Raw genomic sequence first — 101,494 nt, forward strand, 5'->3', positions numbered from 1 at the left:
GATATTATTGATAATATTGTACACCAAAGCAACCTTTATGCTACTCAGAGAGGCAAAGTATTGAACCTAAAAAAGGAGGAACTTCTAACATTTATAGGTATGAACTTTTTTATAGGTTACAATACTCGTCCGGCGTGGAGAGACCATTACTCTTCGGCATCTGATCTCAACAATGCACTTCTCTGCAAAACAATGCCCAGAGACAGATTTGCTATTATTTTATCTCATCTGCATTGCAATGATAACTCCCAAAAGCCTAGAGACTGCAAAGATAAGTTGTATAAAATTAGATTGATGATTGATGCACTCAATAAAAAATTTCAAGAGGTTTATAATGGTACTCGCGAACTGAGTGTAGATGAATCTATAATTAAATTTAAAGGTAGGTCTGTCTTGAAACAATATCTTCCTATGAAGCCCATAAAAAGGGGATACAAGTTGTGGTGTCTAGCTGACCAGAGAGGCTATATAAAAAAGTTTCAAATTTACCAAGGAAAGGACGAAGAACTGAACTCTAAATTTACCGGCTATGGCTTGGGAGAGAAAGTGGTTTTGGAGCTGACGGAACAAGATTGGGGTAAAGGGAAGATAGTTTACTTTGATAATTTTTTCTCGTCTGTTGCTTTGCTTGAGAAACTGAAAACTGAGAACACCTACGCCTGTGGAACTATCCGAAGTAATAGAAAAGGACTAGCCGGAAATATGATCGCTGATTCTCAAATGAAAAGGGGCGACAGTGATCATCGATTTTCAAATTTAATTGGATATTGGAAATGGAAGGATAACAAAGTGGTTCATTTAGTATCAAATTTTCATGGTAATGAATCGGCAACTGTGTTACGTAAAGAAAAAAATGGATCCAAGTCTGCCATTACATGTCCTGTGGCTGTCAAAGATTATAATAGCTATATGGGCGGCGTAGATACAGCTGATCGTTTGAGAGCCCTTTACTGTATAGATCGCAAATCTCCGAAATGGTGGCACAGGTTGTTTTGGGGTCTTCTGGACATCGCATTTGTCAATTCATATGTCATTCATGGACTCATAATGAAACAAACCACTGTAAAAGATTTTCGACGCTCTGTTACTCAAGGCTTGATGACAATAAAAGATGTAAGTCAGAAAAGAAAGACTTCTACTGATAATACTGCGAAAGCTGGCCCTTCCAAAAGACGCAAATCTGAGTACTCTACTATAAAAGACGTTCGTTTGGGTAATAGAGGCATCCATTGGCCTACTTTCGTAGAAAATAGGGGAAGGTGTGAGGTTTGTAGTTTGAAAAAGATTCAGTCGAAACCTCATAGTAAATGTTCTCATTGCAACGTGTTTTTGTGTGTAAATGAAAAGAAAAATTTTTTTGCTGAATACCACGAGGTCAATTTGTAATTAAAAACCTATTTATTTAATTATAACTAAGTAAATATTGGATCTCATTATTTTTGTAGTTTCTATCATAGTTCCTAACATTGTAATAACACAAAGTTCCTGACGGTACTTTTAAGTCTAGGTCTTGGAAATAATACTTCTAGGTACAATAAAAATCTTAAAATAATCTGAGCGTTTCCTTTTACCTACCTTATTATGATAATAAAGTTGAAAAGCGGAAATTCGTCAAAAATCACTACCCCGGGTGGAAAGGGTTAAACATATGTTCATATTTTTTGAATACTATGACATTTTTCTAATCTAATTTTAATATAGGATAAGTTTTTTATCTCTTACCATTACACAGTAAACTTTATTGGCTGAAAATAAGCCACATGTACCAAAAAATTTCTCAATGTTATTGGAGATAGTTACATTCTTCTATTCTAAATGTTGTTGGAGATCGTTTTTATACCACATTACAAAGTTATGTAGAAAATGTTAAAAAACAACGATGAAATTCAAAAGGTTATATAATAAATAAATAAAGTAAATTTAACAAAGGTTCGTAAATTTCATTATTAACAATAATAACACCATTTGTAACCGGTAAATAAAACATCCCTAATCTATCATAAAATGGCGATGGTAAAATAACCATACCAAAGATTACTATTACAAAGTAGTGTCATTTTTATTTTTTTTAATAAAATTATGTTTATTTTTGCCAAAATACACTATTTGTCTCAATAAAGTATCTAATGCTACTTACATAAAATAATAACGTGTCATATCCATACTATCCTCGTGTTGGAAGTTAAATGAAACTGTACGTTTTTCTTACCTCATCTTCCGGCCTATATGCCACTTGTAATGCGTTTAATATTTCATGATATCGCCGCGAGCTCCGTCGATATCTGTAGCGCCATAAATAACTAACAAAAAGCGAGGGACGTCAGGGGTGCAGGTTCAAAATCAAAGCTATCAATATAATATTAGCTGTGTGATGTGATCAGTTTGCTAAATGACTCTACTGGTTCTCATCGTCTTACACGCACACGAACATATTTGTTTTTCTATTAAACACTCAAAGAATTTTGTTTTTGTTAAATGGCTTAACATTATGGAATACAAATTCTGCCTTTAAAATGTGGAGTTTTAAAAATATGCAAATGTTATTGAAAATTGTATTGATAAAAGTTATATTTTTTTTACAAGTAAAGATTTTTTCCTGTTTAGACACGTTCTCCATGTCTGTAACGAAATAAAGCTTTTATTATTTCATATTAATCGGGTTGGATAGTATATGAATTATGTTTTAGAACGCTTTATTACAATAATGTTTTCAGGCATAAAAAAATTGTACTTTAGAATAAAGGAGATTTTTTGTGTACATAGTTGAAAAATATTACGCTCTCCGAAAAAAAATTTGGAATGGTAAAGACGTCAATAACAGCTGCTAAATATTTTAAAATTGATATAGAGGGTCCGAGTTAAATTCGATATTTCGGACCATTAAATACCGAGTTACACTAAAGTTCAATTGTAGCCATTGTCCCCTACAACTCGGGTTGGTCGGCGTTCGAATTCAAAAGCGTTAAACGGTAAATTTATCGCGTGTTTCCGATTTTAATCGTCGAATTAACGACATCGCTGCGCCACACGACCGCCTATTTACCCGATTTATTCGTGTCGGGTCGCCCACCCCAGTGCCCATGCGACGACGTGAAAATTTCACTGTTTTAGTTTTCCTGCGTGGACTGTGATCATAGCCTGTTATTTCCATACGCAGTCGTTAGAAAATCATGTTTGACGGCTAACATAACAATCGGCTTTGTTTACCTTCCTTTTGTTTATTAATAGCTTTATTAACAACTTTATAAAATAGACATTTATCCTTAAGTTTACACGTGTAACGCTAAATGTTATTCATATAGATATCAATTATATTGATATCCAGTCGACTTTTGTTCACTTTCGTTCGTTGCATTCATGGAGGCATTCATAAGTCGATCAATTTATTTATTTATTAAGGGAACAAACAAACAGTCATTCGTTAAAAATAACGATTAGTAAATGATATTTTAAAAATACAAATGCACAATGTTGTCTATGGATTATGTATATAATCTCTCGTGCAGACAATCGCCGTGTGGGTCGAAAAATTTTTGAGTGGCGACCATACCACAGTACTGAAAGTAATATAATTGATAATCCCTAAAATATAGGAACTAAGATTAATTATTAATAGGAAGGAATAAAAATTTGTATTGATAAGTTTCCATATTTCGTAATAAGCAGTAAATATTTCTAAGTTGACATCGACTATAGCACTGACTCAAATGTATCTTAGTTGTTCTTTGTTATTGAATAGGGCTACTTAACCAATAGAAAGATAGATTACGTTTACATATTTTTTTACTTTTATAAATCGTATTTATGATCTGTTTATACCCTCTTCTATCTATCTGTGGCTGTCTTATGGTTTAATTTACATTTGCATATTATTTAAATTCTTCTTTGCAACATGATTTTTTTAATTAATTTCTAATTTTGACTTGCCAAATTGTTATTAGTTACCATAAGTTTTCCTTGAAAATTAAAAAGAAACAATATTTTCGCATTATACGATGTATACTTATCTTTTTTTTTTTCATATATGTTATTAGTATTGTTAGCTGGCAAGTTTTAAATGATACTAAAACAAATCAAATTTGTTTTTAGATTATAACAATGTTTGTTTTTGTTTAATTTAGAGAAATTGTACAATACATGCAGGAGTAATGATATCTGGATAAAAATGTTATCGCAACGAATATGGTTAAAGACTATTTATGTAGTGTTAAATATATTAAACGACATTATGCTATTGTTATGTATATTAAATTTAAAATTATACATTTACAGGATATGTACAAGTACGCAGTATTCATGGCGAAATGTCTTTTAGTTCTGCGAATGTTTCCCTACGACTTACTGTCAAGCTACCCGTTATCGCTCTTTCACATTAGTAGTTCTGAATAGGGCGCGGTGCCAGGCTCGGAGGAAGTTTGCACTGAATTAAACTGCTAATTAAACTTGGTACTCACTTGTGTATTATTGCATTACTCATAGTTATCCATCTGAGCCCAAAATTTGACTGGAATGGCGCAATTAGTTTCTTAATAACTGGCTGAGAAAAAGGCTTAATTTTATTCGCTACACTGCTACGAAATACTACGATTCTGTTATTTTTTAAATTATTGTTTAAAGTTTTTAAGGTTTTTAAATGGAAAGTACAGACCGGTAAGTGCAGTATTGCATGTCCACCTACATGTATCATCTTTTAGTTTTAACAAAAGTTAAAGATGAAATTTAATTGACGAAACATACTATTATATAGGATGGCCACAGGGATTTAGGGTTTTGAAAAAAATTACCGACGACCAGGTAGAAGTAGCAGTGGGCAGATCACACGGTACTCTGAATATATGGCCGCATAAGCCTTATGCTTCTGGATTGGAGATCGTGGACCGGCGAGCGCAACGCAGGACCTCCACCGATTGACGCTGTCCTCCTGGTCTTACTGAAAATTTATAGGCAGAGAGAAGTAGCCTTTTCCCAGCAGTGGATGTTCAATGGCTGAAATGATAATGATTCAAAGCTATAATTTATCAATTTGTATTATTCGGTTAATCCAATTACAGATTTAAAAGCGAAAGCTGTAAAAGAGAAAAGAACTTCCTTTTTCAAACCATTATTTAATGCAAAGGCAGAAAGGATCAGCTGTGCGACTGACAAACGCTCATCTCGATTTACGAGCACAAATCAAACATTTAGTCGACGGCTGTAAATCAGCCTAGCGTTGAATTTATGGGGCGATTCACAGATTTGTTGCTTAACGTGCTTTTCGTAAATATGCTTCAACTGGAACGCTTTATACTGGTATGTTGTTATTTGTATGATGAAACAGAATATTATTAGGAGTTTCAAATCAATTTTACACAAATATAATATATGACCTACGAGTATTTCACACTACTACAACAAGTCAAATATACAGATTTTTTAAAATTAATAATTAGTCTTTTTGTTGTGTTCTATGCAAGTGTAGTTTTTTCGTTAAAAGTTTTAATTTTTTTTATAAATGTTTTGTTTGTGAAAGTGTTAAATGAATGGTTATTTATCAAAATTACGTTTGTTACTATGGTATTAAAATTATAATTTATAAATTTCTTTTAATTTACAGATTTTTTTATTGGAGTAAAACAATGTATTAAAAACAAGTAAAGCAAAGAAAGTCAGTAAACCTTTCTACGCGAAATGTATAGGCTTTTACAATGTGATCTCAAATAATTGAGAAAGCTCCTATTGATAGATTTAAATAATTATCATAGAACATTAGTGTGCCAAAAGTAATTACACAGCAGTAAACCACCAGGCTGTTTTATTTTAATTAAACATGTAATTTTAAACTCTTAAAAAAAGCTGAGATTCTTTTACCTGTTCTACTCAGATATGCAGCATTTATGATCGGAATAGGTCAGAATGGTCATTTTGACATTTTATCATATGTTTGCATCCTTTGTTGAGAAAGAAGTTTTGTATATGAATTCCTACGCAACGTATTCTGTTATAATATAATAGATTTCATATCAAACAAAATAAAAAAAAAAATTACTAACGTAAATAAATATGTTCAAATTAAGACAAGTAAAAAAATGCACTAATTCATTATTAACATAAGTTTTGTATGAATTATTTAAGACGACATTAAACTAAAAAAGACATCACACTGAATATCAATCGATGTTAAAGATGTTTGTAAACATGTAATTATAAAATTTGTTTTGTCAAAATATTTAAAACACTTGCATTAAAATTGTAAAATTCGTTATTTCGTTGATATTAAAGACAGCGTCGGTTTGGATTTTTCTATATAAAGCGTGCACTTAATGGTTTTTTAAATATCGTAGAGAATGGTGCGGCTTCCACACGTCGTTGAACAATAGCATGGAAAGGGGGAAAATATAATTTATTTTCGAGTTAAATCTTTTGTGGAAATAATATGACATTTCTATTTGAAGTTGGCGGGTGATTTATCGGCTGCCTCATTGCGGTCTCGCTTTTGGCTCGAACCGTTGTATGCGAGGTGTCGTTCGCAAACCGCTTGTCGATTTCAATTCGGTAGATCGATTAGATTATTTCTGATGTGTCTATATCGATGTGTATTTCTAAAGCAACTGTTTTTCAATAGAAAGTTATTATTAGAAATAAAAATTGATTATATTTACGCTGTCGTCACTCAACATTTACAATATTATCGTTGAAAATGTAGAGATGATGGGTATAGGTAGCGGAATCCTCTTAAACTGATGACAGTCAATGATAGTGAAGATAGTTGAACGATATTGCAGGTAGATAATTACCATGAATGATCCTCATAAACCCTTCAAAAATTTAACGACTCTATTCAAAGCCTTTAGCTGTAAAAAAGACTTAAAAAGAAATTAAAAGCGCAATTTTTCAAACAACATTCAAGCTCGATACTCGTGCTTTATGTTTTCAATGAAAAGCCGAATGGAAAAACTCCAATGCGACGTTAATTCAAAAAGTTGTTTTCATTACGGAGCATTCTCGCGGTACACTGTGCGCGACGAGTGCGCGAAAAAGTTACATAAAGCACCACGAGTGAGGGAAAGAATTTGGAGTGGAGGTGAGCAAATAAAAGGCAACGACGGTCGCGGGATAGAGCCGCTGCCAACAATTGCGAAATTCCGGCCGTGGACCCGTTTGCGATTGCTCCGCGTGTGTCTAACCTTTATAAGTTATCCACAGTGACTGCAGTTATAAATTTGTTTATACCTTTGTCTATGTAATTTACAATCTCAAAAAGTCTGAAGAATCGATTGAAATTTACTTTCGTATATTTAACGGAGTTGTGTAATCTTGCGGTAAGTTATTTTGTAGTAAGCTCTTCATTGCTATTATTGAAGTGCTAATATTTCCACTGTCAGGATTAATGGATTTTATCTTCAGGACATCGCAGCGTGAAATATCCTCTTATAAAATGACAATGTTGTTAAGATCGTCGGAAGACACTATATGCGGGTCGCCCCAATATGTACTTTTGGAAATTTATGAGCGAGGCACAAGTCCAACTATTTTAATAGTGAAAAATGTTATCCTATTTAACTAGATTTTTATTGTATAAATGTTTCACGAGGCCGCACGTTCTCGAGAGAGAGAGAGAGAGAAAGAGAGAGAGAGAATCAGGCTGGGTAAATGACGCCAGGATCTGATTAATAAAACTAAATAAATTTTAATTGTGTTTACTGTAGATATGATATTATATGATTATTATTATAATAAATTTTAAATTTTTACATATTTTAAATTAAAACTAATACAGAAAAATAAAACGTAGTCAATGTGGAACAACCCTAAATGTTTGCGATGTTAGGAGGACTGCAAGTTTTCCTTTTTATTCGAGTTCAGTCGCCGCCGGTGCAGTCTCTGCAAAAAATTCGTCCATTGTTTAAATGTTATGACGCAAATATTTAATGTTCGCTTCTCGAAACTTAAATGAGATTACGCAATTATTTCTTTTATTTTTACCTTGTGGATGACTTTTGTGTTGAAATACATTTATACGAATTAGAGATTTTTTCATGCTACAAAGTGACGATATGAGCATGGTTTTCATGTAATGGTTTATAAGACGTTTTGCTATGTATACGAGTACTCGTTGGTATTGGGCGTAATTAGTTTTCTGGCTTCTATTACCTTTGCGTAAATGATCAAAAAAGTAGGACTCGACTGACTTGTTTTCGGCTTCTTAGACAAGGACCGCAATTTTATTTTAAACTGAATGATTTTATTAAAAGGGAGTTTAATTTGATCTCATTTTCTTGTACAGTGAGTTCTTTCATATCACATAAACGTTTAAAAAGCAGAAAATAATCTGTATAAAAAAATTAACATCTATGTAGGAGGAAGTTTACTGATTTTGAATTCACGATTAAACTAAAAAAAAACTTGCATTAGGCTCAACATGACGTCGGTTGTCCAGTGTAAAAACAAGACTAACATTTGTCTACACAATTGTCATTTTTTATATAATTTATACTTTTATCCACATAGGATCAATTATTGTGACCACTTGTGACATCATGAAAATAACGCCTTTTTTGAAATAAATTAAAATCTAATCAAAAAAATGCAAGATCTATGTTTTGTGAGGACTAATATGCCTATAAGCTGGTTCTATTAATATGCCAAGATACCCTACAGAAATGTATTTTTGGTCATGAAATTATAAGGTGAGGTTGTACGTTTCTTTAGCCCTCTACTTTATTGGCTACAGCTGTCTTCTAACTCAATACGACTTATCTCAAAGGAAAGTAAATTGTATTGAAACGTTAATATGATCAGAAAAACGGTACTGATAGGTATATGAATTCTTTAAAATCATTTAGATTTTAATAATCATTCCCTATAAGAGCATAGTTTTTGATATATATATACATGGAATGTATGTATATATTTATTTTTCCAACGAGACAGTAGAACGGGTAAATAATTTTATCCTCTATAATCTGTAAAAAATGTTCGCTGTATTAATACCGGGTGTAAGTGTTCATTGTTACAAACTTGGAAAAAAGAAAATTTTGTCATATATATAATAATAAGTACTAAGTTTAAAAAGAATTTGCTGACAGTTGCTTAATGAGTCAATGCTATTCTCAAGTTGAGGTCGTAAGAAGACGCTGAATACAGATCTCTTTCAACCAGTCCTCTTGGAAGTCTTTGGGGGAGAGTTTTGTCTAGCAATGAACATGCTATCACTGAAACTTATGTAAATTTTGAAACGTTGTTTTGTCTCGAATAGTCTGTTCTATTTACGTTCTTAGGATGTTTTTATCAAGTGTGACATGATATGTTTCATAATTCAGAGAACTACATATTAAAATTCATTATTGTTTAATCTGCCCGTCGCATTTCAACAGCAAAAAAAATCATACTACATAGTGATCACTTTATAAAGGTTGACCGGAAATAGGTGTAAGCTTTATAGCTTTTTGCTACCAAATGACCTATATTCTACCCTAAAGCTTTTACATTTATAACCTATCACCCTGTATAGTTGAAATATTTAAAAAGGTATTGTAAAATTACAAAATTAAACATTACAAACATGCTATCGTACAAAAGAAAATGAAGTACATACCGATTCATCCGAAACAATTTCGAAATTATAAAATATTTAAGCAACATTATAACCGCGAAATATAGAAAAACATTTTTACAGCGTCCCAAAAACTGCAAGCAAAGCGGTTGAACTGTCACGCGGGCGTGCCGAAAATTAAAGGATTCCATCCGTCCAAAACAAATACGGGGATATTTTTATATTTTATTTTGTTAAATAAAAAAGGAAAGGCAGCAAGAGCCCGCAGGTGGGAATTTAAATAATCTGACAGGGATTAAAAGAGAAATATCAGCTTTTGACCGTTGCGGGTACCGGCTAGATTATGCACATTATGTTACGCTGAATTTGTGTGATTTAAATGTTTTATGATTTAAATGAGAGGGATTAGCTTTGTTTGGTGTGGACATAACTGCTACGTCTTTTACAATTTTTATGTTTTGTTACTTGTTAAAGGTGTTTTATTAATGATAACAATTACGAGTGTACGTACATTGAGTTTCTTATAACCTAATATATAACAAAACGAAAAAAACTTTGATTTGTAAGAAAAATAAATTTTTAACAACCGCGAATCAATAATTTGAAGTAGGATGGAAATATTTAGCAATTCTAAGATATACGATTGTCTCGAACTATCGTGATAGTACCATAGCGCGAGGGACTGTTTCCTACTGTGGGCTATCAGAGTCCGCGCACGTTAGTGGCGACTTTTGAAAGGGTTTGAATAAGTAGAATATGGTAGAAGTTCTACATAATTTCAGGTACACTGCCGCACCCCAGAAATAGGGTACCATAAACTTCCAGAAAATGGAACGCTAAAAAGGGGAAAAATATTTACTAGTAGACAAAGCAGAGCAGTACCTTTTTCCATGTTAAATCTTTAATTAAATTTCTGAAACAGTGTAGGTTTTATGTTTATTTTGAATAATTATAAATATGAACTATTTCAATGAAATAAACAACGACGAAGATTCGTATACTGAGAGCCACACAAAATTCACCAATTATATGTTCATCAAGCTCTTATAATCTATGTTACAGATCCCATGCATAAAATTGTCTACGCCACAAGATTAGTAGCCAAACAGCGGGTCTAACTAAACGTCAAGTTGATTAATCACCGTTTCCCCTACGTTATTAACATGGTAATGGTCCGCGAATCGCTTTCTTAGCAATACTTAATGATACGGGATTTGCGGGATGATTGCGCGGGATAATGTCCAACTGCGGCAACGGGATTACAGCTATCTACTGGCTACAGGTGGGGCGTAAAACCGCGCTGTGTAATCTTGACACTGCTTGACTGCATTACAAGCAGGTTTTAGGATCCTCGTTAGATAATTTTACAAATTTAAACTAATATTTATAACATCATTTTATTAAGCTTAAGTTTCAAATTCCTCAAATAATCTAACCAATGACAAACTTGAATACATATATAAATCCTAGGGACATTCTAAACAGGTTTAAATAATATTATAACGTTTTATTTTACTTTGTTTTTAGATTAAATGTAAACATATACATCATAACTATCAAAAAGGTAACTCTATTTATCTTGTTAAGTAAATGAAAGACAGATATTCGTTTCATGATTTTATTTTAACTACGGATCGTGATATATAGGTACGAAACGAAATAAAGATACCGAAGCGACAAATTAAAGTCTTCGTTAACCGTTCCTTTCGAATCTTTCGAGTGTATTGCCCTGAAAAAAAAATGCATCGTTGACGTTGTTGAAAAAAAAAAAGAACGGGATAAGCCACGCTTTACGTAAGGCTCTTGACGATATATACGAAACCAGGCCATGGATTGCCTAAAGATAAATATAAAGGTGGGCATCCTAAGCAAACATAGTGCTACGTGTATTAATAGAATTGTATTGCAAGATATTAACAGAAATTCTTTATGGAAATCGTCTGACTTACGGATGACAGTAAAAAAGGTCAATGGGATGGTACCAGATGTTATGTCATATTAGCATCATCGTTATTTCAGCTGTAGAGCGTCCATATTTATGCTACTAGGTCTACCCCATAGATTTCCAGTGAAGTTGGTCGGAAGCGGCCAGCATTTAGCATATTTCGATGACATTAACAAGGTCGTCGGTCAACCTTGTAGGTGAACATCCTGCGCTGCGCTTGCTGGTCCATGGGCTCCACTCCAGAGCCTTAAGGTCTCAACATCCATATGTTCTTGGCGACTATGCGACCTGCTCACTGCTACTTCAACTTAATCTACTTCAACTAAATCTCTGAGTTGATTTTGTTCGTCTACGGATTTCGTCACTCCCAACTCGATGTCATAATCAAATTCTGAGCATAATCCTCTCCGTGTCTCGTTGAGTATCCGAGCTTGTCAGTGAGATCCATTCTGATCTTACTCAACCACAAACCTGAATACAGCTACGCTATAGCAAAAAATCGAGATAAGAAATGTGTGTGCTTTTAAAAATATACTTTTTAAATATTGCTGAAAATGGAATAAATATAAACTGATTCGGAATTCGTTTTGAACATAATTTCGCAAAAGATTTTGCCGAATACAAACAGTTATTTGAAGCGTTCGTGAACCAATTTTATGTCGGCGCGCACACTCGACGTGTGCTTCTCCGTCATTCACAACACCAGTACCGCTAAAAGGTGCTCGACATGCCAAAATATTTGTTCACCTATCCGACGTCCCGCAGGACCGTTGTTTCTATGAATAAAATAACAATTATAAGTGATCCTCGTCCCTCCGGCGCGTGCTTAATTCCGTTTGAAACAATATTCATCTGGCGATTTACTTACTCGACACACTGTCGCCGCAGACGTGGAGCAATCACATTATTGTACATTTATTGATTATTTTAAATTAGTAATTTTTTTTTCAAAATATTGATTATTTATTTGTACTTGTGCGTTAAGCTATTATATCCATCTACACAGAAAAACTATATGTTCGGTTTGCAAGCAGCCACATTTTTTTAATTTGTAATTTTTGTAAAGATTTTAATTATCAATTATACTTAAATAATATGGCATCTCCAAGGCATCTCCAAGGCATCTAAACTAACTAAAAACAAATAAATAATGCCAGCTTACGTCTTGACCAAGCTCAAAAGTTCTTTATCATCATTTCAGTGGTAGCACCAGCACAGCTAAACTTAGACCTCCCCCGTAGTGTTTCAATATAAAAAACAGGTGCCTTTCTAAAAGTCGTCTGTACACTATTTTCAATATTCTTGTATATAGTTATATGTGCGTTGTTAAATAATTCATTGTCAGCCAATCTCAAGAGTTGTGAGTCTCACCAAGTTGGATATATGAAGTTTGCTCTGAACGTTATTTCGACCGTTATTTGATATGGGATTGCGACTCGTTGCCTAAATTTAGTTTTGATGACGCCCACGACAATAAGTGTCAGGGAGGCGGATTAAATATTCGTGGTTTTAGAATAAGTTTACTCTGTCTCTACTACTATGCTATGATCAATATGGTAATTACATTTTGACAGTATGTTTTTCTACTATCTTTCTTTGGAGGCGTTTCTGACGTTGAATGTTATGTCAATTAAATAGATTAAAACTGTCAATAGTTAAATTGAAACATTCTTTATAAATAAATGTGGATCCCAAAAGATATGCAACAATGCGACCAATAGTTATGGAAAACAAAATTTTAAATCTCGGAGATAATTGTAAGAGAATAACTTTTTTCACTTTTCATTTACGCCAAAGAGTGAATTAAAAATCACATCGATAACTGTTAAACATTTGACGTCAATTAAAACCTAAAAAGGCTATTTATGAAATCATAATTTTCATTACACCATTGGCGGAGATTGTCGTCCACCGTAAATTTTCATGACATCCTGTTGGAAGCGGCCTATCGACATGTTCCGATGACCTCAATAAGGTTGTTTGTTGCGCTTGCCGGTTAGTGGTCTCTACCTTATAACCTCAGCAGCCATCTTCTTAGCGCGTTTTGAGGCATTTAAAATCTTTGGTTGCTATAATTTCACAATACTAAATATGCTGGTAGAAACAAAAAATATAAAAATATCTTTTATCTAAAATATTTAAAAGCTTATGTTATAAAGAGAATAATAAGTATGTATGACACATATTGTACATTATTAGCCTTTGAATTCTGGCTGTGCTGCGAAATCGGCCGAGCCTGATCGACAAATTTTGAGCCCAAATTCTTGAAATAGCTCAATCTTAGCTTAAACTATTTCATCCATGAATAGTTTACATAATATTAATAATTAAAGTCCTCCTTTCACTAAGCAATCACTACCAGCCTTGCCAGTATATGAAGATTTATGTAATACCGTGAGCAAAAAGTAAGGTGAACTTGTTAATAAATTAAAAATTCTTTATTTATTCTTCCAGATCAATTTCTTTTCCTTAAAAGTAATCCCCATGCGATGAAACGCCCTTTGAAAATGCCTTCTTCAGCCCTCAAAATAGATTGTTTCCTTCCGGTACATCCTTCATGACCTTGTTCTATTCGGTTTTTAAGTCACTCCTGTCAAAACATCGTCCCCACATTGGCTTCTTGAGTTTGCTGAAAAGCCAGAAGTCGCACGCAGCCAAATCAGGCAAATACGTCGATTGCAGAACAATATGAGTCGAGTTTTTGGTACTTTTTTCCCAAAAATTGAGCGCCTTTTGCATCAACCGTCAAAAACATGCGTAACTTGGATATAAATAAAAATTTTGTCCAACAAATTCTTGGCAATTGTTATAGACAGCCACAACGACAGAAAAGACAGAAAAAATTACCTGCCTTCCTAATGCCCGGGAGTTTAAACGACAATTTCGCCTCACTTTTTAATCAGTGTTTTTAAATTGTGTGTAAATGACAAATGGTTGCGAGATAATACGGCTAATCGATATCGATGATCCTTTATATCAACATAACAGTAAAATAACCACGACGGGCATAAAATGGCGGCAGTAAAAGCATGGTTGTAAACTTGTTTTTACTCAAACTTGCCTTTATAGGGGAATAACCATAAAGAGAGAAGTTTGTCGAATGATCACGTTACGATATCTATGGAATACGTTCCATCTGTCTGAGTAATTCGAATACATCGTGAATGTAGTTCTAAGTTATGCATTGCGAAGTAATGCATCGATTCATTTCAGGAATTTGATTCAGCCTTTGCCACTTTTAGAATTTTGTTCTGTTTTAAAACAAATTTTTACCTTATGTGTTCTTAAAATTATGACATTGTTAATAGACTCCTCCGTAAGCTAGGAAATTATTTTAGTTCACTGTTGATAAAAAAATTAACAATATCAAAATTAAAAAAATTGAAGAGACTGTAATATTTATTTTTACTAACGAAGGCCAAAGTATCTGGTGCTTAGTATGGATAGAATCGCACAAATTGTCTGGAATTCATAATCTATATATATAAAAGAAAGTCGTTTTAGTTACACCACTTATAACTCAAGAACGGCAGAACAGATTCGGTTGAAAATTGGTAGGGAGGTAGCTTAGAGCCAGGAGATGGACATAGAATACTTTTTATCCCGTTTGACAGCGTTCCCGTGTGACTTGACATGAAACGTCAGTCACTATAAAACGTGGTGTAACAAAAAAGAATCAGACTTGGAATAACAAAACGCAAATGACAGCTATGTAATTGACGTAAAATGACAGCTATGTATTGACGTATGGATGACAATTTGATATTTGTAAGAAATCAATATTAAAACTATTTCTATTAAATAAATAATTAACAAGTGGATTGAAGTGAAGTGAAGATTAATTAATAATGCCGCGACCAAGACGATCGAATCTTTCCCGACAAAGCCGTAATGCAAGAAGAATACAAAATACTGCAAATGAAAGGACTGAAGAAGAACAAAAAATTGCACGTGAACAGCGCCGCGATAGTATGACTCGACTTCGTGCTTCTCAATCACGAGAGCAAAGTGAAGCAGCCCGTGAAACAGCTCGGTTGGCAATGCAGAATCGTCGAGCGAACAACAGAAGGCAACAAATAGATAATGTGCGATGCAGAACAAGATATTTAGCTGATTTGAATCAAGCAGCGTTTCGATACGATTGCAGCAATGATTACAGCTTGCATCCTAGCGTTTGCATTGGGCAAATGGACGTTGTTTGCGAGTATTGTGGTGCATTAAAGTTTTCCGGAGAAACGCCTGGATTATGCTGCCTTAATGGTAAAGTGAAATTGCCAGTGTTGACTCCGCCACATGAGCCATTGTATTCATTGCTTTGTGGCGAAACACAAGAATCACGCCACTTTCTTGCAAATACTCGAAAATACAATAGTTGTTTCCAAATGACGTCATTTGGGGCAGACATTATCGAAGAAGGAGGATTTAATCCGACTTTTAAGGTATTTATTTTTGTACTTACATAGAATGTAGTTAAAGAATAACTTACTTTATCTATTGGTATGTATTATATTTGCTAATACTGAACTCTACTCTCCCACAGAAAAAGTGTTTATAACCCAGTTAATACTGTCTGGTTTTTATTTTGTAGATACAAGGACAGATCCACCATCGAATTGGATCATTACTACCTTTCGAAGATACACAGAATAAATTTTTACAAATATATTTCATGGGCAACATGGAAGAACAACTTGATCGACGCCTAGGGATCAATGCAGGAATGAAGCGAGCAATTATTCAAGACTTGCAGTGTCTGCTTCATGAACATCATGCATTGGTCAGGTTGTTTAAGAGTGCTTTAGAGCAAATGCCAAATGATGACTATAAAGTTGTCATCAAAGCAGATAAACGACCATCTGGAACACACGAACGCACATTTAATGCTCCAACAGTAGACGAAGTTGCCATCCTGATTGTTGGTAAACAATTGGAAAAACGCGATATTGTGCTTACACGTCGCGATACTGGGCAACTGCAACAAATATCTGAAACTCATCGATCATATGACGCATTGCAATACCCACTGATGAATTGGCAAGGAGAAGATGGATATTATTTTAATATTAAAATGATAAATCCATTGAATGGTAAAGTATCAGTATCTTAATAATGGTTAATTTCTGTATTATTTGTCTTTGAAATGGTTAATTATCAAATTTTGAATTTCAGGTGAAGAAACTACAAAGAAAGTTAGCTCAATGAATTATTATGCATATCGTTTGATGATTCGTCAAAATGCTGACAACTATTTGCTGCGGTTTCGTTGATTGTTTCAGCAGTATTGCGTTGACATGTATGTAAAAATAGAAACGGAACGTTTAACATTTATTAGGTTAAACCAAGCCAAACTGCGTTCTGAGGAGTACATCCATTTACGTGATGCAGTTAGTACTGAAGGAAATGCAGCTAATATTGGTCGATTAACTATTCTGCCGGCGACGTACATTGGTAGCCCACGTCATATGCATGAATATGCACAAGATGCAATGACATATGTTCGTCATTACGGCCGGCCAGATCTCTTTATTACTTTTACCTGTAATCCAAAATGGATAGAAATTACTCAATTGCTGCTTCCCGGACAAACATCAAATGATAGACACGACATCACAGCACGTATATTCAGGCAAAAAATTCGGTCCCTGATGAACTTTATTGTTAAACAACGCGTCTTTGGAGATACTCGATGCTGGATGTATTCAATCGAATGGCAAAAGCGAGGCCTGCCGCACGCACACATTCTTATTTGGTTGGTGGAAAGAATTCAGCCTGACCAAATAGATGATATCATATGTGCCGAGATTCCTGATCATGAAGTCGATCCAGACCTACATGATGTTGTTACTACTAATATGATTCATGGACCGTGTGGTGCCATCAATCCCCAATCACCTTGCATGGTCGATGGAAAGTGCTCTAAACGATATCCACGGAAATTAACGGCGGATACTGTCACTGGCAACGATGGGTATCCGCTGTATCGGCGTCGATCACCAGATGACAACGGTCGAACTGTCACAACGAAAGTGAAAAGAATGGATTTCGTTGTCGACAACAGTTGGATTGTTCCATATTCGCCACTTATTTCTAAAACGTTCAAGACACATTGCAACGTTGAATACTGCAATTCAGTTAAGTCCATAAAATATATTTGCAAATATGTCACGAAAGGCAGTGATATGGCGGTTTTCGGATTGCAATCCTCAAATACCAACGATGAAATTTCACGCTATCAAGTTGGTCGTTATGTGAACTGTAATGAAGCGATTTGGCGTATATTCGCATTTCCAATTCACGAACGTCATCCTACTGTTATACATTTGGCGGTGCATTTGGAGAATGGTCAACGAGTATATTTCACGGCTTCGAATGCTACGCAACGTGCTGAAACACCTCCAGCAACTACATTGACCAGTTTTTTTGCAATCTGCCAAAGCGATCAGTTTGCACGAACTTTGCTTTACTCGGAGATGCCACGTTATTATACTTGGAATGCTTCATCCAAGAATTTTCAAAGACGGAAGCAAGGTGATGCGGTTCCTGGGTATCCAGATGTGCGTTCTACTGATGCTCTTGGTCGTATGTATACAGTTCATCCAAAGAATGATGAATGTTTCTATTTGCGATTGTTGCTGGTAAATGTGCGTGGGCCAACTTCATTTGAGACACTACGAACTGTTAATGGTGTAATATTCCCAACATATCGTGCTGCATGTGAAGAATTGAACTTATTAGAAAACGTTACCCATTGGGATACGACAATCGCTGAAGCCATTATCTCTGCATCTCCAAGTCAGATACGCACATTATTCGCTATCATAATTTCGACATGTTTTCCATCAAACCCATGTAACCTGTGGCACAAATACAAGGATAGTATGTCAGAAGATATTTTACATCAAAGTCGCCTCAGTTCCAGAAATCACGATATTGAGATGAATGAGGAGATACATAATCGTGCTTTACTCTTGATCGAAGATATGTGTTACCTCATGTGCGGTAATTTATTAATGAGGTTAGGAATGCCAGCGTCAAATCGTGAAATGAATGACGCATTTAATCGAGAATTGGAACGGAAACGTGAATATGATCACCAGGAATTAGATTTAGTAGTTCAAAGGAATGTACCCCTGTTAAATTACCAACAAAAGGAAGTTTATGATACTTTAATGAAGGCAATCGCTGATGAAAATGGTGGTTTATATTTCCTAGATGCCCCTGGTGGAACTGGCAAGACATTCCTTATGTCATTAGTTTTAGCAACTGTTCGGGCGAGATCCAACATAGCGGTTGTAGTTGCTTCTTCTGGAATAGCAGCCACATTGTTAGAAGGATGCCGTACGGCTCATTCAGCATTCAAATTACCGTTAAATCTTCAAACTATTGAAGAACCAACGTGTAATATTGCAAAACACTCGACAATGGCCAAAGTTTTAGCGGCATCGAAAATCATCATCTGGGACGAATGCACAATGGCGCATAAACGTGCATTAGAAGCACTTAACCGAACATTAAAAGATTTACGCAATGACTCGAGATGTTTTGGAGGAGCAATGATTTTACTGTCTGGTGATTTCCGCCAAATACTGCCAGTAATTCCAAGATCTACGGCTGCCGATGAAATAAACGCTTGCCTCAAATCGTCAAATCTATGGCGCTATGTGAAGAAACTGCAGCTGACAACAAACCTGAGAGTTACATTGCTTAATGATACATCTGCTGAAGATTTCTCGGAGCAATTGCTGACTATCGGTAATGGTCAAGTACCTGTCGATGAATCGAGCGGATTAATATCATTTCCAAATAATTTCTGTAATTTTGTCTCATCAAAAGACGAACTTATCAACAATGTATTTCCAAATATTATTTCTAACTACAAAAATAATGAATGGTTGAGTGAGCGAGCAATTTTAGCGGCTAAGAATAAAGATGTAGATGACCTGAACTACATAATTAAAAATAAGATCATTGGAACAATGCATTCATTCAAATCTATTGACTGCGTCACAAATGAAGATGAAGCCACCAACTATCCAATTGAATTTTTAAACTCTTTGGACGTGCCTGGCTTACCACCGCACAATTTACGCCTAAAGGTTGGCTCCGTAGTAATCATGCTTCGAAACATAAACCAACCAAAACTGTGCAACGGTACGCGTTTGGTGGTTAGTAAATTGATGAACAATGTAATTTACGCTACGATAATGATAGGAAAATTCAAAGGTGAGGAAGTTCTCATTCCGAGGATCCCGATGATCCCAACCGATATGCCGTTTGAATTTAAAAGACTTCAATTTCCGATACGTCTTGCATTCGCCATGACCATCAACAAATCACAAGGCCAATCCTTAAAAGTTTGTGGTTTAAATCTAGAACATTCATGTTTTTCACATGGTCAATTATACGTGGCATGTTCACGGGTCGGAAGACCATTTGCGTTGTTTGTTTTTGCGCCTGATAATAAAACAAAAAATGTCGTGTATCACAAGGTACTTAAGTGAAGAGCAACCTATGTACTAAAATACAGAAATAATAATGAATGATTAATGTAGTTATTTAATTTTTTTTTTGTAATTTTTCCAAAAAAAAACACAATCTGCTTATTTATTGCCATTAAGGCGGAACAAAGTTCGCCGGGTCAGCTAGTTATTTATACTTTTTACAAAATTTGTAATATTGGTGCAGAGGTAACCAGTAGGCGGGTGTGTAAATATTGAATGTAATATATAAATAAGAAAAAAGAGTTTTACTTATAAAATATTGTGAAATGTAGGGTTATTGGTTGCAGGTGTAAAAGTTTTAAAGGGGTGTATGTATTTTCATTTGTTGGTAAATAATCTGTGATACATCTTATTCAAAAATCAAAAGTTTCAGATTGAGTTCAATTTTTTAACAGCTAGATTGATATGATCGAACGTTTATTTCCTACCAATTACCTTATCAATTTTATTCCGGAAGAATATAAATGTATAAAACAAAAAATATTAAAATTAGTCTAGTCATAAGTAACTAACACAATTTAGTTAAAAGCCGATATTAAATTCTTATAAGTATTATTAGGCAAATACGTCAACGTATTAAGCGATTTATATATTATACCACAAGAAATATGGGTTTAAAATTAATTAATTGGTTTTTATTATTATTATATTCTTTCACTATTAAATAAATAACGTCATTATAAGATAATCAGAAAACGAGTTTTCAAAATTCGAATTACTATATAGTGAAATTAATTTTTTCCAGATGTCACTGTCCTGTCGCATTCAAATAAAAAAAAATGTACTAATGTAACCTATTTCATAGTGATCACCTAACAGAATATATATAGAAAGGGTTACGAGAAATAGGTTTTTTGTTGACAACCTACTCAATTCGAATTCATAAATATTGCTCGAAATACTATAACTAAAACGTCTTCCACACCATTGATCACATGTTTTAAATCAACTAAGGCAGTTAGCACGCAACCGCTCAATTTACGGAGAAAAATGATGAGTCGTGACATGGAGAAATGACCAGTCGCTCAGAGATATTCAATACTCGCTTATCTCGTTCGCCGATAAGCGGGCAACATCACGGCCGACGAAAATTCTTTTTTCCCCGTCAAAACCTCGCCCCTCGCGGTAAATGATCGACTCGCTTATTATTTGGCGTGTACACAAACATTTAGCGCCCTTATCGCGGCTATTAAAGATACGGCTTCATTACATGCCGGCGAAAAGGTTGCGTTTCGAAACGCTTTTGTGTTCGCGCCCTTTGTTCTGTGCTTATTTTTTCTAAACACAATTGTTTCGTTACCGTTTATTTGTGTTGATTTGCTCTCGATTTCAATTTTAACTTTCTACGGTATACATCATATCAATTGATTTATTAAACCTCGACAAATTTATGTATAAACTAGTATATACAGGATGGTTAATTATAGTTCATTTGCGATCAATTAATATATCATTCAAAAATCATAAATTTCAGAAATAATAAGTAACGTTATGATAAAATAGTAAGAGAAAGCGTTTTCAAAATTCGAATCACTTGACACAAAATATAATTATTGAATACTGCCTGTTTTTATACACTTTGTACTGAAAGAAATTTTTGGTCTGATGCGTTCCAATAGAAAAAATGAATCAATATTACAATTTGAGAGCGACCACTTTATACACAGCGATTAAAAATTAATGTAAAAGCTTTAAAGACCTTTACTGACAAATGAGCGACATATTACAGCTTTAAAAGTTTTACACTTATTTCACTTTGCATATTATTTTACAAATAATGTTCATATTTTTATTATCAAAAGTTTTATCTAGCCGTTACTCTATATGTTGTACTAAAATACATGCTGACATTTCATTTAGTATCAGTATAATTTTATTACACGTTACAAAATGATGTATATGAACCATTTTATTTCATTATTTATTGTATCAAATGAGAGTTTTACGCCATTTTTACGTCCCCGCAGCGCCATTTAGATAAAACAGCTGACTTTCATTTCCTAAACGACGACCGCATTTAAAAACTGTAATGTTTGTGTATGCTCATGTCTAAACGCTTTGTAACGCGTCATTAAAAATTGATTCGCGTTTATAAGTAATTTTGAAATAAAAATATCGAAGTATTGATTATTGGTATAGAGGTATTAATAAATTATAGAAATAAAACTTAAAACAAAAAGCTCCACTTTAACAGAACAGACATTGAAATTTATAAAAATATTTCATCGTGCATAATTGATGTGTATTGCATTAGTGTGAAATTGTTAACATTCTTAAGTTAAATATATCTATAGCTATATATTGTCTATGTTTATTATTGTATTCAGTGTTTTATATTATTCGCAAAATTAAATTTAAATTTCACTGAAATAATTGAATTCACTCTGAGTACTTTATATATGAAACGCCATGACATAATATTATAAATAGAAAGGAGCATAATAATATGTGACGTTATGCGTGGGTCGAGGGAAATGAAGTGGAATCTTTCAGATAACGCACACAATTACATGTGCTCTGTTAACACGGAGGCAGCTCACACACACGTTCCCTTAAATAGCTCTCTTAGGGTTGAGTTCACAGTGTGATGTAGGTGACAACGATAATTTGCTGTAATGGGGTGTAAGGGCTAAATTGAATGTGTTTGAGCACAACTTCAATGTTTCATTGATTCATTCATCTACATACATCGATCAAACCAATTTGTAACGATGCCTATGTATCTTTTTCTAATTTATAACTTTATGTATTTATTTAACGCTATTATAAAAATCAAAACATCATTACAAATGTACATTATCATAGCCGAGTGATTGACTTAAAGTCTTTTTCAATGCAAAAAATGTATGTGTTATTATTGTAAATTTTTGCACAATTCTTGCCTGCAAAGTGCAACTAAATATTGTATAAAGTATTAAAATTATAATCCAAACTAATAAACATAGTATCCTGTACTTGTATGGGGTAATGCTGGTGATAACAGATACATTTTTGTGCTACAAAACACTGATATAAAAAAGTTTTTCATGTCTGAGCAGTGGAGTTGTGTGTTCTGTTGTGGGCTTTGCTCACAAGGTTGTGTTTGTAGTAGTCTCGTAGCTTACTGTTGAAAGATGTTATTATAGGGAAGGTCAATTTAGTCCTATCAAATTGGCCTCTTTTAGCAATCTTCTCATGACGAACATAAGTGAACACTGTGAACGAGCTTTTTTGATAATAATGTGCATAAATGAATATTAAGCATTGTGCGTTTAACGAAAGCTATAATATTATTGATACATAGGTAAAGTAAATGATTTTACTTTCTACAAAATATGAAGGGACTTCCTTAACCAGACTTGTCTAATGTGGAAGAAATTACACGGTTACAGACCAGAGCCCATATCTACATTAGCAGCGCTCCGACACATTAAGGCTCGCACAATTGCACCTCAAAGGAAGTGACGAGAGATAAGGGTGGCCGACGGTTCCGTACGTTATTTTACACTCCCTTAATTCTCTTAAGGTTATATGTTTGAAGTAGATAATTACTCAAAGTATCTATATATTATACAGTATTATACAGGATGATTGGTTATAGATGTAAAAATTTTAAATTTGTAAAAGTACAGTTAATTTGCTGTCCATTAATTAAGCAAAAAATAAATGGTTTCAAAAATAAACTATTACATTACGTAAAAATGCGGTTTTTTGGTCGATATAAATAACTAGGTACCAACAGCATAAAGAGAGAGAGAGAGAGAAAGAGGATTGTATCTTTGACAACCGGAGCATTCAAATCTCTCAAGTCGTTTTTTTTTTAATATTTTGACAGCCACATGTAAAACCTTTACCGTCTAACGGAAGAGTCTTATACTAGGGTAATAAGATTTTTATCATACTTTCTTTGATTTACAACATTTTGACTTATTTTTATTTCTACTCGACCGGTTTCTGTTTTTGTTAGTTAAATTTTATTTTGATACCTTTATATATTCTATTTTTACTAATTTACTATTTACAATATAAACTCTCATTTCCTTATTTTTGTTAACTGTATAGATGTTTAAAAGGCAAATTTCGTATATCTTATAGGTATTTTCTATCAATCCCTATCGTATTTAACCACTTAAAATGTTATTTATGTCCTGATATTCATATTCTTAAATTGTGTGCTTGTCATCTAATAACCTAATGGGATTTAGTGTTATTTACTATTATATGTCCAGTTGACTCCTTATCTATTATGTTTAACCTAATTTGTATTCTTATGTCAAATTTTGGCACCGGAATGGTCGCAGCCTACGCGAGCCTAGTGCTATTTGTATCATCGATTTTCGCCCAAGTCGCTGTTACACTGTCTGTTGAATATAAAATTTTCCGAAACTGTGTTGTACTGGAAGTGTGTTGTAATCACTGAAATTATGTTAGTAACGTCAGATTTGTAAACATCACGTACATATTTATCTTTATATTAATTCGGTTGCAAATTTTATTTTATATTTTCTATTCGAACTTTTAATTCGTGTATTATTTTACTGGTTTGTAGATATACGCCATACAAGTTTTAAACTTAGTGCGTATCCTAATCTAGTTTTGTCATTTTCGTGTTAATAGTGTAATGCAAGAAAAAAATAATATCGTAAAAATATATTTTGCATGCTATTTATTTTGAAAAAAATTTCATTAACTTTTATGCATTAAATAAAAGCAAAAACAGTTTGTAATATATTGCAAATTATTCTTTATTTACTCGATTTCGAAATATTAATGTTTGTCACTGGCACAAAAAAATTAAAATGAATAGAAGTTTATGTGCGCGGGCAGGCGTACCAGAGCTATGCACCGGCAATAAGGCTTAAGTTTGGTTTAAATGTTATGATATTTTTTTAGTCAGATTTGATGATTGGCTCAACTGCAGTCCAGACTTTAATCCTTTTTATATGGCAGGTTTCAGAGGTCAACGTTAGCTAGACCTCGTAATAATCTGAAGAACTTAAGTCATTTTTCAGAAAAGCAATGTTCGAGATAGACGCGAGTATGACACGATCGACAAGTGGCCGCACAGACTAACGGAATGGTTCAAAATAGAGAACGAGGTTTTGAATAAATTTTGGCTTTAATTCAAGCGAGTAAAATGGCAATACTTATTTCAGGAAAAAAAAGTTAAGTTACCTAAGTTACCTAACCTAGTTTTATATTCATTGATAATTACACTTATGTCATTCTTTAAGGGCCGACCATGTTCGTAAGTTCTAAAAGTTAGTCGGTTAGTTATATTGTAATCATACTTTTAAATCACTTTCCATAAAAAGTTTTTCGAAGTCATATTCGTACTAAAAATTTTTATTTCATTTATTGCAAATTTGCAATATGCCTTGATTATTATAATACAAAATTACAGGTGGCTGCAATGGATAAAATGTGTCTCAGAAGAATACATTTCACTGAAATAAGATGATACGTTTATAAATATAGTAAAAAAAATTATTTACATCTTATATAAAAAGATAAAATCAATTAGTACTTTCTTATGAACATTCAAAAACAAAAAACTTTATAAATCAGCATTTAGGACTTCAATTGATTAATAATTACATGATTTGTAATCGCTAAACGACACTTAGAATATGAAAACTGTAAAGATTCTCCTACTTTTGATCTACTGATGATGAATAAATGAGATCTGTGTAGCTTGGACGGTTTCAAAGCCTATATCTGCTATATCTTGGTTTGGTTAAGTTTCTTTGACTAATTGGAAAATATGTACAAATAAATATGCGTACACGTGTATTTAGGTGATAAGCATCAATTTAGTTTAGTGATGAACTTACAAAATCTAAGAACTTTGATTCTAGTCATTTCGTTATCCGTCGGCAATGTTTAATCATATTATGATAAAATTTGTTCAAATTCGAAATAGAATTAACTTAAAGTGATTACCTCTTTTCCTAACAGCGTTAAGAAGTAGACAAAAGAAATAAAATGTTTCATGGAAAACACCCTATAAAATGGAATCGTCTCGAGGACTTTATAAAAGCGATAACGACTAAAGTTGTTCGGAGCTTTGTTTCGAAGCTTATATAAATACATCCAGAACACAAAGACCCCCATTGCCTCCCTTACAGATGGCGTCGTAGTTGAAAATGAGGATGCTGGGTAAAGTATCACAGGTCTTGTTTAATTGGACGTCGCTTACCTAAATACGTAGTGAAGTAAAAAAGAGAAATCTAAGGAGTGTCCGTCTGAAGCTCCGCCCTTCACGCGACACGCCCCTAAAGATCCTCGTCTGAAAGGTCTAGAGAGAGACATTTCTTCAGATTTAATATAACATACCTAAATGATGTTGTTAGCGAGGCCCCGACAGTCTGTTCACAGGGCCGCAAATGTGTGCGAGGTACTTTGCGTCAATGTGTGTTCTCTTTTACATTTGTACAGTTTCTTTTCAGTCTGAGATGTCTTTTAAAATTGTTATAGCGTAATGGAATGGTCCGCTGAATATTCAGTTTAAGTTACTCAAAATGGAAGCTAAAAAGAAAAGCTATATTAGAAACGATTTAAGACAAACAACCGGAGAGACATTTTATATTTAACATTGCAAAATTTTAACCCCAAAAAAACTTGTTATATTATAAGGAACCTCCCAATAAAGAAGTTTTACTCAATCACCGAATATTACTATCGATGGACTTAATATGAGTGCTTTGTGCTGATTACCTTTATAAAGGCCTTTAAAAGTCTCTTAACCTAAAGTGTATTACACTAATCTATAATTCCTAATGGGTAATTAAAAAGCCAGTAATAATTTTCTCAACTCATCTAAAATCACTTTATAACCGGTAAAATGACAGTAGATAATTGCACTCAGCTGATTAATATAGTCAAAAAAGCGCTTTCGATATGTGTATTAATCATTAAATTTTTAGATGTTATAGTCGTCGTTTCATCTCATAGATATTCACTGTAAAGCTTAGACTTCCCCCCAAAAATCTACAGGAGATATACCTGAATACGCTTAGCAGGCGAGTTGGCGATTGTTGTGTGGTATTATGGTACGCAAAGGAACGCTGCTGCCCATTCTATGGAAAGTTATTTGTGAGCAGTGGCAATCATATATCGTAATGAACAAGCGTTTGTCTCGGTAATTAAACCCGCGATCTTTGATCATCGTTGGGCTACCACTGCTCACTGCTGGTGTTATATACATATCGATAATCGAAACTTGCTCCATACATGAACCATAAGAAACAAAAACAATAAAACGCTATTTATGCTGTGTTACAAAACACGTTGTGAATGCCATATATTTATATATTATCACAAATATATATGTATAATTTTGATAGCATACAACACAATTGTACGTAGATTGATAGAAAACATTTTTTTTCTAACACATTCAATACGCTGGAGCTATTTTCTGAAAAGATTAATTTAAAATCTTATTCTCTTAAAAAATATCGAGATTTAAACGTTGGAGGACCTAATACCCTTTGAAATATACGACGGGACATCCTTCTATGTTGGTAATTTATTGGTTACTGCATCCTTCACAGCCGTACATTATAATATTAGTGCTTCAAACTATAGTGGTAAAAACAACCAATAATGAAAATCGATAAAGACGGCGCTAGTTAATAGTCACTCTAAGCTAGTGTTTTCATATAGTCTACGTTAGAAATAAATGATACAGATGATGTGTTGTTAAAAAGGAACATATGTAGTGAAGAGGTAACGTTGTTACATGTAAGCCTATAAAAAGTAATGTTACTGATTGAAGTAAAATTTTATTCAGAAAAATATTTAAGAGTCAAGAATATTAAAAATAAAGTAAAAGAACTTAGCTTTTCAAGTCCAATCGAAAACAAGCAATAAGAATGTCACGGGATCCGGAAACGGATACTCGTTTAATTTTTAATTCGCTTGGTCGGGAGCGCGGCGCTGTCGTCGGCGTCTTCCTGCCCGTCGCTTCCGTTGTTAGCTTTTTTTCAAGCTTATATTTCCGTTTTGACGTCGAAGCTGATGTCACGCAAGATTGAACATGAGTCGAAAGATTTTTCCATGTTAACGTTGTATAGAAAATTAGCAGACATTGTTTACTTGAGTCTAAATTTCGTTAGAAAAACTGTAAAAAACTACTGGAACAGCAACATTCAAATATAAGAAAAAAGATATTAGTATAAAGTCTTGACACTCAACAGAATTCCAGAATCAAGAAATTTAACCACATTTTACATTATATTTTTTTATCATACTTATTGGACATGCAAATCTTCAAATGGCATTATTCTCGTGGAATAGATTTGGAAAATGTTTCAATATTAAAATAAATAATTCAATGTGATCATACGTAAGCATTTTACAAAAAAAAATCCACCTAATTACTATTGCTTATTCTGAAAAAATACACCTGTTGTAAATACCAATTTCAATGTAAGTTTTCATTCAAACTTGACTTTTTAGACGTCAATTATCAAAGAGTAAATAAACCAAATATCAATTATTATTATTATTATTATATTATATATAAGTATGCTAATGAGAATGGTCATATGCATAAGAATGAGGTCAGAAATCTAGTTGCATATAAATAATATATTGCATACTTAGCATACAAGTAGTGAAGTTTTACTAACCTTTTTAAAATTGTTTAAGATTTAGACTTTTTTCACAAAAAACTCTTTCCACAAGATGGCAGTTTAAGCAGTAAATGAATTGCCGAGGAAATTAATTAGCATTCTCGAGAATGTCTAATTTAAGATACACTGACGATCATATAGATCTAAAGTTTAACTCTTTAAGTGAAAATGGTAAAGATAAAGAGGTAAAAAGCGATATCTATGGTTTCCACAAAATATAATAATATCTGGCAAAGGCATATAAAAAATAATTTTGGATTAGCCAGAAATTGATAGATGTGGCCATATTTAGGCAGTCCTAAGAGCACATTTTGCGAGTTTAAGACGGCAGGGTGTAGAGGGTGCCTAGTTGAAGACTTCTTTTAAAGTAACGAGGCTCGAGGGATAACTTCGGCTCAGGTTGCTACTCGATATTACATAATTCGGAAAATTGGAAGGCCGCCAGGTTCTTAGATCGTTCCGTCGGACACTTCGTGTAGTGATTAAGCTCAAGGGATCCTACGGGTGAATCTCAGCTTGCACTGTCACCCATCGATGATGATAAATTAGCATTCCGACACAAGGTCCCTCAGGATACCGAACTTCGACTTGGTCGGTTGCTATTACTTGTGTAGAAACACTGTCAACCTATCGGAAAGCGTTAATGCAGAAAGAAGAAGTGACCGAAGAATTCAGCAACGTTTCTTTCTAATGTAATTAAGATTCGCCATACCTTATGGAAAAAAAAAACAACCGCTAGCGACAGATGTCTTCTATAAGATACTTTTGACAGCTGTCAACTATACAGAATCTTTCATATGGTGATCATGTTCCTTATATACAAATATGTCACCGCAGTATTCACTGTCAACGGTAAAGTAAATGTTTCATTTTGATGATTCTGGTAGCTATTTAAATTTCGTGTACTGATATTCTTATGATAGCAAGCGCTCGGTTTTAAAACACAATTTTGTAAATAAAAATCATGATATCAAAGATCAAATAGCCAATATAAATAAATAGACGATAAATAAAAAGAGTAGTGCTATCGCTTCATCTCAACACCCCTAGTCTACATCATAAATGAATAAGCTCTTTTCGTCATTATTTTTCCGCTGAGCGAAGTTTTTTTCGCTTTGAATGAAAAATCCGGTCCGCCGGAAATTATCATTAATTATGAATCAGGAGATTTTGTAACAGCCGCTGCGCCCACGTTTATAAACTGTAAGAGACAAACTCTGTAATCTCGTTGATACATTTCCTTTTCGAAATTGCTTCATTAATAACAAATACTATTTTTTTTTTATTTTGTGCTGTAGTTGTGTTGGTTAGTGTCAACAAAATAGTCAACCGGATCTTCACTCTTCTTCTTTTTAACATAGATATATTTACAAAATAACATTATTTTAAAAAATGTTTTCATTTCTTGTTTCACTTGTAACACAGTGTATTGACTAGCACGGAACGTCAAGAATTTTACCGCCAAAAAAATTCCTGCTTACAATTGTTATAATAATTTCACGCCAATAATAATTTGTAAGTAATTTAAATAAAACATTACTACGTAATAAATACTGACGTTGTATTTTCATATAATTGTAATATTAAATTTACGTTTAATATTACGTTATAAAACAAAAAATTTAATCCTATTATTTTGGCAAACAGTCGTTACGTAAACTTTGCCCGCGGCGATTGATCTTTTCTTGAGCGCAACAAATCAAAGTGGCAAAGACAAGGGCCGGGTAATGCGCGCCAAGGGCCGACCCGCCGGGATGGATGGCAGCGTCCTTTGCGGTCGCTACTTACAAACGAACTGAATGGACCGCGCTAATGTCTCGAGTCACACCAACCACACAATAAATTTGTTGTAAATATCTATCTGACGTGTTTAGCATATTATTTTAAAAAAAAAAGTATTTATAACATAGAGCACCATTCTATAAATGCGTTATAAAACTATAATTTTTCTTTTCAGTCGTTTCTTCATTTTGAAGGTTAGATTAGTAGGGGTGTCTTGAAATGCCTTAACAGAGTCGATGAAAAGCTCTTTCCATACCATCTTATCCTCTATTTTCCGCAGTGTAGTTAAAGAAATGATTTATTTTGACGCTTGTGAAACATCAATTGTAAATACAATAAATATTCAAAAGGATGGCAGTTAAACTCCAAGAAGTAGTAGCAAGAAATTGGACACTTATTTTTTTATTACATTAACACGTTCACTGCGGCTTGAGGCCGATTCAGCCTCATGGTAGACTTTGCACTGGTGCGGCGCGTAAAACTCGTGTTTTTTCTCTAGTGCGGCGGCTGTTTACACTCAACCGAAACATGAGGCAGAAAAGGCCTCAACCGCACTACTAGGAAGTTCAGCTTGAGTCTGATTCGGCCTCAGCCGCACCAGCTGAAAGTTCTTCAAAATTGGGCCCGCAGTGAACGTGTTAAATATTATATCTCGTGAGCAGATGAAAGCGGAATCGAATGTTAAAGAATATTGCTCAATTTAATAGTTATGGAGAGTCATGTTATTGATTTGACTTGATCAGCGGGAAGGTGATCGCCTACTTGGTCTTTAATGGCCTAATTTCCTTAAAACAAGCAATTTGTCGAAGTTATCTGGTTATCTGCATGCGATGTGGTCAACAATAGGACACGTTGGTATCATATTGGGAAAACAGTGGTTAACTTTGATTAGGTTAAAACTTCTTCTGTTTTTTTCATGGCCCTGCATTTATGGCCTGGTTCTACACCTGTAAGTGTAGGCACGTTTTATTATGCTTAAAATTTAATTATTTATTCTGTGCTATTATTATGTTAGTATTATGCTATATATTGTTACGCAAATTAGTCCATAAATTATTTAAAAAAAAATGACTTATGAAAATCTCATACAGAGTCATTGGTTATAGATGTAAAAGCTTTAAAGGAGTGAATGTATAACTCATTTGCTGTCAATTAATATATGGTACACTATATTAAAAAATCAAAGGATTCAGAAATAATAAACAACTTGATGATGATAATATATAAAAAAAGTGTTTTCAAATTCGGATTACTATATATTGAGATTAATTATTGTTTATTATATGTCTCTCACTTTGTACTGCCGGAAGTTAATGGCCTTTCGCATTTCAATAGAAAAAGTAAAATAATGTAACGTATTTCCAAGCTGTCAATGCATTCCAAGCTGCTGCAATTATATAGGCTGATTATAAATAGTTATGAAAATATTAAAGGTCTATGATGTCAAATAAACTAAAAGTTCACCACTTTAAAACTTTTACTCTTATAACTAATTACCTTATTAATATCTCATTTAGAAGATAAAGGTCTTTAAATGTAACTTTGAGTAAGAAAACATTATCACATCCAAGATTTCCTTGATCGCTACATTTTGTCTAAAGCAGCAGACAACATGATTTGTGTGTGGGACGGGTCCCGGGGGCGCTTTTCCGTATTTCGCTAACTCTGGACCGTCTCCTTACAATTTATGTGGAGGATTTTGCTGTCCACTTCAAACAAACATTGTGTTAAATTATAATATGAACCGGAGTTCGGGGACAATTTATTACGTAGTGTACAAGAGTACCTTTTGAATTTAAAAATTGTTCAAAAGTTAACCATAAATATATGTCATATTTATTATCACACTAGCTGCCCCCATAGGCTTTGTATTGAAAATAAATAAATTGTAAAGAATAAATTTAATGTTATGATCATAAATAACCATTAAAAAGAATTAAATAACCACTAAGAAGAATATTTTCTTGATGATCGATAGACTTTAATAATAATTTTGTTATATTGTCATTAAAATGAAAATATTAATAAAGCTTCGTATTTCAAAAAGTTAATAGCATGTTGCTGTCTGCAAATAATGTTAGTGATTTCATATTTTATTAATAAGTTGGGTTTAGTTGCAAAGAATGCTTAAAGGCATCAAGTTAGCCATTACACAACCTATAAAAAGAGAGAATAAATAAATAAATAAAATTTTCTTAAAAAATTGTTCTATTTCGCATACTGCAAGACTTTAGCATTTAATGTTATTATATTTTCATTAATATACTTTATGTGTGCAAGACATTATTTTCTTACGCGCCCATTTTGAATTTATTTAGAGTACATTTTTGACATGTATAGAGAGGTGAAAGAAAAATGTATACTCTCTTTATAATTTTACTTGTGCTGTGAAGAAAATATAAAAGAAAATTTATTAATTGGTCAGTCTTTCTCGAGATTTGCACTTAGAAACACATTTAAAGAATATTATTTAGAATATATTTTATTAGATCATTTAGCTTTAATTTCGAGGAAATGTGCGACTTATTAATAGAATTTTGTTTGATACTTCTCTATATCTGTTTTAAAGTAGTATAGTCGTATGATGACATCTACATTATTGGTTATAACGATTTTAAGCTAATATGTAATGATGCTAATATATACTAAAAATATGTATCAGACGGTTTTTTCCACTTTTTTTGAATGAAAATGGAAATGGTCTGGGTAAACATTCAACATTGGAAAACTTCCAATCAATATAAATTCATGGTCGTTAATTCCCGTGAACGCAGTCATTAGTCCAGGCTGCGTGCGAGGCAGAAAACTTGCGATCGTATAAATCCCGCCAACACTCGCCGGTTCCCATCGATATGATTAATTGGGGCTTTTGGATCACGACACTTACGAACTCATCTACCGGATAAGGATATCGCTCGTACTATTTCTCTTTATTAACGATATCAACAAAGAGATGATTTATTAGTTAAAGCATTCGCTTATCATGAAATTGTTTTTTTGTCAACTTTTCATGTATTTATGTGGTTACATTATAAGAAAACAAGCCTTAGAAAGAGCAACAATAAAGTGTTAGAGCTAACTGACTTAACACTTTTCTTGGGAACATTGGAAAAAAAGCTCCAGACTAACCTCAATATTCGCAGAAAGTGGTAAACTCAGTACGATTATTTTTGCAATTTAAAAAGTGAGACAGTTATCAACCATTCATACTACTCGAATCATATATTTTAGCTACTTGCATAGCACATTGTCTTACAACATCTTGTAATGGAGCAGTGCCATCGAAATAATTTCTATATTTATTTGCGAAAAAACAGCTGTTCGGGCTATTTGTAATTTAAAAGCTAGGGAGGTTTTTTAAAAGAATAGTATTTTAAAGGTCGCCCCTGAATATGTTATTAATAAAAAATATTTATTACCAAAATTTAAAATCTTACATAAAATAATGACAGACATAAGATAAATACAAGAAATAAAAATAATCTTGTAACACCTAAATTTCTCTTTCAAAAAGTTAACAAATTCTTCGTGGGTATGAGCATACGTATTTATAATAAACTTCCACGAGATATCTTAGTCCTTTTTTTATTAGTTTTAAATATAATATAAAAGGAATATTATTAAATAAATCTTTTTATAGTCTTCAAGAGTTGTTTAATTGATCAAAATGCGTGGAATTTGGTTTGTTGACGAATTTACGTGATTAATATTATGATGTACACATTAAGAATTGTTTTATTTCATTAAGAAAACACAGCCTTTGAGTTTGTGAACGGCTCTTCTCAGAAGATTGGCATTTTGAGCCGATGATAGCTCACTACTTAAAATTTTAAAATATTCGAAGGGTTAAATGTGCTTGCAAATGCCTACTTATAACATAATATTTTACATTTTAATTTTAAATCGAATTTATTTATTCAACGTATAAAGTTTCATTCATTAATCCTGAGTTATTTTTAAATAATATTAATAATTAGGTGCAAGAATAATAATGAGAAGAAAATCTATTAACCAATTGTACTGAGACACAGTACTGATGGCTGCCAGGCCATTAAGGTTCTGAAGTGTTGACCTGGCAAACAGTTTAGGACGTCTACTCAGAAGATATACAAACGACCTTACTAAGGTCGACGGGAGATACGGGATGCAGGCCGCATCTGACCGTTCTCATTAGAAATCAATGGGGGAGCACTAATTCCACCTGTGGAAAGCCGATTCCTTTGACTGATGATAATGATGGCTGTTTTAAGGCAATCGTGGCGATCTTCCAGGAAGGCGTATGCCTTACAGTGAACATCGGCTGAAAAGAAGGGGAAGAATGGTAGCATTAAAAGAAATACTTTTTCAAAAAAAGACGTACCCTTATGTCGGGGGGTTGTACAGATACATAGTCCAGTCCTCATTAAACTTTACATTGTTGTAACATGCTTATTGCGAACGCGAAATAATGTGTTAAAGAGCCGCTACACTCCGGTCGCCGACTCTATCCATAATGAACGATTCACGCATCGGCATCATCGCTACCTATAAATAAATATGGCGGCAAAAATGGCGCCAGTTTATCAGCCGCCGGAAGTGGACGCTGGGGACCGGAATCGGAGTAATAAATGTTATTAGATAGCCGCTGGGCTTAGTTCGGACTGGGATTATACGGTTTTTTTCGGACTCCTTTCGTACACCGACGGCTTTTGTTAATGTGTCTGGGTTTGAAAATAAATTAGTGGGGACGAATTCAAATGAGCGGTTTGTTGGGGTTAAACACTTTGTAGTTAAGCGGTTGATGAGGTCTCTTTATGCATGCATAGGTTAATTATGCTAGCATATAAAAATTGTTCTAACCTATTATATTATTTTTTAAAGATCCTTCATGTACAAGATCTTTCGCAAGCTGATAAGATAAGAACTTCACAGTTATAGCTATATACATACGTACATATATTTTAATTTTGTTGCTTATTTAGTATATTGCATCATTAATTACGTATATATATGTAATATATTTATGTAAGCAAAAATGTTTTACACACCTTAAATAATCAGATGCATAAAAATTTCTAATTTTAACGCTTAATAGTACTATTTTAAAACACGTGCTTCTAGCATGCTTTTGTGAATAAATAAATAAGTACAAATTAAATCGTACGGATAACCGTTTTTCCGTTTTCTTTTTAAATGAGGTGTTGGCTTAAATTTTCCCATTGTTTTTTTTTTTAAACATGAAATGATGTTCATTTTATCGATATTATTTTCCAACTTTTAAACATGTAATTCAGAGCTGTAAAAGAGCGAAAAACGTTTCCTCGGTACGAAACTATACGAACATAAAAATAGTTCTCGCAAATACCAGCCGTGTTTGCTCAACGCTACAGGCTGTCAAAAGCATCGGTAAACGATCCTCGACTGTTATTTACCTGCGACATGGAGGGAGCAAATTGGCGGAAGCGATATTTGCAATCTCATTTTTACAGCTTTACTCTCTTTATAACCAGAGCTATAGAGCTCTATTTAGAACGATGCAGACTTTTGAGTCTATAAAAGTTCGATCTGTTCAGCTATGATCGAGTTAAATGACCGGCCGTTTATTGTATTTGCTTTATGAGTTATATTCGTGGGCGAAAAATATGTTATGTGGAATGATAATAGCCTTACGACTATAACGATTGTTAATCTAACTCGATCTACATTGATTACCGGTGTAACCAACGAGAAAAAGTTACATCACAACTTATTTCGTCGTCAGTTAAACCATCATTAAGCTAAGTTGGATGAATATGATTAAATAAAGTTATTTATGTAATTCTGCAAATTTTATATTGAATATAAAATAAATTGGTCAATTATAATGCTCGATTTGTCGGAAGACATAACATACACGTGAAAGGCGCACAATTATATAAATCTTACAGTTATAAATATGATGACAAAATACAAGAAAATAACTACATCTAACATTGTATATTAAATTTGGCCACTAACCAAAATCATTTCATTAAAATATGTATCTTTTTTTCTTTATTTTTGGTAGCTTACAGGTGATCATAGTGACCCCCACTCTCCATTAACGGCGTCTTATTGTGAGTTATCTCCATGTCTCATCATCTCCTATTCTTTTCGGTTTTACACGAAGACATTCTAGAAAAGCAAGCACTTGATTTTTTCACGCCTTGGATTTTGTCTTCGGAGTCTTTTCTCTTCTTTTATTGATTGGTTAATCTTTTTTGAAATAATAATTTGGTTCTTTTATATGTTCAAAGTATGTAATAATTTTGCTTCCTACTAATTGAGCTAAAATTTTCTATTAATTTATTAATTTTCATTAAGTAACAATTTTGTTTAAAACTTACAACTTTTTATTATGAAAATTATATTTTCCCTATAGGTATAATATAGTGATATAGTTTCCAATCTATCTGTTTAATGAATTTATATCTTTCGTTCGATAACTTTGTTTACTTAGAAGGCTAGATATCTGTGCGCAGTTATGTATACTCCGTGGGGTAGTTGGAGAGTTATGCCCGATGGCCGATAGTGTCAATACTGGCGTGCCTCCAGCAAGAACGAAACGTAGTCTGTTTAAACATGAAGCTACTGTCGTACATACAAAGTTATTAGTGATGTCGAATACTACATATTTGTCTCTATATGAAAATACTTGTTATGTTTACATGTTTAAATTTTATAAATATATATTAGATGAATACGATTTAGTATTGGCTTAATATTACATTTAATGTTAAATTTATGCATAATGTTCCAGGCGATCAAACAGAGGATCTAAACTCTTTTGTACAAAATTGTCGTAGGTAATTTTAAACCTGAATGAATATCAAACAAAGTTTTGTTCATATCGAATGTCGAAAACAGAATAAAAAAATACTAGATAATTTCATAAAAATAATTTGATAAATAGAATGATATTTAAAAAAAGTATCCGTTAAAAACAACACAAACAGCTTAGTTAATTATAAAACTTATATTCGATCATCTCTATCAGCATCCCGTTCTGGCATGTATGAAACAATACCTCACAACTGTTGCAAATTTCATCATGTACGTGTACAAAACTACGTCTGTGTGCGTGGGTAAACACCGGTTTAAGCCTAACTGGCCTTAATGAATCGTAATGGCCCCTATAATTCGCGGCGTAACTAACTGGCCATGTGGGGAAGCCTACCCTCCTTTACCCCTTCACCCCTCTGTCCCCTATATTTGGAATCCGGCCATATCGCGTATGACAGCCGTAATTCTCTTTTTGAAAATTTTCAGCTCAACCGATTCGTTGGAGCAATTTGTGGTTACGTGTTTAGGTTTCGTACTGGCAATAACCGATTTATTATGCAGCTATTAACAAATAAATTCTCAATATTTTCAATAAATATTTTGCTTTCTGGTTAAAATTCGGAAAGATAAATAGCATTATGCTTACAGCTGCTTGAATTGTAAGAGTTATTTGCCATGTGCAACAGCCGTCGCCCTAAGTTTAAACTAAAGCCCAAAGGAGGTCGTTATTCCTACTGTAATTTATTTAATTGCTCTGTGGCGGTAATTATTCATGAAATTACGGCAATTACGTCTTGGGAAACAATTATTTATTATACAAACTTAAGTCTTAATTCACATTTTATTTCATATTGCTTTAGCAGATAACAAGATGGACTGTGCTAATTCTTTCAGTTAATTTGTTTGTTACGAAATATTTCATGTAAATTTAAATTTTTTTCTAGTCATTATTGACATTAATTATTTCACAGTCCGTGTATTACATTAGGTTCGTTTTATTAACCGGTAATCACTAATATTATCAATTAATGAAAATAAAAAATGAAACGGACTTCGTATCAATTTAAATAAAAGTTTACAGTCCTTTATAAAGCGCGTAATTATGGATTAAACAAAGAATAATATTAATTTTTGATATTTAATAAAAATAATATTAATATAAACAAGAGTGCTGCAAAAATAATGAAAGTATATACATGAAGGTACGTAATTAGTGCATCGTAGATTGGGGAGGGCAGTTAACGCCACGTGTCGCGAGGACTAATTTGCTTGTCTATGCGAAACACCCATTACGGAGGCTTAACTAGATGGCGCTGTTTAAGAGATGCACTTGTCCTTTGATACCGCATTAAATATCTTTGATGTGCTAATTTCTCAGCTCACAGTAAACATACATAGCGTTAAGTACACTGCAAACTGTAAATAGGAACAAATACAAGCAATTGTACGAATTCAGATTTTTTTTATACCGTTAAGCAGCTTATTGTAACTAACAAAGCTCTTCCTCCCCAAGTAAACTCATGCTTTCAAAAACGCCGAATATAATTTTCATTGATTCCACAATCTTTATTGAGTATTTACTTTATGTTTTTGATATTTCATGAAAATTACTTGTTGCAAAATTTATCTAACACTTAGTTTTATTATAAAAATACTTAGTTTTAGGTGTTCACTTCCTTTGCATGGCTAATTTCATCATGAATAAATAGCTGTAGTTTGAACATATGCGTTTTTTATTGAACGTACCGTTAATTTCTTTTGCTTAGATATTTACTAACTAATTAACTTTTATAGAAGTTTATAAATTTCATTCTTTGATGACATTTACTCTACAAAAGGAATATTAAATTTAAATTTTAAATTTATGAGCCTAATGATTCCTGAGAAATCGTGATGAGTCGGTACATAGAAAATTCTTTAGTACTTTTAAATTTCTTCTCAAAATGTGTTTTTCATTAGATGACTTCATAGAAGACTTCATTCAGAAGTTGCAAAAGTTTATGGTTGTACAAAGAAAATGTAGTATAATGATAAAAATAGAAAATATAGCAGATAATTTCAGATAACAATATTGCCTTTTTATTATTTATTTAAGTTCAGTTTAAATTTTTTTTATACATGTTTTCATATATTTATTTCGCTGCTTAAGGAGAAGGATGCTGACGGTTGTACCACATTTTGTTATCACACTTGCCAAGGACATACTAGACTTACATATCGTTCTTTTAATTAAGTATAACTACTTTTTCTCAGAATTTTCTTCTCATGTAAATTATATGTGGCGCTTTATCACAGATTTAAATTTTATATTAAATTCTTCAGTGAAAAGTACAAAACGTAAAATACAAAACTGTGTCCAAACAAACGAAACGAGCATTGGGCGTGTGCTTCAATCTTCGTCGTGCATATTAATCACTGGACGCCATCTGACGCCGCCGGACACTGGTCTTACAGCGGGCTCCGTTTAAATTAAAATATTCCGGACTTCGAGCCCGCCGCCGTGCGACATTTGGTGGTAATTGTCCACGATCATTAATTTATCATATCAAAAATAATAAAGGCTTATACGCTATGTCTATTTAATTAAAATGCGGTGTTTACGCCCGGATATTAATTGCTTAATAATAAACGAGTATACATAATATACAACAACTACTGATTGAAATGTTTTTTTATTTTTATTTTCTTTTACTTAATACTCTGTACTGGTAATACAAACAAATACATGAAATTATAATAACTTGTCTATATTTCGCAGTAGGCGTCTACAAAGATGATGGTGGTGCTAATAACTAAAAAGTACTATGGGCGGTCTTATCACTTAAGGTGATTAGGAACAGAAAGCCAGACTGCACATGCAGGTAGCGGGTAGTTTATGTGTATGCGATATTTTAGAATTTAATAATTATGCAATTATTGAATTTTCTTTTATTTTTTAGGCCTTATTTTATATAATAAAACTTTTCAACGTTTATAATATATTAATAGCAATATTATTTTTTTAACTTTATTGCGATTATAATACAAATTATTTTATGCATTCAATATTAGTGATACTATTCACAATTAAAATAAATATATTGTTTATATATTAATGTACCATAGGTTTCTTAAGTCAGAGAATCGTTGCGTCGCTTGTATATTTATATATATATCTCACGAGTGGAGCACAGGAACGTGCCAAACACGGCTACAAATGGATAGTTAGCAGGAACCGGCCCGCGTTGTACCCTCCTACGTGATAAATTCATTTTTGGGCAAGGTTTAATTTGTTTGCCTACGCAACGCTATTTGGAAAATGCCATTTCTCATTGAACAGATTACAGAGATTACAAATTCATTAGGGACGCCGTATCTTTTGTTACTTACACAGGATACGACTAATTGATATTTTAGGCAAACGTATTATTTGACATTTTAAAGATATTACCAAGATAACTGTTTTAATAGGAAAAAAATAATGAAACAAAAACAAGTTGATTTTTTCAACATTCGGAAAAAGCATTGTAACATTATTAATATATTTATTCAAAATAAATTAGTTTTAAAATTAAAAAAATATTATTGCAAAACCAACGACTGAGACTACAAAGATATTTAGTTAAGGTAGTATATATTTCTTTATGTTTTGTATCAATTTGTTTGGTAATTTAAGGCTGCTCAGAAAACACTGGGTGGCGACCACTAGCGGACTGACGATGTAATGAAGGTTGCTGTCAAGTCACTGGATGTAGGCAGCGTTTATGCTAGCCATCTTGGCGATCTTTGGGTTGCTACGCCTTGTAGTGGGCGTCTATCGGCTGAGAAGAAGAAGGAGAAAAAAAGAATTTGTATCCGAATGATATAAAACACTACTATTATTTAAATGACAAGACTTAAAACTGTTTTATTTACATGTTAGAATTTTTTTAGGTATTATTTTGAGAAGGATTTGTTTACATTTTTTTTTGATATGCCATATGGTTTTTATTCTGTTCTACAATAAAATAAAACGTGATTGTCTTTTAGTTAGAATTTTTTTGAAAATAAAAAAATACGTTTGTCAGATTTTATAGTAATCGTAAAACAAAACTATTTTAAAAAATGGAAACAAATCTTTTATTTTTTTAATTTAATATTAAATTAACAATTTTAATTTAAAGGTTAAATTAAAAGAAAATACTTATTTTACTACATAATGAAGAAAATTCATAAAAAGTTCAAAGTTAATGTAATCAATACCGAAATAAGTTTTTGTCTTTTTATGTCACTGTCTTTAAACATTGATTTATAAAAAAAATACAGTGATAGATTTATCATAAAATAGAGGAAAAAAATTAACTGTAACATTATTTTGTGTTCACACTGTTTTGACAAACCAAACTTCGAATTATCATACAAACTTAGATTTTAATTTTATTTTACGCTTTACTGAATTGTGTCTGCTAATAATATATAACGTACCCTTCCGAGTGTTATGACAAATGAGTAAGAATATATATTCAATTTTATCGGTTATTAGAAGATTATATATGAACGAAAGACTTGTACATCGCAATTTGCAATCAAATATGGCTGACTACGAAGATAGGCGTAGGTTACTAATATTCTACAGTGGAGGTCAATCAAAATGTCAGGATTCCTGAAATCGTGGCCGGGACAGCGGACACCGCAGGCGGCCGAGCGGGCTGGGCGGGAAGTGCGGCGAGTGTGGACAGGAATTAATTGCGGCTCGCGACTGAGGTGTGCCGTAATTATCGTGCCTGTGGACATCGAGCCGACGTCCGGCGAATGTTACTCAAAGACGTTGATCATACCAGACCGTGTCGCCGAAACAAGACTATTTTTATATATAATTATTATTCAAACCTTATCGCCTCGTCAACAGCAAAAGCAGGTCTTTTTAAAAATATCTGTTAGAAAGCTTGACAGTTTGTTGTTAGGTACAATAGATGTATCGTGTAAGTAACTGTAACTAAGTGTATATTCGATAGCGGCTTTTGAAATACGGTTAATTTCTTGTTGTCAATGTGTTGTTATGCATAGAAAAATTAGAATTTTTATGGGAAATACTAATACATACAAACCATAGAGTTAGGACAAACTTATATCTTGCTGTCAAAATATTTGTCACTAATTAAAAGAAAAAATGTCTTTTGTGTTTGACTAATTTGGTGGCTTTCCATACTTTCGTTATGGCACGAATAGTTTCAGATTATAAGAAAAAAAGAGATAAATTGCGATCTTGAAAATCACCATTCATGATTGCAATTTATATATTTTTTCTTATAATCTTGATGAAATTAAAGCACCTGTATCACATAAATTTAGATTTTAACGATTTACGGACCTTTAACCTAGAGATAATTTTAATAAATCTCAAAGGGAAATAAAAAACCTATTTATGTAAGTAATGTTTGTTTATAATTAAAACTTTAAGTTATTAAACAAAGTGTTCACTCTGGAATACGCGACTAGGCATTGGACATATACTAGTTTTTTAATTAAAAAATAAAGAAAATACGATTATTTTTATTAACCAAATCATATCCGTTACATATATGATGGAAAACTTTAACCGTTTTAATCTCAAAGCTATATTGAACATTATGAAAGTGTTCATAGAAAATTATCGCAACTCTATTACTTCATCGGAATACTTAATCGAGGACAGGTAATCAGTATTCGGTGGAAGTTCGTTCGATTCCCGGGTAGGACGATAAGCCCGGGATTCCGTAGCTGTGTGAATTCATCTCGCGATACTTGTGACTAATCGCCGGGATTCACCTCACTCCGTCTCACGATAATCCCGAACAAATTATAGGGGCGCTTAGCTAGGTTACTTTGTTCGTTATATCATAATATTGTATCTTAGCTTTCACGCGACAAAATATAGATTCTTTGGGTGTATATTCTCGGTAGCTTTTTCTTTTTGTGATACTTACATTGCTTAATTACACATTTAAACATTATATACTTATATTATAGGATACGAACTGCTCTTGGTAAACCATAGGCCAAAAGGCAGACGCAAAATAATGAATTGTTCACCATAAGGTACATACATACGTATAATACGTATGTACATACCAATATGATTAAGTTATACTCATAAATAAATATTACGTTCGTAACAGTATCACAAGTAAATTGCTTCACGAAAATCTTACATTGTCTAGCAATATATATAAATCTTCAAGTTTAACAAATATATAGGGGCAGTATTTAGATCCACTGGTTTTATACATTAGTATCGACTAATTAGATAAGTTAATGTTATTGTGTTAATTATAAATCTAAAACTTTACCCGTATTTCGTAATTCACCTAGAAATATTGCTACCACAAACAATAAAAAAAATTGGTAAGCATTCAAATGTTGCCAAATTTTATTCGATTATTGATCAGTTAATTAATGATGCAAAATCAGCAATAGTATAATGTATGTTTTATGGTATGAATTTTAAAAATATATTATTATCACACACCTCAAAACATAGATTAGAATGCAGTTTAACAAAAAATACCGAGAACACAAAAATAGGTATAACGAAATACGTTAAAAATGCAAAGAGAAAAATAAAAAGAGAAATAATGGTGGATATAAAAGAGGACAGTTTGCGTCACAAAGCCGCATGCGGGCCTCAGATATTGACAGTAAATTTCATTCATACGGCATTAGTGCCACGCCATCAGATACAGGGATAGCTCCCGCAAACAATGTGCTAACAACTTTTAGAAAGGGTTGAATTGATTAATTTACAGAAATCCAAAAATGTCAAACTTCAAAAACAAAACACTGTAAAGCAATTTTTTTGTATTCAGTGTTGTTTGTTGTTTTCTCTGCGTTTTTACGAAAAATGTGAGCAGTTTTAATCCGTGGTTTCATTATATTATTGTATTATCAAGTGGCAAGCAGAAGTTGGTAGAGGCAACGCGGTTAGGCTCCCCTTCGTGTGAACCATCGACATTTTAAGATCGCGGGATGTCGCTGTATGCAGTCAGCGCAAGACCAGTCATCGTGATTGATAATTTTGATGATTGTATTACAAAATCGTTCATATCCTTATTATTAAGAAATACTTAGTGAAATATTATATTGTTCAATTGTAACAATTTATATTAAACATTTAAGACGAATCCTTGTGAATGGTATCGTTTTGGACAATAATTAATCCGAAAGTATTACAAGAGAATCTTTACTTTTATCAATATATTTCATTACACTTCTATTTAAAGTGTGTTTTACTTTTATTTCACCGCCGAACAATTCTGTCAAATTCATAGATCTACAGCGTAGGTTGCGGCGTAGCGGTGTCTACGCTCGTCCGCTACGCGCCCGCACTCGACCAATTTAACAGAGCTTGCCACAAAGAAACGTCGATCGGTCGACCCCTGTTCATAACTCTTTGCCCAGTTGAATAATATTAAATATTCGGTTAACATTGGTAATTAATATATTTATAAAAATATGTACGTAACTAATTTCTAAGATTAATAGACATTTTAATCAATGAATTAGTAGAATACTTTTTTTGTAAACGCATGCAATGAAATAAATAATAGTTATATGTCGTCGTAAAAATGATAAGTTAATAAAGCTACTAATTATTACAGTTTTCCTCTAGGACAATGACTTTATTAAACACGTCTACGTATTGTTACTGGTGGTGTTTTCATTACATAGGCTACCAATGTATATACTACCTTCTTTACCGTTTCCCTCTCTGTAGAAAGATTGGTGTATCCAACCCGAACTGTTGTTACTGCAATAAATATTATGTTAGTTTTTGTGAGATGGTATTTTTACACGCTGTCAATTACAAAAACATATTATTTGTACAAATCTCGGAACATTCTTCAAAGTTAAGCCAATATTTGGCAAGGCTGGGGCGACTTCCGCGAATGTGACCGGGTAATTTATTGCCGGACAAACTAAAGTTTATCGAAAGAAGGAGAATAACTTTATTATATAGTAACCGGAAGTACAGGGTGAATACCACCCACCTCCCGCTGCGTTTGTACTGTTATGCACAAAAGTATTTCACTATTTTTTTATTTTCAATCCAAAATTTGTACCAGTGTCGTAGAAAATTAGGAAAAAAAATAAGATATTGGTAGGTTTTAGTTTCATGAATTTTTAAAAATATAACGTCTATAATATTACCTAGCAGTGAATATTGAAATCAATAATATGCCAGCTATAATATACAAGAAGATGTAAAATGAACATTGTATTTTTCAATTAAATTTTTATTTATGACATTCGTAATGAGTTAATATATAAAATATTTAATAAATTATTAAAAACATAATGAAACTATACAGTCAAACAATAATTTTGAAGAATTAATCGTGATTTTCAATTATTTTGGAAACCTTTTTCATCGTTTCTGCCCATAATCCCGAGAAACGGACTGGCGAACTACGTTGGCAAATCTTACTCTTCTACCACTGCGCAGCTACACAGCTCAAAACTTTTTATCAAAAACAAAATAATGTAGTTCTTTACATATTATCATTACACGGACACTCGTTTAACTTAAAACTAGAAAATAGAAAGAGTATATATGTGTTTATTAATAACATAGAATAAAAAATCGCTAACGCAATGTTGTTTAGCCATTTATGAGTTTCGTGCAGAGGTGTATCGTTTTGCGTGATTCCATTTTTATAGAATTGAAGGCATTTCTTTGGAATGATGAAATATGTCGTGTTCGTAGTCGAGCCCGGTCTTCATTGTAAACACATTTCGGAAATCTTTCTCGTATGTCCGAAAACGGAAATCGTCCACGTTTTGCTAACTTTATTTGGAATACTCACATTTTTCCTTTGTTCCTTTTGTATTGTCATATTCTTAATTTTATAGAATAAATATTTGACGGTATAAATGTTTTACATGAATATAACGATAAATTCGTATGAGACATTCATGAAACGACAATATAACTTACAACCTAATGTAAATTGTTAGTTCGATTATAAGGCAAGTATTGGCTAGGTTCTTGTGTATAAATATTGAGAACATTACCAAGCTAGACGCCAATGTATTATAATATGTTATAACAATTGGAACATTTATCCATACCATTTGTTAACAATATTAAAAAAATCAAGTCACGAAAATGTAAAGTTATATAAAAATCTCTCAAAATATATACTTAATAATGGTATGAACATTATGTCGAGGGTGCCTGAACAAATGAAAAGTGTCCAATAAAGTTTCATTTGGCGTCGGGTGCTCGCTACAACACAGCCTTCTTCCAGATATGATACTGTCAAGTCCCCTGCACGCTTCACTGAGCTTATTCACAGAGACGTCTATAAAAAAACCGGAGTTAACTGTTGTTGAATTTTTCTTAACTGAATATTCGATTTTTCGGTTCTTTGACAAAAAGTATTATAACTTAGACATGAACAGATGTTTTGATTTTATATTTTTAATTTAATAAAAAGCGAGTATATGACACATATTAACGTATGTGTGTAAAAAGACTATTTGTTATTAAAGTAAGTTAGAAAACACTTTTTAAATTATGTTATAAAAGATAATGTTACATGTTTATTCCTGTTGATTGGTGGAATTTAAGATATAAAGACGCGATAAAACGTAATAGTTCAAAATATAAATAATTTCTCATTAATCAACATCAAACAAAAACAAGAGGTGAAAAAGTACTAACTAGTTTCAAAAATGAATTAAATAGAATTCATATCATACCAATTTTAAAAAATCTTTCCACTCAAAAGAGTTAATGAATTTTATGTACAATATAATATTATATATATTACAATGGCTACAAATCTTTAATGTAGACTTTCTTGTCATCCACCGAGAGTCTTGTCACCTTTCTTTAAAGGACAGACAATAATTCGTAATGCAACGAACCGAATTTGAAAATAGCACCATTTGACAATATTCATCTTTAATCTTATTAGTTAAATTTTCCGGAGGAGCTATACTGTGCGATTTAGACTTGACTTGTATAAGGGTCACCGAAGTTAAAATATTAATTATAACTACTACATATTACTTCAATTTTTGTTTAATTAATTTGGCGTTAGAGTTGTGTTTCTGGTGGTGAGATGTCCTATTACTTGATTTCGGCTTGATGATTTATGGAACGCTTTGTATATAAAACCAAAAAATATGTATTCCTTTTTATTATAATCAATTTTTCCACTTGCGCTGGGCATATACGGTCATCTGTGAAGAGCGAGTTCATTGTACTTGTCTCCGATAAAGGGCCGTTGTATAACTACAAAGTGATGTCGAATGAAGGATACAGTCGCTCCGGGCGACGCTTTACCCGTCTCCTATGAAAATTTTGTCAAGAGTACGGTTAAGCTTTCAGCTAATATACATTTGTGACCACAAAGGTGCTCTGTGATCTCTATATTTTATTTTACTAATAATAATACCTTTGAATTTTGTAACTGCGTAATAAATAGTTTGCTATTATGCTAATATTTACGAAAATTATTTTAGTTTTACTAAACAAAATTATTATTACAGAACTTGATTGAGGGTAATAGGATGTCTTTATTCGAGTAATGAACGTTCACAGTAAGATTCCACGTTTTCCTTTCCATTATTAAATGCATCCCGAACCAATCTAAGTAGATATTCTCTAATAACAAAAATAGCGCACGAGTTTAATGATTCCACAGCTGTCTCAATATATATTGAACTTTTAAGTTTTCAGAATTCTTTACCAAAATTCAAAAGCCTCTTTCAAGTAACGTTTTCCAACTTTGTTTTGTGTCAAAAGATTATTTTTAATTATTTTCATTTCAATCACTTCACTTCTTTGTTATTAATTTTGTACTTTAATATACCATGTATTTTCTAGCTCTCTATTTTTTTTTTAAATGCTTCTGTATCTCCCTAAACTTAAGCCACTCATTGCTTTATATTGCATTTTAACAGTAATCTTTTTGGAAAACTAAAAAATAAATAAATAAAAAATATGTTAATAAAATGAATACTAAAAACTGTTAACACTGATTATGAATCTCATACTATAAGTATTCAAATTTTATAACACTTTATATCAAAGTGTAATAAAAATACGAATGATCGTATAAAAATTCAAGAGGCTACTGACTAGCCATGAGTTAATTAAGTTATATCCCCGCCGGGCGATCGAGCGCTCTGTACGGCCCCTTCCCTACACCACGTGTGCAATCTGAAACAATGCAGGCAGCTGATAAACCATAGCCAATTTTTTCTGATGCGGCTCGTAAATACGTTTTGGCTCGTTTCCGAGCAAACCGGAAAATATGGCCGGACACTTTTTTCATTTTTTCGTCTGCCACGTAGTAAAAAAAAGTTGTCGAGTTTCCAATGCGTCTCCTTTCTTTTGTACAAAATTGCCCGTAAAGATATTGGTTTAATCCGTTGCGGAAGTAAGACCCTTTCGTTTTTCGCCGTTTTCCGCGATGATTTAGTGGAACGCGAGATAGGTAGGAACGGTATAGAGCGTCAACACGTGTTAACAGCGCCATAACCGTGTGAGTTAACTGCCGAACTTACGGCACTTTGTGAAATATGACGCGCCCCATAACCGGCCTTATCACTTTACTGATTTTATTTTATACTACGTTACGTTATCAACTTTCTTTTCAGTTAACATTAATCATGAAATTTTATAACCTTCTTATTTAATTAGTAATTAGGTAATGAAGCGAACGATTTGTTGTCTATCCTCTTCTCTCCCGATTAACTAAAGACTTTCATTATCATCATCATCATTACAGCCATAGGGGGTCCATCGCTGGACAGTGGTTTTGTCCATCGATTTCCATTAAGACCGGCAGGAATCGTCCTGCTTAGGACGTCTTCCGACTACTTTAAGGAGATCGCTTGTCCAGCTTGTGAATGGATATCCTCGCAGATCCGTGGCCTATACTCAGAGACCATTTTCAATTTTCTAATCCGCTGGGCTATATCAGTTACTACTATTTGTCTACAGATCTCTTCCTTGATTCGCTGACCAACTGTGAGCTTGTCTATGAGGCCCGAAGTGAGATGTCACGTTTCGCTAAAAACTAAATATGAAAAGAAATAAAAAAATACCAGGTCTTTTCAATGAAGGTAGAAAAATCATTTTAAGGGAAACAGATGTGTTAAAGGTATTATTTATGTCAAAAGGGTATTATTGGGTGTTCCAGAAAAAAACTTTGCGAATATTTTTTATTATGAACCGAATCCAGGAAAGACATAAAATCGAAATACAGTATCAATATAGAAACGTGTTAGTTTCACAAGTATTAGTAATATCGAATACTTACATAAATAAAGCATTTTATAATAAAAAAAAGATATCAATGAAAATAAGATTTCGCAATGTCTAGCTTACTGGTCGGTGTGGTCATGCTATAAACATTGTAAATGATGGTCATGTTATTAGAAGGCTTATAAGTGTTCATAATAAAGACCTAAAACCTCAAATGTAAGTTAATTTTAGAAAAAAAAACATGTTTAAAGGTATAATTTGTACAGCTGATTAGCCAATACTTTTCGTTTCTCGCTTATTGCGAAGTAAACCGACTCTGATTGAGCAAACCACGTCGTTATGACGTTGTTAGTATAATTTCCCAACTTCTTAACGATTTCCTAATATATTTACTTCGCTAAGAGCGATCAAAACACGAAACCTTAAAAGGTCTTTGAAATTTTATTTCATCATAAACTTTTCATTTAATTTCTTCATTGGGAAAAATTAGAACTTATCGAGTTTTTAATAATCATTAACCCCCGCTCGCACTTGTGCGGTTTCACTTGAACTTTGACCAGAGAATCCCGTCGACTGCCCATTGTGAAACACGATCGTTGCCAAACCATTTTCATGTTTGCCTGACGATTGATGAATTATTTTTGTGCGTTTTCTCAATATTGTTGATGACGATCAAAAGCTGATTTCAATTCAAAAGGCAGCAAAGCAAAAAAAAATACAGGAGTATATTTTGGTATAAAATACAATAGACTGTTAATAATCTTGTAATATTTACACTATTAGTATATAACACTTATCTGAGGAAAAGGAGATTAATAATGGTACCAAGTTTTGTCTTGTTATAACTTAAATTAATAATGTTATTAAAAATATTAAATCCACTAATGTCATTGGCTGTGGTTCGCTTTCAACTCGAAAAAATTAATACTTGCGCAATTGTATTTGACGGTAGATAAAGACATATCGTTAGCGCAATAAAAAAGTATATTTACTTCAAATTTAAAGTATTTTTATAGTATTATCATTTATGTATTCATAAGTATTTATATATAAATTTATTTCTGTAACATGACATACAATTAAACTTATACATTATTATGACCATATAGAATAACTGTGGATTAGATAAAATAGTAATGTCCTGTGCACATAGTAAGAATTAACTTTTATTGTGATCAAAGTCGGAAGATACTAGACACAGGCCGCTTCCAACCGGTCCTATTGGAAATACACAAGGGAGGTCTATATCCAGCAATGAATGTCTTACGACTGAAGTAATGGTGATGGTGATGGTGATAGGCAGTACTTCCAATCTGCAAAGACACAGTTTTTATAATGTAACAAATTTTTAGAACGTTAATTATGTGTTTTATATAAAGGTGAGAATGAAAAAGTGTAGGTGTGTGAGACATTGCAATGGTGTTGATAATTTAAAAAAATATTACCGATGTAAAGACTATAATAATAGTAGACCTATATATGTAAAGCCCGCTATATAATCAAAGTAGAGTTAAGCCAACCCACATAAATCGTAGCATTAATTTTACTACACAAATGTTACATTTTAGTAAGTTGTAAGCAAGTTAGCACTTAGTTACACGTCGACATCGCCCTGCCTTGCAACTTTAAACGGCCCACCCTTACCGCTAAACAAATTTGACAGCTCAACTTAGCGAAGATTGTACATACACGCTTATACAATTTTACGATTTACATTTTGGAGCTATGAATATAGACTTTAAGTATAACGGCATAAAACTGAATTTTAATCAAAAATTAATTATTCATCTGTAAATATAAATTAGCGTTTACATTTAAGTTCAAGCGTTTCTAGTTTTCATTGTACCTTTGAACATTATGTTAGTAAGAACATCAACATAAGGTGTTTTTGACATCGTTTTCCATCAAACGCCTTATTAGGGAATGTCAGGTTAATATAAATATTATATTATTATTTAGGACGTTCACTTACGATGTGCATAGACAAAATGGTTAAGATCGTCAAAAAACTCTTGATATCAGTCACTGCCAATCAGAAATCAATGTGCGAATACTTTGTTCAGTTGTGTCAACGACACAACTGGAATGTTGATTACGATAATGATGTTATTGATTATTGTAATTGATTTTTATTTTTTTTTTAATATCATACGTTTTTGGGAGAGATGACGAGAGCGTAGAGATTAATTTTGATTTAAACTCCGCGAGTCGGAAGCTTTTAAATTCGCATAAATACAACATGTCATGGATAGCGGCCGCGTTCGACCTTTATCAATTACAAAGAGGACCGCGCGTCAGAAAAATGCGATGTAAAAAGGCCTATCATTGTTAAATATTTGCGTGTGTAATAATACCATCGGTTGAAAACTGAGAGCCCGTATACGTGTCCAAGCAATATCCTTTATAAAATCAAATTAATTATATATTAATTTAATTAAAGTTCTCTTTGTGCACACACTTGGCAAAAATGTTAATTGAAAATTGAATATTTATGTCTAGTCTTTTACGATGTAAAAACTTTAAAATTATATTTCTGTCAATCCCCTATGAAAAATCAATACGATGTGGTTTAAAGAAATCATCATCATGTTCATCAAACGAAGTGGCATGTATATGTATATTGTATATGATAATCGAGCTAACAGGCAGGAGTTGGTAGAGGTTTGGTGTAGAGTGTATAGTGGGCAAATTTTTAATCAAAGATATGAATAAGTTAGACAACAAAACAGGTCAGTAAATGATTAAAAAGCACTTTTCTTTATTATTATTATAAAAAAATACCTAAAGAGCTTATTATAAAAAAATAAATTATAAAAATTTGTGCTTAATAGGTATAACGTTGTCTATTTACAAAACAGTAAATCAGATTTTATTCTTAATCGATACGTATAAACAATTTATTTAAATATATTCATATTATCATCCACATAGTACCATTTACAGCGACTACAGCGTCCGAAGAGCCTATTTTGATATAAACTAGGAACGGATTAATCTCTCCAGTTCTTTCACAAACTTAAAAATCCTTTACATTATAATAGTTATTTTTTCCAACTTTTCGTTTAATGAAACTCTTTAATTTATTATAACATGATTCAGACATTTTACATGGCAATCACAAAAGACTTACTAATTCCATGAAACCTAGAGAAGCATGTAATAAAATTTTCTTTATATCTACATATTATATTTTTATATAGTAAAAATTTATAATCACAGTCATGGTTGTAAAAATTAAATTAATTTTAGTTTTATAATCAATTATTGAATTAATTTTCTCTAATTAAAAGGCAGACGTATTTATGTAAACGCAATATGTTATCGAAATACCAAACATTGCGCGCACAATTTGCACTTTGACGAATTTGTTGAGCCCTACTCGATGTTTCAATTCGCCTCTGCGAGCAACTCTTCAACATATAAAAGTGGAAAGTTTAACAATCGTCGCTATTTTATTAAACGTTCAATTGTTCGGATAAAAGCGAATCCGATATCAATACTGACGATATAGTAAACAATTCTTTTGAAGTATACATTTTAGTAATGTTAGTATCTAGTTACGTTAGTGTCTTGTTTAAGTCAGGTCTCTCTAGTCCTGACTTAAACAAGTCTAGTAATATAATAATTCTCCTACTTTCTGCATAGTTTTTCACGTTTCTGAAAGACGTACATACCCCTCGTATGGCTCTCGCTAGTTTCCTTGTATGGTATCATTCTATAGATGTCGGCTGTTGGACATCTGTATGACGTCGTATACAGAGGTGTCAAGTGATATGCGGATCCTATACATGCTTTTTTGCCCTTTATTTTGCGTGTTTTCGTAACAATATGTCTAAAACACTTTAGCACTCTTTTTAGGCTGATGAAAAATAGTCTAGTAGCAATTTTGAGTTGCTTGATAACAACAAAACGAAATAAGATGAATCACTTCTTTACTTAAATGAGTCTTACACTTGACGGGTCGGCATTTTTTAAAGAAATGTATAAAGGTTCAACTGGAATTTCCGTACAAGGTTGTACGAGAAGATTAGTAGATGAACGAAAATAACTGTTATAGCCCAGCGGATTGACAAGTTGAAATAAAATGGCAAGCAGCAAGCAAACTACATAGAGTAAAGACTAATAACTGAAGTCTTACGATTCTGGAGTGGAGACCATAGATCGATAAGCGTAGGACTTCCACATACAAAACTCACCACCACCTACCGGTTCTATTGGAAATCTTTGAGAGAAGCCAAAATCTAGCAATGCACGTGCTTCAGCTAAAATGATGATGATGATGTTAAAAATATAACTTAATTCCTTATATACCTGTTTCTATTATTTTACTTAACATTTTCGTCTATATTTCTGTATCTTAAAAACGATTAATACCTATTTTCATCATTTATTTAAGTTCTAATCGTTAGTTGCTTTCTTTTAATAAAAAAAAACACTATTTGTATGAACTTTTATTCATTATATATATCTTTATACTCGAAGTATCTGTTCTTTGGTGAAGTTAATAGATACGCAAATTCATCTCGTCTATAATTAAAATGGTATTTGTAATAATAAAGCTAGGAAATGGTAGCAAATGTGATATTTAATTACTAGTTGCAACGTGAAATTATGAGCGCTATAATGAAAAGTCGGCTCGGCGTGAAACAGATTGCAAACCGCATTTTGAAATAAAATTTTAATATATTTAATTACAAGTGGCTTAACAAACGAAAAATGTTTGCTCATTTGCTGGCGTACATGATAAATTGTAAATTACTTGGAAATGCGCGTTTTGAGGCCCCGGCCGCGAGTTTAAAATTTAAAATGTTGAAACAACAGTGCGAGCGAAATTCACGGACAAATAATGAGGGGCGAATTAAAAATGCAAAAATTGATTAATGGACCGTTGCGTTGCCGGGCAAATATGTGCGTAATGAGAGCTCGCCCGTGACTGTCCTCCTTACCTGTCGCACGCCTCATTTGAAACTCTCAAGTAACACGATGAATAATTCAATTGTAATTTTTCTTCTGTAATATCCTTTCGAGTCATTCATTGCAAATAAACAAATTTATTCGAATCTTACACTAGTCTTTTCATATTAAATGATTTTATATATGGCAAAAACTTAATAATACATAAATTAAAAAAAAAAAAACAATAAAAATGTAATGTTACTGCCGACGCATCCTTATTAACAAATAAGCGTAAGAAATGTGTTCGAGTGATAGGACTTTATTGTACGTTTTTATGGTTTTTAAAAACGTACTCTCTTTACGTATACAATATTTGAAAAATTAACAATGTAATCTGTTAGTAATGATAGTACGTCGTGAATTCATTGCTCGTGGTGGTCAATTTGAGCAAATAATTTAGCATCGTTCCTACATTTAAGAGGTTATCGCTAATATCATAATAGCTTAATATATCCTAAGACTGAAGTATGGAGAGTAGTCATCTGTTTCAACTGTAGAGAGGATAAGGAGGTGGCGACTGTTACAAACCTATAATTGCTTATTGCTGCTGCTGCTGTTATTTGCTGTAATACGTGGTTTATTTAACAAACTCGTATGTTCAATTATTGTATTTATGTAAATAAATATGAATCGCCAAATAGCAGAGCCCTTCTCAAATTTTGTGCTTCATGTTAAGCACAAAACTCGGGGACGGATCAACCAGTTTGACTGTTCTTTTTTAATTTTTGTTAAACCACGTGGAATGTTAATATAAAAAGAAAAAACAGCAAAATATCAAATAAAAAAAATAACATTTTCCCTTTTCATGCAAACCACAGAGTAAATTAAAACACCTATATCTGTATAAGAAAATACTAATTAATACATTATTACTAAATCTCGTAGTTTTATAAATAGATAACTTATGATTTTATATAGGCGGATTATGAATATTTGTTATTGATAAAGATAATAAGATATTAAGAAAATACTCCGAAGCGTATTTTATTTTTAGTTTCTATTGGAGTGTCAATAGCCATTAAGTTTTGCTGTTAATATTATGATGACATTTTTGTTAACCAATTTGTTTTATAAAAACATGGGCTGGTAACAAAATGAACGATACTGAATAAGCAATAGTTGGCGCACTAAACAGAGCAACTGTTTAATTATGTCGTAACTGGAAACCGTAATTTATTAAAGCCAAGCGCCCCGCGGCAACGGAAATCAACATGCTCGAATTTGTCATGAACTGCAAATCAATCGCAATCATGGCAATATTCAATTTTAACATATAAAGTATTTATTAATATATAGTATATATATAATGTTTGTAACGACACGTTATTACATAATAATTGATTTCATTTTACTGTCAACTTTGAATCATTTATAGTGATTAATTAAATACATCACGAGAAAAATGTCCGAAATGATAGTTTGAAACTAAAATCCTAATAAGTAATGTATCTTTGTTTATTTTTTATAGGACATCAGTTTTTTGATGTGAGATATAACTTTAAAAATCCTTTAATTGGTTACATCGTAAAAATAATAAATAATATTTCCTTCTTTTGACCCTCTTCCTGATAACTCAACCGTGACACTACTGTACAAAAACTAGATATTTTCTTCTGTGTTGTCTCCATTTTCCACGGTTTCCTGCTCTCTTAAAAAACAGATATACGAATATGTCTAGTGTAGAAATTACTTTGTGTATCACTTGGATTTTTTGCCCACGTGTTAACTTAGTTATATGACGATTTTCGTATGAAGCATTCAAAGTAAAATTTTGTATGTAATTACCTAGGGCATTATTTTCTACTTAGTAAACCTTTCAAGTGTACATAAAAAACGATGCCAATACTAACATTATTAAAACCTTTGTTTTTGTCGACTCTTGCCAGAACACTTTATATAAGTTTTTGTCTAAATAATTATTACTCGTGCTGAACACATGTTTTTGTCATAAAAAGATACGCACGTCATTCTTCTGAATATGTTTCTGGTCTTGATGCACCTATACATACGTAGTTACAATATAACAACTTCAATACGAAGGCGTCCCGCAGTACCATTAACACGAACAAAATAAACCACACGGTATCGCGTGCCTAATGCATATTAGGTGTCATAACAACACAGCAAACGGCAACCTTCACTCTAGATGCATTTTATACGCTGCCATTCCGCAGCGAGATCGCTGCGATAACGCTACGCCATGCAACAATGCCTCGCTAAACACCGTAAACTTGTGAATTATTAATCGCCTTATCGAGCCCCGCTAAAACCTAACATGGCTCGCTTTATGAAAAATGCAATAAATCGCCCCCTTGATTTATTAGGAGTGGATTTTCTGCTAGTGCAGTCGAGTAAAATTGCAAATTAAACGGTTTAATATTGCCTTTGATTGCGTTCGTGATGTACAGCAAATGCTACTAAAAGGTTTTTTGTTAACAATTTTAATAAGCATTTGAATTTGATTAGTTACACAAGATGTTTTAACCAATAGTAAACTGTTATCAGGCCTTGATATCGTATAGTACATGCTTATTTTCTAGTCCTCATTTATGTGTTCATAGAATCGCAATTGCCGAAATTAACAAAACACGAAATATTTTTCGACCTGCTTTGCCAAGAATGTCTTGAAGTAATTTATAAAAGTTTTAATTATAATAGTTGATTAAATTAATTTGCTATACATATTAAAAAGAACTAATCAAAACATATCTTTCAAAGACTGAAAAACTGTATATATAGTAGGTTTTGCATCAATAAAAATGTTATTTAGACAAAGGCACGTACCTTCTTAGCTATATACATTTATTTAATTAGTCGTTTATTACTTAAGGTCAATTCATCGTTCATATCGTTGGTCGCCAAGTCTACTAGCCTTTGATTTTTAAAATGAAAATGAAATTTTATTAAATAGTTTATCACCTAATTTGTTACATGTATTTTCCCAAATGAAATTTTGTAAGAGACTGATTTAGTGCGATTGCAAATATATACATAATTATTTCAAATCTATACTTATATAAAGTGGTAAGGATATGATAATCATTTTGTATTGAGTTCATAAGCGACTTCTATAATACCAGTGTGTTAAGTGTTTTCATTTTGATTTTCAGTCGACGTTAATAATTGATAATTTGATATAATATAAGTCCCAGTTGCCAGAATGTATGATAAAAAAAATATTATTTTAAGTATAAAATAAATATCCCAAAGGTTCAATTTATTTCTACTCGTTAATTTACGAGTAAAAAGTTACTTAAAACAAAACCAATATTCGCAGAAACAAAGTATACACTATGAATAATTTGCATAGATATAAAGAGAAATTCACTCGTTTAATAATTCGTATACAACATTTTAAATTTACCAAAAGCTGCGACTGTAAAACAATCGGTAAATTACGCATCGTCGCAACCCTTTAGCCAAACAGAGCGCAAAGTAAGGGGAGGCGGTGCGGTGAACAAATTCGCTAATTTTATCTGGAGAACTCTACTGAATAAAGATATATTAGTGGTCCGAACAAAGATAAAGGAATAAATTGTGGACGCGATAAATCAGTAGAGGATGGTTTTAATTATACGTCCGCCGGAACCTCTAGGTTTAGGTTGTGCCACACTGGAGTCCAGTGTTTTCTAGCACAGCATTAGAACGAACACCTAGAACGTGCATATTCTACGAATTTCATTTATTGTAATCCGGTACATTATCATATGATATTTTTTGTAACTTTCTAATACTAAAAAATGTATTATTTGGGATATATATCACTTGTCAACTATTGTAAAAATCTATGTAATTATTAGTAATAAATTTTATTAACCTTATGTCAAATATTTACTCTAGCATTTCTTAAAAAGAAAATATAATGATTCATGGCGATGACAATTTTTTTTATATTTATGACGTCACCGTCGTAACTTGAAGAATGACTCTGAAGTGGCAATGGGCGGTGCACAATGCTCGTGCAACTGCTGACCATTGGGCATGAAAGGTTCTCTCGTGGCGACCACAAGCCGGTAGACGCGGCGTGGGTTGCCCTCCACTGGGAAGATCATCGACGTTGTTAAGGTCACGGGATGCCGGCAGCGCGAGATCGGTCAACATAACGATCTTTGGGGAAGCCTATACCTTGCAGTGGGTATCTATCGGTTGAAATGTAAAATTTTCATATTGAAACAAGATTTTCGCGTCTATGCAAATCGTGAATAATTTTTTAATATCTTATTTTTGACATAATGAATATTTAATTCGTCATTACGGGATAAATATATAAAAAAACTTACTTTAAATTTATGAATATACACACGTATTTGCGTAGGCATAAAGAATATGAAAATTAAGACTTAATACTAATAATAATTTTTTTTTATGAATAAAGTCATAGAGCTTTGTGATTGTGAACCAAATGCAATGAAAGCGTTGATGTTTGGACCATACCTGTGGTGTTATTAACGTCTTTTGATATCTAATAAAAAATTACACTTAATAATAGAGGTACTAAAACAAAAAAAATATAAAAGAGATACAAGTGTGTCTCGTACCTTATAAAGGGTTGTGCAATGCCTGGAGGCTAAATGTAAATAAAGTTAATTATTGCTAGTTAAGTGATTTCAGATATTGTCGAATATATTTCCTCGGCGCTCGTTGCTTACCTTAAAGTTTAATTCAGAATTTACGACCTAGTACAAATTTGATGCAAGTCATTCTAAGATTAATTTGATTTTTTGATGTTTTTGTTTATGTTTATTATTAGTAGGTTTATTTATTAATTGGTTTTTACATCTTAATCAAATGCTTATCTACAATAGCTTCCTTATAGCCAGTTTACAAGTAACTATTCAAATTTTGTGAGTGCGATAATTTATAAATGAAAACAACTTTTTATGGCCTTCTAAAAATAAAAAATAAATACTATATTGAGATGTGATTCCTCGAATTTAGTGCTTTCTGGTTAAGAAGAGATGACTCTTAATTTAAGTTACGTTACGTTTCCTTCCGTTGTTCTTAAATTCGCTCAAGTTTTCGGCATTTAAAATCCAAGATATTGTCGTTGTTTTCATAGTTTCACGCTTTCACGCCCATAGACGCCTATTACAAGGAATAGGCCATCCCCAAAGGTACTTATGAGGGAAGATACAATAATCGCAACACTTGGCAGGCGATATCATGGTACACATTGAACGCTACTACCCGTCCACTAGAAACCTTTTTGTAAGCAGTGGCCATCCAATATAGTTAATGCACAATGCGTTAATTGTACATAAGATTGTACCTCAAGAATAGAACCCGCGACCTACGATCACAAGTCTCTGTCCTCTACCGCCGGTGTACCAATCAGAGATGTAGACGTCGATAACAAATGTTTATACAATTATTAAATTTCTTATTCTATGCGTTAATTTCTAGAAACTGCGATGGGTCATTTGTTCCTTATGTAATTAATTTGTCCACAAAACTATAGTCTGAAATATATTGTCGCACAATCAACACATTTTAATGATTTTAGTGTCACTATATTCTACAAAATCATTGTTTAACATAAAGACCGTTCTTTAATAATTGAGGATATTTATTTATAAAAGTGACGGGACAAGCTGTATGCATAAATATATGTCACGACGATTGTACGTCTTATTAAAGTTACTTCGTCAATAATAATACTGTACCCATTAAGAAAGTATTTAGCTAAATGCCTATTTATTAATTTATATACACTTTTTTATGAAGTCAAATACTATCCTCAGCAGAAATCGTGAACCACTCAATGAATGGTTCAATTTATAATTTTATAAGTTAAAAAAGTGTAGCCAAAACAGGCTTTATCATATTTATTGTAATCAACATGTTGCGTTCTTTACCATATTTTGAGCAACCTTCTATGATGCGGGGCCATAAGAAAAGTTTCCAAATGTATTTTAATAACAATATCTGCCTTAAATAGAACACAGGTACTAGTTCAATTTTTACTGACAGTTCCCCGTCTGCTTCGCGAACTATATACAATTAATGCCCCCTCAAATCCCTCTTTGTATATAATTTCATAAAAACTATTTTATCTAATTTCTACTTGACTCAGCTAAAATGTTTACCAAATTTTATTGCATCGTCACAAGGTCAAATCATAATTTTTTTTTTACAGTCCTTAGTGTTAGTCACTGCTTATTTCCTCACGATATAATCACTTCATGGCTTGCAGACACTAACGATATTTTAATTCACAATGCAATACAATTGTAAACCGATGACAAATCGTTCTCATAATCCAGAATCGTGAGACCCAATGTTCTATTTTGACACCATCAACAGAGTATGGAAAATGAATTAAAAACGTTTTAAAAAAAACTACCGTCACGTTTTAATTGCATCGCTAATTATATATGGATACAATATAATTAAATGAAATAATAAGTTAAATTAAATAAACTATTCTAACTATACGTTTGAAGAACTGATGTTTACCAAGTTCAAGTCTACTAATTTACATGATAGGTACATAACTTTGCTTAGTTATTTAAAAACTAATATTATTGTTTTTTTTTTCTTTCGATGGTTATCTCTATTTGTATTATTGCCAGATATGAAAAAAATAATAACTGTCGATTTCGTGGCCCGACATTAAATTAGCATGCTCAGGACCCTACTCTGTATCTTAGGTACGACTAAACGTTTCGTATTCATTTTTGTATAGTATTAGCATGTTTTCAAACCAATCTGACTACTTATTGAAGTACCACGGATTCTGTTTTAATTAAAAGAACTGAAAATTATTGTATTATAAAAGTTTTTATACCGATTTTTATCGTTTTGAGATTACTGAACGAGTTAGATAATAGTAAGAAACAAAACTTAATTATCAAAAAATTTCGGATTAGAAGCGGCCCGTATCCAGTGACTAAAGAAGACCCAAACATGGTGATATGTCCACCTTATGGGTGGACGTTGTACATAACGCTTGCTCGTCGTGACCTCCACTCCAGGACCTTAAGGCTCATTAAACGCATACTAGAAGGTTGTTAAGATTACTTTTTGTACACTGCTAAACTGTAAAATCACGTTTATTTCTCAAAGGAAACTCCACAACATATAAAAAAATTAATGCACCGTGACATATATTCATTATAACGAACGATATGCATTTTTTTGATAAATGTTTCCAACGTTAGTTCTCACAGCCCTAAACCAAAATAGACAAGTCAGCATACAGAGAAACAACTCACAAAGTGAAGTGGAGTTACACGCGCCAGCTATTCGGAATCTCGCTTTGATTTGCGGTACGCGATCCACGAGTGTTATTTTAATTATAAACATCATTAACCTTAATTAGAGCATTTCGTGATTTCCGCGAGACTGCCCCAATGTCGGCTGCCTGCACTCAGTCTATTTTGAATGCTCCGCCGTCAGGATGCAGTTCCCCCCGCGAGCTTACGTGTTTGCTAAACTGTGTGTCGATGGGGCTGGTGCTTCTAAAGCTTTTGCTCTGGCAATTAATACGCGAGGAAATAAATAAAACTGAGCCGTGTTATTTCGCCCCGTTTACGAGGACGACAAATTGGCCAACTTGAAGCAATTAATTTAAGTATACGGATATGTTTGCGCTAGGGTTGCTTGACTCGAATAATATGCATACGATTTTTACGACTACGGTGTTGGCAACATTAGGAAACTAATAAGTAATAGTTGACGTTCGTTGCCGTATCCAAATTTTACGGTTAATAAATGTTAAAAGAAAGCTAAATTGAAAACTTCGCAAATTTACGTGAATATTCTCAACGAAATAAGACTATAATTGTTTTGAAGAAACTTTTTTGAATGAATTGGATATCTCAAAATAACTATTGATTTATTTACCTGTCAAAGGTGCTGCAAACCACAAGAAACGACGGGACTATAAAATTAATTGCTTTTTTTAATTAAAATTAGTTTTATGTTAATTATTTTCATCCATGAAAGGTAAATTACAGAATTCATAAGACGTTTCATCCTGTTATTTGTCGATATACCAATATTCTGAAAAATTTTTAATCCATTTTTCGTGAAAGTAATAAATACTGTTCAAGAATATCTTTTTAAAAGTAGTTCAAAAAGAAAACCATATAAATATCGTTCTAGTTTTTAATGCTTAAATTTTGTTTTTGACAGTTAAGCGACATACACAAAATATCACATTTATTAATCATATCCCGACTAACTAAAATTATATTAAATGCAGATTGCAGTAAATTTTTGTTAGTTGATTTTTAGAAACAACCGTCGCTCAAAAAAATATTTAGGACATTTTAAAAATACTACTCTACTGCACTTTAAGGAAGATAAATATAAAACATAATTACTTCAGAATAAAATATTTCACTTCATCATTCATTACGATCATCATTTCAGCCGTACCACGTCTACTGCCGGTCATGGACCCTATCATTCCCACATATAATTAAGCAACTAAGTTTACATGAGTGTAAATATAATTTCCATAGATGGGAAAATGTAATAAGTATTTAGCTATTAATTGTTATTTTTAACTTTATTCACCAGTGTATATATTCATAAATTACGAACATATAAGATTAGTTTTCAGTTTATGTAAAAAAAATAAGTATTATTAAAACGGTGAGCAGAAATTAAAATTAAAATCGCAATCGAGAATTATTACAAACATTTGACCTAAATTCAAAAAGCATACTGAGCGACATGTGGAACCTTCCAGAACATAAGCACACAGGTACGATACTGATGGGTTTTCACGTAGAGATAAGCATGAGCTAAACGGATCCCGACCGACCTTATATCGCCTTACATAAACTTACTTTAGCGTATTTATGGTTGCCGGGTGTCGGTTATCAGGTAACATTATACTGGATTTAAAGCCATAATACTATTAATATTGATTAAAGTCTTACAACTTTGAAGACAATATAAAATACTTCTTTAAAATAGACGTAGTGTAATAGAATGACTCACTAGAAAAAAGTTCTATTAATTCATGTACAATCGAAGAATTGCTCAAATTTGCCTAATGTCATTTATATAAATAAATAAAATATAAAAGAGATTTCACCTATGTACTCATCACGATATCTTTGGAGCATTTAAAGCATGGAGACGGAAAATTTGGTATTTGGTAAAGGTCGTATTTTACGAAATTTCATTTGCAAGAGGGATTGAGGAGACGTTCATTAAAAAAATGCAAGTTTTCAACCTAGAGCTCTTATTGGTATTAAACGTGGCTATAGTATTTTTTGGTATGTTAAAAACTACTTACACAAAAGACAGTGGGAGAGAGCGAGTTGTTTTGGTACATAACACTAATTGAGAAGTAGAATTTTGATTCATATAATTTTCTTTTGCCCGAAATCAACAGAAAGAAGTCTAAAAGAGAATTTTCTTCACGTATTTTCTCATCAATTAAGTAGCTAGCGTTTTAATTAAGGTGTTAAAAAAGGGCCATTATCTCGGCGTATTTATGTACCGCCGGCGCAGCAGGCTCCTGGACATAAATCAAAGCGCGAGACAATGCTAATGCTGGGGAATTAAAAAATACTTTGGTCGGGAGCCCACTCTGAAATAAAGGACTTAGCGCAATCTTTGCGGGCGGTTAATGAATTACTTTTGCTAATTTTTAATCGGGACGGACTTGGATTTCTGGTGTCATTGAACAAAAGATGAACAGAACTAATACTTTTACCTTTGTCTGGACTTTTAGTGTCGTGGTATTGTATGTTTTGACTCCACATGTCATTGTTTTCCTTGTGGCTTTACAGATATACGAAGTCAGATTATAAAGCTAAAAAGAAAAACCGTTTTTGTTTAACCTAATGTAAATACGTACTCATGCGTTGTTAATGTAAACACTAGTATTAACATAAACTGTAATGTTTTTCGTATGAATTTGTGGTAACGTTAAAATAAAAAGAGTACAATGAAATTACTAAAGAAATATTTATCTTGACCATTTTCTTCGTTTATTTTCTTTAAAAATTATACTTTTAGACATTGTTTTAAAAGTAACTTTAACTTAATAACTTTTCGTTTCTGAAGCTTATCGCTATTTTTTATTAATTTTGATGATTTTTCCTAGCGTAGCAACTGTGCTGTAACTTAAAGTATCTAAGCATTGTAAATCAGTTTGAATACATTTATTTTTTATTAATCAGTTTACCGAGTTCATCTCTGTAATCCAAATAAAATGTAAGACAATTTTATGATATACACTCGGTCGGCGTGACCCCCGCCGACGTCTTAATTAATCACCACAGATTAAACTTGAAATACGAGCTGCGATACCGGTAGCGGCACAGCGAATGGACTTTTAGTGAATATTTTTGTTTCATTTACACTCATTGTTAGTTCAAAAAAGTGTCGATCGATGATCACTTCCAGCCGCTACTAAACTTGCGCGGGTTTTTCTACAACATCTTATTAGAGTTAGATACATAGTAAAAATCCCATGTATCTATGAATTTCTAATATTTGCTTTTACGCAAACATGCATAGTTCCCTTGTTGTGTCTAAATATTTGACTGAATAGCATATATTTTTAGTAAACTATAGTTAACTATTTTTATAATTTACCAGACTGACAAAATTTAAAATATTTGAACAATAACATGCGATTAAGAAAGAAACAGCCAAGGAAATTTAAAAACGGTCACAAATGGAAATGATGCGGAGAGTAAGTTAACAAGAATATGGCAAAATGAAACTCGTAAGAACTCTAATATTCTCAATTTCCAAACCGAAGGAAAATCTACACTTTTGAAATGTTGTGCTGGTGAAAGATGCTGGGCACACCGTGGACTGCTAGGGAAGCCAACAGATCTGTTCTCGATCAACTCCGTATAAAGACCAGGGTCTCCACCATCAGCCATAATCGGATTCTGGGCTTCTTCGGCCAATTAGCTCGGAGTCAATCAGAGAGCCTTGATAGGCTGGTTGTTAAAGGATAATTAGAGGGAAAGAGAAAAAGATGGCGATCATAAACGCGATGAACGAACTCTGTGCAGGTGGTAATGGGCCTACAATAACAGAAGTACTCGAAAAGCAAGTCATAGATAACTGTGGAGGTGATTGGACGAATCCTAGACCAAAGCTTTCCATAATATGTACTACCTTCAGCTATGAAGATATCCGGAAGAAATAATAGTTACAATGCGTTTCAGCTTCTATATTTAAATTGTATCTCACTTCAAGTACTTGCTTATTATTTTATTATCCACTTAAGACCACATTAAATATATTAATAACAAGTATATGTCATAAAAATAATGTCAAAAGAACACAATTTGATTACAACTAGTTTCAAAATAGAGCTCTCTTATAATAGTATTCTTCAACATATAGCTGCTCAGAACCCTCTGAATAATGTCTACAACACACTCGGATTCTATTTTCATTTTTATTTAAAACCGTAAAGTAAACAATGATATTTCATAGATATTATACAGGAGTATATTCTAAGACCGTACACAGTTCCCAACAAGAGAATAACTAATTTTATGAAGTACAGAGAGTACAAGCTTATCACTTGCAACTGCCAAATCTCATTAAAAGCTAAAGAATTCTGTCAAGAGCGAACATCAGCTCGTTTCTGATAGGAGCTTTCAAAGAAGGATTTGTAAAAACTAGCCTAGTCAGTAAAAGAGAACGCCAATGTATTGCAATTCCGTGCATCAAATCCGACCCCTTTCCCTACAACGCGATGTACTCGGCATTCTCACGATGAACACATAAAATGCTAAGAAGGGACGTATGTGCGTATTACCTTATTCGAACAGTAGCCAGTTCTACAGCGCATTAGACCTATCTTATAATATAATTTACGTGGCTGACGCACTTCATTTTAATGCAGGATATTGTTTTTAGTACTAGATCGTATCACTTACCATCAAGCGAAACAACTACCATGTTTTGTAGTTAAGGATAAATTGTGTTATAAAAATTTTAATATTAACTTTAGTTACGATAAGATCAAATGGAAATGTGTAGAGAAAGGGTCCTGCAAGTGGAAGGCCAAAATAGAGATGATAATGATGAGAAGTTAATTTTTTTACCAAATTGTACTCATTTTTACGTATTATGCCAATCAGTTTTTGTAGTATCTTAAATAATAATATGAAAATATTAATAATGGCTACTTGTATACAAATAATGTAAAGGGGTAATGATGTAAGTAACTATTTAGAATAATGTTGCTATGAAAACCTGTAACATCATTAGAGTGACGTTGACTTTTAGGCGACGAAAATCGTAGTTAAAAATTTCGCAACATCTATTTAAATAATATCTAAAATGGTCATAGTGTTTAAAAATAGAATTTTTCTCGTAAATATTAACACTAAAACTATACTATAAATATTGTTCCATACAAAGCAAAACTCCAGAAGAACTTTTATTTGATAAGGAGCTCATTGTATAAAAAAGGATATATCGAGGATTTTGTTTCAAATCGTGAAAAGCTTTCTTTGTTTCTACGTTATGAGCACGAGTCATTAACCTAAAATTTTCACTGGCTTTAGTACCCAACAAACCTAAAATGAGAAATTTAGGTACATATTTGTCGGATGATGTTAGAGTAATATTATAAAGTATTTTCTATATTAAATATTTTCTTCTTAACATGACAACGAAAAACTTTCGACCTATTCAATGATCCAATATTACGTTAAAATATTAATTATATGTTGTTTTAATATATTCTGTATTATACATCTATATATATACTCTAAAATAATAGAAATAAATTCACCAAAGCCAATATTATACAGGAAGTGCCGTACAAAAAATTATATAAATAATTTGTGCCATTTTTAGTAAGTTCGCATTTTTTTAGATGTCGAGTTCTGAAAATTAACTTATTTTTTCTTTAAATTAATTGTTATACTAGTTTATCGCATTAGATATCTTGTTATAATGCTTATTCCTGAATAATTTATATAAAAATAGTGTTAAAAGCTGTTACGTGTTTTATAACAAGATGCTGTCTATATAAGTTCTGTACAGACGGCAGAGAGAAATACGCTAGTATGGAGAGTAGCATCCAGTGTGACGTTCCACTGGAAACTGAGGTTCCTGTCGGTGGGCGTGGCACACCGATGGGCGGGGCCTGTGTCCATTATCACTTCTGTTCTGCCCACTGAGAGGAACCGCCTCTTCTGGAGGAAAAACTCGTGACAGGTGGGCGGAGCGTATCTCTAAAGTATCGTCGTTATGGGCACTTTATCAAGTAATTTGTTAACTTCCATGCGAAGTCAAAATTTATCTGGTATCGGTAAATATTCATCTGAAATGTAGAGGAATATTTAACATGTTATTTTTTAATATTTACTACCATTATTAAGCCTTTATTGAACTACTGTTTTAATATAACACATATAGTTGCAAAATACGAAGTTTCATTATCAGAAGCAGTTCAAAAAATAAATAAGCTATCAACATAAAACAAAGTATATTTATGTCTTCGAATATATTTCGAATATTGTATAAGTAAAAACATTATAGGTAATGACAACATAGGATCCTTTCGGACGTTTATTTTATTTAGGTACGTACATAGCACAATCTAATACATATTATTATGAGTTTTATTCAATACAGTATAAATTTAAATATAATAGTTTATTTTAAGCGTATACGGCCTTGACCATAATTATGCTAGATACAAACATATTTTTGTCTAAGCGGGCTGGTTTCGGCAACTTAGCGGCAATGCGCTCATTTTGTGTCGTGGTTGGTCTTAATCAAACCCAACTCCCCGAGAAAACCCAGCAAATCCTTGATGTTGCCGACGATCTCGGAGAGGCACCATGGTAGATGGGTAGTCCTGTAGGATGCTACTCTTGTACATCTTCTATTGCTCTCTGTGTTTACTCTTGGTACGCTCCGCTACTAGAGATCTGACCTTACCCATTGGTAGTGGAAAGAGGTGCTCCGAGCCGTAAACGACCATGATGGAGCTCCTCCGGGCTAGGTCATCTGCAACATCGTTGCCTCTGGAGCCGCTCTGATACAAGCATATACATTTAACTTATACGTTAAAATATTACTATAGTATAAAAATTAGTAGTAAAACGCTACAATCTATACTAATTAATACTAAACCAGATAATAAAAGATCATGAACGCCAAATTAATTCTTAACAAGATAATGAAAGATTATTTAATTTTGAAAAATAATTCACAGGAATCTTACATCTTAATCTAATTTTTAAATTGTTTTTGAAATTTCATAACTCGAACTGAGATTGTATGAAATAAACGTTTGCGTGTAAATTCTAAAAAAAGCAATTATTTACAATTAATTTTAATCATTTTTAATCAAAAGCAACAATTTTTAAACAAATTAATGGTGAAAGATTAAAAAAAAGAGTTAAACTAGACAGAGGAGTTATCAAAGCATTACAAGCGAGCTTTACATCAAGAATGTCTTTGTGAAAATTGTTAACATAGGCGCGCCACCTTGCATACTAAAACAATAATGCTGTGGCTACGTAGGTAAGTAACTACCAAATTCTTTGGTTTTCTATAGTTACTAACAGAAGGCAGAAAATAATTTAATAACGCACATCAAAATAAAACCTTATTTAAGAATAAAATTGTATTAATTTCAATTTGAAATTAATGTATATAAATATTTATAAACTTAGTACAAAATATTAAAGTACAAATTTTCCAATATTCTCGTCATTAAAAAACTTTTCGGCTTTTTACTAATATTAATATATTTATATTATATACCAACAATATGATTTATTTCAATAATAAATGTTCTTTAAATAAAACTACATTAAAAAGAAGCATACCAAAAATAAGGAACGAAAGGTTATGTTAATTTATAATTATATATTTTAAGATGGAATTTGCCAAAAAAAAATCTTAGCAACATTAATAATGCCTCAAAAAATCATCACCTGATTTTTAAGTTACATAAATTTATTTGTTTTTCTGTAAAATAGTTAGGTATACTTACCATTATGCAACCAAGTGTCATGTACTGTCGGAGGTTGGAATTTTAACCCTTTACAAGAATTGTTATTGAGACGTCAGCCCGCTCCCTCCTTTATCTTTGATGTGGAGAAGCCCCTGCCTCATTTTATCTTATCTGAATATTTCATCAAATAGATAACAGATAACTTTAAGTTGAAATTATTTTACCTAAATTAAATAAATAATTTTAATATTTTGAATATAACTAGAAATGTACAATTTAATATCATCAGTGAATAAACACTTTTTATTATTGTAAACATTACTATTTATTATAATCAGTATACTAGAATATAAAATTTGTAAAATGCCCAGCCGAGTGACGGAAAGCGAGCGTTTTCCGTCGCCAAAAGTTATATAAAATTTAATTATTAGCTGGACTTTTCCTGTCATTTTTGCAAAGAAACACATATTTTATAATTTACTAGATTTTGAAACGAACTTTATACTCCAAAAAAATATAGGCTTGTTACTTTCCAATAGAAGAAACATAATTTGAGATAGTTTAGAATCATTACTTTATATTATATTTAACACATAGTGACAGGTGCAGCTGTTTGAACGACAATATGAATTTTTTACAATATATTTTTTTTGAACAGCAAAATATTTACATGCTAACACCTTTCCTCGCTAATTCTCTTTTCTTTTATTTTATTTCGGCCATATGAATCACACGACTTTATTATTTTTCTTTCGTTTTAATAATAGCGATACATATATAAATACAAATTAGTCAAATGAGTTTATTAGATTCATAAATATACCTAAAAAGCAATAGCGTAAAATTTTTGTTTACGCCGACGGAAACATACCAATCATACCAAGTTCATTTTTTCAAAATTGGTCATTTTCATGTTACAAACTCAATCAAATAGGTTCTCACGCAGCCGTTATTTCCGCAGCCAAAAGTTTAGTATAATAACATATTGCATTGCGGTTTTAAAAACGCTATACTATACGTTACTGATATTACTGAAAAATCTAACGGTGATAAACGAAAACTCAAGCTGAATGAGAAATTTAAACCCACCATGTCATATTTTTGTATTAAAAAAAAACATTGACTCGATAAAGAAAACTACACCAAAGACTGCTGTTCGCGAACGCTACCCGTATGATGATCGAAGCAACTCGTATAATAACCGTAATCAACATGTTATATTTCCTTTATCTTTTGTAGAGAAATGTATGGCTAAGCAGACTAAATGGTTTCGCCTTCGTCAAATACCGTCGCGTTTCATGCACGGAGCGTATCATCTGCGCGAAAATATACTCTTCGATGTTTTAAATAGTGTACAGTTGGATGTACAGTATGCAATTATATTGGTAAGTTATATAATGGTCTAGTGGACATAGTCCCATACATTTCAATACAAAGAATACGTTTTTGCCTTTTGTATTGTTTTTTTTTCGGTTTGGTTGTTCACAGAACAGAGCCCGATAGGCACTCAGGCTTAACCTCGTTAATTTAAAATTTCCTCGGGAACCTCGGTGCGGTCCATCTCATGAAATATTACCGGACGTCGTGCTCGTAGATCAGGTAGGCTTTCCATGAAGTATCTTGGTGTAAGAGCTCCCAAGAAGGTATTTCGGCTTGGGCCTACCTTTGATACTTGTTCAGCGATGCAATTTAAGAGAGCCCGAGAGTGCCGAAACTCGATTTTGTTGGTTACTACTAACTATTTGACGTTACTATTACTTAGAAGAGCGTAAGCGCTGAAAGAAGTGGTCGAAGAATATTTAGCAATGCTTCTGTTTACGATGATCGGGCCTGATATGCAAGTATTACGATCATGCTGCTATATTTCGGTATGTTAAAACAGGCAGATTCCTTTACGTAAACAATGAATTACAAAACAAAGGAAATGAAACATTAATTTTGCATGCTTGCAGATGCTTCTAAAGCGTATATTCACGTCTAATTGGATAGGATTTTACCGTAATCTTGGAAGGTTTTATCCCTAATTGAACTCGTCGAACGTTAGAATAATTAACCAAACGAATGAACGGAGTCTGATTTACGAGCGGGATTTGAGACAGAGACGATAATGGAGACGCGCGATTTATTTTTCAGCGACCCCACTAAATTCTTATCGATTTTGTAAACGTCTGTTTAAGTTATCGTTAAACTTAAAAACACGCTTACAAAGAACTCTTTCTTACTTAAAATAATATTCATTCCGTGGCGTTAGATAAATCGATTTCTTTGCCGTTAATTTAATTATTATCCCATATGACTGATTGCTTTGTGCGGACGTAGAATTTAGCGTCATCTGTTATCAGTGATTAGCCGACTAATTGTCCGTTAATCAGTCGTTAATTACCGAGAGCGGGTCGCGCGTGACGTCATTATGCGAGGCTAATGCCGCGCGCAATCACTAATGCACTGTCATGTGCCACTTGATCTAATTTGTCACGTCGCATCTCAAATTACATGTGATTTGATGCACCTTCGGGTACGTACTAACGGAGGACAATGATCTGAGCCTCAGTGTTTTCTTTATTTTTGGTTACAAAACATAAAAATGAGCAAAACAAACACCTGATAGAAATATACAAAAATAAAATATTTGGTTGTAATCTATGGAACTCAATATAACATTAAATGAATATTGCGATTATTGACCAATGTAGCCGAAAGAAGTTATAGAAGTTGAAGTAGACGTTGAGGACACAGAAGTTAAAGTAGCAGCAGGTAGCCAGAGCGCGAAGAACAAACGGGGGCCTTAAGTTTTTGGAGTTGAGACCACGGAATGGGAAGCGCAATGTCGAACGTCCACTCACAAGGTCGACGGATAACTTGTAAGTAACTTGCAAGTAGAAAACGCAGCCCACCTCTAACTGCCCTCATTGGAGATTGGGGAGGCCTATGTTCAGCAGTAGATGTTGAAATGATAATGGTTATGATGATTGCAATTTGTTATACAGGTGTCAGCAAATGACTAATATTCAGTCTGTATAAAGTAATCACTCTGAAATAAGTTACATTCATTTATTTTTGCGTCATGCTAATAACTTCTGGCAATGCAAAATCTACAAGAACAGATAATAAACAATGATAATTTTTTGCTATCTGAATTTAGGAAATGCTTTTTATTACTGTATTATCACTACGTTATTTATTTATTACATAGCATTGTCAAATACATTAGTTGACAGCGAATAATGTAATCAATCACCTCTTTTAATCTTTTTTAGCCTGTTCCCAATATCACACTGATTATCAGTGTTATGTTTTCGGAGGTATTAAATTGTTAGGTTATAGATCATAACAGAAATACTATTATGTTTTAAGACGGTTACTAGTTAGTTTTTTTACTTTATTAAAATTTGCACTACACCTCTACTCTAAAACGGCCAAGACCTTGTACTACCTCATTTAAAGTTTTTTTTTTTTTAATTTTCTATTTACTATCTCAATATACATAACTATAGCTTATAATTGTTTTACGTGGACTACTTATTAGTTAAGACCTTCTAAACTAGAAAAAAAAAGGTTTTACGCACTACAGTTTGAGATTGTTAAAAAAAAGATATTCCTCAAAAAATATTTTCATTTTGTATCTTAGGTATTTTGTTTCTACTCTTGTATTCCAATTTGTAATTTTGGATTAAAATTTATTATTATATAGTAATAATTGTGTAATGTTGAAGAATTTAATTAAAATTAAAGAAAATATTAAAAATCAAGTTTAGTACGTTTTTTATTATAACTTTAGTACCAAGTTTGAATTCACTGTATGCGAATAACAGACATTGTTATATTGCTTTCTGAGGGTTCTTCCAAAAATTACTTTATTTACTAAAGCCCCGCGTCTTAATTTTCATCGCTGGGAGTCGTAATCCCCTCCACAGATTCTACCATTGGGAAAGTTTTCTTGAGAAATTGAGTAGTTGGTTACCACATCTTATTACTCCTAGACTTTTGACTATTTAGCTCCTGTGCCCTCCAGTAGTCGCATTCTGCTTTAAATTCAATGTCGATGAAGTTGTCGGGTTACTTTAACACTTTAGCTGATGATCAGCGATGGCTGTTTTATGGTCGGGTTTAGTCTCTCACTGTCCACCCATTATCATTATGTATCTGGGCATGAAACTGACATTGCCCTATTGGCTGTCTCAAACAACATCCGCGGAATGTTATTCTTGAACGTGGTCATGGACACCACACAGGGAGAACCAGGATACCACACAGATAATTAAATTTATGAAAAGTTAAATAGATAAAAACACCAAATCCTTTTAAATGCTTATAAAAAGTAGATGTCAACATAAATTATAAAAATATTTATTTCTTGATAAAAATTAATTGTAAATATCATCCGTAAATATACTAAATCAATATCGCATCGACATCGCCTTGTAATTAATTAACAACCGACCTAACTATTGTCATTAGCGTTATGAATTTGAGCTGCGAGAACGACAGCTTGCCCATTACCGAACATCACTAATTCAAAACTACCTATTCTACAGTATTACAATAGCCATAACAATAACAAATCGAATCTCTTACATAAATTCTTTGTTTAATTATTATTATTATTTGTTCGTCATACGCAAAACTGCTATAAAGTAATATAAAGCGTAGTAATTTTGTAATGGAATTACATTTACAAAAATAATAATAACAAAAGAGTGCATTACCATACAAAATAAACATGTGCCAGAAGTACCGTCTCAGTTCTGTTTTTAAAAAGCGATTTTAATTTTGCCGATATCACGAATATTACTTCGGCGATTAAAACAGATTTCCACTACAAATTCAGTTTCGAAGGTATTCCTTATGTTCGACTGAAACTGTAACTTACAGATCCGAGCATCCCGGCGATTTAAAGGACCACTCTCTATTTTTTTCTTCCTTACATCATCATATATACACATCTATCTTATATTCGCCCACCATTAATAGTTTTTAATATTCATATGTTAACAAAGTATGTGCTATAGTACAATAAACAATTTTTAACATATACGTGATCCTACAATACGATCACGCTGACGTGAAAATAAGCAAATTATTTTAAATCATCTTTACTTTCAAAACCTTAGGCTTATATGAAGATATTCTCTAGAGCTATAAATTAGTAAGTAGCCAGAACTGAATGCAATAGTCAATCAAGAACAACAATATGTTTTTACCGTGTTTCACATATTACTGTTAGAGATGTATGGCAGGAACTCGCACTATGTTCCATCATACCATGTTTATTTCATCTAACACTGTTTTGCTTCAACGTCATCATCATTTTCATAATTTTAGCGTCAGGACTTTCACTCTGGGTATAAGCCTCCGCCATATATTTCCAATAGGATCAGTAGAATGCATCCTCAATCCAGTGTTTTTCGGCAACTTTAACAAGACCGTCTTGTGAGTGAACGTCCCATACTGTGTTTACTTAACCGTGGTCACAACTCAAGAACCTTAAGGTCCACTGCCACTTTAACTTACCAATCCTCTGGTATATGCAGGTAACTGTTTCGCCTAATAACACATTAAGAAATTTAAACTAAAATTCTTCAAGGCCAACTGAATATATCTATTCCTGCACTAGTTATAATTACAATACAACCTCTGCAATGGTTAATTGGTTTCCTTAATATCAGTTTTTTTTAACCTGCCGAAATATGAACCAGTGCCGCTATAAAAAATGCTATAAAGTCGTGAACTGTACGGAATGCGTAAATAAACGGCACACCATCGTAAAACTGTCGAAACGAATGAGTTACTTCGTCGAATAGCGTTCACATTAAGACTACAAACAAAAGATAACTAGATATATATTTTTTTAAATGAACATACTGTTTTCGAGGGCACCTAAATTAGGATTAATAAAGGTACGCAAGTAAAAATAAGGTAGATTATTATAAAAAAAACTACAGAATTTTTAACTTTTTAGCATCATCATTTCATATCAGCGGTAGGACATTTACTGCTAGATTTAAGCCTCCTTCGACTATTTCTAACAGGACCGGTTGGGATTGACCTGCATCCAGCGTCTTCCGTCTACCTTAAAATGGTGCTCTGTATACCTTGTGGGTCGTTTTACACCGCGCTTGCCGGTCCATAGACCGTGGAGTGGATCTAGAACCTCAAAGCTCGAGCGGCTATTACTTCTGGGTGCTTTGTGATATAACCACTACCGCTTGAAGTCGTTTCGAAAGGCACCAAAGGCGCGGTAGAGCTGTTTCGGTAAAACAGAAACTTTGGTCTCCTCTAGCCAATACATACTAAAGCTAGGGTTGTCGCCGAGATGGGATGACCAAAAATGAAGTCAAGCAGGCGAGACCCACAGTCAAGTCTATCATGCTAATCAAAGAGGTGAAATTGTCATTTAAAGCTCGAAGGCATTACGATTAATTTTTTAAAAGGTAATTTTTTCTTAGATTGGTAGAACTCTTCACAAAGTTGGAATATATTTGGCTCAGGCCATACCATTTTGAAGGATTTTTGTGTCACAAACGCGACAAATCTCAATTTTGGCCAAAATCGTTCTTCTTCTAAATTTTTTGAAAAAAAAAGGTCGAAAACTCAACTCATATCGTTCCGCAACCATTGTATTCTGCTAAATCGGCACCGTGCGATTTCTGGCTATCCAGCGAACTCGAAAAGCCAATGATGCGCGGGCGCCGTTTCGACGCGATTGAAGAGAAAAAAACTGAATTAAAGAAGGCCTTGAAGGCTATGCGGGAATTCTTCGGTCAACGTACGCTTATGAATGTTTTAAATTGGTTAAGGTTAAAGGGATACGTGACTATGGCAGAGAAAAAGCGCGAATTTTGAAATTTAACTCTGTCATCTTTAATCACAGTTTTGGAATCTCCCCATTTTCGACCAACAGCGTAACGACGTTTTCGGAGATCAAAGAGACAATTTTCTTCCTTGTACCGTCAGTGTTTCGTTTTTTATACACATTAGTCCACCATCAACAATCAGGTATTATTTAATTATGTCTCTGCTATAATCAGTTGCCAACAATTATGCAACTTTATAGATAAATTAATAATTAAAATTAAACTTTGATACCTGTGATGTTAGGTAGCTCGAAGGGCAGTGGGTAGCATCCGATATATTATAGTTGGGGTTCTCGAGCGGCAGACACGAGCCGGCAGGCTCGGTGTGGGTAGACCTCTGACTTGGTGCAATGACGACATATTTAAGGTCGCAGGAAGTCTCTGGATGCGAGCAGCGCAAGACCTGTCATTATGGGGATCTTAATGGAAAGCCTGTCCCTTACAGTGGGCCGTTATCGGCTTTCATGAACAAATTAATTAATAAAGACGACTTTATATATACATAATTCTCTTTTTATACATTGAAATGCTTCTTACCTACTTACTTACGATTATCAGACTATAATAGTAAATAACAAAAAAAAATTTATAGACACCTTCATGTACAATTTCGTACTGAGTTTATACGGGCAGTAATATCAGGTGCACGTAGGGTTCACGTGGGCATTAATAATGATAAATTAAAGTCATTAATTCGTGAGGATTAAACGCGGAGGACGAGTGCGCGGCGCCGATAACCAAATATTAACTCAATTAGTACGGCGCCGACGTCCCTGCATTCAAATGTCTGCTAATCCTACACGACGTACTGAAACCAGCCTACTGGAATTAGGTATGGTCAGACTCAGACGGAGGACAGATTAAGAAGTAAAATGCTCACTATTTTATCATCATAATTTATACGTCGTGCACAATATTCAATTTTGATTTAAATTAGGGAAAGAAAGTAATAACTCAACTAGCAACTGTGAAAACCTCATGTGAAATATTTTAATGTAATCTGTTCAATAATATTTCTTTATCAATATATTGTAAATAATATGTAAGAATGAAAGTTTTATTCTTATTTATCAAAGTTTAAGTTAAAAAATATTTATACTATATAACCACAAACTAATAAGTTTATTCGTGCATCATAGTGTAGATATGTACATATAATTGTTTATAAGTGCAAAACGTTAAAAGTGTAAACGTATTGCTAGATCATTTGCTGTAATTAATTTACAATACGCCCGGTCCGAAAGTTGATAGTTTTGGAAATAATAAATTACGTAATGATAATGTAGTAACAAGAAGATTTTTCAAATTTCGAATAATATATTATATTTTTATTATTTACTACGTGTTTCTGTTAAAATTGTACATTGTTATGTTGATATGTCACATTATTTTATTTATTAACACTTTTATACACCATAGACAATAAATAGAGAGAAAAAAAGAAACAATTCATATGGTACAAGAAGCGGTCTTATCGCTCGAGGCGTCCTCTACTAGACAAGCCTGTGGATGGAGAGGAAAGATATGAAGGTAGAACTTTTTGACCAGTCGGAATTCAGTAAAAAATATAAATGAATAAAACGTATTTAAGTCAAAGTTTATGTAATAGTAACAAACAGCTATTACTTAAAAAGGTGAGCATTCTGTTTCATACACTGCAATACGTCGTAAAAAATTTTTTGGTTATATTTCATCATACATTTTTAATATTTTTACTACTCCGTTTTTTTTTTCATGTTACTTTTACAGTACCCACAAGCAGGGCAAAGATCACCAAGAAAGAAAAAACTTCATCAGCAAGAGTTACAGAAGCGTCGCAAAACCACGGCAACAGATACGTAATGAGGACTGCTGTCCAACACCAGGAGGAACGGAGAAATAGTTAACCCGAGTCACATAGAAGTGTCACATAATATCCAAATGGCGCAATAGTATGGACAGAGACAGTAGTAGGAAAAATTTCCGATCCGAGGATCCGAGATACCTATGATGGACGAAGCTGTTACAGCCCCAAAACTGTAACAGCGTCTAAAAGAAATTGAAGAATCACATCACAAATTCATGACAAATTCACGTATCACATCACGAATCACAAGTTCACGAAATAGTTCAACTCCAAATAACACAAACTTAAGTAACCTAATAAACGACGAACTTAAATACTGTTCTCTTTTGCTCAAAAACATAGTTAATATTATTTTTTAATTATTTTATGTATTTTTAATTCAAGACAAAGTGGTTAATTTTGTTGGTAGTTTCTCTCTTTAAAAGTTGCAAATCATTGATAATTATAAATAACTGAAAAAATAGTACGTAATAATAATGTCGTACATGCTTTTTATGGACTGGTGTCAAATTTTTGACGAATAAAGAAAAGACGAATGTTTTAATTCACTCTATGGTTTGTACAGGAAAAGAATAGTATCGTTTTCACTAATTTCTTCATAAATCCTTCCTATTTATTTTTATTTTCATAGGTGTAATTTAAGTTGAATTATTATATATTATTATAAAAATATGTTACGAATACAAAGTTCAATTGTGTTCATAATACCGAAGCCTTGCACAAAAGCATCCTACTCATGTACACAACGACGTAACTAATTAGCATTAATTGAATTAATAGCAGTCAATAGTAATTACCGAATGCATTGTTACATGTGACAGGTTTCGGAGAATTTCAGGCTGATGCTCAACATTATTGTGACATACCTTGATCACATGAAATGCTTGGTATTCACAATCCTTTGTTACATTTTATTTAAATTTACAACTAACGTCAAGGGTAAATAAAAAAATGGATACGACACATCTCTCAAGCCCATCACAAAAATTATCCGAGCTATGGTTCTAATGGATTAGAGCCGATTCATTTTTATTTCAAGAAGTAAAAAGAGAATGGAATTGGTTATGTTTAAGCTTTTTATTTTATTTTTTTTCGGTTCTATAGTCTATAACAATGGAAGTCTGTAGTAGTGTACAGATGATTTGTTTCAATGTATTTACGAAATATTTTGTATCTGTTTAAATTTATTATTGGTACTTCTAGTTCAGAAGGGTTTATTTAATTAATGTCAATAAAACGAAATCAGCAAGTATTTATTATAGGTAATAAAATAAAGAAAAATGTCAGTTTGTCTACAATATTGAACTACTTAAATAGTAGCTTCCTTTTAAAAAACGTGTCATAAGCCAACACGCGGGCTCAGCGCAAAATTGTGGGATTTTTTGATCCTATGATATATCGGTTGCCTCGCCATACTTTCCTTCACCATTTGTGAGCAATGGTAAATATACAATATACCTCAGAGAAAGCCGCCTGTTTGAAATTGAACTCGCGTCCAAAGATCGTTTAACAGTCCTTTTAGACTACAGCTGCTCTTCTTACCATTATTTAATACATGCTGCCCTTAATAAAACGTAATATGTGAGGTATCAGTACATAATTTTATTAAATAACTAGCTATTCTATAGCCGACTTTGTATTGTCAAAGTCTTTAATTTGTGCTAGTTTACTAGAAAAATAAATGAAAAACGTTATTTGACTGGTGACTTCATTTCACTTATAAAATTAAGTTCTGCATCGTACTACAACATGTTAATTACATGCTTTTTATTTTGATTGTAGTTAAACGTTTGACAGCTTAAAATATGTCTTTAATTTACTCTACGGTTTATATGGGAAAAGTGTAGTTTCGTTTTTTGTTTTTTCCATGTTAGTTTTCTATTTTTATCTCCATAAGAATCATCCTCGTTATTTAAGGAAAACACTATCCTATGTGGTCATATATTCCATAACATTAGCCTGTTCAGACGAAAAGAAGATACAAATTTTGGTACGAGTATTACGTCTTGACAAAACAAAGACTTCAAAATATCTGCTTATCCACAATGAATATTTCGTTTCTAATACATCTTTTTTTGTAACATCCCATGAGACAATATCTGTACGGTCCAAACCAAGACTGTGGTATACCTGCATAAGTTAGATCACGCATTTTGAGATCTATTTGTCAAGAACAATTTCTTGAATCTGCGCAGACGCCTTTAATGTCTCGTACATTACACTTATACACTAAAACTTTTATTTGCTAAATACATATACGTATATATAACAGTCATTATTTGCCATTATTCAAAACGTATTATTCCACAAACTATCGACAGCCTTTATACAACTAAAATATGAGAACTAAGAAGAATGAAAGACCCACTTAAACTGGCTTTATTATGCATGTATTACAATAACGACGAATTTGTTTTTTGTTGACGTGAAATAAAAATAACGTTCCAATCCACTACATAACAGCTTTTAAATTTTGAGAAACATTAGCACCTTTACCGAATTGAAACTGGTTACTCGCATTTCAAAGTTCTTGGCACCAACTAAATGTTTTAACGATTTTTTAAAGAACCTCATATTTAGCGCAATAATTTGATGATATTCAAATTTGATATAGATAATTTTTTCTCGACAAGTACAATAGTTAATTACCTTTACATTTGTTTTTTAAGCAACGATCTGATTTGATGAAACATTTCGATTCATTTTCCAATAGGGCATGCTTGGTTTTTTTTTTTTCTAAAATACTCGAGCTTTAAACGCGCGGTACGCTACAAGGCAATTAAAATATTTGTACATAGCCCTCGCGCTTTTCTAATTAATTGCCAATGGGTGTATTTATAACATAATATAACTATTTTAGGAGTATGCGATAAGCGTGATAGGAACTGAATCATCACCATCATTTTAGGCAAAGAACGTCCACTTATAGACGTGAGCCTCTCTTATAGATATCTAATAGGTCTGATTGAAAGCAACCTGTGTTCTGCGTTCAATTTTTCCACCTTGAGACTTCAGCGGTTTGCGGTACGCTTAACGTGACTCACAATGAAAATCGAAAGATAAAGGAAACTAAAAAAAAAGTAGCGATCTTTACGGAAGGCCCATGTCTTGCAGTGGTAATTTATCGCCTGAAAAGAATAATTCAGTGTAATTCAGGAGGAAGCACTCCTAGACGTAATAATTAACAATATTAGTGTTAAAAGCAATTTAATTACAGTAAATATTTTTTTTATAATCAAACTAATAATGAAATGTACATTAATATTGTTCTTAACTTCCTCTTTATTTTTCTTAAGCAAATGTTTATATAAAACAAGGTGTTTTGACATCCCAGGATTTGACGTCACACTTAGGCAATTGACCACATCATCTACATATCCTTGAAAGAACAATTCAAAAGGTGGGTAATTGCCCCCACTCTACCAACATCTCTAATAGGTTTTTCCCCAACTAGTGATATTTGCTAGTAAAAAGGTTTAGTTCGTTACCTTAATTCATTATTTACAATATCTATAAGAATGTTGACTTGTTGACTTGTCACCCCTAATTCGGAGTATAATCATTATCCGAAACAAAGTTAGTTACTTTAAATCTATCTTATATACAAAAATAAATAAACGAATAAAACCAAAAGAAATCCGGTATAATCTTAGGGTTCAGAAAAATTCCAGTTTTTTTCGTAATAAATAAAATAATATAACCTACTTATATTATTTATTTAACGGGAATTTAATGGAAATTGTTTATGATTATTAATTGAACTGTTTCTCACAATAATGATTCTGCACATTAAGTTCATAACATTTTTACTTTAATATGATGTGTTTTTCTCTTTTAACGTTTAGGTGTTAATTCCTAACACTGTGATATAATATTTAAAATGTATTAAAACCTAGACTGTTAGTTAGTTAGAAGTAATATGCAACAAATTTTACATTTCTCAATAACAGGTTAAGGAATATTGTTAGGAATAAAATAACCCGTGATTTCAATGGACCGCCGGATTTTGCAATGATAAATCATAAAGCCTTTAACAATTTGAAAGGCTTTTCTTTATAAAACAAACGTACCCAACCAAAAGCAAACTTAATCCAATACTCGAGTGAAACGAACTAAGACGTCGACTCAAACAAATTATATGACATAATGTCGTTAATTAGAAACCCTCCTTTGTAACTGAGGGTGGGGTAATTAGGTTCGGATGTTCTGAATGGGCCCTTTTTCTGCTCGTTACGGCTGAAACAAAGGGGCAAAGAAGTAAACAGACCGTATTCAGGCTACGATTTGCATTAGACTCGACTAGAGTTGTTGTATGGATTTAAGAAATAATTCACACAGCGGCTTTCGCAATCAGGAATAATTTACTCAATCGGTGGTTTCTGGAAACAGACTAAAGAAAAGTACGATTTATAATAACTTCAAAATCTATACATATTTTCTTGGCAAAAATTTATCGTAAAACGGACACGGTGTAGCGTAGCTAATATACCACGTGTTAAGATTAAATCTTTAAACATATAGTAAACGTTGAACATTAATATAATTATTTTAATTAAAAATAACATACTTTTTCATACAAAAATAATTTTAAATACTAATTACACTAAACTAAATTTACCTAAAGTAAAATTTTGTATTTATATTTCAGCCGTATTTAGAGACGTACAGCGTTCTATATAAAATAATATTTACAAAACGCTTGCTAGTTAAAGTATTACATAGCAAAATGTGACTAAAATTTTTAAAAATTGACAATTATACCATAGCAGATATAATAGATACACATCGAAAAATATTGGATGTAAAATAATAAGCACTAAATAAAAATTTTAGAAAGACGTGAGAGCTGTTGAACAGAAAGATCTGACTACGTAATATTAGGGATTTCTTCGAGATCTTGAGAGCGACTAAAGCAGTATGCGAAAAAAAGTGGGATGCAGACCTGACTGACGGGCAGTAAAAGAAATAACACTAAAAGAAGAAGTAGAGAACGTTTACGATCATGTATTCAAAGACACTGCATTCAACAGTAAAATTAATTATTATTTTTTTTTAATCCAAGTAAATTTACAAAATAATTAAGAAATATAAAATTTATTATAAATTCCGCGATATTTTCAAGACGTTACCCCTTATGGATTTAATTGCGTCGCCATTGTTTCGGTTGATTTGATTGTGTATCTCTACGGAGCGCAGTTAAACAACAAGTTTTAACGGAGAGGATTTTGATATTGGAATCTTACCACAGTTAACGCAATGTCATAATAAAGACGGAATATATTGTACAAAAAGCTATTATTATTGTCCTTTTTTTATATTTCTGTAACATAAAAAAATTTTGTAGTATTTTAAGTAAAATATTTTGTTCGTACATAGACTGGAAATAGCATTACTTTAAATAAATGTATATAGAAAATATTATATATATACAAATATATCAATAAAATGTACAAATATTCCTCGATGGATACAAATCGACTGAAAGAAATGTCTGCAACGTACCAATGCGTAGCGAGCCGCACGTCATGCACACTTTCTCCAACATTTTCAACAAACAACAACTTGCCCTTAATTGTGTTTGCGATTCCTTTGGAAGGCTCTTTTGACTCGACTACAATTGTGAAAACTCGTTTTGAAACGACGTTAAATACGACCGAATTCCAGATAATTAACTCAGATTACGGTCTCCGCATATAATTCGCTTTTGTTGCAGAAAATTTGAAGTAAAGACAAGAATTTAACGCACGGCGACAGTTTTGAATATTTGAAAATCTCTTCTTGTTCTGTTTCTGTTATTGTATATAGTCATTAACTATTCCCTGGTCGTTTTGTGTGACCCGCACTATCTTTAATTGTTGTAATTTCTTAAAACTCATTCTTGGTAATTTTTAACGTGCCAAAAAATATCTACTCAAATTTTATACCTAAAAGAGCTATAGATTTAAAACATACATTTTTAATGAAGACTCTTTCAACCCTTGGGGTGATGGGGGGATGATCCTTTGATGTGATTCTTAGCTGACTTCTGGCGAAAAGAAAATTCCTGTCAAATTGCATATCTCTAATCATTGCGGTTTCACAGATATCGTGATAAATCAGTACATAGGAGGAAGTTTCTAATAATGTATATAACCTTGAACGAATTAATGTACAAGTGTTGTAAAATTAATTCTTATATTATAAACAAGCAATAAATTCAGCGATTCCCAAACGTCAAATATTTAATTTGAAAACAATAGTTCGACCACCGTTAAAAAATCCAATATCGAATAACTTAAAGCCGATGCAAATTCGGAAAAATCTATTATAATCTGCATCGCACAGTGCCGGACGCTCTTTTCATTCGATGCCTTTTGTTGCCGGATTCAATTAAGTTTACATCGGCGCCGAGGTCAGTTAATAAAAACCGAAGCCTACAAAAATTGGCGCGTAAATCAAATTCAATAAAGCGCAGCACAATGGCGTGGGACGGGCACCGGGAAATGACGCCGTCAAACAATGACTGCCCGCGAAGCGCACCAATCAACTCTATATTACATACATGCGGGTCGTCGCTTTGCATCCCATGATTTGCTTGTTAAACGATTAATGTAACGCAAAGTGCGAGGAAAGTAGTTTGAAATGTTATTCATGATCCGACATATATTAAGGTCATTGATAATCGCCCGATACTGGCTGCTACTAACCGGTCCTTTCGGAAATCTAGGGAGGAGGCCTTTCAGCAGTGCATGTCCTACGGCTGAAATTATTTTTCGTTATGCAACTAGTTACTGTGTTACTAGGTTGTGTGTATTGTGTTACCGCGCAGAGGGAAAAACCTGAAGGTGACCGAGTTCGTCATAGAAGGATGAGAATGTCTCGTAGCGAGTACTCATTCTCTTGTTTCAGCAAGCTTACTCACCTACTGAAAACGAGGTGTAAACTTAGCACAGTTAGTGCCCTGTTACTTCCTAATCCGCGAAAAATCTCATCCTCTTCACGTCATCCTCATTGGAGAGTGTCGTGACCCCCTCCCCGCATCACTTTCTCCTTGGCGAATCCGCGCAATCGATTGCAATTCACGATTATGTATCGCACTACATCGTACTTTGCTCTATAATATTAACCCTAGTAACAACATTTGAAATGTAAAAAATAAGCTATGTGATATTAAATAAAAAAATTATTTATTAATTTTATTACTTTTCATTCGTAAAGTCCTTAGCGCGTGTTAAAACAAGAGAGGAAATGATTGATCTTCCACCGAATCGGGGTTGCGTGTGCGAAAATCACGGACAAAGCAGTGAAAGTGTGCATACTGCTGGGCAATACAATATTAGGAGAGGATGTTTGCTGCTTCACCGTGCATATTTAGCGTAGATTTATCTGTAATACGCAAATTATAAATATTGAAAAAAAGTGCTATAACCATCAATATCTAACAATGATTATAATCTTTAGCATGCATAATATCGATGCATCCCTTATTATTAGTTAATCACAGGTCATTATTTTAAAATGTCTTATTTTACTCATAAGACAATATTACGAAAAAAAACTGTTTGAAAACAACTAAAATAAAGAATTTAATCATTGTTCACTCTGTTATTAAAGTTTAGTAAATACAAATCTTGATTAAGGTGCTATAACTAAGATTTACAAAAGCAGTTGTTTTAACTTTAAAAACGAAACGAAAGTTCCAAACGATTTCTTCCAGCACCTATTGCTTATTTAACAGTCTCGCAGTTAGTCACCCTTTAACATTAAGAATTCTCGTCCACCTTTCCACGTCTCCGAATTAATCGCCCGAGAGCGTCTGCCTATTAAAGTTTCTTCACAAGTTGTTTAAGAGGCTCAACTCGCTTTAAACTCTACAGATAATGTTAAACATTCATTTAAGTGCGCGAGCTTCACCCAACTTTCCAATTGTCGTATAAATCTTCTAATTCTTCAAGCGTTTAATATTCATATCACCTTCGTTCTTCCTCGTTCTGAGCAGATATGATTAAAATAAAACTGTGAATAAAAACCGACCTTATTGCAAGCCTTTAAAGCTGACTTTAAAACTTCAAAAAATGATTCTGGAAACTCTTTTACTAAGACATTCTAGAAAATTCGAAATTGCGCACGCAATAATGTACAGATACTATTATGTCAATTTTGTCATTATTAATGATAATGCGCTCTAACGCGACGATTAAAACTTCAGAGGCACCCCAATTTATCATATAAATGAAGTTATTACATTATTTGGCACAAAACGATAAATAATAAAGTCCTTAAAATATTATGTCATATTTACTGTTTGTTAGTTGTCAGAAGACGTAGTATAGAGGCAGCTACCATCCGGTCTTATTAAAAATCCATTGTGAAGCCTATGTCTAACAGTGGACGCCCTACATTTGAAATTATGATGAAAATATTCTATGACTTAGTAATATATTGAAAATATTGTCGTGAAATTTTTCTTTCATAAGTATTAGTAACTTAAGTGTTTAAAGATTATTTTAAGCAAAAAAAATATACACTAATGTGCCAAAAAAATGTTACGTTTTTCTTTCATCGATAATTATTTTTTTTACACTTTTTTTTACTTAAATTTGCACCGACAAATGCCTTCAAAGTCAATAAAAGTCGGTCGAGGTAAAACTTTAGCCGTTGTCGCAGGCCCCTTAACGTCTTCAATATATCCCATGGGACTAAAATTCGACACAGTATCGGTATAACAATTTTATATGCTCTCTTATCTTCATATAGAAGTAATTACATAAAAGTTTAGTAATAGAAACGCATTAACACATTTTTATTAAACGTTCAGTTAATTCAAAACGTTGCTATATGTACATAAATGCTGCTTATTCTCAAAACCAGTAAAAGCTGTATGGTATGTGTCATAATTTTGTTTGATTTTTCTATGTACTTCTTATACTGAGTACAGTGGAAAACTTAATACCGATATCCTCAGTAATTTTTTTAGGTACAGAGATAAATCAATTACATTAATTAGTGAAATAAATAACAGACGAATAAGATGTCGTTAGAATAATCTAAAATAAATGTCTAAATACATTGAATTTTACTAAACTAAATGTTACAAAAATAAAAACTATATAATTTATAACATTTAAACAAACTAGTTATATATGATAAAATAGATTCTGGTTATTGTGATAATTCCAATTTCAAGCATTAAAATATACAATATAAAGAATAAAATTTACTAAAATTATTTACTGTAAACATAAAATATTTTAATTATAATTTTTAAAATATAATAATTTGTATGTAAAATAAAAATTTGTATTAATCTCAATCAGTTATTCATATTTTGTAAATAAATTCATGATAAATACAGTCGTATCTAAACTAAATATAAAATTTCATTGTAAGTTTTACAACTAGGTTTTCAAGCAAATCGCACATTTTACGGTTGTCTTTGATCACGTTTACTGCCCTCTTAGAAAACCTGTAATAATAATAGTTTAATAGTGGACATCGTCTCTGAGCTTATGTTCCTTATTTTATTCACTACCACTAACAGTACTGCTTCTTATATACTGTATGTAATGTAGGTATTACATTCCTACTATACTAATCAAACTAAAATTAAGCTTGCTGACAAATAAATTCCAAGCCTTAATTTTAGTGTTGATTTTAAAACATTCGCAATAAGCCATCATCATCGTAAATGTATAAACTTAAATATAGATGTTTTAGAAGCTCCTTTTTTATTACTCATGCTGTCATTATTTTCTTTTGAAAAATGATTAAAATAAACAGAAGACTGAAAAAAGTTTCTTAAAAAAAATTCAGTAAATAATATTTAATGATAACTATAACATAGAATTATTATACTTATAAGCTTGGCGTCATTAACTCTTTTATAATTAATTTTTTTTTATAATATATTAAGTGGTATCAATATAAACAGTAACAGCAGAATTAAATCTCCTTAAACTACTTAATAATAATCGAGTAGTCCTTAGTTTTAAAGCCAGAACACGTAGCCCAGTAGTTGAAGTCGTTACAGTATAACCATTTTTTGCTGATACCACTTACACGACGTACAATAGTGAATAAAAGAACTAAAGTGTAATAGGAAACATTAGCGGGGTTCGCACTAAACTGGCCGCTAACTGTCTGTCCAAGTCGTTCGAACGCCGCCATATCAGCGGTTCACGTACAATCTATCCTCTCATTTATGGTTTCTTTATCCCAATAGAAGTTGTTTTAATAGTAGAGGTGTTTACATGAGTTAGTGGAAGACTAGTGGTAGATAGAAAGAAATTACCATAACTATTGACATATTAATAACATTGTATTGATCTTTGAAAATATTATTTAGTGTTACACTATAAATTATAATTAATCATGCCGTCTTGCCAAGAAATTTTAAGTTACTTGTTCCGTACTAATTATAAAATGTGGTAAAGTAGACAACGTCCTTCTGCAGCTTAAATAGCCAAATTATGTATTAATATTTGTGTTACCACATACGCAGTTAATATTTATTTATACGTTATTATGTTTGTATTTATGTGTGAAGTTTGATTGGGCGTGTGTGTCTGAAGTGTATAAAATGTAACACAGAATTTGCTCATAATAACTTTTCTCAAGGAGCCACTTTTGAACGTTTTAGAAAATAGCAAATTTATTTTTATGTATGTTGCCTTTGTGTATGCATTACTTTGTATATTTTATATTCATAATTATGCAGATTTAACATTCAATTCAAATAAAATAAGAACGTGAGACAGAAGCAGAACATAAAATGAAAAAGTCTATACTCTACAGCCCAAGTCGAGTTCCCGTCCACAACATTTCAAAATAAACGGCGTCTTTTTATGTCCTTAGCATATTTTTTAAAAGTCGACGTCCCTCGGAGCGTATTAATACGCGTTCTTTAACACCCCTTACATGAATAATTAGATGTTTCCCGGATTTATTCTTCTCTGTTATCTGTAAGACACGAGTTTTAAATTTGCAAACTCATTCTTTTCGCTTTATTGAGGATAATACATCTTCGCAGGGTTGCTATTCTGATTAATGCCTTCGAGTAGAGTCGACTCAACTTTGTCAGAGATAACGGCGAAAAGTAAAGGGACGTGACTTTGCTGATTCAATGCACCAATTTTTAAGAAAACAAGCCGAACGCAATCGGAGTTTTAAAAGAGGTTTTATGTTTTAGACGATTATTATTGGTTCTTCTACTGGCCAGTATAAAACAGCTTAAAACTATTTCATACTCTTCTTCTTTTAAATACGTTTGTCACAAGAATTTATGGCAAACGTCATACCATTATTTCTGTAAATAAGTGCAGTTAAATATGAAAATTTGTGTTTATTTTTCATTTTGTTTTGGTAAGATACAACAAATTATTATAGAAATAGTTGCGTAATTTGCGTTGGATAAAAAAAAATTAGAACCTATTGCCCGTCTGTATTCATAGTTTCTTTCAACGCAAAACAATATTTTAACACAAATTTAAACCAATCGTAAACAAAAATTTCATATACAAAACCACGACAGAAAAAAATTATTGGCTTATAAAATGTCCCAGTTTAGACAAGGTAACAATTCAAATGACATACTAATCGGAAATTGTGGAAGCATCAATGGAACGATAGGAAGTCAGTCATCATCGTCATCCTCAAGTCAGCCGATAGACGTCCACTGCAAGACCTCTAAAGATCGCCTCGATGACACCGGACTTGCGTTACCCACTTTCAGCGACCCGCGACCTTGACTATGTCATCGATCTACTTGGCAAGGAACAGTACCACATCGCGACGAAGTGTGTTATTGGTGATAAATTTAAAATCTGAAATGTTTCTGTAATCGATGAAAATTAATTTCACAACGAAAAACTCTAAGCGAGTTATATTATTTACGGAGAATAGTCATATTTATTTCGAAGATTGAAAGACCATTCTTTTATATAAAGAAAATCACATTGTTATGTAAAATAACTCATTTATTTCAGTTATCTGTTTATCGGGGGTAGTGGCTGAATCGGATAATGAAGTAAAAAAAGGAGTCTTCCCTTTTATGGTACGTAGTTCATTGCATTATGCAAGAATTGTTACCAAATCAAAAATTCTTAACAATATTTAAAAACTCGATATACTCTTAAAGAATTTTGCGCTTACTGGTCAGTTCTAAAAGCTTGTAATTGTTCTACTGATTTATTTAATGGTCATTAGAACACAAATTACTACTATTGTACTACATTTTCTGGACATAGTTACACTTAAAAAACCTCAATTTTATGTATAAGTGAAAGTAACAGATGATAGTAAAGGACATCAACAATTATGAAGAAATGTAAATATTGTTTTACACGTGGCTATTTCTCTAAAAGTAGCCCACGTGTTTTGATATACTCTAAAAAATTGTCATTACACGAACCTCTATCCGTTTGTGGCATTCTTTCATTACTAGTAAAACTTATTATTATTTTTATCCATGTTATGTCCCCTAATGTTTATCATTCATTCTTCGACTGTCGTAATATGTTTGATAGTTTTTTCCAATCAATATATGTCTATTTACGAGGGTCAAACTGAAAGTTCTTAGAAAATCAAAAACTAAGCATTCTAGCAAGTTATTAGTTTTATTATAACTTTTCAAAATAGCGTCCATTTACATCAATACATCGCTGCATTCGATGGAACCATTGAGAAAAGCACCTTGCCCACTCGGCCTTAGGGGTCTCTTCGACGGCGTTTTGAAACGCAGCCACTGCTTCTTCGGCGTCCATAAAATGTTTTCCTCGAAGTTTTTCTTTTATTTTCGGGAATAAATAAAAATCGCAGGGTGCGAGGTCGGGGCTATACGGCGGGTGACCCAGTAATTCCACGTCTGAGGTCGCCAAATAGTCGATCGTTTGCCTGGCGGTGTGCGACGAGGCATTGTCGTGATGAAGGAGGATCCTGCTGCGAGGTCGTTTCTCTCGAACTTTTTCCAAGACAAGTGGCAAACAGTTGTTAGTGTACCACTCTGCATTAACCGTTTTCTGATCCTCTAAGACAACTGTCGCGTAATGACCTGTCTTTCCGAAGAACGAGGCCACCATCTTTTTTCCAACACTTCGACCTCTCTTCACTTTAGTTGGCAACTCTTCGGAAGGAAACACCCACTGAGCAGACTGTCTTTTGGTTTCCGGATCATAACAGTAAATCCAGCTTTCGTCACCCGTTAGTATGTCGAACACAGCATTTGAGTCACCTCCGTTAAATTTTTGGATCATTTCTCGGCACCAATCAACACGGCGGAGTTTTTGAGCCTCGGTCAAATTATGCGGTATCCAGCGGGCACAAAGCTTCCTGACCGCTAAATGTTCATGGAGGATTTTGTGCACTTGACTCATACCTATGCCTAGACTTGTCCGAATCTGCTGATAGGTCACTCTTTTGTCAGTCTCTATCATACGCCGCACAACACTGATATTGTCTTCAGTTGTCGCTGTAGAAGGCCGTCCCTCACGCAAATCATCGGTGAGATTAGTTCGACCACGTTTGAATTCATTAAACCAGTTGTAAACTGTGGCACGAGATGGGGCTTCATCGTGAAAAGCCAATGGAAGTCTATCATAACTTTCTTGTTGACTTATATGACATCGAAAGTCATAAAAAATCATTGCACGAAAATTTTCTCGGCTTAAATTCATTCTGACGTGCACAGACAATTTTCAATTTGCCGCCAAATCGTAAAACAAATGACAAATGAATGAAATTTATACTCAATATTATTGGTAAAGAGTTCTATTTTCAAAATTTAAACTTATTTTTTTAATATAATGCTTTTAAGTTGCCAGTTCTAAAAACTTTCAGTTTGGCCCTCGTATTAAAACCTTGAAATTGTTTTTTTATCGATTTGATGCTTTTAATCCAAAATAGATCAATAGAATTGCGTATAGTTTTAGAATTGAAGACTATAACATATGGACAATACATTTAAAAAAAAAACTGCCTGATGAATTGAATACAGTTACTGATAGTTTTCTCTTTTAGGGAATAAAACGACACCAGTGATGTTTTAACAGATGTCAATTATTTTGCTACTAATGTGAATGGATCCTTACTTCGTTATGATTTAGCAGAGATAATAGTAATGTTTTTGAACAGGGTTTCATATACTATCAAGACGCGTCAATACTCGATGAATCCGGAGAGCGGTTTAGACGTGGCGCTGTCTTAATCCGCACCAGCTGGCTTATTTCTTCTTCTCTTGACCGACGTGATTCTCCGCTAGCTTTTCCGCAAAAGACTTTGCTCGCTAGACTTGGTACTGTGAACATTGACTCGAATTACAACTTCAATGAAGACGAGGAAGAACAGGAACGCGAGGTATATAAATTTTCTTTTTAAGCAAGAAACGAATTACATGAGTCGGATCCGTTTAGTTCGAATAAAATCCTTATACATTTATTTTAAATGTTTTAGCATATTAAAGTTGAAAGCTACTAAAATTCAAAAAAAAGTTGCATAAACTCTCATTTTTAGTTATAATGAAATCTGCATTGATTATCAGATGTAATTTACTTTATTATGATTAACATACTAGTCTACCAATATCCGGGGCACGCTGTACTTCCACCTAACTCATAAAACAAAAAATTATCTGGGGCAAAATTAGCATGTGTTGTTAGAGAGAAAAACAATTTTTCGGTAACGGTTGACATGTCTTTAAATTATAAATGTTTCTAACACCGAAAAGTAATTTATTTTATCTATTTATACAGGTTATTCAAATTGTGCAGCCTTATAACTTTAATTCCACACAATGGTGGTTTTATGATGTCAGTCTGGTAAAGACTCTATTTCCGTTTAATATCACTTCTGTCATTGCTCCAATAACGCCGCAATACAAACGAAATATAGATGCAAAAATGTGCAAGGTCCTTGTTTATACGGTAAGAAATTGTATTATTACAATACCATATATTATTAATTTATATAAGTCACTATTCCTCCTTATTAATATTTTCAGAGGAGTAATAACAACGTGTCGGAAGATAAAATTTTGATGCAACTGTCGGTTGAATTATTATCACCGTCAACCGACTGTGGTGATCATTTTCATGCCGATACAATGGTGTGTGGGGCCGATAGCGACGACAACAAGAATTTCAACTATGAATCTGATTATTGCCAAGTAAGTTTTACATTTTATTTACTTAATTCAACTCATAATAAACATTTTATATAAATGAAAACTTTTAAAACCGAACTGTCATAATAGTTTTACCTGAATTTTTTTTTCCTTTAGGGGAACAGCGGCGGACCTCTACTCTGTGAAGGCGAAGTAACAGGATTGCAAACTTACATAAATGATAACTGCAAACAACCTCATCTCTTCCAACATCTGCCTGCTTGGGAAAATTTCATTAATTGTGGCATCGATGCACGCTGTTTCGAGAAGTCATGCAACACAACATGTGCAACGATTAATAAAGACAATCCTGTAAATGAAATTATAATCACAACTACCCAAGAACCTAAAGTCATGTTAGTTTCGCATTCTGAGGCTGAATATTCTGTAACATCTACTGCAGCATCTACTACACAGGAAACTGATAAAGCCCCTGACGAAACTGATACTGTCCCGCCCACTTTGACTACGATTACGGAAGAAATGACAACTGTAGCTACAGTGACGGAAAATGTTGTTGTAAATAGATTAGAAGAAGATCGATCAACAACATGGTCTGATAATAAAGTTAAGGAACGACCAAAAAGTTTTGATTCTGCTGAAGACTCCGATAACATGGAAAGAAAAACAAACGTTGAGGCTCAACAGCAAATGATTATTACAAAAGATTTAAGTTCTGGCAGCTACTTTCATGAGCCCCGGAAACTGTTTCTCAGTGTTTTAACTTTTGTTATTATAGTTGCTTTATAAACTGCAGAAGTTTTTGGACAAATTTTATTTTAATTTTTGGGTGAAATTATACGTCTATGATTAAAATTGATTACTTTTTAAATCACTTGAATGTTATTTTTTAACATAGCGAAATTAGAAGCTATTAAATGAATTTGATTACAGGGAAGAACTCACTAAATTTCGTAAATTACTGAATATTATAAAAACACTGTATGCCTCAATTAACAAAAGACTTACAAATAAATCTTTTCTAGAAACCGATAAAAATAATCACATATTTAGGAAAACTTAGCTTTTTCACTACATTATACATACATCTATTATCGAATACTTGCTCCTGCTGGAAATTACGAGCAAAATTGTACTCGTGTGAATTAATTCTATTTCGTACGGTATTAAAAATTATTTTGTCTATCTTTTATGAAAATAATAAAAAATATTATTGATAATTTTCCATCCTAAATATTGTACGTAACCATCCAAGCATTAAAAGCTGGCGGGCGGGTTGTAAAAGATGTGGCGACGCGGGAACGTGGTAGCTCTCCGTCAAAGTTTTCCGAATAAGTAGAATTAAGTAAGGTTGCAAGCTTAACGCCTCCGCAGTTTGCTCTAATAGCATTAACAAGTTTCCAGACCGTATTGGGGAAACTTGAGCTCGTAATGTTTTTAATATCCTATGACAGTGTATCGATTCTTTGTAATTTTTTGAAACCATTTTTTTTTTCTTATTAACGAAGACTGTATTTGTTCTACAGCATGGTATAATATCTATAAAATACGAGATTTACACCTATGTACCTTCTCATCACGATCTCTGGAATCATAAGGTCTTGAAACTAAAAATATTATTCCTATTGCTGATAAGTGGTCTCGGCTATGCACGGGTTTTTATTAAATTCCACCAACAGATTGACGTGCATTCATTAAAAATGCATATATTCAAATTACTGCTCTTATAGATATAAAATTTGGCCACTTTTTTGGAGAGGTTAAAAATTAGCAATAATTAATTCACAAAAAGTAGCGCTGGCAACGCAATGCGAGAAGGACACAGCTAGCTGGTATATGAAAAAACGTTAAACATCTTGGCATAAATCATTAGTGAAGTAAATATATTAATACCTCTGAAGTAATAATTGGGTGCAACGTTTCGCTGTTAATTATTCGAGAAATATTATATATTTCTGCCTTTTAGCTATCGTTTTAGATCATCGACATGTGAACGAAAACATTGCTATCTTGACTTCGCATCAAGTAGGTATAGACAGCGTTGTATCTTAATTAATCACTTCCAAATATAAAACTGCCAGCCTGTAATAGTTCTGATTCTTTGCCGCTAATAATTGTTACCGTACCGTTGCGCTTTGATTCAAGATGACTATGTATTAATAATATTTAACAATATAATCTTCTTAAACTTGGTGTTGAAATAAAGCACACACGCTGCCAGTGATCTAATTAGATCCGCAAAAAATTGGTATTGTGTGATTCCTTTCAGCTGGCCTTTTGCCCAGTATTGATGGACTTCTCCTCACCGAACATTGACAATACTAGTAGACTCTTTTTAGTTCCCATATGTGAAGGCATATGTAAACTAAAGGCATGATATGTCAGTACATGTAAACAACAAATATTTTATTCATCAACTAGTCGCATGAACTTCCTTTTAAGAACAAGTGCATGTATTGGCAGGAGATTAAATTAATAATTCTACTAAGTAACACTATAATGCATCAACTGATACGCAACTTCAAAACTTGTGTCACACACAGTTACAAAACTATTAGAACGACAAGCACGTTCAATTATATATATATATACACATATAAAAGTAGTGATATGTATGGTAATCTTAGTGCAACTGGGGAATAGAAAATTTTGTCGTATATTTTACATACTTTTTGTCCTAAAAAGAAATTGAAATGAAAATATCCAAATCACAGGGACATTCGTGTAATGCACGGGACGGAGTAACTATATGGTATGATGTACACAGAATTTTGCGTTACACTGAATACAAAATTTAAATGATATTACATACAATATTGCAACAAGTTTCAGGTTACCTGTCATTATAATTTTCCCATAATTGTACTCGCGGTTTTCCTTTTATTATTTTTTGAGATTAATAATTAATCATGAATTTTTTTACTTTCGCTACGTTGTTACAAAATACTTATGTTTTAACATACTCTTCTTTAATAAAACTGTAATATAACCTTAACAACTATTTTTAATAAAGTTTATATATCGTGACGAATAAATGTGGCATTTGAAACGGACTAATATTTCATTTTACACTTAATACTTCAGTGTCGAATTTTATTAATTGTTTATTAAGTAAATATTTACAGTAAAGTGAACGCCGTATTTAACTTTGCAAGTAGTATATGTAAAAAAACTTCTTTGTTTTGTTGCCATGATTTAATACACATTTCGTACTATACTCAATTTATACAATAGTTATAGACCAAATATCGAGAAAAATATTTCAACGACTTCGCAGAGAAAATCAAGAAGAATAGTGTTTCAGAGTGAATTTTCTTTTCCAACTTCCGAAGTGTAATGGAATTGAAATGTATCTTAATACGACTCGATGTGTTTAAATTCCGAACGGGGTTCGCATCGGAGAACTGTTATGCATATTTTAAAGTTAAATTTACTTACAACGGACTTAAACACCGAATGTGAATTCAACGTGAATCTTTTTGTGAACTTCAATATGTTTTGAGATATCGTAGAGAATTAATAAAGTTGACTGTTAAACTACTGCTAGGAAAAGAAGAAAGAAAGCATTTCAATTTTGTTGATCACACTTAAATTTAAAAAGTAATTTGATATAAGAAAAAAATGACGAGATTTATGACTCTCGTTGGCTATAAACTATCAATAATTTATGGACTATTGATAGTTCATAGCCCAGCACACTCGAAAATTGAAGTGGTATTGGACAAACCACATAGCGTGCAGAACTGATGACTGTTGTGGCCTTAAGACTGGAGACAACAGACCGACTTACGCAACATAGCAAATCCACTTACATCGCTTACAGACAAGCTTCAAAATCACCGGTAAACACTGGATGCTAACCGGTTCCATTGGAAATTTATGGGATAAGTTTATGTCTAGTAGTGAACGTTCTACATCTGAACTGATGATGATGATAAAACTAATCACAATTTTCATTATTATTTATAACAAACATTTTACTAGCTAAATAAGATGAGACACGTCCTTCATTATTCTTCTAAACAGGAGCTGCAAAAAAGGATTTAATTGAAAAATTACGAATAACTTCCTTTTTCAAAAGCCTATTAGACACAAAAATGCTTCTATATGATAAAGTGCATATTGCTATTATCAGCTTCGCAGTTTACACAAAAATACGCCTACATAAATAATAACGGCAAATATTAACAGCAAAAATTTTGCTCAGGGAGAAAAAAGTTTTATAAACAAACTTACTGAATCAACTCAGTCATTTCAAAGTGTAAGTAATTAACACATAATGCTAGTTAGAAAACAAATGAAATTAATTCGACAATCCCATAAAAAGAAATAAGCAGTTCATGAGAGTTTTAATAATTAAAACTCAAATAAAACTGATAGCCCTTAGGGCGCATGACAAATTTAAAATGGAATCCCGTGCTCCCCTCGTCGGTACAATTTGCAACGGTAAACGCCTTACGATAACGTTTTTCTGGAGATCTTTCCTAATTGGATTTTGTTTATGAGTCATTTTTAAGAATAAATCCCTTGTTGGGGGTTAAGAACATAGAACAGACATTATTTCATTTAGACTCAATAAGAGAGAATTGAAGAAAAAGAAAAATGTTATTTATATTCACAAAAAACAATCCAAGACCGGGTATCGTGATCTTGGTTTCTTTTTCTTTTATATTTATAACTTGAATAATACACTTATAAAAAAAATTCAGGTGGCTGGGATAATGATGTTGATGATTAGCGATGTTAACTATCTGATCAACAAACAGAGACAAAAATAAAAAAAAACCAAAGACGTGATTTAATACTGTTTAAAATATTTCATCTATTTATTAATACTTTTTGCAAACCATAGACAATAAATAGAGGAAAAAAAACAATTCATATGGTACATGAGGCGGTCTGTAATCTATATAATATGTAACCTATCTAGTATTTTACTATTTTCAAGTTCGTTATAGGGGAATCAAAAACAAACATAAACATACAGAAATGATAAAGATTAAGAAAAGAATTCTAATTCAATGTGCTTTTTGGATGAACAATTTGAGATAAAACCTAAATTACTAACTTGAGTACGTTTAAGATAAACTAATATCGCTACTTGAACGAATAAGTTTTTAAATCTTCCTGAGACATTTGTTATCTACGGCCGACACTTACAAGTTCTATTTTATTTTAAGTTATTTAACAACACTACTCAATTAAGTTGATACTATATCAGGTTCAAGCAAATATATTGTAATGTACATTTCATTATCTATGAGAATTAATTAATTCTTTTTATTAATATTCACTATCCTTTGTTTTCAATCCTAGTACTCGAGATTTTATAATTTTTATAAAAATTATATAAAAAAATATAATTTAGATTTTATAATTTTATAAAAGTTACTTGAAATTGTATAGATAGAAATGAATTTATGTAGTAAATGGTATTTTGTTTATACCATTAATTAAAAAACCACCCAGACCATATTAGCCATCATTATAGTCATCATTATATTAGCCGACAGAAGCCCACTGTAAGGCTTAGGCCTGTCCTGTAGATCGAAACAATGAACGGTCCCGCAGAGCTCGCATCCAGCGATTTCCCACAACATTGGCTATGTTTGGGCTCACTCACAGCTCGTCTACCACCGGCTCATGATCGATGACACGGGAATCTTTCGGCTCCAACTACCATCTCTTGCACGAGCAATGTGCCCCGCCCCCATTACTTCAGTCGAGCAATTCTTCGAGCTATGATGACTTTGGTTCTTTATCTCGCAGCGAAACTCTGTGGACAGCTCTCTCAGTCGCTCTCTGGATAATCTTAATCCTTTTTATAATATCCAACGAAAGCCAATAGTAGAGTGTAAACATTATTTATGTACAGTGTATAAATTCTAATTTAGCTTGTAATTAAAATATTGTAATACAGAAAATTAAACTCTAAATGTCATTTACAACATATATGTGACATCTATGTATATGGAATAACTGCAGTGATGGTATCTATGCAGACAGCGTCCTGGGTGGCTGAAATTATGGTAGTGTTATAAGAGGATTGTGGATCCTCGGAAGAGTATTGGTGAATCGAGAAGTACAACAATCAATGCTCATGTTGATTCAAAATGTTTTTGAGGCTTGCGAGAAGTCACGTGACGTTGGCTTTTCAAAGCGTTTCATTGTGTATCGCATGAGATTTATCAATAAATTACATAAATTTGAATTCAAAAGAGACAAAATGAACTAAAAAATGTTCTCCAGGATCATTGATAAAATGGGCCTACCTTATGGCTCAACATTGGGACCTTTTTTATTCCTCGTTTATATTAATGACTTGCCTTGCCTTGTATGGGACAAATTTGGAATAGTTTTGTACGCAGACCATACATAATTAAATTTTTAAAACTAAGAGACGGCAAACGCTCTTTGAACAGTTGTACATTAGTTTAATTTTATTAAGTTATTACTTAACGAAATAAATCTAAATACGAATAGTCACTCACTTCACTTTATCACTTGAAGGAGTCGTCGTTAAAATCTATCGTAGACGCTACAAGACTGTCGCATTTTAATAACGGGATAAAACTTAAACGGACTGTATAAAAAGTCACTAATTTTTAGTAAAAATACCAAATGACTTTTACGAAACATTGGCACTAATAGGCAGAGTTTTTCTCTCTTTAGATCTTGTTTTTATAGGAAGCGGGTTTTCATCGACGGCTAAAAATCTGAAATTAGTGTGACAGAAACTGCTTTTTAAAACAGCCTTTATTTATTTATCATTATAATAGGCGTGCGTCATAGCTCGAATACATGAGGGTCATGCTAATTCAGCAACTTCGTTATCTAAAGACCAGAAGCTGATAAATATTATGAATTAAAAAGAAACAAAATATTTAGTATCTTATCGGATCAGTTGTTTACCTCAGCGTTACCCCCACAATCAAAGCAAACCTAAATATTGATGTAAACTAGTTAACTGTATTTAGATATACAGAGTAATTGGTAATAAATATAAATCTTTGAGCTTATTTGTCACCAAAAACCTTTTTCCAATCACCATGTGAAAACCGGTTACTCTGGAATATTTACACATCACAAATGTTTTTTTTTTTGTTTTTAAAACGTGTTTAATAACGAGTTGGTTATTAATTTGTCAAATAATACAGACGGTTCTCTGACGAAATAAAATCGCGAAAATAATAACGGAATCATTGAATCCGGCAGCACGCTCCTCTGTAGGCAATTTTCAATCTCTTTTCTATTTATGACAGTAATAAAGCGGCCGGGAAAAGTCAACAATCAATTTTGTATTTCAATTTATTCCCAACCATCCTAGTTCGTGCGGTGATAAGAAAAAGAAAAAACGCGTTCATTTGAAACGGAAATTATTGCAAGAAGCCATCAAGTGGTGTGCGCTCGGCTTCCTACGTTGTGTTCTTTTTTTTTTCATTTTCGATTTTTTCGTCGCACGGTTACACAGTTTTGATTTGTGGACCGTCGCGTCCGCCGGCGTTATTTTTCAAACGCCTCATTGTGCTGTTTACGCTCGAGAACTCCGGCCGCAAAGGTTCGTCGAGTCACATCACTTTTAACATTTCACTCTGATAAGCGTGGATACTCGTAAATACGCATAGAATTTTTTACCTCAAATCAATGATAAATTAGTACTGTTTTTGATAACTTTCATTTTTTTTTAATTCAGTATTTACTTGCGTTCACTTTATATCACTCTTAACTGAACAGGGTGATTTATTAATGTAAAAGTTTCCAAGCTGTGAATGCGTAGTTAACTTGTAATCTTTCATACCTATTTTCAATCACTTTGTACAATCACTCTAAAATTTATTATTTTCAATTGAAATACAACATATCAATATCTTCTAGATAATAAACAATAATTAATTTCAACGTGTAATAACCCGAATTTTGAAAATTCTTTTTCTTACTTTATCTCTACTTTTTTATCAAACATCAATTGACAACAAATCATATACATTCACCCCTTTAAAGCCTTTACACCTATAACCAATCATCCTATGACTACTAACGATAAAATGTATAATCAATTGAAGTATACGAATAGTTTGAAACATGACTTATTCCTTCCTCGATATCGATTTATTTCGTGCAATGTGCGAGGAAAGCTTTGTAATGGATTTTTCCTAATCTACAACATCATTGGCGGTTTTGTTTACTGTTGAAATTAAAGATGGCATCGATAACAATTCTATCAGACTGCGCTCGGCCGACAATGACGGCAGGCGGGTGCCGGGAAATTGGGGTGATTTTTCTCCTCTATACACATCCGTTTTACCTGTAGCGTTAGCAAAAAAGTTCTTTGCCGATAATATCTTTTATGTAAGTTATTTCTTCGTGTAGTAAAAATATTTACCATTTATTAAATAATTGTTGTGAATAACAAAAAATTATCGTACAAATATGAAATGTTTTTTGCTGTCTC

The 101,494-nt window shown here is 32.7% G+C and overlaps 1 protein-coding gene and 1 pseudogene across 1 annotated transcript; both read left to right on the forward strand.

The window, feature by feature from the left end:
- The window catches only part of LOC137928891 (piggyBac transposable element-derived protein 3-like), a 1,001-nt pseudogene extending 571 nt beyond the window's left edge, over window positions 1-430 (forward strand).
- A 15,725-nt stretch (window positions 431-16,155) lies between these two features.
- Window positions 16,156-93,831, forward strand: LOC137928978 (uncharacterized). Its single transcript, XM_068771986.1, has 8 exons — window positions 16,156-16,396; window positions 16,647-16,666; window positions 16,754-19,229; window positions 89,912-89,979; window positions 92,055-92,276; window positions 92,672-92,842; window positions 92,920-93,084; window positions 93,199-93,831. The coding sequence occupies exons 1-8, from the start codon at window positions 16,156-16,158 to the stop codon at window positions 93,829-93,831; spliced, it is 3,996 nt and encodes a 1,331-aa protein (XP_068628087.1).
- The last annotated feature ends 7,663 nt before the right edge of the window (window positions 93,832-101,494 follow it).

The sequence above is a fragment of the Battus philenor genome, unplaced genomic scaffold (genome assembly GCF_028537555.1).
Source record: "Battus philenor isolate CCGP_79_NKW_IND1 unplaced genomic scaffold, ilBatPhil1.0.hap1 SCAF_4, whole genome shotgun sequence".
Taxonomy (NCBI): domain Eukaryota; kingdom Metazoa; phylum Arthropoda; class Insecta; order Lepidoptera; family Papilionidae; genus Battus; species Battus philenor.

Bases quoted from the DNA above. Each gene is read 5' to 3' on its own strand.
- LOC137928978 (XM_068771986.1), top strand. From the start codon at position 16,156: ATGGAAGAACAACTTGATCGACGCCTAGGGATCAATGCAGGAATGAAG. The intron at 92,277-92,671 runs GTATATAAATTT...CTATTTATACAG, and splicing joins AGGAAGAACAGGAACGCGAG to GTTATTCAAATTGTGCAGCC. The intron at 92,843-92,919 runs GTAAGAAATTGT...TAATATTTTCAG, and splicing joins GCAAGGTCCTTGTTTATACG to AGGAGTAATAACAACGTGTC.